This window comes from Hydractinia symbiolongicarpus, chromosome 12, assembly GCF_029227915.1.
Source record: "Hydractinia symbiolongicarpus strain clone_291-10 chromosome 12, HSymV2.1, whole genome shotgun sequence".
Classification (NCBI taxonomy): Eukaryota; Metazoa; Cnidaria; class Hydrozoa; order Anthoathecata; family Hydractiniidae; genus Hydractinia; species Hydractinia symbiolongicarpus.
In genome coordinates, this window is record NC_079886.1 from 13086766 (window position 1) to 13201493 (window position 114728).

The 114728-nt window shown below is 37.1% G+C and overlaps 5 protein-coding genes and 1 pseudogene across 6 annotated transcripts; 5 read left to right on the forward strand and 1 right to left on the reverse strand.

Moving 5' to 3' along the window:
* Positions 1 to 27402: 27402 nt before the first annotated feature.
* LOC130622007 (zinc finger protein 404-like) lies at positions 27403 to 30452 on the reverse strand (annotated as a pseudogene).
* Positions 30453 to 36321: 5869 nt separating this feature from the next.
* On the forward strand, positions 36322 to 37047 carry LOC130621263 (uncharacterized). The gene has a single exon (XM_057436570.1). The coding sequence runs from the start codon at positions 36322 to 36324 to the stop codon at positions 37045 to 37047; it is 726 nt and encodes a 241-aa protein (XP_057292553.1).
* A 1163-nt stretch (positions 37048 to 38210) lies between these two features.
* LOC130622496 (heterogeneous nuclear ribonucleoprotein A/B-like) lies at positions 38211 to 45215 on the forward strand. Its single transcript, XM_057437953.1, has 4 exons — positions 38211 to 38964; positions 42635 to 42730; positions 42806 to 43222; positions 44062 to 45215. Exons 1-3 carry the CDS (start codon positions 38289 to 38291, stop codon positions 43216 to 43218), a joined length of 1185 nt encoding a protein of 394 aa, XP_057293936.1. The 5' UTR covers positions 38211 to 38288; the 3' UTR covers positions 43219 to 43222; positions 44062 to 45215.
* A 16337-nt stretch (positions 45216 to 61552) lies between these two features.
* Positions 61553 to 65898, forward strand: LOC130622497 (uncharacterized). 2 transcript variants are annotated; one of them, XM_057437955.1, is made up of 2 exons: positions 61553 to 65699; positions 65778 to 65898. In XM_057437955.1, the coding sequence occupies exon 1, from the start codon at positions 61564 to 61566 to the stop codon at positions 62467 to 62469; it is 906 nt and encodes a 301-aa protein (XP_057293938.1). In that variant the 5' UTR covers positions 61553 to 61563; the 3' UTR covers positions 62470 to 65699; positions 65778 to 65898. The 2 variants fall into 2 exon arrangements, with proteins under 2 accessions (XP_057293938.1, XP_057293937.1); XM_057437954.1 differs by having other exon boundaries at positions 61553 to 63501; positions 64990 to 65898.
* A 3517-nt stretch (positions 65899 to 69415) lies between these two features.
* LOC130622499 (max-like protein X) lies at positions 69416 to 90545 on the forward strand. Its single transcript, XM_057437957.1, has 7 exons — positions 69416 to 69552; positions 78142 to 78215; positions 82617 to 82719; positions 82887 to 82986; positions 89979 to 90009; positions 90098 to 90142; positions 90235 to 90545. Exons 1-7 carry the CDS (start codon positions 69534 to 69536, stop codon positions 90397 to 90399), a joined length of 537 nt encoding a protein of 178 aa, XP_057293940.1. The 5' UTR covers positions 69416 to 69533; the 3' UTR covers positions 90400 to 90545.
* Positions 90546 to 90830: 285 nt separating this feature from the next.
* LOC130622498 (general transcription factor IIH subunit 3-like) lies at positions 90831 to 92299 on the forward strand. Its single transcript, XM_057437956.1, has one exon. It carries the CDS (start codon positions 90866 to 90868, stop codon positions 91757 to 91759), a length of 894 nt encoding a protein of 297 aa, XP_057293939.1. The 5' UTR covers positions 90831 to 90865; the 3' UTR covers positions 91760 to 92299.
* Positions 92300 to 114728: the final 22429 nt, after the last annotated feature.

Consider the following 114728-nt stretch of genomic DNA (forward strand, 5'->3'; position numbering starts at 1 on the left):
TTTTTAGGAATTTGTATACCTGTTGCCTTCATCGTATAGATCTTGAAACGCTGATCAAGAAAGTGTATAGGATCATGCGTCTTTGACAAATGGTTGCAGAGATATTAGGGTTTAAAGGTTTTTTGATGACGTCATCAACCCGCCCATTCCGAAACGGATTTGGAGACCTAGGTGGGGGAAAATTACTTAAATTGGTCCTAGCTGGTCCCTAGTTACCCACGCGGTGAAAAATCATTGACGTCACCACCTTGTTTCCAAGTTATTTGGCCTCAAATTTTAAGTGCCATGTAATGGCTTCATTAATTTAATATAGGATATTGACGTTAAACTAGTGTTATTGACGTCGCGCCGTAACGTCATAAAGTTTAACATTTAAGACATAATTTTTTCGGCGACTTCAAAGAAAATTTCGGCGATATTAAAGGAAAATGAGGATATCCACTATGACCGTCACATACACTTATTATTATTATAAGAGACTAGTCGATAAGGCCCGTGGAAAAATCCACTTAGGCAGGATAACAGAGAAAAATAACCATCATTTAAATTTTGATGACGTCAGCAGAGACATGTCAGAACACAAAACTTTTTTTTTCAGAAATGTGTATGCCTGTTGCCTTCATCGTATAGATCTTCAAACGCTGATCAAGAAAATGTATAGGATCGTGTATTTTTGACAAACGGTTGCAGAGATATTAGGGTTTGAAGGTTTTTTGATGACGTCATTAACCCGTCCATTCCTGAAACGGATTCAGGGACCCAGGTTTGGGAAACTTACCCAAATTGGTCAAAGGTGGTCCCTAGTTACCTACGCAGGAGATGACGTCAGTTATTTCCACCCGTTTCCAAGTTATTTAGCCTTAAATTTAAAAGTGCAATGCAATAGCTTCACTAATCTTAATATACTTTCCTTTGACGTCAATATTGCTTTAACGTCAAAGTTTGGTAATTTACAGAACAAATTTATAGACGATGTTTTATAGACTTTATCAAAGAAATTTTATCCACTTTGCAAAAGTCACAGACAGACAGAACTGGCGTATTATTATAGAGACTAGTCGATAAATCCCGTGGAGTAATCCACTTAGGCAGAAGGACAATGGAAAAATAGGTTGTTTTAGTTTTTTTGCTGATGTCAGCAGTGCAAATACAAAATAAATATATATTTTTAGAAATTTGTATACCTGTTGCCTTCATCGTATAGATCTTGAAATGCTGATCAAGAAAATGTTTATGATCATGTATCTTTGACAAACGGTTGCAGAGATATCAAGGTTTAAAGGTTTTTTGATGACGTCATCAAACCGTCCATTCCGAAAGGGATTCGGGGACCCAGGTTTGGAAAACTTACCCAAATTGGTCCCAGGTTGTCCCTAGTTACCCACGCGGTGAAAAAACATTGACGTCACCACCTCGTTTCCAAGTTATTTAGCCTCAAAGTTTTAAGTGCATTGTAATGGCTTCACTAATCTTAATTAACTTTCCTTTGACGTCAATACTATTTTATCGGTAAAGTTTGGTAAATTACAGAACAATTTTATAGGCGATGTTTTATAGAATTTGTTAAAAAAAATTTTGAAGAATGTAATCCACTTTGCAAAAGTGACAGACAGACACACGGAACTGGCGTATTATTATAGAGATTCATGTTAAAGTAGTATTATTGACGTCGCGCCGTAACGTGAGAAAATTTAGGTTTTCAGACAACTTTTTCGACGACATGAAAGGAAAATGAACACATCCACTTTGCCTGTTACAGACACACACACACACACAAACAAACTTAAACTAAACCAATTTGATCGTTCAATGTACGATGGGGAAAGCGAGAGGGAATAACACACTGATTTTCACATACACACATCACGTGACCAGACAGGTCCAGATATTCCATTCGGAGTGTGCAGCTATACGGAGTACGGCTCCGTATAGGCATGCGTATACGGAGTATAACTTCGTATAGCGACATGTTTACTCCGTATAGACGGAAATATTTAAATATCTCAAAGCCACGAGCGGCACAGACAGCTTTGAGAGTATAATGCCGAGACTGGTTTGGCTAGACATTAGCGAATGCAGCATGAGCGTTGAAGTCTAAACTAAGTATTCTTATTAAAAATTTGCTCTCAGCTATTCCAGTTTAGAAAATTGAGCCTAAAACAAGCAAATAATTTGTGTAAGAATATATGAGACAAGCATGCAAAGTACCAATTACCTAGATAACAGTTCCAGCTAATAAAAGTTCGAGTTAACCGGTGTTTGAGTTACCGGCAGTTCTACTGTATGATGTAGTTTACTATTTGAGTTTTGTATGAAGTTCATTTTTATGGCTTCCATTATATTCATTCTAAGCTTTATAACTTTGTTTTGTATGTGTCTATATGCAATAAAAAACTAACCATACAATCAATGACTTTTTCTTATGTAACTTTAAAATTGTGTACTTTTATACCAGCCATTGTAAACCTTAACTCATTAACAATACATCGAATTCTGTTCCTATCAAACATGTCACACTCCGTATACTAAGCCTGTCACACTCCGTATAGCATACTTCGTATATTACGCTGTCATACTCCGTATACTAAGCATGTCACACTCCGTATACTAAGCATGTCACATTCCATATACTAAGCCTGTCACACTCCGTATAGTAAGCATGTCACACTCCGTATAGCATACTTCGTATGTAAAGCATGTCACACTCCGTATGGCACAGTCCGTATAGCATACTCTGTATGGCTTACTCCTTATAGCAAAATCTGCATACTTCACATAGCGAAATCTCGGTATCTCACAATCTGTATGCCATAATCCTTTTTTTGCAACCAAACTAATGTTCCCACACTCCATATGACTACAATATACCTCGTATGTTTACGATGGATAAAAAGTAGGAAAATGACGTGCTTCTCTTTTTAACTTGTTCTTTGGTGGTGATTATTTTTTATTTTTTTCGGAAATAGTTTTAAACAGTCATATATTGCACTATTTCACTTTAAGAACATTCGTTGGCAGACCCCGTATAGCTAAACCAAACTCCGTATAGCAGCTATACGGAGTATTACGCCGTATAGAAACCACACTCCGTACGTCACACAGAGCTACTTTCAAGGTTTTAATCTCAAAGAGCTCTGGGGACGAGAATGGGAAGGGGACTCATTTTTGTAAATTTGGCCATATTTTTGATAACAGATTTAGAGATAAAGAAAAACAATAGATCTTTAAGATGAAACTATGATTTTCCCTTGAAGAGTAAAAGTAAATTAACGAAATGCAATTCCTAACTTATCACAATACAACACGCCTAACACAATATTTTGGCACTGCTTCTATTCCTTTCTTCTCTTACGAAAGCTAATATTAATAAAAATGTCAAATAGACGCAGTGCTGCCTTAAATACAACCACGTTAATTCATCACTAAGCAGTTACTAATTCAACACAATAGGATACTAACAACCCACGCCTGTCTACTCCTATATTATATTAGCTCCCAGTCAGATAAATGGAGTGGAAAATATTTGTCGCTGAATGAAATTATTTGTGTGATAACCCTCACATTTCAGTAACTTTTTCAGTTCGCACAAAAATCCTAAAACGAGTGGATCTCTAAGCAGTTTATTACTACATCATAAATTTGTGCTTAAAATAAAAAAGTGACTAATTCTATCAAAGAAATTAGCGCGCGGAAGCTAACCATTATAAGATACCACAATATTTGCAAGACTTTTTATTAGAAAATACTTCGTCGTATCAAATTTATTTCGATTAAAATTCTTCACTTTTTATCGACATATTTTTCTGCGTCTTCAACGCACAAAAACGCCACAGTGAAAGATCTTGAATCGGTCATTTTGAAAGTCCTTATTGCTATGTTAACAATCTTTAAGGATAACATCAAGACAGTCCGGAAGTTGGTCGATCGGTTCAAAAACTAAATGCAGAAACTTTTTTGTGTTCCACTTGTAAATCATACTGCAAGTAGGGCAAAACTATACCAAGTAAAACAAAATTTTAAATTAGTTAAAAGTATATTCTCGGCGTCTTAAAAAAACTACTTCAAGTGGTAGTACCGTATTTCCTCAAATAAACGCGTGGGCGGTTATTGAGAAAATTAAAATTTAGATGCGCTAATTAGAGGAGGCGCATATTGGAAGGGTGCTTTTTAAGGGATTACATTTTTTGTTATTGAGAAAAATAAAAAAACGTTTCTCTCATCAGTAGTAGAGGTTTTTCTTGCCAAAAAACACCAGATTTTGACATGTTAAACTGCATTAACCCATCTTCGTCAGTAATACAGAATGGGTTTGCGAGTCCGAGATAACTGAATGGACTTTGTTAGATTCTATTGTCTTTTGTGATTTGGATTGAATTAAAATCACCCAAACTAGGACAATTCATTATTGGCGATTTTTGACAAACTTTACATGGTGACCACAGAAAATTGAAATCTAAGTTTCAGGACATTGCAGGACAAAATTGTTTGAAATACGAGCACAATATGGCTAACCGTACTAAATTTTCGGAAAACACAGGAAGTAAGGCATTTTTTCTTCATTGTAAAATACTTATTCTCCCTCAAAACACCTAAAAATGCCCTTTTTGTCCAATTTTCTATACATACACCACATTTGGCAAAAAAAGTCAAATTTAGCAAGAGCGGAAAGACAAGTATTTTCTACCGACCTTGAGAAAGGTCCTTTTTGTTAGTGGTCATACCACACGTTTTCTTATCAGAACGGCTGAATTTTAGTTAAGGCTAAATATGCTTATTATTTAGGGAACAGAGGCTAAAGTTATACATAATACGTATTAAACACGTAAGAAAAAATTGGCAAAAACTAAGCGATCAAATTAAACAAAACAAACAGCTCATATGCGACAAGTGTAATACATAACATCTATTATAGCTGATTTTTTATCATAGCACATCCGTTTGTTCATTATCAGCAGAGAATGTTTCACCCTGATCGGACCTCCAATTATGACAGGTGAAGAGATAGTAAAATGTTCCTTCTGGCACAGTCGCGCGCACGCGCACGCCACGGTCAAACACAACTGATCCCAACCAATCCAATACCATGCGGTGCCTATCAAGGGTATATCCCTAATAATCAGTGCCATGATTATTCCCTAATAATCAGTGACGTCATCAATGCTGCAAATGAGTCAAAAATATCTGGCACAATCCCTAATAGTCTACGCGCACATCATACAGCAAAAGGGAAATTCCCTAATGATACTAATAATCATCAAAAATGAACGCATGCGCAGTAAGGAGGTGAATAACTGTGTTAGTCGAGCAGAATGAAATTCTCTGAAAAACAAAAAAAACTCTATACAATAAAGAAATGGATGCGTACACCGTGAAACAATTAACAGATGTTGCGAAAACCCGTGGTTTATGTAGGGGTGTTTGCGGGATGCGCAAGCAAGACATCATAAAACTTATCCAAAATGATATTGCCCTTCAGGACATGTGCAATAAGGCTGTTGAGAAGCATACCCAACATATTCTGGTTTATCCCGGACCAGTTCAAGACGCGGGACTTGTGTCCAATATGTAGGTGAAATCTTCGGGCCTTGTTGAAATGTATATAAAATGGTACTCTATTACCGGTGCTCTGTAGAACTATGCGACAAAGCCAGGTGCCCCATGAGATACAACCCTCCACAGGTGAGTACAAAACATACAGCGAAATCCGGCTTTTTTCATGTCAAAGAAAACATGGCCACCCATATGAGCGATGGTGGCGAGTACGTATACGAGGGCTACTTTTGTAGAGATGCGTGCTGCCTGGCTTACGTGGAGGAGCAAAAGGTGTATGACGGCGCGTACGAAATATCGGTGTGGTTGTTGAAAAGGCGCTATATAGGGTTAACCGCCCCGGACTGGAGACGCCTTGTCAGATTTGGGGACGACTTGACGCGAAAGGAATTCCTGCCATTGGTCTGAAACGTTATCTTACAACATGGTTGCAAGATAACACTACTATAATAAATGTGCGTCAACTGTGTCAATCAAAATTCGATATCTTTGGAACTGCAGCATTCATGACCTTTATGGCCGGCATTGGTATCTCCCTAACCCTCATGGCCCTGGCATTAGTACAAGAATCAGAGAAGGAGAAGGCTAATGAACAGAGGATTCAAGGCCTGGAGAATTGTCTTGATGCCTTAGATCAAAAATAAATGGATAATTGTAAGGACTGTCAAGGGGTACTTGACGAGTATGATAGATGTACCTGCGGACGTAGTTTCGTGGTAAATGGTAAATTGTTGTGGTGGTACTGCTACCATGAATATATCACATATAATGGGGGCGGCTGCGCATGTACAATGACATGCAATTCTCTGAAGTCGTTTAAACTTTCAATAAAGCAAGATGCTACGATTTGAGAATGAGCTTGTCAACCCTAAATTATTCTACTCATTTGCTGCTATCTTCACGGACATCAACGATATTAACGTGGACTACCTGACAGTGTCGGATCCCATTCCTGCTAACGGGGGTAAGGATCAACGGTACATCGTAGGGTACCATAAACGAGACCTTGTGGTAGCCGTCAGGGTAAAGACACCCAAAATCTGGTTCCCACATAGAGTGACCCGGTACCACGCCAATGTAGTACCAGCAATGAGTCTCGATTTGGAAGAGTACCCTGATTGGGTTGCGAAGTATCGTCAAATTTGGAACAAAATCGAAGAGTTGATATCTGAGCAATTGACGACAGAGCCTATGAAAAAGGACCTAGCTAAACTCAAATACTACGAGGATACAATCACAACCAAATTCTATGGTATGCCGGTACCCTATGATGAGCCCTGCCAAGCCAGTGCCATCCTAGCTATTTCATCGGTGTATGTGCAAGGAAAAAACTACTACCCTCAGGTACATATTACAGAATGTCGATATAAGGACTTTAGGAAGGAATGGCTGTTAGATGAGGATTAAAAACCATATACTTTATAGGTCATACAGGACCTATAAAAAATAGTTAATTAGGGCCTATACTCACGTGGGGATTCTAGGTACCGCTTACATACTGCGCAGGTCGATTTCTTTCCTCCCTTCATCCCGACCTTTCGCAACTAGCCGGGCACGCTCCTGTTCGTTGATGCTGTTTACGACACGGTTAAGCCGCTGTCGCATCTGTTCCTTTAGCGACATATATTTTTCCCTTTCACGGCTAATCAGACTGTACTCGTAGTCACTAATCACACCGTTTTCCATTGCCTTTGATAACAGATCAATAATGGAATTCAATTTCGATTCAGCCAATAGCCTTATACCTTCATGTTTTTTCGATTTCACGCCGAGCCTTTTTGAAGCGTTCCGGAGACCAGCTTGACCCATCCCAGCCGCAATCGTGAGTCCCCCCATCGCTATAGCAAGAGGGACTCCTAGACCCGAGGCTATAGCCCCGATGCTAAGCCCCAACTTAATCACGCTCACACCAAGCAGGCCGTGGTCACAGAAGCGTACCCACCTCCCAAGCATCTTAATCTTCTTTGCAAGCTTGTCCCGCTCCTTGATCTCATCTCGCAGGTATTTTTCAATATTATCGATTTTTTTGAATCTGTAGATCTGGCTTTCCTCCTGCATATCAGCGCCTTGTGCAGATGCACTTGGTAAACTCGGATACAGTTTGCAGATATCGCTCATCTTTATTCTATGACGATGCACATGGTTAGGCCGGTGAACGAGACGTTCTTTTCATGGTGATAGACGTCTGTTAACATGAACTCTAGGCGGTCCGTAGAGCCCTTCAGTGGAAGGTAAACAGGAGTGTCAAAACTCCAAGTCAACATATCTCCCCAGGCGTTCAATTCTTTGGTGGGAAGCAAGGCCAGAATTTTAGACTTTTTGCCATCAAGTAGGCAGTCGTCTTCGTTCAACTGCGGACAAACGAATCTCAACCTATGGTAAACATCGGTCCTGTAATATGCATTGTGGTCACCGCTCGTGTAGTACCTTTTTGCGGCGTCGTAGGGTAGGCCCAGGAGCTCTTGCAATGGTCTGTTAATCACCACTGTGTACCCGTCACTGACACGGAGCCTACAGAGTCCATTTTTTAGGACAAACAGTTTAATCTTGTCCTTTGCCTGGCTGTTGACAATACTCGCAATATGTTCTATCCTGTATAAACCGTTCATGATCTCGATACGAGTCACCCTCTGATCAGGCCCCACCTTACGGATGGTAAAGTCGTTGTTGCTGTACAGGTTCAGCCATGCAGGTCGAATACTAATCGATTTCAAGGCTATCCTACTACCCTGTCCCAGGTAGTCCTCAAATATAGTGGGCTTCTCGATATCACTGATACACAGTTGCTTCATCTTTGTTTTAAAACAAAGATGAATACATACTCATACAACCCCAAGGCAAAAGTACAAAAGTAACAGGGGAGAATGGCCACTTGGTATTACAAATTTGAAACATCAAATCTGTCTCCACAGAATCATACATTAGGGTGGCATTCCCTGAATTCACAAGGTATGCCATAAAAATCCCCACAAACCAGCTGAATGACCCCGTCACAGTAGGTTGGACAGGGCAGGCCTTGAACTACTGGAATATCCAGGTTAACTTTGCCACCCATTGTGAACCACGGCCTTGGGCATATCTACTAAACATCTGACGGGTTCGATACCTCTTGTCAACTCGATTTTCAAATTCCATGTCTATTACCACATGCGTCGTTTATTGGCAAGAATGAAGGTCCCCATGCCGTATGACAATAGGTTTGAACAGTACAAACACCCCTACTCCACATCAGGATATGCAAAGGTATGTAGGGAATACGGTGCAGATGCTAATGCCTTGTACAAGTTCCAGGCTGTCATGTCGTCGTTGACGTTGGTGACCGCAAGTTGATGGGGATTGGGCCAAATTTATCATCCCCACAAGTCAGGGCCTAACATCGGAGGGCCTGACCAAGCTAAGCGAAAGTATACGGGTTTACGTGGTCCTATTGCTGCGGTCGCAGGCCGGTGCTAAGGCATCCCTGATCGGCTCCGGCGCAGACAACTATACAGCAAGGCAAATCTTATTGCAGAAATTTGAGGCCATGGTCCAACGTCAGAAAAATGTGGGGCATGACATCACCGAATTTCAGAAGGTGTTGCAATATGCCCGAACTCCGGTGAATTTTGCTGTCATGCCTGGCGTGTCCATGTTGCCTTCAGACATGAACTTGCGCATAGGCAAAATTGTAGGGTATAACAACAACATTTTTATCGCACCTGCCAATGTAAACGTGGGGATACAGGACTATCAAACCACCCCCAAAGCATACCATCAGGCATGTGGCAGCTACCAAATCACCACCAAATCATACCATCAGACATGTGGCAGCCACCAAATCACCACCCAAGTATACTATCAAACCACCTCCTATACAGGCTATATCACCTCCAGATCATACTATACAGGCTATACTACCTGCACCTCCAAAACACACCATACCACCGAATAAACCTGGACAACCCCCACAAAACCAACACGAGGATACCAAGACCGTGCTGATCACGACAGGGTAGGCCTCATCATTGCCTATATATGGCTTAAGTAACCTATTTCTTCCTCCCAACATAGAGCACGACAAAATCAGAGGCTGCGGCGATGGCCATATACAGATGCTTGGCCGCATATTCGACGATAGTTGACGCTACCCTCAGAAAGAAGGAGACTACGGTACCGATGATCCCGGGAAATGCAGCACCTGCCTTACCTGCTAGATATTTCAAGAACCTTCCAAGCCTTTCAAGCTGACTCTCTACAAAGCCTTTTCCAGCCCCATCCGCGGCACTCCCTCCTGCAGCACCTGCCGCGGTAGAGCCTCCTATAACGGCGAGTAAAATGGTGGAAACCAGTAGACCGATAGCGGAGACGATACTTGCTATGGTCAGACCCTGCTCCTTGTAGAGCATTTTAAGCTTTTTAAGCAGGGATGTGTTACCTTCGGAGATTCTCAACAGCGTGACCTTGATGTGTCTAAGCTGGCTGTAAATATCACGCTTGTGTTCTTTCACCTTTTCCCGTAAGGCATTCCTTTCATCCTTCATACCTTTAATGTTTTTCTCAGTTTCAGAAATCTCACCATCGTATGCCCCATCTTCATGATCCTGGAGCTGTTTCAGCCTGTCTTCTGCATTATTAATCTCGCTGTTACTTGAAATTATCTTACTTGTTAGACTTTAAATGTTACCCTGATAGGTTTGAAGTTCGAGGTTAAGCCCATTTAATTCGCGTTCGGTGAATTTAGTGAATGAAGTTTCTTCTGTAATGTTTTCTGCATTGTGTACAACCCTCCTGATATTATCTATAGTTTTCATCTGAATGATCTCACCCGGGTCCTCATTCTTAACCATACCATTAACCTCTTGCGCGAGGATCTGGATCGCTTCCATTTGGTGGGTGTTTTATAGTCGGTAAAATCCAGTTCCTTGTTACGCGTACTACCTAGCTTCCTTTTGAGCTGTTCAATAGTTGGAAAGGTACCATCCTGCAATGTGAGTACTACTTCCGGTAGGAATCTTTTTCCGTCACAATCTTTTTGACAATAAGTTGATTTCCTCTCTCCATTCTAAATCTGTCGTAATGTATCGCGTTGGACCCTATATCCAGCTTAACCATAAGATACGAGTAAAGACTATCAACCTTCGATTCAAGAAGCTCGGAGGAGGCCGACTCCGTACCCAACCCCAATCGCCTACGCGCACCTCCCGACCGTTGTTGTTCCGGTGTTGAGGTCCCGATGTTCCAGGGAGTTCTTGCGTCGATGGCGTATCTTCTTTATCGCCCTTATCATCCCTCCCAAGATCATATTCATGCGTAAATATCGGATTATCAGCAATTTTATTGGAAAATGTCCTCCTATGTAATAAACATGAATGCATTTGGAACGACTCTAGACCCATATGCGGAGACAAAGCAACTTTCGGGATTACGGGCCGAAAACAAAGGGTCCAGATAAGCCACATACCAAGCACGATTAATCAGAACGAAGACCTCTACGTTGACGTGCCAAACATGCCCCAGAATGATGTCATTATTCCGGGTAGTCTAAAGCTCTTGGGTCGACCCAACGTTAACAGGGACCAATACTAAGCGTACCATTGTCAGCAATATAGGCAAAAGCCTGGTAAAAAATCTACGCATTACTTTGAATGGCAAAGAAGTACAGAATATCAGTGACTAAAACACCATGGCAGTGTACCGGGACTTGTGGCTCTCAAAATTTGACAGAGACAAAAACCTCATTCTGGACGGCATCAACCCCAATGACGGGACCATCAGGGCCCTGCAAGTCAAAGCTAGCGATCACGTTGGGACGGATGAGGAGAATGCGATTGTTGCCGCGTATGGTAACACCTTTTGCATACCACTAGGCAAGATGTTTGAACTGACCCGAGATTTTCCCTTGAATCCGGTGGGTTTATATGACAGGCTTCAATTTGCTCTGCATTTTGCAGCCCATGCTGACGTCATCAAAGATGCAGGGACAGCAGCCTCGGGGTCTACCGCGGCCAAGGCGGCTGACGCTGCCTATAAGATCACCAACATCAAGCTCGAGTTTGACAAGATTACTCATGAAGGCCTGGCAAAAGCCATGATCTCAAGGTATGCAAGATTGGCCCTACCCTACGAACGGATACTCCGTAGCAAAGTAGTAACAATGAAAAAGGCAGATACCAGTTACAACCTCCAGATTGACACTCCTGCCAAGTCCTTGAAGGGTGTCTTGCTGCTCCTTGTAGATCCCGGGAAGTGAAGCCCTATTCTGGCGTAAAGGAGGTTTTCTATAACCCCAAAATTGAGAAGATCAGCGTCACTGTCGAGGGGGGAGCCTAATGAGTTATACTCACATGCGATGCTTCCCAAAGACCACTTCAACATTTTCGGTTCCCACGACAGCAATGTCACCATTGGCCAATTCTTCAACGAGACATATGCGTTGTTCGTTGATTATCGGGCCTCTCCCGATGATATTTTACATGGCAGCGGAAGACCATTACAGCGACTGAGCGATGGGATAACACTGCACATGACCAAAAAGGTCGATGGAACTGGGGATTTTACATGCTATGTATACCTCCTGCAGGACGCCCGATTGAACATTCTGAGTGGCAGGCTCGATGGTGTGGAGTATTGAAAATAAAGAGAGATGGCAACGATAGCTGTCATTATCGCAGGGGCAGCTATAAATGCACTGGCATTTTCGGGGACAAATTTTCTATTCAGTAAGCTCTCAGGGCATGGCGAAGCGGAACGTAAGCGGCACGACCAGGCTGTTGAAAAGCTCAATGAAGCCCAAGCCCAGTGGATCAGGGATAGGCAGGATAATCTCGATTGTTTTGCCAGGCAAAAGGAGATGCAAGTAAAACCCGGCAAAATTCTAAAAGAATTGGACGACGATATGTATCAGTATTATATTGCTTCAGAAGAAGGCCCCGCAATTAAAAGATTTTTACGTTCCTTCCAAAAAACAACAAGATGGTGAACTCACGTTCACCCTTGGATCATTTTCTCTGCTAGGCTTTGTTGCTTACAAGTATTTGTAAGAACGCGTTTTTAACATGCATAAATAAAGACATGTCAAAAGCATCACATATCGTTACCAAAGAGGAGGCTGAAAAGCTAGGCCAGATTTACTATATGCCAGAACGTCTGTGGACCGGCCGAAAGGCTATTAAATTACTCGCGAAGGAGAGCTGTCTCTCCAAAAAGCTAGTAACTCATTGGCTATCCAGGCAACTGCTCTAGCTACGGCACATCAAGGGTCCAAAGCGTATAGACTACCCCCATTTTACCGTTACAACACCTAATGAAATGCACCAGTTTGATCTTTTGTACATGCCCCATGATCGTTTGTATGGCAATACGTACAAGTATATTATCACGGGCATTGACGTCGCCTAACGCTACAAAGTAGCAAGGCCGTTGCGCACCAAAAAAGCCAGCGAAGTCGCGGGTATGATCCAAGATATATACAAGGCAGGGCCTTTACACTACCCAAAAACCTTTCAGAGTGATAACGGTAGTGGGTTTAAATCGGATGTAACCAAGTTGCTAGAAGGCAAAGGCATGGAGATTAAACGGGCTATCACAAAATATCATCATACGTTCACAGCTTTTGTAGAGAGCTACAACAGGGTCCTCGCCGAAAGACTATTTAAGCCCCAGGATGCACAGGAATTAGCTTCCGATGGGACTAGCAGTATATGGGTAAAAAATCTATATACCATCGTCAAAAGCCTCAATAATACCAAGACTACCATGATCGATATGAAACCTAATAAGGCGATTAAGCTTGAGGAGGTACCGCTTGCAAAAAGTGAGGAATATCCTGAAGAGAAACCCCTACCTGAGGATGGTTTATACTTGTACCTCCTACAACCTGGAGGGGAGCACGGTGATGCGAGACGACGTGCTACAGATGCTTTCTGGAGTAGGAAAATGTATAGGTTGGACCATATTGTGGCAGGTAATCGTGTTTTGTACTACCTGAAAGATGGACCCGGAAGGAGCTTTTTTTTGGAAGAACTCATGCTGATCCGGGAGGATGTTCAGGTACCTCCAAAACATTTTAAACAGTGGTAGACCCCTCAATTAGCATACCTGATCAGGGCCATCTCAGGGATGTATTGGACCCGAAAAATTGAAGCTATCATGCCAATTTTAGTCTTCATTTAGGGTTGGTTTGAAACCAATATATGATGCGGGGATAATTATACTACCCAGAAGAGTAGTATAATTAGCGACCGTCCACACCTTGGATACCACCTATTCCGCAAGCTCTAAGAGACGTCCATGCGTATAGTGTTCACCAAGCCTAAAATGTCTGACCCTCTCCGGCTGACTTCAATACATCCACACTCTCGAAGCCAATTGTAATGGACGATGGCATTCAGCGTCTCTGTCAGTACCACAATCTCACCCTTGGGGTAGTCAACAAGCTTATCCTGAATCTTCTGCGGTACATAACCCTGTTGACCGCAAATGGAAAGGTATTGGAAGGGATCATCGTTGTTCTTCTGGATAATTACCATACTATTATCCTTGCCGGGATCCTCGAGGTGGTGCACGGCACGTTGCTGTAGCTCCTCAATTTCATCCCCCAACGCCATGAGCTGACTATCTCTATCCTCAATTTCATCATTGAGAAAAGCTAGAGCATTATCCTTATCCTCGAAAGTCTCCTGTTATTTTTTCACCCCCTTCCCGGCCACCCATTTTGTCAAAGCTACGGCCTTAGGCTTTCTTGACCTGACTGTAATTTCGAGGGCCCCGTCCAACGTGACAAGTACATCATGCCGTTTTTTCACTCCTCCTGACATACCTGAACAACTGTATTCGCCAGATACAGTTCCCGGTATACCCTCTAGTTCTCCCCTTGATACTGTCATATGGCGATCAAGACCATACGGCCTAGCATTTTGAATACATAGGAATCTCTCTAGATTGGCACGTTTAAACAGAGCTTGACCCTGTTTATCGAACAATGTTTCAATCGATCCTGCAGGTATTGCGTTGAACAAGGCGACCTGTGAAGACATTTTCTGTATACTAATGCTTGGCTGGAGGATTTTGCTGTGGTCATTCGAGAATCTTCCAAGTCCTAGGGTGTTCTAATCTCACATACAGGCAAGCATGCTTGGATTTTTTCAGATCAGCCTTGATATCATCCCAATCGGGGATCATGTTTGTCTCTTCATCGATTAGCCTCATATTACTCCTCTCATGAGGAAACTATAAAAACAGGGCCTTTTTCTGCCTCCTGAGGTTCTTGGGCAGGGCGGTGTAGCTCTGGGTTAAGAGTCAAAGGCTGTGTTTGCGGTGCCTGCCCGAAATAGCCAATTCAAGTAGGGAACGCTTGTCGAGGCCTTCGTCAGCTATGACGTCGTCCAAGACAAACAACGTGTTCTCTCCTGCCAACAATGAGGATAGATTTTGAATCCATTCAAACAGATCATTTCCTAGATCTATAAGGAACACGTATTTGTCGCGCAAGAGCGAGGCCCTCTCAAGGTATGTCTTATTCGACCACAAGGTAGTGCAAAGAATGATGATATTGTGATAGTGTTTTTTATACTCCTGCTCGAGTAGGTTCAGTACGCGTTGTGTCTTGCCGCAGCTTGTGGGTCCCGTAAAGATCGTTGTATGCGGATCTTTAATAATGTCCATTTACTAATAGTTGCTCCACTTCCTGTCGTGAATCTTGGGGTATATCGCGGCACGTGAGGAACAGATCAACACACCACCATGATTATTTACCAAGGGCCCCCGGCAGGCAGGGCAGAGCTTGGTATTTTGGGTCCTATATTCGATGGTAATGGAGGATGTGTTAATTTACCCTGCAGACACTGCAATACCTTGCAATATCTCTTGACGAGCAGTGCCTTCTCCGAGCCCTCTCCGATGAGTTCGGCGTACTGGGGTATAATGTTGTATGTGAGCAGCGTATACAAAAGCAGGTAATTCTCATCCTGCTTAAGCCCTCTAATTTCCTTGTCAATATTGACAGGGTCTATTTCATATTCAACGTCCTTGATGTCCTTATTACAACGCCTAGCCTTTGCCTTAGCCAGGCAATCTATACAGCTCTTGGTTCGACTATTACCCCTAGCCTTGAACCTGTCTGGGGAAGCAGTTTTTTGCATCCTCTACAACGTTTGCTCTCCATTTAATATTGCGGTGTACACCCTATGTAATGCCTTATCAATCCCAGCAAGCGTTGGATACCTGCCAGTCTCCTAGTATCTAAAGGGTGTCTTATGATGAATATACAGCTTGAAGTTCTCCCAGGTATAAACCTCCTGCAATATATGGGGTTGCTCATGTAGGGGTTGTATGGGAGGTGCGGCGCTTGCCCTTTGACAGTTTCTTTTTATCAAGGCAGGGGATGCATGTACTCGTTGGCTGACCGTCTCGTTTGATTTTGAACTGGTTCAAGGTGAGAGATTTTGAACACTTGGAACACTTTTTGGCATCCTCCATATTGATTTCTTATATCTCCAGGATATAAGAACTTTACCATGTGGTCTATTTTGGAGGTATCAGCGATTTTTTGTACCACCCTTGTTTGATCGCGTATTCGTCGAATAGAATCGCTGCCGTCATATAGCTGGCAAGCTTCAGGCCGTCCTCCAAGTCCATCTTAGCCCCGGGTCTAGAAACCCCTAGAGCCTTCTTTGCCCCCATGTCTATGAGGATAGTGTACGAGACCAACCTGACCGATTCCCGAGGGAATCAATAACCATCGTCTCTTTTGGACCCATTTTGCTATCATCCATATGCTTGCTTTCAGTCATTTATTAAGTGTCATTTTTTGGAAAAATTCATTGCATCTTAAAAATATCAATATTTGGCCGAGTTTTGCCCTGTTGCCGAGGCTCTGGTGCGGGGTTTTGAGTTTTATTATTGCCTCTACTAAACATATACCAAACCCCAACCCCTATAGCAAGCACTGCCAAGGTCTCTACACCATACAGGTATACATCCGTTGACTTGCTAGAACCTGTCGCAGGTTCTTGATCATCTGGCAAAGAACCTTTGCCCACGTTCTTCTGTAGATTAGCCTTGTTCTTCCGATTCCATTCCGCAAGCCTCTTGCCGGCAGCAACACGGCCTTCGTTCTTCTTGGTCATGATTCTCTCTTCTTGTTTTTGCTCTTCCATTTATCTTATAGCTCCGTCCGAGGGTCTTCCTCGTTAGCCTTCACCTCCTCTGTTTCTTTTTATCCATATGTCGAGCGGTATGTCATCTGTCATACTGTCTCGGATTATAGGGTCCTCTTCGATATCCCGACGTAATTCGTCAACGCTATCAATATCTAAAATATTTCCAATTAAATTTGCATACAGGCTAATCACGTGAGTAGTCAACGCTTTTGCCGTCTTTTCCCCCTTTTCGTGGAGTTCTCGCTGTACATACTCGGTATGGACTTTATCGATGGCCTCCTCTGGGGCTTTGTCAACAAACCCCTCTGTACATTTTTTAGGTAGAAGGTGCCCTTTACCTTTGCGTAGGGCTTCCTTCAAGGCTTGGCGTTTATCGATGTGTTTCTCTATCTGCTTATAGGTTTCTGTAGAGGCTGTGTCGAATACTCGTGCGATATCTGACATCTTTATTAGTAGTCGTTTATAACGAAAAAATACGTAAGCGATCATGGCATAGGGTAGAAGTATAGCGATTATTAAACACGCCTCCATTTTATTCCCCTGTAGACGCTAGGCGGTAATAACCACGGGCAAGCGTCGTAATTTAATGGGGTTGCACGATCCGTTTGTCATCTGCCCTGTTGAGTGCTAACTTGTTAACCTCTTGAGTGTATACCACGTGGTTCTTATTTTGAATCAGCACTTGGCTCTTGTAGACGTCAACGCCCTCTTCCAGACAAGGTGATGGATTTTTTGGTTATGCATCTCTTCACGCCATTCGCTTTGCGATCACCGCCTTCTTTAGTAAAACTCTTGTAGGCACATAGCTTGGCCCTCATGATGATGAATTCGGTCATGATTTTTCCCGCTAATTCATCCTTCATGAGGCCTATCACCTTCTTGTTTTTTCTTATAGGGAGTGGTCTATTTTCTTCCGGATTATAGGCACTTGTGTCAAAACGTGTTTCAACATCCTGCGCGATATCCTTTAAAAGTCCTCTGTTCGTATATGGTACACAAAGCTGTCCGTGTCCATGTAACAGAGCTGTATTTTAGAACCGTATTTGGGTTGCATGAAATCATAGTGAAACTCATACATAACTAGCTTCGACATGTCCAGGATGGCCTGGCCTATATACACCGGCTTATTCATCTTTACCTCGGTTTTACCCATCTCCACACCTACTAGGTGCTTGCTAAACCGGCTTCCACCCTTGAAACTTGGCTTCATGACAAGCTTCGTGTACTTGTCCTCGTTTGTGACCAGTTGTGATGTTGCGGTGGTTTCTAATATTCTCCACCATCTTGCCAAATACGCTTAAATTCATAAGCTTGTAGAAGTCCTTCTCGAACTCATTTTTGGCAGCCGTTCTCAGCCTCGTGTTGCGATCGATGTACCCCTTCAGCCATGCCTTCTGATTAAACCTAATCACCCTGCGTACTTTCTTCAATTCAAGCCCATGCTTTTAGCTTCATTTAATGCCCTGATATGTACCACGTACTTTTGCTTGTCCTCCAAATTTGGTACTAATTTCTCGACCTTGTGGACCACCGTGCGTTCGGGTAGGAACAGCAACTGATTATGCCTGTCGTGTAGTCCCTCCGGGTAATCCATATCAACCTATAAGATGTACCCATGCTTATTGTCCATAACGAGCTTCTCGATCCGCCTTTTGGTAAAGGCCTCAACGTTTGACACCCATTTGAAGCCGTCCGTTGGCAGGTCCTAACGCATCGCCCAGCCGTATAGGCTGTTGGCATCCAGATACAGCAGGTAGGATGACTCAACCTCTGGATCGTACTGGTCCCCCATGTACTTGTTATTAGCCCTTGCATACCGGTGTACAGCCTGGTTTATACCTTCTCGGATACCTTTTTCGAACATCAGCAGCATGTCGGGGTCTGTAAGGAGCTCTGGCCTTATCCCGGTAAACTTGAGTGCTGCCTTCCATGCCAAGCCAGGTGCACTGTAGAAGTGCGCAGGATCAAGCTTGTAGTTTGTCAAGCACACGTCCCGAAACGTCTCGAAGACGTTGGCTAATAGTAGTACGTCTGTGCTGAGGTACACGTCGTTGTAGTCGACCATGGTAACGTCATCGCCCTCTGGGGCGATGCAATTCCGTACTTTTTTAGCCTAGGCATACTCATTGTCGCTGATACCCTTCATGTTCAGCTTGCTGTAAAATACCTCCTTTGAAGCATCAGCCTGAAGGTATCATCTTTGTCAATGAACTTTGCCATAGATGGTACGTTTGCCTTTACCCGGTCTTGATTAAGCTGCTTCGCGGTATTTGAGTCGCAATTTTTACACCAAAACTTGTATTCAGCGTCTATGCCCTGGATTTCCAGACAGGTATCTGCACACTGGTGGCATTTCATGCCAGCGGCCTTTGTCCCATTGAGATTGCTTGCCAACTTGCCAACTTGTCTAGGCTTGATGCCATAAATCGACAGGGATCTATGAACCTGACCTCGATCCTCTTATACGTCTCGCCATCATCATATCCCATACCCCAAGGGGTACCTTGATTTTCACATTGAAACTGATGTACTTTTCGGTATTTTCAGCGATGCAGCCAATGTCCTGAGTGTCGTACTTCTCACCCAGTTCCCGTATGAAGAGATGGGCATCGTACCCGCTTAGGTTGTGGAATATCACAGGAATGTGACTTGGTATCTTGTATTTGAGGTTACAGCTGTTATGGGCGGCGCCCCTATATAACCGTGTATAGTGGCAATGGTTCCGAACTTTACGGTTATTCTCACAGTCATCGAAGGATTTTAGGCAGATGTGGCATTCCGTGGCCTTGTTGTACTCCCTTTCCAGTACCTCTGTTAGAGGCAGCATGTGCTGCTGTGGGTATGTATAATATAGTCTTTTGACCTCATCCTCTAGGTGGTTAACGAAGCGGGTGACGCAGTCCTCACCCCTGTATACTGTTAAGGGATCTGGTACATCCCCGTAGGCAAAGGTGCTATACGTGCACCATCCGGATGGTACGTGCTTGCTCAGCCTTTTCGTCTTGGTATCCCTGGCATCCCCTACCGGGATGAGTAGACTCTCGAAGTCTCCATATATTGCAAAGGGTACCTTGAATTGCTTTTGTCCATCCCTATAGTATAGCCATTTTTCAGCCTCTGTTGGCATCGTAATTTTAACAGCCTCATGGTCCTTCCAATACCTATAGTGCTTGTCCCTCGATTCCACCGTGGGAAAGCCCTGTAGACAGTTTAGTCAAAAATACATTACATTCCTATTCTTCGAGGTCTACTTGCCCAGGAGCCTCGATAGACTTTTGACGACTGCATAGTGTGACTTTTTATCATCGGCAATAAGCAATAGAGTCACCACCTTGGTACGCCTGTTGTGCACCGATCGACGTAGGATGTTGATCCTCTTTCCCGTTACATACAAAACATTTACCACAATGTCAGGGTTATTCGTCTCAAATTTGTATATGCTTTTGATACTTGTTGGGAACTCTATACCCTTCCAGTTCATTGACCGGGTTAATGACGGCCTTTTTAGAGGCTACCCATTTGGGTAGCTCTATATATGATGAACCCCTTGTCAGGCGTAGCTTGTGAAAGTCTACGTCAAGGTATAGTATTCGACTAATTGTAAAGCCACTTTGGGGTAATGCGGGATTTTCCACATGTGTTTTAACCTGAGCAAGCATCGTATCTAGCACATCGTCTACGTTGCTACCCTGGAAGACTGACGTCATGTTGCTAGTGAAGACATTATTCACCTCGATATACTCTTCATCGTTGGCCTCCTCCGAGTTCGTCTTTTTCTTCTTCCACATGATCCATAGGAATAGCAGTACCTTCGCTGAGCCTATATCTTCCACCTGGTCCTCAACCAAGGTTTTCACGTTGGGCCGCACCATCCCCATATACCCGTCGACGTCTGCTCCTCCTATGCCGGGAATTCGGAAACTTCGATACGTCCTGTTATGGGCATGCTTATGTTCTTGGGGTGTAAAATCTTGCCCCGGCTGTTCATATAGATTTTGGATGTCTTCCAGATAGTCTTCCTCAGCCTCTTTTTCCACCTCGTCATGAAGTGTAGGTTTTGCGCTGGCTGCCCTGTTATAAAACCCCATGACCGTATGTTTGAAGGCCGCATATGTTCTCTTGACACCCTCTTTTATAGGCTTTGGAACAGCATCAACCAGCCAGCTGTACCATCCTCGCATCTTGGTTTTCATGATCGAACGATTTTTCGACATTTTCTGTCTCTCAAAAATGTCCATGGCCTCTGGCGTTGGTACTGTAGTCACGGGCTTGATCGGCTTTCGTTGTCCAGCCCTTCTAGGTGGCCTGTGTGGTACATCATCCAATAAAGAAATCAATTCAGCCTTGCGTAGCTTGTTATACCCGGCTAAACCACGGGTTTTCGCAAAATCTCGTAATTGTTTCACGGTGTATGCATCCATTTCTTTATTGTATAGGGTTTTTTGTTTTTCAGAGAATTTCATTCTGCTCGACTAACACAGTTATTCACCTCCTTACTGCGCATGCGTTGATTTTTGATGATTATTAGTATCATTAGGGAATTCCCCTTTTGCTGTATGATGTGCGCGTAGACTATTAGGGATTGTGCCAGAAAGTTTTGACTCATTTGCAGCATTGATGACGTTACTGATTATTAGGAAATAACGATGGCACTGATTATTAGGGATATACCCTTGATAGGCACTGCATGGTATTGGATTGGTGGGGATCAGTTGTGTTTGACCGTGGCGTGCGCGTGCGCGTATACGCGACTGTGCCACAAGGAACATTTTACTATCTCTGGTAAATATGATCGGTGTATATCATATTGGTGAAGAAGTAATTCTTCTTCAATATGATTTACACCGATTATATTCGCCTGTCATGTTCACTTATATACACACTATCCGAACTATTTGCGTGCATCACTAACATATATTGCCGCACGTAGTGTAGCGGATTCGTCTTGGGCGCTCAGTTCAGGGACCACGGATCGAATCCCGATAAAATCTATTCTTGTCTGCGCATAATTGTACCAGTAATGTCTTTTGATAAACCTTTTTCCGATACGATACTGTCTATTCAATATCAAAACCCAGAATAACATGTTGCAAAGTACTATAGTAAAATCACATTTCAGTATAAACACCTCTTTTATGTATCTATCATTTGCGAAGGGCCGGGAACGGTCCAGAATAAAAATTAAAGAATACCAAACCAACCTTTGTTTGTCCATCTCTTTATAAATAAAATTACATTCATCTTAGCGATGGCTATACGTTATGCTGCCAGGGTAGATGACATACCGAACTTCGTGAGTTAGCTGTGAAAATAAATTATAGTTCTACAAACATTTTTACTAATATAACACTGAACATCAAAGAAAGCTACAAACATTCTTTTAAGGATTAAAAAGTATTTTACTGTGTTCTTAAAAATTAGAAAATAATCTAGAACAATTTTCCTGTCCATCACACATTCGAGATAAAATTCTGAAAGACAAAGGGAAAATAATGCTTTTCCCATGATTTATACGAGTCAGTACCAAGGCTCAACAACCATTTTTTAAGAATATTGAGCTCAAATGAAGCGGTAGCTAATATTTGCGTCATTAAAAATAATACCTGTTTCCAGGGTTGGTGGCATGGTGACAAAACCGCTAATGCTTACTTGACAGGCAACAAGACGCTGGTACAGGCTGCTTTTTGCGGAGCAAAGCGGAGCCCATTTCCTCATTAAATAGCCAAATATAAGGTAAAAGGAAGGACGGTGGAGAGTATATAGGATTTCTATACAATTTCGTCTCTATACATCCAAAATATTAATTTTATTTCCCAATCATCTGCGCAAGCAGAGTATGAGAGCGAAGCTCGATAACCCAAAATCCTCAGCAGTTCATATCCCAAATCTTACTGAAGGTGACGGACTTGTGCAATTTGTTGGTGTTTGCTATTGGTAAACTTCAGTTATGCTAATCCGTTTTTTATTCCTTTTCTATAGCTAGCTATATTTTATTATTTTTCCATAAGTAGTAGAGAATTATATTTATTCCTTCTCCTATATAATTTTATTTATTTATTTCTAGCTATAGATCTAAAATTTATGGTGAGCTGCAATCAAAATGGCAGACACCTCAGCTCCAAAAGAGGGTGTGTACCCATAGTGCTAGAAACTGCAATATATTTTTTAACTGAGCTCCTTCCAGCCATGCAACAACAGCAGCTGGAAGCAATCACAGCCCTAGGAGAAAAATTTTCCACTTCATTGAACAGCCTCCCAGCCGATGTTCTAAACAATGATAATAATTTCCATGTGGGCCGCAGTGGAGACAATTCTCCTGGTCCAAGTCAGGGTGCAGATAAACAAAATGAAACAAATGCTTCCATATCTGTAGATCACCCTAGAGGAAGGAAAAGATCCAGATCTTCATCAGCAGAAACTTGCCTCACTCATGTAGAATCTAGCTCTTCTACTAGGAGGCCTAGTAAAAAAGATGTTGATGCCATAAGTACATCAGCATCCAACCAATTGTATGATGGTTTAATGAATGAGATGCTGGGGCAAGAAGAAAACCAGTTAGAGGACTCAGACCAAGATGTCTGGTCTGACCTCATCAAAGAATGTAACGATGAAGACTCCTTTGGCACAGAAGCAGCTCCACCTTTAGCATCTATGACTAAACTCATGTGGTCGAAGAAGCTTACCAATGAAAAATTGAAAGGCAGACTAGAAAACGTCCAAATTCCCACGAATTGCCGTTTTTGTCTGTAAAGAGCTGCAATAAACCTATATGGGCTAAGGCAGACAGCAAAAGATCAAATGATCTGGTATTGCAGAAACTGCAAACCACTATTTCGAAAAGCCAAGTGCATATCTTACAATTGGTAGACCAAATTATTAAGGCACCCAAACAAGGAAACCTTATTGTAATAGAACCATCCATTTTATTAAATTTGGCTAAAGATGCCCTCTATCTAATCGGTAACGCTTACCAGCAGCTAAATCAGTATAGAAGAGTAGGATTAATCGGTGCAATGCCTCACCTAAAAGGATTGGCAAAGGATGTGTCTGAAAAAGACTTGTTGCTCTCTGAAGATGATTTGGACAAAAGAATCCAATCATTGCAAGATGAGGAAAAAACTGGTAAAGTGCTCTCACGACCATCTACACCATATTCAAAAAATAATTTCAAAAAGTACAAACAGCCATCCTCCAGTTCTTCCTCCTCTGCAAAGTATAACCAGTCAAAAAACGAGAAGACCTTCTCAAAAAATCGAAACTATTCCCTGAGAAGATCCACTCAAATCCTGAATTACAAAGGGTACAAAGGGAGAAAACAATGGTAGGTGAAGACCTTGTTTTTGCTGACCTTGAGTTAGCAGTTAGGCGTTATCAAGCTTGTAATACTCACAAATTTTTGAAAGATCGGAGGACTATCACTTCAAACCAGTATTATCTTAGACATAATTAGTGACCCAGTGTCATCTCACCACCCAGTGAAGTTTTCACAAAAAGATTGTAAAACAATAAGGAAATTCAACAACTTTTACATAAGAGGGCAATTAAGCAGATACAAGCAACAAATAACTGTTTTCTTTCAGGTATATTTATTGTTCCTAAAAAAGATGGTAGCTCAAGAATGATTATCAACCTTAAACATTTAAATAGATCTGTCAAATATGACCATTTTAAAATGGAAACACTGCAAGATGTTTTATGTCTTATCAAACCAGGTGTTTGGATGGGAAGTATTGACGCATACCACAGCATCCCTTTTCATATTGACTTTTAAAAGTTCCTAGCTTTTTCTTGGGATGGACAGTTTTACCAATTTCTAGCTTTACCCTTTGGGTTTGGTCCAGCTGTTAGGATCTTTACCAAAGTTCTTAAAGCGCCCTTTAAAGTGCTAAGAGGGGCGGGTAATGTATCTGTTGTATATATAGACGTATCTTATTTGCAAGGTGATACTTATGAATCATGCCAAAGAAGCATTACGGCAACTGTCTCACTTTTGAGCAGCTTAGGATTTACTGTACATCCAAACAAGTCAATTCTCGTGCCTACCCAATGTATGGTGTTTTTAGGGTTTGTGTTAAACTCTGCTCAGATGACAATAGCCTTAAGCCAGGAAAGGGTCATAAAATTAAAGTGTCTATGTAAGGACTTGATGTGCATGACTCACCCCACAGTTAGGTTTTTTTCCAGGTTTCCAGGGTCAGGAGATGTTGTTGGTAGTGTGACAAGTCTTCATGATCTTGGTGCTTCGCTCTTGGACGCAGTTATGGAAGCGACAAGTCATGAATCTTAGATTGCGTTTTATAACATTTACATATTGATTGTAACATTATAATCTGGATCAATCATCATACGTAAGTACTCGATTAATCTTTTAATTTTTCAAATCTTTGCGTAAGCAAGAGGGTGAGAGCGAAGCTCGATAACCCATAATCCTAATTTGAAGACAGAACTCGCTGACCGAGTGTACCTGCTAAGCCGAAAAGGCATAGAGAAGGGTAGGGAGGGAAGCGCACCCTACTCCAAGTGCCATACTTTAAAATGACATCTAGAGGTACCCCTGTAAATTTTGCTTTACTCCCAGAGGCTGAACGACAGCTGCCTGGGGAAAAAACACTGGTATCAATGCCAGCAGAGGTCATAGCTGATTTTATCCATCTTGATAGTGTATCCTTAGAGGCAGCATGATGAGGTTTCCCAAAAGTTACAAAAAGCGGAGCAATTTTCTAGATATCAATTGGTCTCTTTTTAACGGTAAATAATGTCTAAAAGAAGCCAGTGGCCATATGGTGCAGTTAAAAGAAGCCCTATGGGCCAACCTTTGCAATACACACTCACCATAGTAAGAAATATGTGTCCAGTGTCATGAGTCCGTTATCAAAATGTCTAAAAGAAGCCAGTGGCCATATGGTGCAGTAAAAAGAAGCCCGTGTGCCAACTGTTACGATGAACACTCACCATAAGTAGTGTCAAGAGTCCGTTGTCTAAGGCATGCAGTGCCAATTGTCTTGTCTGTTACAATCTCAGTAATTTGTCAATTGTCTTGTCTGTTACAATGTCAGTAATTCATTTCAGTACTTAATTTCTAACGAAGCCCAAGCACCTCAACCCATACCCCAAATATAACTACAAACTATTTAAAAATACATTTTCTACCACTACTTTGTGTCGTTTTCATTTGTGAACCGTACCAAATAATAGGTAGCTAGTGAGTTGTATATTTTCAATTAGGTACAAGTGATAAGATTTGAAAAAAAAAATGAATACTAACGATACTGTTGATCGGCATCATCGTGATCGGCATCATCGTGAAGCATTGTTGACAGACAGCCAATTTTTTTTTCTGTTTTAGATTTTCAATATCTTTTTGTAAAAAATTGGCAGGATAAAAGTGTTTATAAATTGAGTATGTAAAAATACTCCTCTTTTAACAAATATTGGTTAAAGCTTCAAATTTGATAGGTATCCAGAAATATCGCATTTTTGTGAGCAACCCAAAATCAAATGTAAAAAAATGCCATTTTTTAATTTTGGTCTTCCAAGATATTCTCAAACATTTTATCACAATAACTGTTTGATTATAAACTTTGATGGTTACTTTATATAATTCAAGTTGTAATAGTTAATAACTTTATGAAAAAGACCAGATAAAATACGATATAACTTGCTTGAAGACATTGAATGTTTGTTCCAGAATTCGCCATTTTGCAGTCTTCTTGACGAAATGTGAAAAATATTTGCGCATGCGCATATTAAATGTCCGTTGCTAAACGATCACGATAGGTGAAATTTTTGAGTTGGACCAACTTGTAAGCATTTGGGGCACAATACACTCAAGCGTAGCCGCGGTCACTTCTTCTTAGCACAGTTGAATAACAAAGCAAAAGGTCCGGGTACGAAGTTTATAGCGAACTGAAATAAATCAATATAGAAAGTGTTGCGGAGCGTGGGACAGAGTCCCCTAGGTTCGCAACCAAAAAATTTAGATGCCCTTTTCGGTTGAATTGTATAATAAGTCGTATAAAAAACAAAATTCCCACGTGCTCCATGGCAGTCGATCAAACGGTTTCATTTTCGCCTTGATGAAACATTTGCTGGGGTTTCTGCATTGGCAGTACCGCAGTGTGTTCCGGACGCAATGTTGCATGGGCCAGTGACATATTTTTTTAGAACCCGATGCATCAAAAAATGCTAAAAAACGGAACAAGAATGGTGTCCAGCATCAGTGTACAGTTCGGGTCAAGTTACAAAAACGAAAATAATTCTTTATCGGGAAATTATTTTTAGGTTTTTTAGAAATTAATCGATCACCTTTATTTTTTGGAAACGATTATATACATGTTTCTTTTTACCTTAAGCTCAGAAAGACCAAATTTTTAGAAATCTTCAACATTAAGAAACTTTTATACATATAGCTAATGTACAACAGAAAATATATACATCAAAACCATAGTCCAAACGCTTGACGCTCAACTTATCAAATTTTAAGAAACCAGGCTCAACCAAATGTTTAGGTTTCTTTTAAAAAATATGTAGATAACTAGCTATGGCAAGAAATATCTCACTGAAGGTCTGCTAGCTATCTAGTATGTGGAACTAGCACTAGCTAGCTAGCTAATACATATGCTTTCTTTATACTAGCTAGCTACGCTGGACAAAGTTTCCATATGTAATGAAAAAAAGCAAGCACTAAAAGTTGATACTTTATTCGGAGAAACTTTCGTGACAGAAACTTTCGCGAAATCTGAAATTGGAAAGTTTTGGCGAGATAAACTTTCGCGATTCGTGATTTTTTATGTTCTTAAAGAAAAAAGTGGCCTATACTTCTTATAAAAGTGTTTTTTAACGATGTAATTTTCTTCCTAATGGTGTGTAAAAAGTCTATTTACAAACTGGCTTTATCGTCAAAATCACAAAACAGCTCATATTACTGCTAACATGATTCACTGTATATTGACCTGGTACAAATTTGAGACCTTTTTTTGAGCTTTTAAATTTAAAATATTTGCACCTAAATATTTTCTAGAATCATGGACTAATACGATACATAATAATCTTTGAGTTGTAGAGGGTGGGATCTATTGAGGTGTCTGCCCCTGCCTTGCCGTTCCCTTGCCTTGCCAGCACTGACCGTGCCTCTGCCTACCCTTCCTATGCCTTTTCTGGTGCCTGCCTACTATGGACTTGCCTAAGCCTCCCATGCTTATGATTCCTCTTCCCGCCTTGAATAAAAAACTGATTAGTAGTAATCTCTGAAATTAAAAAGAGATCAAGGTTTCTATTAACTTGATCAATAAGAGGCTCAAACTTATTTCGTAGTGAATTGATATTAACATGCTCAAAAATTAGTCTATTTATGTTTTGTGATCTCAAATTGTCAAGAACCTTTTTCGTATTCTCGTAATTGTTTTCACCCAAGATATTTTCTACACTGCAGTTTACTGGTAGTTCAACATTGTCTTTTGCAGAATATTCCTGACATCAATCTCGAGATTTCATTTTTCTAATAAAATTTACAGCTAATTTCCCTGCCCCCAACCCACTCAAATGTAACCCTTTTTTTCCCAAGACATTCAGATGAAATATTGTCATTATCAATAATATTCAGAGACAGTTCTTTTGAATGCCTATTCAAATGGCTTACCGTTACTGCGGCTTTTGCATTATCAGTTCTTTTAATTACAGACGAAAAAATCACTTTACATCTAGGACTTTTGGTGTTAATGAAAGTCTTCAAACTCAATAGTTTGTCCAAAATCAGTCGCGAGGTTTCATTAATAGTATTATTGGTTCCAACATGTAGAATTATTTTATCCGGTTTCTTTTGTAACAGAGGTTTTACATAATGAAACATATCTTCTACGAGTACCTTGCGAGTACCTTGTTATAGCTCTCTACAAGGCCGTGAACGTATGGTGATATTTGGTGGTGGCCCGTTTCATTTCCACACCCTCGTCCTCTAGCAGTTTTGTTACACTTGACTGGAATTCAGAACCATTGTCACACTGAAAAATTGTAGGGTATCGTAAAGGTCCTGGTTTATAAATGTCCTTAATAATATCCGCGACCTCATTGGCCTTTTTGGTACGTACGGGTCTCGCTACCTTATACCTCGAAGCCACGTCAATGCCCGTGAGAATATACTTGTACGTATTTCCATATAGCTTGTCATGAGGCATGTACAATATATCAAATTGATGCATAGCATTCGGTTTCGTAATGGTGAAATGGGGGTAATCGGTACGTTTCGGGCCTTTGATATGTCGTAGCCAGAGGAGTTGTCTAGACAGCCAGTGAGTGAGTAGCTTTTTGGATAGACCACTCTGCTTCGCGAGCAATCTGATAGCTTTGCGTCCGGTCCATAGATGTTCCGGAGTGTACTAAATTTTACTTAACTTTTCCGCCTCTTCCTCGGTAACGATATGTGATGCTTTTGACATGTCTTTATTACATGTCAAAAACGTTCTTACAAATACTTGTAGGCTACAAACACCATCTTGTTGTTGCTTTGAGGGTGTGTAATAATCAGACAATTTTGGAACCTTATTATTCGATGCAATGTAGTACTTGTACATGTCATCTTCCAGTTCCCGAAGGCTCTTACCAGCCTGTATTTGTAATTCTCGTTGTTTATTGAACCAGTCGATTTTAGCCTGTCAGTCTTGTACCCATTGAGCTTGGGCGCTTTGTAGTTTTTCCATCGCCTCGTCATGCCTCTTGCGTTCCGCCTCGCCATGCCCTGCAAGTTTACTAGAAAGTTGGTACCACTGAAGGCCAATGCGTTAATTAGCGCCCTCTGCCATTATCGCAAGAGTTGCCATTTATTGTTTGGCAGCCTTGCATTCTTTGCAATAGGCTCTCTGTCTTTCATGCTCGCAAATCTGACCCCCCTTACACTCTTTGCAATAGGCTCTTCTTTTTTCATGTTCGCAGATACCACCACTCCTACACTTCTTGCACTGGTATTTCACCCTCTCATGCTCGCAAATCTGACTGCCTTGCATTCTTTACAATAGATTCTTCTTTTTTTATGTTCACAATACTGACTCCCCTTACACTCCTTACAGCGATACTTCACCCTTTTATGCTCGCAAATCTGACTCCCCTTGCATTCTTCACAGCAGGCCCTCTGTCTTTCATGTTTACAAATCCCACTTCCCTTGCAGTCATTGCACTTATACCTCACCATTTCATGTTGACAAATCTGGCTGCCTTTGCACTCTTTGCAGTAAGACCTCTGTCTTTCATGTTCACAAATCTCACTTCCCTTGCATTCCTTACAGCGATACTTCACCCTTTCATGCTCGCAAATTTGACTCCCTTTACCCTCTTTACACTGGGCTCTCCCCCTTTCATGTTCACAATACTGACTCCCCTTACATTCTTTGGACTTATATTTCACCCTTTCATGTTTGCAAATCTGGCTGCCTTTGCACTCTTTGCAGTAAGACCTCTGTCTTTCATGCTCGCAAATCTGGCTACCTTTGCACTCTTTGCAGTAAGACCTCTGTCTTTCATGCTCGCAATTCTGGCTACCTTTGCACTCTTTGCAATAGGGCCTATGTTTTTCATGCTCGCAAATCTGATTCTCCTTACAATTTGCACTGGGATCTTCGCCTACCATGGAGGCACTTGTTTTTTTTCACGCCTCTGCTTCTTTTTATCCAGGCAACCTATGCAACTTTTTGTTTGACCATTCCCCCTGATCCTAAAATTGTCTAGGGTTAACACTTTTTTACATATTGAGCAGCTCTTGTTTTCCATCTTGATTTGTGTTTGCCCCTAGGACAAAAACAAATTGCAGTCACTAATACTCAACAGAGTGAAACCTACCATCTAGAATATTCAATTGCGCATCCTGAAGGAGGTACACGTAGCAGCGTATATCCCCGGTTCCGTCGGCTTTCTTTGCCATGTGGAGGGTAATCCGTCTGATAAGCGTTGTAGGGGTCTTCCAGATCCATGGAGGGTATGGTCTGGGGAGGCTCTAAAGTCTATTAATATGGCGTACCGTTCATTGAAAAATTGGCCAATGGTCATGTGGATATGCCAAACATGCCGCAGAATGAGGTCATCTTTCCGGGGTCGATCAAACTCCTATTTGATTTGGAAATAACGGCTACCAATACAAAGCGTACGATCGTGTCGAATGTAGGCAAAAGTCTGGTACGAAACCTACGTATTACTTTGAACGGCAACGAGGTACAGAATATTAGCGACTACAATACCCTGGCGGTGTACCGGGTCTTGTGGCTGCCAAAATTTGACAGGGACAACAACCTAATCCTGGACAGCATCAACCCAAATGACGGAACGATCAGAGCCTTACAGGTCAAAGCTAGGGATCACGTTGGGACCGACGAGGAGAAGGCAATCGTGGCGGCGTATGGTAACACCTTCTGCATAACCTTGGGCGAAATGTTTGAGTTGACGAGAGATTTGCCCTTTTATACGGTGGGTTTATATGACCGCCTCCAATTTGTAATACATTTCGCGTCTTACGGTGACGTGATCAAGGATGCCGGGACAGCAGCCTCAGGAAGCATGGCAGCCAAGGCAGCAGATGCAGCCTATAAGATTAGCAACATCAAGCTTGAATTTAACAGGATCACCCATAAAAGCTTCGCGAGCGCTATGATGTCAAGGCATGCAAGATTGGCCCTGCCATACGAACGGATCCTCAGAAGTAAGGTTGTCACCATGAAAAAAGCAGATACCTCATACAACCTTCAAATCGACACCCCCGCGAAAAGTCTCAAAGGCATCTTACTACTCTTCATAGACCATAGGAAGGTTAAGGCTTACGCCGGCATTAACGAGGTCTTTTACAACCAAAAAATTGAAAAGATTAGCATCACTGTCGAGGAGGAGCCTAATGAACTGTATAGCCATACCATCTTTCCAAAGGACCACCTCGAACAAGTCATGAACCTTTTCGGTAGCCATGACTCGAATGTGACCATAGGCCAATTTTTCAATGAACGATATGCGTTATTCATCGATTTTAGGAGCTCCCCCGATGACAGTCTGCATGGTAGCGGAAGGCCTCTACAACGTCTGTCAGACGGGATCACCCTCCGCATGACCAAAAAAGCCGACGGAGTCGGGGATTTCAGGTGCTATGTGTATCTGTTACAGGACGCGCAGTTGAGTATACTTGATGGTAGGTTTCATTCTGTGGAGTATTGAAATAAAGAGATATGGCGACAATAGCCGTCATCATAGCAGGCGCAGCTATAAACGCCCTAGCATTTTCGGGAATAAATTTTCTATTTAGCAAACGTGCGGGACACGGCGAAGCGGAGAGGAAAAGACATGATGAAGCTATGGAAATGCTTAATGATGCCCAGGCCCAGTGGATCAGGGACCGGCAAGCCAAGCTTGACTGGTTCACCAAGCAAAGGGAGATGCAGCTCAAGGCCGGCAAAAGTCTAAAAGAGCTCGATGATGATATGTATAAATTCTATATCGCTTCGGAAAAGAAGGCCCCACAATTGAAAGATTTTTACACCCCTTTAAAAACCTAACAAGATGGGGAATTTGCATTCGTTGTTGGCTCTCTATCCCTGCTAGGCTTTGTAGTGTATTTGTAGTATAGTGTCGGTGCTGATCAAGATGGCGGCAGGACGTGATCTTTCTGAAGGGGAGATAGAAAATCTCATTTTAGAATCTATAAATGTTATACGAACGGTAAAGAAGAAAAAAGTAGCACTACATAATATATTTAATTTTATTAGTAAAGGTACGTGCTCTGTTTCTGAAAGTAGGATAAAGGATGCTTTGGAAAACCTAGAGAAGTGCAAAATGATTTATAAGAAGGGACTTGACGAAGATGCTTCGTATTTTTATACTGCTTCCTTTTATTCCAAGCATCCTTGTTTTCATTTTGCTTTTAAAAACCAAAAGGCAAATATTTTTATATCTGAAAAAAGTTTATTCAGATTTTCCCTTTCCCATATTGTTTGTGATATGACTCTTTCTCCTGAGGAGGCAGTTAAAGCAGAAGCAATCAACAACTGTACCCCCAAGACATGGTCCCTCCTTTTCTATCAATACTTGCCTTGTCAACAGTAATAAAGAGAAAAATTAATACGTTTTACCCACAGTTCGGCTTGTTACGGTTTCGAAATCTTTCCTTCTCCTTTTCTATCAATACTTGCCTTGTCAACAGTAATAAAGAGAAAAATTAATACGTTTTACCCACAGTTCGGCTTGTTACGGTTTCGAAATCTCTTCACATAGTGTATATTGCCATGCCTATCTATTTTACCTAATGGAGGTCAGTTAAAAATTTTATTTTGTTATGAAGGTATTGTTAAGTCTGGTGTAGACTTCAAGCTAAATCATTACGTTCCCCTTGTTCCAGGTTGCAACGTTCTTAAGCGAAAGTCGCATTTTCCTATTTCAGCCTGCAAAAAGCATAAAATTGCCCTTCTTAATTTTTCTTTTAAAGTTCAAACAAAACTTGAGTTTAGTCCTACAAATAAACAAATATCTATAAAGAAACCTGACTTTCATATCAATAATGACGAAAGTTTATTAAATAAAAGTATTGGAAATAACTTACCTTGTATAAAAAATTTACCTGATAAAAATAATAATTTTAGTAATGCTTCTACAACTCCTATAAGTTTTAAATCTTAAATATCTATAAAGAAACCTGACTTTCATATCAATAATGACGAAAGTTTATTAAAAAAAAGTATTGGAAATCACTTACCTTGTATAAATAATTTACCTGATGAAAATAATAATTTTAGTAATGCTTCTACAACTCCTTAAATCTTCAACTATTCCAACTACTATATCTCATCCCATGAGAATTGATATAATCTCGTCACAAAACATTATCTTTAGTGAAAATGAGACTAGATCGCTTTATGATGTGACTGGTTACAGAGAGAAGGCTAAATCTCTATCTAGTGAAAAACTTTATGACCTACTTAAGAATGTCTTCAAGCCTGATCACTCATTTCCTTTTCCAAAAAGAAATGGAAGATCATTTAGACTGGAATGGCTCAGAGAGCATTCCTGGCTATGTTATTCACCTATTTCAGATGGATGTTTTTGTCTTCCATGTGTTTTATTTAGGGACAGAATTCCTAAAAGAACCATATCCATCAGAAAACTATTTTCTGAAGCTGTCACATGTATGTACATTTCATCTTCATTATCCTGATCTTTCCATATTCTTATTGTTTTCGTTATGATTGTGTTTTATTTTGCTGTCCATGACTGGTGTAATCATTTGATTCACCTAGTCATGCTGATGAAGCCTGATATTCGCAGAAACAGCAAGAGTTTCTAAATATTGAAATATATTCACAATTGTCTCACTTTATTGTAGTTAATCCCTGTTAATTTTAGTGCTTTTATCTATCTAAAATATGACGTGCAAGACGGAGAGTTGATTCTTATAAAAATTGTTCTTAGGAGATTTTCTTATGGGCTTAGCGTCTCTTTTCGTCAATTTTATTAATAACTAGATAAATCGGAAGACAATTTTCGGCGATTTTTGTACCCACAAAGCTCAAATTAGCGAAAGACCCCACTTGCAGGTCTTAAAGCGCCCCCCAAGACCCCCAGCTGCTAAACTCAAGACTTGTCGACTAAGTCTTGAAAAATATATATATATATATATATATATATATATATATATATATATATATATATATATATATATATATATATATATATATATATATAAACACAAATTGTAGCTATAGGAATAACCAACAAGATTAAAGTCTTCATCAAGAATTAAGTAAAAAGTAAAAAGATTTTATTATTTAAAATTTTCGTCAGTTCATCGACTGACTTCTTCATTATCGCTTACAATACAGTATTAACAATTAAAATATCTTATATAGTAATAAAAATAAATTATATACAATTAAATACACAAGGGTTTAAAACTGGTTTCCATCACCATCATCCTACTATCAACTTAACAAGATGGTATCTTCTTTTTAATGTGGGATTTGTAATTCGAACGTCGAGGCTTCCAAGCAACGATGGATCCAACACCCTGCTTTCCACATAATTTACAAAAAGCAACGTATATAAAGTTTTTTGAACTTGAACTGAGAATTTAACAAACAGGCAAATTGATAGTTTGCTATTAGATAAAGAAAAATTCTGGATAGGGACACTCGTCACACAACATCAGGGACTTAATGGTTCTCATGACTGGAATAGAACTAAAAGAACAGAAAAATACAAGTTGTAGAAACCACGTGTTAAGTTGATAGTAGGATGATGGTGATGGAAACCAGTTTTAAACCCTTGTGGCGAATGTGAAGTATGGTTATCGTTCTTTTCCGTTGCATGGTCATCTTGATCTTGGATGCCTAATAAAATTTCGTCATCGGTCATAACTAGTTCCGTGTTTATGACAGAGTCATCAGCAGATACAATGTCAGCAGCAGTGATTCCTTCGAGTTAGTAGTTAATAACCGTTTCTTTTTAACTTTTCCCCATGCTACGTCAAGCATTCGCATTGCATCCAGTATAGAAAATTCAGGAAGTGGTTTGTTCTTTTCTATGGCATCAATTAATTGTCGGACAGACAATGACTTGTAGTAAGCTTTTAGAGATCGTATGACACCCTGATCCAGTGGCTGAAGCTTTGAGGTCGTGTTTGGTGGCAGGGAAATTAAATCGAATGATACAAGGTTATCAATTGATGGATTTCTATTTCACGGATCCATTCTTCAAACAATATGCTATCCATTCATCGTTTTTTTCCAAGGATATTCATCTTTAATGGATTTTGTGCTTAGTTTACGTTTGCTTGCAATTGTTGACATGATGAAAATTACTTGTATGAAAATTCTGCAGCTTAGATTATAACATAAAGACACAAGTTCTAAACAAATTAAAAACATTCGATAATGATATTTCGAACCCTTTTAGAAACGGTTTCATTTCTTTAGAACTTACACCGTTCTCATCCAAATACTTTTAATCGTATCAATGTGTTTTTACTAAATAAATTCATTCTTCAGTATAACTGAGGCTGTGACAACTGAAGCAATTTGCAAACAAGATGAGCTACCAATTACCTTGATCACAAGTACGAATCTCGAAATATTTATCAAGGGACATCATATTTACAAAAATATTTGGACGCCACAACTAGACGAACTGTTGGAAATATCCATGGAACCAGATAATCCTGTGGACAAGTTTGCTGTAGCTATTATAAAGGACCAAAATGTTGTGGAAGATCTAAAAAAAGGCAAAGCCGGAAGATTTGCAAAGATCGTGTTTTATTTCTTGCGTAGTGACCCATATTCAAAGTGTAATGCAAAGATCACTGGAAAAAGATGTAATCTTGGCGATGGGGAAGGTTTGCAAGTTCCCTGCACACTACATATATCCGGACAAGTGAAGTTTATATCTATTTTTAACTTTTGACTTTGTTTATGCTTGTCAGTTTCATTTTTGCTTTACCATTTTTTTGCCACATGTTTTTTTCACCCTAAGCACTTGTGCCTGAAGAAATGATTGTATAAACAGTCTTAAGGCCCGTTTCCACTCTGGGAAATTTTCCGTGGACAGGAAAAATTTCCACGGAATTTTTTCTGCCAGCATTTCCACAACGCGGGAAAATCAGAAAACGAAATCGAAAATAAAAATGGCTGCAATAAATAGACGCTTGCTTTTACTAATTTTGCTGCGAAGAAGATTATCTAGAGCAAGGCAAAGCAAGCGATGTTGGGTTCGTAAAATATTTTCCGAACGTACTTTCAAAGGTGAATATCATGTGCTCATTCAAGAAATGAAATTGTTTGACCATGAGTACTTTTTTAAACAATTTCGCATGTCACCAACCCGGTTTGAGCATTTGTTGTCACTGATTGCTCCAATTATTACGAAATGTTCATTGCGCAGGGAGGCAATTCCGTCAGAAAGACTTTGTTTAACATTACGCTATCTAGTGACTGGTGATTCTCAAGTATCCATTGCATGTAGTTATCGCGTAAGTCCGACATCAATTACTCGCATAGTTGCAGAAACGTACGAAGCTCTTTGGACGATGTTATTGAGAGAAGGCTACTTGAAATGTCCTACAACGAGTGAAGAGTGGAAAAAAATATCCCAAAAGTTCGAAGAATTATGGAACTTTCCAAACTGCGTAGGTGCAATTGATGGTAAACACGTTATGATGCAAGCACCTGCATCATCTGGCTCTACTTTTTTTAATTATAAAAAGCATCACAGCATAGTTCTGTTAGCTGTATGTAATGCCACTTACGAATTTACGCTAGTGGACGTAGGTCAGTCAGGACGGAATAGCGATGGAGGAGTGTTTTTAAATAGTGACCTTGGCAATAAACGATTAAACGTTGGGCATTTCTAATGCAAGAATACTTTGTGGAACTCAAGAGAATTTCCCATATGTTTTTGTGCGATTTATGATGAAACCATATGCTAAAAAGCAATCTTAATAGCAAAAAAAGAATATGTAACTACCGCTTTTCTCGAGCACGGAGGGTTATAGAGAATTGTTTTGGAATATGCGCTTCAAGATTTCGAATCTTCCGTCGACCAATAATAAGAAAAATAGAGACTGTTATGAAAATAACAAAAGCTGTGGTGGCTCTCCATAATTATTTAATGAAACACGAATCGGCTAGTTTTTGCCCCCCAGGTTACCCTGATGTAGAGGCGACAAATGGTATAACACCTGGAGAATGGCGAAGTGAAACAACAGATTGTAATGGCTTATTACCTATCGCTAACCAAGGTTCTAATAACTTTAAAAAAGCGTTGTTGAAAACAAGATACAGGTGATGGAAGGGGAGATGTAACTGTGGCACTAGCTGCTGGTGCTGAAGGGATCATCACAGCAGAACGAACCAGGATATCGCACACGTATCTGCGGTGTTCTTGGTTGTCCAATGCTACAAAGTCTCTGTTGTCGCTTCACATGCTCAAAAAATAATTTGTTTCTTATAATCATTTCGTCTTCCCTGAAGTTTCATCACTACCAGTGTTGTTTGCCATTTTGTTGTTTGTTTACTCTACATCCAGCAATTTCAGCTACCATTTTTGTTCAATTTAAGTCGATTTGATTGGTTGAAAATATTTTTTCCGCCGTAAAGAAAAAAAAAGTTGAAAATTTTCAACTTTTGTTCCAACTTTTCCAGCGGCAAAAAAGAACCACCTCTGTTTTGATATACTGCACATGTGCAATTCGGAAATTTTTCTTTTCCGAGGAAAATTTTCCTGAGTGGAAACGGGCCTTTAGGTCACAACCATTGTATCTTACGTGCGGTTTACGCGTGGCAAGAAAAGGATACGGCGCGGGAAAGTTATGCCGGGTGGTTATTTCCAAAGCAATTCGCTATTCCCAATCTGTAAAGGTGCGTCCGTCAAATATGAGTTTGCGCAAGTTTCCTAATGTCATTTATTTTTAGTGCTGCGGTTTTGAAGCTTGCGCTTTAATAAAGACCGAAAAACTGTGGAGATAATACAATTTTCTCCTTAATAATTTGCGTCGTTTAGATACTAGATCTACGCTTGATCTACGCCATACCAAATCATTCACCCTCGCGTGCTGCTGGTCTGGGCGAGATAAAAGTTGTCGAAAATTACAAAATGTCTTTCACATCCATGGAATCAGAAGAACAAGAAAGAAAATTATTTGTTGGTGGCTTAAATAAGAGCCTAAGTGACGAAGAAGGTTTAAGAAATTTTTTTACGCAATATGGAAGTATTATTGATTGCACAATTATGAGAGATGGAGATAAACAGTCTCGTGGATTTGGCTTTGTTTTATTCGAACATGCCACTTCGGTAGATGACATAATAGCGTTGAAGAAAGAAGGTAAGAATTTTACATTGGATGATCATCACATTGAAGTTAAACGAGCATTGCCAAAGGTACCCGGTGGTAATGCAGGCTCATCAAGAACCGGAGGCCTTTACAGAAAAATCTTTGTTGGTGGTTTACCCAGCACCATAACGGATGAAGATTTACGTACATATTTTGAACGATTTGGTCGTGTTAATGAAGTTGAATTACTTAGAGACCGTGAATCTAACAGACTCCGTGGTTTTGCTTTTGTTACATTTGATGACGAAGATTCTGCTGACAAATGCATTCAGAGACGGACTCATGAGATTTGCAAAAAAATATGTGAGGTTAAAAGAGCTCAAACTAGATCAACCCTTACAAAGTATGAGCATGATGATGGTGGAAGACAGAGGGATAATTACCATAACAGTAATTACCACCATAGAGATGGTGGGGATAGACACGGTGCTCACCAAGGTAGCTAGCTATACTATCAGTTTTCAAGATAAGGTACAGATATGGGTACAGTGTCCACCTTGAGAAACAGTTTCCATATTTCGAAACTTTATTGTAAAAATATCGGAAATAGTTTTTAAATATGGAAACTGATTTCAGGTTTCCCGTCTTCTGCAGCCTTGGGTTTCCGCAGTATAATTTCTTGACCAATAGAAAGCCTTAGTAATAAACATAAATATATATGGAACTTGTGTTCTTATTAAATTTACCCCTGTCTCAAAAGTATTTTTACCCCCAGCCAAACACAGAAACAGTTGCAGAAGTCAGAAACAATTTCTGTTTTACAGAAAAAAAAACATAAAATCTGGTTTCTGAATTAACTAAATGTTTCTGCTTTTAAAGAGTTCCCGTATCTGTACCTTACCCCTGACTATAGACTTGTTTATATTCCCCAGATCACTTCAGTAAGTTAACATTATACTTTTTTTAAGAAAGGTACGCAATTTTTTAGTCATGAGTAACATCCTCTGATTTGTTGACCCTCCTCCCTCCCTCATCACAAAACATCTTAAAGGCGCATAATCACCCTGTTGGCAAATTTTTTGAGGTGCCTATTTTATTGTTAAAATTGAAAGATATGACAAAACATTATCCTGAAAGTTTTTTTAAAAACTGACAACTAGAACATTTTCAAATGTTTCATAGAAATAACAAACTCACCCCAATTTCTCTTCGCCTACAGAACCGCCATTGCATTTCATTGCATGAATCTTGCAATAATAAACCCATGGCAAAATCGATCACATGGTTGCTGGATTCATGCCATTACAGAAAAAATAATGAATGAGGGAGAGCATCTGTAGCCGTGTTTCCATTGTAATGCTTTTATAAATGTATCAACAAAGTTCCGAACATGATAAATCAGATAAATCAATCGAAGTGTTATTCTTTATTATTTTATTGTTTTAACTTACTGAAATCAGACTTCTTTGCAACACCGACCTCTTCTTGTTATTGTTTCTGAAGACAGCTTCGTCTTGCTAGCTGTCTTACTTTTTGATTGTTTTTCTTTTTGTTCAAACAGTTAGTCGTTTCCTTATGGAAACAGTATCAGATTTAGACACCTAGAATACCTAAATTTTCAGAATTTCCCCTTTTATGCTCTAAATTTATTTATTTCCATAGTGCTTCAACTATCTTCAACTATCACAATGAACAATCTCCCTCGTTGGGTTTTATATGCTTATAATATGCAATGATCCCGATAATGCTAAAGAAAAAAAAAGAGTGTGATAAGCATTAATGATTAATGACCATGAGACTTTGCTGTTTTGTTTTGTCTGGTCTCCAAAAACAATGGCAAATAGATTAAAGTGAAAATTAAATCTAAGTGGGGAAAGGAAAGCGTGAACGGAGCCTACCATAATGGCAATTTTATCGAACTCCATCTCAGTGCTCATTTAAAGTTAAGGCTGTTTGTAAATTCAAGATATTAAAGTACCATTATTTCTATTTCTAGAAAGTTTTATATCCTTAAAATTTTCAGGAAAGTCATAACTCCGTCTGAACTTTGAAATAAAAAAAATGTATATGTTAATTTTTTTCGATAAGGGTGATTAAGCGCCTTTAAAACCTGTTACCCCCCTCCCCCACCCTTTGGCGACGTCTTTAGTGTATGTCCTGATTTACCTAGAATTACATATGTGAATTTCAGTGTAGTCTTTATTTTATGTCTCTTACTAAACTTTGTGGTGTAAATTAAAAAAACAAAGATAGTAGGCTAACACAAAAATTGGTTCTTGCGAAAATTGAAATTTTTTGAACCAATGTATTTTACATACTAAGCATAAAAATCTTACCGGCCTGCCACAACAAAATGCTATATAAAAGTTGAATAAAAATTATTATACCGTGATAAAATATTGAATTTGATAATGAGGAACGAAGTGTATAAAAATTTAAATTTATCAGCTACCACAACAAGCTTATATTTTATGTCTTTTTTTAATGAAAACAGATACCCTCTCAATCCTGTTAAATTCTTGTAAACGCGAAGTTATCCTGGCAATAAATTTGTTTAAAAAAGGTAGTTGAAGCTTATGTAAAACCTTAATTTGAAGTTTATCATTACTTAAGAAAAAGTTAAGTTCTGTGACAAAACACGTTTTTATTTTAATTTTTTTTGTTAAATTGAACATGGCCACTATAGAATTTCACCCAGCCTTGATAGCAAAAGCGTTCTACATGTTCAAAGAACTTCAGAATATTAGTTTTTTTGCATAAAAAAATGTTGGGGAACAAAATTTTGTCCCACACTTAGCTATTTCTTGGATACCTGTTTTTAGTATGTCGACTGACCTTCACTATACCTGAGACAAACCGGGTTGTTAGCTACTGATATGTACCTCTTGTGTACAAGGAAAGTTTTTAAACCACGTTTTATTTATAAGTAAAAAATTATCAATTTTACAAAATCCCAAGTGGGAATGTTTTAACCTTGGGTCGGCCAAGGTTAAAACATTCATTGTAAACATTGTAAGTTATTTTCAAACATTGTAAGTTATTTTGTCGCTAGCAGGGTAATGTCGATTTGAAATTAACTTTTTAAAAAAAATACTCAGCCAAGTAAACATATGTTTTAACATTTTCCAGCAAACCAAAAAAATTCTTCAAAATATACTAAGCTTAGGCATTTTAATCCTATTGTAACGACAAATTTTTATACAGGAAATAAAGCACTGTGAGTACAGAATTAACAGGATTCTGTACTCACAGTGCTTTAGTAAAATGGGCAGTTTTTTAGACAACAAACTTTCAGGAAGCCAAAAAGGACCAAGTTTTGTGGTTTTACTTTTGCTAAAGAAAAAAACGCATTGTGAGGCATAACTGTTGCGAATAGAGAAATGTCAAAAAACTTTGAGTTTAAAAAGATAGAAAACGGTAAATGCCTAATTAAACAATCAATTTATATTTATGCCTGTCTTCAATAAACACCCACTCCCCCAACGTTGAGACTCTAATAAACAGACCATTTCTTTATTCAAAAAGGTGCATTTAAATTTATTTTATGTGAATTTATGATAAAAATATAGGTTTGTGTTAAAGAGGAATATTTGTATTAATGTAACTCCTGTCTCCAGTAAACACTGCCTAGAAATTCTGAAAATTGAATAAACGCCCCTATATTTTTTAACAATTGTCAAGAAACTCAAATGACCCCTAGACTTAAACCTTTTTACATAGAAAAAAACCTGCATGTTGTTGAAATATTGTCTTAGCTGAATTATGATTGTAAAATATTTTTCAAGATATTTGGAGAATGAGAACTTCTAAAAGCTTAAACCTGTGACAATCTGAGAGCAATCAAAATATAAACAATATCAATCGTTTGTATATATTTTTTCTCAAAAAAATATCCTCGACTTTTACATCTAGTTATACAACATTTTAAACTAATCCGATCGTGTATCACTGCCTTATGACTGTTTTCCTAAAAATTTTTTGCAAATTCGAGTCAATATTTTTCCAATTTTGCATTTTAATATTGATGAAAATGCCCTAAACGTTCAAAATTTAATTTATAATTTTGAGTTTCAACCCTGAAAATAGCTACTAAGACTTATTTAGACCAATCTGCAATGGGAAATTAAGTTGGGAATAAACGCAATATTCTGTGTTGTATTGTTTATAGCATCACCATCTGGGGGAAGTCTTGGTATGGCTGAAGTTAACCAGTTAATACAACAAGCTTTTGTGATGGGTCAGCAAAGTGTATTACAACCATCAGGTTTGTCTTATACCTTGTGGATATATCTTGATGTTTTATAAATCTAGGCTATTTATGAGGAACATTTTTATTTAGCTATGCAACCTCCAACTGCAGCCTCATTGCTTGCACTGACAGGATCATCAGGTGCATCATTTGCAGCACCACCAGTTAACAATGCTCTTCTTCAAGCTTTGATTAGTCAACAACATGCAGCTAATCAACCACCTCCTGCTCCTATTGCCCCGCCACAAGCAGCACCAGCTAATACTGGAGCAATTAATCAGCTTGCACAACTTCTTCAGGGAAAAATAGATCCTAATGCATTGACTGCTTTATTGAAACATGAGCCAGACATGCGTTCAGGGCCAAAACCAGCGAACAGTGGTAGTTATTCTACAACCTACCCGCCTACATCAGCTTATGACCTTTATTATGGCCAGCAAAATTCGTCAAATTATGGTTCTTCCAAAGATGAATCAGATTCTAAGAGGTACAGGCCATATTAAAAAGGTAAGGTTCACCATCAATGTTCTTACGGTAAGTAGAAGCTAGTAATGAATTCTCATCAATATTTAATTAACAATACCAATTACCTGACTTGAACGGAGTAATTTTAGGTTATCTAACGTAAAGATTATGAACTACAAAAGCTTTGGACTAAGAAGTTCAAAAGCAACAAAACATTGATTAAGCTTTGTGAAATATAGCTTGTACATGCAATTGTATATTTAGAAGGTATTTTGTATAATACATTAAAACTGGGTTTTATTAAAGTATACACAGTTTTTACAGAGATGAAAAAAGTGAAAAAGCAAATGAAAATAATTGTGCATTAAGTGGCGTGTTCAAATCAAGTTAAGTTACAGTTTAAACTAGTCAGAAAATTGAAGTGCTTTTTACTAGCAGAAATCTTTGCAGCCAGAAACCTCAATATTTGCTTTTTGGTATCTTATAAAAAAACCCTCATTTCTTCTAATTCCAACTTTTTCCTAAAAAAACGAGCTTTTTTTGTTTATTTACATAAGTAAATACGGAATATTTACGACCACCATCTCATGCGAAAACTTGCGTTTTCATGTAATATTCTATGTACCTTATTTACCAGAGTTCATACATGGGTGAGAGAATTTTGTGTGAAGTTTCGTTCGTCGACGAGTGCAAATTGAATTATGTTATTTTTAACTGCATGTTGCCTTTTAGTATTTATTGTAGCCTTCACATATTGATAGGAAGTAGTTGATAAATTTGAAAAAGAAAATCACTTTTCTTTTTTACATTTTTAAATTAGTTGCTTGTGGAAGTTTAACTACATGAAGTTAAGTTTTAATATTTAATTTCTTTATTTTCAGTCAAAGACAACGTCAAAAGGACTCCAGTAAAAAAGCATATTTAGTGTACAGCTAATTACACACAGACTTAACATTAAAGGAATAAAAGAAAAAGAACAGTATACCTTAAAAGATCGAAAGAACATTCTTAGTTAAATGTCTAGATTGCTTTTACTGGATGACTAGACAAGTTAAAAATATCAATTTTTCTACACTTCAGGAAAGTGTTGTGACCAGTGTATATTAGACGTAAATATACCTTAAGTGGATAAATTTTGGCGAGGATTAAATTTGGCGAAGTTCGGTGAAGTTCGGCGAAATTCGCCAAATTAAACGCCTGCTAAAATTTTGATAACTGACTTTTCGCCAAGTTAACATAATTTACCGTTCGCCAAATTAAATCCCCGTTAATTTTAAAAAAAAATACGTTTTTTTTTTAATTAAAAGAAGAAAAATGTTTTATTCCCAAAAAAACTAACTGTTTTTATTGATGATAATGAAGAATAGAATTTTTAACTCTATAACATATTTTGTGTTTATATAATATAAACACAAAATTTGTTCTTATTTTTTATAAAACATTTCAAGAATAAAAATTCATTTCTTTGTGTCATTCTCCAAAATAAATCCCGCCAAAAAACATTTTTTGTATTCGCTAAATTAAGTCCCCGCCAAATATTCCATTTTGGTCATTCGTCAAAATAATCACTCGCCAAAATTTATCCACTTAAGGTATTTATTAAAAATCAGTAGAAGTTTCAGTGTTGTGTCTCCATACATACAGTTTTCTGTAAATTACTAAAACAAAGAAATTAAGTTATGCTTTAAATGTGCTAGAGTTTAGCATTATAAACAGTTAGAAGAAGGGCTTAAATATGTAGATATTTCCAAAATTTTATGTATTTGGAGAATATTAAATGTGTGTTTTTCATGGTTTTCTTTCCTTTTGTATAGAAAATGGAATATCATTTTTTAGTTTATTGCAATGTTACTTTATGGTTCCTTATATAGAAGCAGAAAAAATTTTTACATTTTTATTTCTAGTTTGTGTTTAACGCCTATTGTGTCTTGTTTGTGATATGTCATTTCTTTTGTGTTAGTTGTTCTGATGAATGGTCAATAATGTATACGCATCGATAATTTTTTTTACTCGAAGAAATATTAATTGCAAGTGGTACATATATTTATCGTTTGTCTTGCCCAAGTTGTATGTATCTAACATGTACAAAACGAACTGTTAGTGCAGACTTTTTAAAAGCATTTTTTTTGTTTTAATGTATTCTCTGATTCAAATAATTAAAACAAAATTAAGGTGCCAAAAAGCAATTTCCTGGTCAGCAAAAAAAATTTTTTGGAATTTTTTTGATATTCTTACCAAATATAACAATTCTTACGAGATTTTTCTGGGATCTTACTACACGATTTCCAACACAGCTTTAAGTGTTGTTGGAACTTTATTATTGCCGCCCATAAGGGGCGGCTTCCTTGCTGAGCCTGTGCGCGATGGGGTGGGAATAAAAATGAGTCGCGGTGCGGATCTCGGTAACAGTGTAAAGTGATAATCTCCAGAAAGTAAAAGTTCCAACTTGTTAGAAAGTTTAGATCTTTTCATATACAAAAAATTTAGAATTTACACGTTATGATTATGCTGTTTTATACAGCAAAGTAAAAACTCGAAGGATTATCAAGACGTACGTACTTAGAGTGCAACATTAATTTCATTCAGGTAGCTATATCTTTATGCTTATCATCTTATATGTGTGCACACACAGTGTTAACAAACTTAAAATCAGACACCTCCGTTGTGGAGAAACAGACATCTCTGATAGTAGAGAGAAAAAACAAACAAACTTTAACAAAAAAGGCAGTAACGCTTGTTCTTATGACGAAACATCATGTTATTACCTCATTTCTTGATGAATTCATCAAGGTTTATACCAGGAAAATTTTCGTGTGCAGTAGACTGCTTTTTAGAAATATGGCTTCGAAGTGTTTCCAATGTCATGCCAGCAAACACGAATAGTCAGATTTTGAGTTTGTTGAACGCAGTTTCCCGATATGTTAATTCTGTGGTGCAATGCACGCCAACTGAGTATCATAACTTAGAGAACCTAGGTGGGAATATTTGCAACCTCATTGTCCCCCTTTTCGTGCAATGGATTGTAATGCTCAATTCAGTGAAATATTTCAGGATCGAATCTTTCATGATCTTACTGCTGAAGAAAAACAGAAACTTTGTACTTCTTATATAATGTCAAGTGTCTTTCAGGATTGTTTTACTACTTATGAGAAAGTTTTCGAAGTTATGGTCCATTATGTATCACTTGAGGAAATAATTTCCAAAAATTTGACACCAGATCAATGGCCTAAGAAATAAGTTTAGGTTTGATCAGCGTAGCAAATTTTGTGCAATATATAACTATAGGAGGCATTGAATACACTTTAGTTTCCCTTGTACGCCACATGGGAAATCATTTCTCTTGTGCTGTTAACGTAAGCGATTGGGTTACTTTTGATGACTTGAGTGATCTTTCTACATCGTTTGAAAACTTGAATAAACTATATTTGCATCATCGAAATGGTTGGTTTTTTTGGTCCTTTAAAACCTTTAATTCAGAACAGTCTTCATGATCATCATTATGCTACTCGTTATGTATCTGACCAATCTTGTGGAAAAACAAAAAAATTCAAAAATTTACATTTAAAATCGCAATCAAAAACACCAGATAAAGTAAATAAGCGGCAATTAAAGTTACCGGTTAAAGTAAGAAAACGTAGGAAAGATGCATGGGTTTCCAACACCTCTCGTGCAAGAAAGTAAAGCTATTGAAGAAATTCACAATTCCTTGAAAATGACAATGAGACAATGTGATGCATGCTATGAGGCTTGGTAAGTCAGGGACACTTCATCGAAATTGCCTACGCTTCATTATTGGGGAGGGGCAGGGGTCAAGTGGTTTGATGACATAAGCAAATCAAAAAAAATTAGCAGCATATTTTATCATGAGTGTGAAAAACATCAACTATCTAAAGCGTTTGTATTCGCCATATTCTATATCTTGTATGTAAAATATAAAAGTAAAATATAAAACTGTAAATATTTAAAACTTTTGTAGGGTCTGGTATAATTATTTACGGATTTTTTTTTTTTTGGTGGGGGGTTAAGTAGATGATGACGTAATTTTGAAAGGGGGTCAACCAAATAGATATAGGAGTAGAAAATAGGCAAAAAATTGATTACGTAATATGTGAACGCTCCCTTACTTGGCTAAAAAACAATAATCCGTGTTACAAAGACATCATTATAGACAACGAACGCATCGCTTCTCTACCCTGCGATTATGAAATATCACTCAAAGAAAACCAAATACTGGGAAGTGATGTGGAAGTATTTCCTGATGAGGGTCCAGTTGAGGAACACGAATCTCAACAAATGCCTTCTTAATTTTTATACCACATGTGGATGAACTCTTGAATATGACGGGTTAAACAATTTGTTGAATCAAAATAACTATTTAGGCCTATCTTCGAACCCATCAATGAATTTAATAAAAATAATTTAGCTACATTGGCCTTTCCTACCTTATTCCCTGATGGCAAAGAAGATCCAACAAATAAGTCATTGATTAGGCAAATTAGTTCAAAAGACAATGAATGGCTCAATTTTTTCTTAAAACATTTTTTGCGGAATATATAGATGGAAGGTGGAAATATAGGTTTGTATCTCATCCAAGATTTGGATATTGGGCCTACAATATGCTGTATAGAAAGCGTACCTTAGCACAAGGAAATTTTTATATAAAACAAAACGAGGAGGTTCTACCAACGATATAGGAACTCAGGGAAATGTTGAATAATGATACTCATTCCAATGTCATGAATAAAATACAATATTATGCGAAAAATATAATCGATATGTGTGATCACATTTGGACAATTGCTGCAGCTATTGTTAATATGCAACCCCCATTAACAAAGTAGTTCTGGCCCCCAATTGATTGCAGTGACATAAGGCTTCTTGACATATTATCAACAAAAAGTTTTTTTAAAACCACAAATTTATAAAAAATGTTAATTTTGATCATATTTTTTACAAGCATATATATACATCTCTTTAATAATAGCCGTATTCCGTCTGTCTGTCTGTGTGTCCGCGTAAGCCGCGTCTTGTAACGGAAACACGAAATTTTTAAAATGCGCACGAATATCAAATGCGATATATTTTTATCCACTTTGTTACGACGGGTAAATTTAAAGGATGAGCGAACGCAACGGGCGACCCCGTGGATTTTTCCACGGGTTAACGACTAGTCTCTTTAATAGCCGTATTTTGTCTGTCTGTCCGCGAAAACCGCGTCCTGTTACAGAAACACGAAATGCGATATATAAAGGACGGGCGACCCCGTGGATTTTCCACGGGTTAACGGCTAGTCTCTTTAATTGCGCCCCGCCGAAGGGGCGCACATTTAGTGGACCGCGGGTATATAGTGTTTGTTGCGCCCCGCCGAAGGGGCGCACATTTAGTGGACCGCGGGTATATAGTGTTTGTTGCGCCCCGCCGAAGGGGCGCACATTTAGTGGACCGCGGGTATATAGTGTTTGTTTTATGTATGGGAGAAGTTTTTTTCTTACTCTCAACTTCGCGGGGGAACTTCGGCTCGAACATCCAACCTAGGTTTGATATAACACAACCTGTGTGTTTGGTACCATCAAGACAAAAATAACACTGATCGAGCAAAACTTATCTTGTCTCGGTTTCTTTGTTGTCTCTGAAGATTTGACTGCCATAAAAAATATTAATCGAGATTCTTTTGTTATGTTAATTTAAAGCTTTGTAATATTGTCTCGTTTAATATGCTTTAATGTCACTGCAGCCCACGTGAATTTATCTTCAAGAAAAGGTTTGTTTTTCTTTGTCCAAGTTGTTTCGAAACTTGTTAACAGTAAGTAGAAGGATTACTTATATTTTATATGAAATTAAACTCAGAACGGTTTATGGCGTTGATCCAAAGGCCGCAATTTATAAATGCATCACAATTTAAAGTCAATCAAGAACAGAACATTCCGTGTATGGCCATGACTAAAACTGCTTGCATTTTGTTGGTCTTCCCTTCCCGATGGTCTGGCTTGTCGTAATAGCTTTAATGATGTAGCTAGGGAGCTAAATACTTATTTTTAAATTCTTGCATTTTATAAGTTAATAGTCGTAAAACTACTCTCACTTGTACTACAGCTATCAAGCTAGAACTGCACAAAATAGTGCTTTCATTAGAGTCCCTTTTTTCAGAAGCAACAAAAAACTTTTATCCTGCCCTGTGTAATTTTATCAACGAGGGTGCTGATAAGCCACATACACCGTAAAAAGTATAGGCGCTTTGGGTGAGTAAAATAACTTCTAAAGGAACCTTTGTGAGGCTGCTATCATGTATTCTTGCGGTCAGAATGTTCTCCTTCGTTGCTATCCGATGGAGAACAAAGTGGACTTTTCACGGTCAAACCTTCAAAGTAGCAACCTTACTTAAACAGAATTTACAAGTAAAACGTCGTTAAAATGTCGCAAAATGGCAAAAATTAAGCAGTATCTAAAACATATTAAAGATTTGACTAAAAAAAAAAGAATTCCTTGAAAAATCCAGTATTGTATTTATGAAGATTTCACCACAAAAACATTAATTACGGCATTTGTACCCCATTTCATAATGGCTGCCCGTGATTGGTTGACACGAATCAGACCGCAAGAATATATATAAAAAGATATTTGTTGAATCATGAAAAAATATTGTTGTTCATTGCACGGAACAGTCAAGTTGAACTGATAAATTAACCAATAACATAACATAGTTAGCCCTTGCAGTACAACTAGACGCTACCCACAGTATGTTACAGGTTTCTTTGTTTTCTTCCCTTTTTTATGTTTTTTCTTGAAATTATAAATGATGTTGTTGATTTATCAAATCTGACAAATTTATTAATTGAGTGTCTACCCTTTTTTGTATCAACTTGTTCAATTCAATTCGAAAACAATGACCAATCAATTTCCTCGATAATAAACAATCAAATTTGTAAAATTCAATAAATCGATTTCAACAAAATAAGTCCTGTATTGTCCACAGGTTTGAAAATCTTGTATCGCCTGCTTAATATTATACTTGTTTAACAATGATATCAAAGCCAGCTTGACTAAATTTATATATATATTTTTATTTATATAGTATACCTTTTGTGTATCACATGGCATTGATTTGTATCTTTTTAATAAATTCTAACTTTAAATCAGATAAGTAGACAATAATTAAACAACCTAGTATTAATTCAGTTCTGGTAAAATTGTATTCTTCTTTCTCAATTTTAAATATACTTTCTTTTTCAGATCATTTGTTATGAAACCATGCACCATCAGCATTTTCGAGAAATCTTCAACGAGAGGAATTTTTAAGGATTTTATTGGTAACTTAACAGAGTAATAATTCATTGAAATTGAAATTGTTCAGAAGTTATTATATATATTCGAATCGTGAAGTTCATACATAGCAATCCTGCATCCTGGAATTTTCAAGATCAGTTATAAAAAAATCCAGTTAAAGTTTTAACTATTGTTTTAGAATATATACTATATATATGTAAAAAAAAATTATTTTTTATTTATCAAGTTGTATTTTACGCAATAATAATTGCGAATTAGGATACTTATGATGTGTTTATATACCCCATTGTTCTCCGTTTTAAAGTCTACTTCAAATTTCAGAATCTTTTAGGCTAATGACGGAAATCTTCAAGTCGCAGGGCTTCTTATTTAAAAATTTTCCCCTGGGCAATAAGCTTATTCACAAGCCTCTATGCAATTCCGTACTGCATTTCTATCATATTCGTCATATTTGGCGGAAAATGTTTCAGCAGAATAGCTTTCAGACACAATTTGTTAATACAGCACAAGAATTTTTGGAGTTTGGATAAGTCATAAATGTATGCGTAAGTCTTTTGAACGAATTTTAACCAAAAATCAAAAGCAATGATTACGTGAAATTACACAACAAGAAGGCTAGAGGCGTTTAAAGTGTACATATATTTAATCAAGATCTAACTTTATAGATAGAGCCTTAGCCAAATGTGAAAATAACGAAAATAATAAGTTCTAACACTGCAGTTTTTATAGATTTCAAACGTCCACCATTTTCCATTTTAATTTTAAATCCCGTTCTAAATTTGAATGTTTGAAATCGTTATTAGTAATTCGGGGCGCATTAGTGGTAACTATGGCTAGTTTTATGTATGGGAGAAGTTTTTTTCTTACTCTCAACTTCGCGGGGGAACTTCGGCTCGAACATCCAACCTAGGTTTGATATAACACAACCTGTGTGTTTGGTACCATCAAGACAAAAATAACACTGATCGAGCAAAACTTATCTTGTCTCGGTTTCTTTGTTGTCTCTGAAGATTTGACTGCCATAAAAAATATTAATCGAGATTCTTTTGTTATGTTAATTTAAAGCTTTGTAATATTGTCTCGTTTAATATGCTTAAATGTCACTGCAGCCCACGTGAACTTATCTTCAAGAAAAGGTTTGTTTTTCTTTGTCCAAGTTGTTTCGAAACTTGTTAACAGTAAGTAGAAGGATTACTTATATTTTATATGAAATTAAACTCAGAACGGTTTATGGCGTTGATCCAAAGGCCGCAATTTATAAATGCATCACAATTTAAAGTCAATCAAGAACAGAACATTCCGTGTATGGCCATGACTAAAACTGCTTGCATTTTGTTGGTCTTCCCTTCCCGATGGTCTGGCTTGTCGTAATAGCTTTAATGATGTAGCTAGGGAGCTAAATACTTATTTTTAAATTCTTGCATTTTATAAGTTAATAGTCGTAAAACTACTCTCACTTGTACTACAGCTATCAAGCTAGAACTGCACAAAATAGTGCTTTCATTAGAGTCCCTTTTTTCAGAAGCAACAAAAAACTTTCATCCTGCCCTGTGTAATTTTATCAACAAGGGTGCTGATAAGCCACATACACTGTAAAAAGTATAGGCGTTTTGGGTGAGTAAAATAACTTCTAAAGGAACCTTTGTGAGGCTGCTATCATGTATTCTTGCGGTCAGAATGTTCTCCTTCGTTGCTATCCGATGGAGAACAAAGTGGACTTTTCACGGTCAAACCTTCAAAGTAGCAACCTTACTTAAACAGAATTTACAAGTAAAACGTCGTTAAAATGTCGCAAAATGGCAAAAATTAAGCAGTATCTAAAACATATTAAAGATTTGACTAAAAAAAAAAGATTTCCTTGAAAAATCCAGTATTGTATTTATGAAGATTTCACCACAAAAACATTAATTACGGCATTTGTACCCCATTTCATAATGGCTGCCCGTGATTGGTTGACACGAATCAGACCGCAAGAATATATATAAAAAGATATTTGTTGAATCATGAAAAAATATTGTTGTTCATTGCACGGAACAGTCAAGTTGAACTGATAAATTAACCAATAACATAACATAGTTAGCCCTTGCAGTACAACTAGACGCTACCCACAGTATGTTACAGGTTTCTTTGTTTTCTTCCCTTTTTTATGTTTTTTTCTTGAAATTATAAATGATGTTGTTGATTTATCAAATCTGACAAATTTATTAATTGAGTGTCTACCCTTTTTTGTATCAACTTGTTCCATTTAATTCGAAAACAATGACCAATCAATTTCCTCGATAATAAACAATCAAATTTGTAAAATTCAATAAATCGATTTCAACAAAATAAGTCCTGTATTGTCCACAGGTTTGAAAATCTTGTATCGCCTGCTTAATATTATACTTGTTTAACAATGATATCAAAGCCAGCTTGACTAAATTTATATATATATTTTTATTTATATAGTATACCTTTTGTGTATCACATGGCATTGATTTGTATCTTTTTAATAAATTCTAACTTTAAATCAGATAAGTAGACAATAATTAAACAACCTAGTATTAATTCAGTTCTGGTAAAATTGTATTCTTCTTTCTCAATTTTAAATATACTTTCTTTTTCAGATCATTTGTTATGAAACCATGCACCATCAGCATTTTCGAAAAATCTTCAACGAGAGAAATTTTTAAGGATTTTATTGGTAACTTAACAGAGTAATAATTCATTGAAATTGAAATTGTTCAGAAGTTGTTATATATATTCGAATCGTGAAGTTTATACATAGCAATCCTGCATCCTGGAATTTTCGAGATCAGTTATAAAAAAATCCAGTTAAAGTTTTAACTATTGTTTTAGAATATATACTATATATATGTAAAAAAAAAATTATTTTTTATTTATCAAGTTGTATTTTACGCAATAATAATTGAGAATTAGGATACTTATGATGTGTTTATATACCCCATTGTTCTCCGTTTTAAAGTCTACTTCAAATTTCAGAATCTTTTAGGCTAATGACGGAAATCTTCAAGTCGCAGGGCTTCTTATTTAAAAATTTTCCCCTGGGCAATAAGCTTATTCACAAGCCTCTATGCAATTCCGTACTGCATTTCTGTCATATTTGGCGGAAAATGTTTCAGCAGAATAGCTTTCAGACACAATTTGTTATTACAGCACAAGAATTTTTGGAGATTTGATAAGTCAAAAATGTATGCGTAAGTCTTTTGAACGAATTTTAACCAAAAATCAAAAGCAATGATTACGTGAAATTACACAACAAGAAGGCTAGAGGCGTTTAAAGTGTACATATATTTAATCAAGATCTAACTTTATAGATAGAGCCTTAGCCAAATGTGAAAATAACGAAAATAATAAGTTCTAACACTGCAGTTTTTATAGATTTCAAACGTCCACCATTTTCCATTTTAATTTTAAATCCCGTTCTAAATTTGAATGTTTGAAATCGTTATTAGTAATTCGGGGCGTATTAGTGGTAACTATGGCTAGTAATAGCCGTATTCCGTCTGTCTGTCTGTGTGTCCGCGAAAGCCGCGTCCCGTAACGGAAACACGAAATTTTGTAAATTACGCGCCGATACCAAATGCGATATATTTTTACCGACTTTGTTTTGATTTTCGATTTTCGCGACCAGAAAGAATCCAAGATCTTCGCGGAACGAAGGCCATTTTGATAATGGTCGTGTTTGTGGTCAGTGTGTGAGGTTTGTAGGCCTGTTTGACTTTTTTATCTTCTAAAAGCCTTATATATTTGTAATATTTGTTTTCTGTTTGTTTTCAATGTTAGGATAAATATATTGTCACGTTTTTTAGCCACGTACAGATCTTAAACGCACCAGTTTTAGGATGTTTGGCTAGGAACGAAGATTAGCTAGCTATAGCTACTAGCTAGCTAGAGCCTCACTTATTGCTATTCTGTATGGTATAAGAGCTTTTTATCCTAGCCAACATTTATTTTTATGTTGAGGCTGTCAAATGAAATGGCTTAGCGATTGTTTTGGCTGGACGAGTAACGACAGGCTGTTCCCTGTGTTTTTATTTAAACCGAAGTTGCAATGAACATTTTTGGAAAAGGGTAATACGCCTTATGCGCCTGTTCAACTGTGTTTAACTGTACTAAGCGGTTAGCCCAGTGTTAAAAACAGACTGTTTTTTGTAAAAGGCTGTTACGCCTATGGGCATGTGCAACACCGTTTACCTGTATATACTAAGGTCAGCCCACCACTGTGACAATTAATTTTTAAACTTTCTTGGGAATCACGCCTGGACTAACCGCTCAGCCCTGTGTCTGCGAGAAAGTTTTTTTCAAAAGGGTATTATTACTATACGCTGTACAACACGGTTTAACTGTACTAAGCGCTCAGCCCAGTGTCACGATTAATTTTTTAACTTTTAAAAAGACTTTTCCACAAAATAAAATAATATTGACCGATTGTTTTTGCTATGATGGAGTAACAACACTTTATCGTTGCGGGAAAGTTATTTTTTGAAAAATATGTTACAGTCGCACACTATAATGTTGTATGCGCTTCAAATGATTAACGACATACTGTATACCTGTACTAAAGCGCTCCACCTGATCGTGTGGGACAGTTTACAGCTCTTATTAAGCGCTCCACAGAGTGTTCAATGCTGGATCACACCTTTACTTGTGGCTTAACCCGGCGTTTCGACGGGTTTCCCGGCTAGTATATTATAATGCCCGTATACTGTCTGTCTGTCTGTCACAACATGGTAGCTTAGCTGCGCAATAGCGAGAAACACGCAATGCGGAATAAAAAGGACGGGCGAACGCGTGGATTTTCCACGGGCTAACGACTAGTATATACAAATTATCAATTAGTGAATTATTATTGCTTATTGCATGAAACTTTTGCAGTCATTTTAATTTCGCGATTTTATGTTTTTCTTTTGAAAATTTAGTTTAGAACCATTTTATATATATAGGTGTGATTTTTATAGGTGTTATAGTTGTCGTTGGGGAAATCGTGGACAATACTTTGTTGTTTTCACAATATTCCAAATTAATTTCAAATTTGATCAATCTCCTCTTATATAACATTGGTGATAGTTTTCGTTATATATACATAAGCATATACATATACCAAAGCAATGTTTTTTACAAATGTGTGGCCTTAAAAAAAGCCGTTGAATTAGGAATATTGTTAGCTAAGGGGCTCATAGGGGAAACAATTGGTTCAATTCCTCTGATACTTCATTACTTGGCGAAATTCTTGCAACAGCATTTACCATTTCTTTTAAAATATCCTTGTATGTAACAATATCATGTATTCTTTTTTCAAACATTTCTGACAAGATATGCATATTGAAAAAACCCTCCAAAAGTGGAATAACATTAATGAATTCTGAATCTTTAAGAACTCTCACTGTGCATGTTTCGTTGGGTTGATAAACAATGAAATCTGTGTATGGAGAACCAGTAACAAACATTTTATACTGTACTTAAATGTAATATATGTCTCTCCTGATGGATCTTAAGTCCAGATTCTGTACATTTAAGTTTTTTGTGAGGTTTGCGGTTTGAGGGTATGTATCTTTTACGAGCATATTGCTCATGCTCAGTTCCCCCAAACAAAGCTGGCGCACGAATCGGTTTGTTATAATCCAAAATTTTGGCAGTCAAATTATCAACAAATGATTGTGAAGGGTTTTTATTTTTTGACAGGGAAATAACACTTTGTAAAACAGATGCTGTGATCATACCATGGCGGTAACTGAACCAGTGCTTATTACTTGCTTGACCATTAGTCAAATCTTCAATAATGTTAATACGATTCTCTGTCCTGTTTTCTGCAAGTGTAGCAAAAAATTCAGATAGCGATGATGATTGTTTGCAGATGTCTTCCATGGTCAGTGGTTCCACATTTAATAGATCTTCTGGTACAGAGTTGTAGCTATGGTCATTTTCAAGGTAAACATTTTTTCGAAAACATAAAACAGAAGCCTGTGCATCAGTAGCCGATGCTAATTAATGCCAATTAATATTATTAGCTGTACGTTGATGCACGGCACGAGGGTCAAACGAAGTTCGTGGTACTTTAACATGGTCTAGTAGATGCTTGGGATGTGGTCTTTTAAAAGATATTGACGACATTTTTGCAGGAAGATGAACTTTTTGTCGACCTTTGGCCACTGTTTTGTTCCAAACTTGAGTTTTGGACGTACATGTTTTATTTAAACCCGATGCAACCTGATGTACAACGAATTGAAGCAGTGCAAAAATATGTTTGCAGCTTTCACTGTATCCAACAATGCAACTACATTCACCAGTTAGGTTATCAATGTTCATACACACCCAGGTTTTTTAAGGAGTTTCATTAACCCGTGTTTGAGAAATGTTATTAGGCTCAAAATTGAGAAATGTTATTAGACTCAGATTTTTTAACATGCCCAGCATTCATTAAATTCTCTCCCTAATTTATAGTTTTGACAGCCAGACTTTCTGTGCATACTCCAGAAGGCATTTGGTTGTGATATCAGGGTAGTACACGTATTCAGTCATCCGAAAGAAAGCATAAATGTTTGCATTTAATCACAAGAGTTAACTTCCTAATAGGCATAAATAATAAAACTGTCGACGACTTTTAAATTTGTCCAAAAAATCTACTAGAAAGGGATAAGTCATATAAACCGAACAGAGTGTTTTCGTCTTGAAGAAAAATAGCATTACTTTCCATTGGTAATTGCAAATGATTAACGCAAGTGTTACTTGTCGGAAGAAATCGACTTTCTCTTAGCACTTGCCTTTGAATTCGTATCCCACGTTCCCTTAACATTTCTCGTAACATAACTTCGCCACAATTAGGAAACTCAGGAAACTCTTGAGTCACAGTGCTCAGAATTGAATCAAAACTCTTCATTAGACATTTCTGTAAAGTTATGCTTTTTAAGTCCATACTCTTCCATTCTTCTATAAATTGTTCTCTCTGAAACGCATTAGATATTGCTGATCCTCGAAATAAGGCAACCGTCATCGAGTAGGTTTTGTAGGACTTCAGGTATTAGGAATTTTAGAGCTCCTCCATTTTTCCACTTTAACTTTTGTGGTTTAATTCCACCAAAGCTGCAAAATTTTACCCTCAAGTTCATTATAACTCCATTATCTGTTACACCTAAGCTTTCGAAATGCTTTATGCTTTGGTATCAAATCAGCAGTTATATTCACTAAACTGCAAAATAAGGTGTTTCAATCCAAGTTTCTCTAATATAGCTCGTGTTCTTTCGTCAGCCATATTAATTTTGTAATCCTTGAATTTTGGTTGAGGCGCCGAAACTTTTGAAGAATTTAGCGCATGCAAACAGCGCATCAAAAAATTTAGCGCATGCAAACAGCGCATCAAATAATTTAGCGCATGAATTCAGCGCATCAAATAATTTAGCGCATGTTTCTTACCAATGTTTACAGTAAGTAACCGTCGCCGAAACTACATAAGATACCCTGATTTCCCCATATTGCATTGCGCAGTCATAAATTTAAAAATAGTAGCACTATCAGTAAAAAGGTCTATTTCGATGGCTTTTCAATCATTAAATTTCTTTGTTTTTCATCGGGACAGCGGCGCCATTTCTCACTGGCCACTTTCACAATTTTTTCATTTCGTTTCCAATGATCTTTTAAGATTCTATTCCTTTGCGCTATTATATAACGATATTCTAGCCTTGTTATCTGGTTGCATATTATTTTCTCTCGACCCCCGACGTGAGAGGTTTCACTGAGTTTCTGGAACCACCACTACATAGTCAATCCTTTGACATATTTAAAATATTTAAATAAATAGTATATACGGTATTCTTTATAGATTTTTTATATTTAGTTACTTATTGTTTTTAATGTTCTTAAAGTTGACTTTAATTTGCCTTGGAGCTACATTTTCTTGTAAACTTGTGAACTATAAATAAATTAATCATATCATATCATATATTAGTTTTCTACCCAACGTAGCAGCGGTTATTGCGGGTGTCCAGTTTATACGGCAACTTAGGGGTGGTTTCTGTCCCAAACCTCTTTGAGTTTATAGTTTTTTTTAAAAAAAAAACCGGTGCATAAAGGGGTATTGCACAAAGATAACTGATTTCTATTACCACTGCATTTCGGGTAGGAAAGTTAAAACTCTTTCATTTTCAATGCATGTTTACAACGTTGTGAAAGCAATGCGTACACAACGATTGATTGCTGGTTCCTGATGCATTCCAAATTTTAAAACCAATGATTTTTTCAATCATAGTCTGAATATTCCATTTATCACAAAATAAATTGTGCCTCCTTTTTCGCTTATCGAATGGACCATGGCAAAACCAACAGGACCTATCCATTTATTTTGCTGCTATTTTCCTTCCCTCTCTCGATCCATTTTAGCCACCGAGAATAGGAACAAAATTTATTTTTACAACTATCTAAGTCTGAATTTTGTAATGAAATAAGAACAAACCAGAATCTAAATTTTTTTACAATTTTTCTCAAACTTCCGATAAAGTTTCATAACCGAGAAAAAAATAACACTGAATTCCGAAGTTGTATAGCATTAAAAATAACGTAAGAACAGATCAAGTGAAAACGGGTGCTGAAAATAATAAAAATAAAATCTATTCGAATTTCTTCGCGTGGGTTTAGCGGGCTTCAGATTGTAATAACTTTTGAACATTTCTTAAAGCATTCTGACAACACAAAACATTTGAAATTGATTTCCATTCTTTGCAAATAAAAACACGCTTTTAAACTTTATCTCTTATAGTAATACAGAGACTGTGTCTGTCTGTTTGTAACAGGCAAAGTGGATCAGTCATTTTCCTTTGATATTTCAAAAAAAAAAGTTATGTCTAATATGTTAAATTTTATGACGTAACGGCGCGACGTCAATAATACTTCTTTAACGTCAATATCTTATTAAATTAATGAAGCCATTACAATGCACCTAAAACTTTGAGGCTAAATAACTTGGAAACGAGGTGGTGACGTCAATAATTTTTAACCGCGTGGGTAACTAGGCACCACTTGGGACCAAATTGGGTAAGTTAATTAATCAGCTGACCGTTAAAGATGGCGGACGTCTTAACATATAAAGAAATTTGAACAAAGTTTTTGCAACCGTTTGCAAGTTTGTTGAAGCGACAAGGACGCAATTTTTCAGCGACGACAGACAGTTAAATCTTCTTCACAAGGATATCTTCTTAAGAAATTTACAATACTATATTATCCATTCCACTAACCTGTTATGGTTCTTATGGTCTAATGGCAAAAAAAATTTTTGTTACAGGCTGATCCTGATCAGATTAAATTTTTCGGACAACACAACGAATCAATATAGAAAGTGTTGCAGAGAGGTTGCCAAGGCAAAGGCATTAAGCACGGCAAGGAAAGGGCACGGCAAAGGCAGGCAAGGAAACAGGAAGAGGAATCAGCAAGGCAGGGGTAGGCAAGGCATCGGAGGCACAGGCATGGGAGGCACAGGCATGGGAGGCACAGGCAAGGGCATAGTAGGCAGGCACCAGAAAAGGCATAGGAAGAGTAGGCAAAGGAACAGTCAGCACTGGCAAGGCCAGGGAACGGCTAAGCAGGGGCAGGTATCTTAATAGAAAATATCCCCCTACAACTCAAAGATTATGTATACTTAATATCTCTAGGATATGTATCATATTAGGCCAGGAGTATAGAACATATTAAGTTGCAAATATTTCAAATTCAATAGTTCATAAAAAAGGTCTCAAATTTATATCAGGTCAATATACAGTGAATCATGATAGTAGAATTACGTGCCAATACAAATATTTAATCAATCGGTCATAACGCCGAAAAAACTATCATTTTTTGATAAATCTGAGATTAAAAATTAACTTGGTTCCAATGACAACAACATTAAAAAGTCAAGAATTAAAAATAATCAGAGAAGTCCACGAGAAAGGCAAAAAAATTATTAAAAAACGCCTTTTTTGGTTTCTTGTGCTTATCAGGTTTATCAACACAAAAATTTTTACCATAAAGTGATAGATCTAGTACAAAAAACAAAGCATTTTTGGGCTCTATAAACGAAAGTGATAAATGTATGCAACTCCCCCCTCTACGACTCAAAGATTACCTATTATATTCAATATAGCTAATATCATATACTTATGAAAACCTGGTTGTTGTAGGTGCAAGATAATTATGTTTTCCCTATCGCTGTCCAGGATTTTAACCTGGATCTCTCATTTGCATGAGTGTCATTACCAGCAGGGCATAAATGTTTATATATATATATATATTAGTACAAATATACTGTGGCGCACATCGACATAATACCCCTTTCCAAAAAACTATCCTAACTTCGGTTCAAGTAAACAGACAGTAAACACCCTGTTGTTATCCTACACAGCTAAAACAATCATTCAGAAATTTTAACGGTAACGTTTTTGTAACATTTAAAAATAAAAACATAGTTAAAACCTGTTTTTACACTCCTAAAGCAAATAGAATCCTGAAATATTTTTTGGGAAAAGTTCTTGTGCATCTGATATATACTCTCCACCGTCCTTCCATTTACCTTATATTTGGCTTATTTAATAAGGAAATGGGCTCCGCTAAAATGACCGTTACAAATGAAGTTATTGCACGGCAACCTAATACGACGTCGTACATACCCATGGAAGATATTAGGAGAGTAAAGAACGAAATTGAGGACAAATATGATGCTATTTGCCATTGGAAAAAGAACTTATTCGAGCTTCCTAGCGGAGCCTTGGGTAAGAGGTATATTCGAATTATGACATCTTTAATCCAGGAATTGTCAACCGACGTCAGTAATGGGATTGCGTTGAAAAAGATGATGTCCATGCCCGCACTGCTTCTTCAAAAGAGTTCAAGCAGAACGAGTGCCCAGCAAAACAAAAGCAATTTGGAGAGAAGGTTAAGCCAATATGATAGAGGAGAATTAACAGAACTCTTACAAGAAGGGCACTTCATACAACAACAGATGAACCATCGCAGCAACATATACAATGATGACGAAAATGTTACTAAAACGTTTTCCAACTACATGAGAAATGGAAAAGTTAATGCAGCCCTGAAAACTACTCAGCAAATCAGGAAAAGGTGGTGTTCTACTGATGAACGCTGACACAATGAACCTGCTGGCGGAGAAGCACCCCAGGCTAAGACCAAAGAATGAGAATTTATTACTTAAAGGACCAGTAAATTATGTGCACGAAATCGTTTTCGATGAAATAACACCCGAATTGGTTAAGAAATGTGCAGCTGCAACTAAAGGGGCTTGCGGACCCTCCGGAGTTGATGCGGATGAATGGAGGCGAATTCTTGATTCAAATATCTATGGTGATACTGGCAGTGACCTGAGAAGAGCAGTTGCACAAATGGTAAAACAATTATGTATGATCGAAATGGAGAAGGTAAATCAATGTGCGACTTTAGAAGTTCTAATGTCCTGTAGGTTAATACCATTAGATAAATGTCCAGGACTGAGACCTATTGGAATTGGTGAAGTCTTAAGGAGAATAATGGGGAAATGTGTTATGGCTGTCCTAAAGAAGGATGTTTTAGAAGCAGCTGGTAATTTGCAGTTGTGTGCAGGTCAAAAATATGGCTGTGAAATTGCTGTTCATGCTATGAATGACATCTTCAACAGTGACGATTGTGAAGGAGTCTTACAGATTGATGCCAAGAATGCTTTTAACTCACTTAATAGAACTGTGATGATTCATAACATTAAAATCATTTGTCCAACGATTGCTACCTACGATTCAAACTGCTACAGCAGACCTGCTAGACTTTTTGTGCTTGGTGGAGCAGAAATCTTGTCTGAAGAAGGGACAACGCAGGGCGATCCAATTGCCATGGCTGTATACGCTCTTGGAATCACATCATTGATGTCAACGATAAACAGTTCATTTCTCTACACATCACATTCTTCAGATTCTTCAAACACGACAAAGCAGGTGACCTACGCTGATGATCTAATTGGGGCTGTGAAGCTGAAAGAATTACGTCAATGGTGAGATCTGCTGGATCTACATGGTCCATCGATTGGTTATTATGTTAATGAGAACAAGACGTGGCTTAATATAAAGGAGAAGCACTGCGGGAATTATCTGCAAAGTTATAGGAATAAAAATCACCAAAGAAAGTAGTAAACATCTCGGGGCAACCATTGGTACGCAGACATTCAAAAACAATTTTGTCAAGCAAAAAGTTGAAGAATGGGTTGCAGAAATTAAAGTTCTTTCAAGGATTGCAAGATTGGACCCACAATCAGCGTTATATGCATTCACACATGACAAGATAACCTACATCATGAGAACTGTTCCTGAAATTGAATCCATACTTCAGCCACTAGAAGATTGCATTAGGACAATTTTCCTTCCAGTACTGATGGAAGGACACATTTGCAACGGTCCCGAACGATTCTTGTTGTCTCTACCTCCGAAGTATGGTGGTATTGGTGTTATCAATCCTATTTCACTCTGCAAAATAGAATACAACAACTCCAAAAAAGTTACAAAAGCGGCTTCCAACGATGTGTTTGAACAACAAGAAGTCAAGCATAACAAAGAAGATGAAACGCGAAAAGTCAAGAGTCAGGTTCAAGTCGATAAAAAAAACGAAATGAAGTACAGTTAAGAGCCGTAAAAGCCATGTCCGTAAACGAATCGCAAATGCGTACACTTGATTGTTCAACAGAAAGCGGTGCATACAACTGGTTGACAGTCCTCCCGTTAGAAAAATATGGTTTTACATTAGATAAAAAATCGTTTTGGGATGCTATTCGCTTGCGATACAGCCTACCACTTACCAGATTACCAGAACGATGTGCATGCGGTTCACCATTTACTGTGCAGCATGCACTGAGTTGTCATACTGGAGGATTCGTTACAAGGCGACTCAACGAACTAAGGGATATTACAGCTCAGCTATTGTCTGAAGTGTGCAAAGACGTTGAAACAGAGCCATGTCTCGAACCATTAACGGGTGTACGAATATGAAATGTATATAACCATGTGCTTTAGATGAGCGGTTAATGAGATATAAGGGTATAAATATTTTGAATATTATATTTTGAAACAAGAGGGTGCCGATAAGCCGCAAACGCCTGCATGTAAAAGGGCGAGTTCGGACGACTCTTCGAATTAAGGTTACTGTAAAGGAAAAAAACTCACTACCCATGTAGTCTCAGAAAAACCCTTATAATTTATCAATAGTTTTATAATTTTTTTTTATGTTTTTTAGTTTCTGAATGCTTGATGAAAGACTTTTTTGACGGTGCTATTTTCGTGAGATGGTAATTTTCTAAAAAGAAAATATATTGAAATAAACACACACCAATTTTTTTTCACAGTTCGTTTTAAAATGACTTCTTTTTCCGAACGCGTGGTCGCAGAGTTCTCGTTTTCGCACCATTATTTTCAGCATAAATTAAATTCAAAAAGGTTCCCGGCTTTTTTTTTCTAATAACGTCATTATGAAATTATTTGTAATGACATTTAATCATTAAAAAAATGCATATTATTTTCTTTCTGTTGTCATCATTCGCTAATCAGTAATTTATACAAAAAAATCCGGGAACTTTTTGTGCATAATTTATTCAGCTTTTCATTACCGAAAATTTCAATGAGCCAATAGGAAGCTTTCGGAAAAAGAGACCACAAACGTAAAGGCATGTATGCTAAAATTTACTAACGAGATATTTGTTTTTAAAGATTTTCGTAGGTGTTATAAAAATGTGTGAACTGAGTATGCAGAAAGATGATAGAAGTGCGAACTTTTTCTTTATGCTGAATATGCGTGCACGCGTTCAGAATTATTAATAGACAGGCATATTCCTTAACTTTGATTTTTTTAATTCGATAGTGAAAGTAAACTATCTAAAAAATATTATTATGCATATTTTTATACGGGAGTTCCATATTATGCAAAATGTTTACAGAAAATATGCTCAACTCATTTTGCATATATTTTTTCAAAGGTGTGAAGGATATAACAGCTCTAAAAAGGCTTTTTCCAGAAAAAGGGACGTTCCAAATATCTTCATAGACTATAAAATATGTCATTGGAAAGAGAATTTTTTTTTCTATATGTCATGAATTTTTTGCAAAAAACCCAAAAAAAATAATTGTTTCCTTTACAGTAACCTTAAATTGGCAATTGTCGTCCGAAACCGCCCGCACTTTCTAGAACTCGCCCGAAACATTCCCGAAATGCAATTCTATGAGGGGGATCCGGGTCAAAATTCCGTGCATTCGATCGCCGTTTTAGGCGTTCGTTTTACTTGTTTGCGCATTCGGGCGTTCGTTTTAGGCGTTCGTTTTAGGCGTTGGTTTCAGGCGTTGCCAATGGAGAAAACTATCGTTTATAATACAGAACTGGTCTTGAAAATATATTTAAAATTTAACTCTGACTATCTAACAGGGTTAAACAACATGGCGGCTGCACTTACTTCGTTGGTATGTTACATTTATTTACTGAGAAGTTGTTTTGAAAAACAATAATGTGAATAATAATTGTCATCTCTATTGTTTCAGCAAAACAAAGAAGGATTGATCCTGATTCTTGATAAATTAAAAGAGACGATCATTAAAATCATTCATGAAACTTCTAATGTTAATTTGTCTGTCAATGACTACGATGCAGTTTCTACTAGATTCGAGAGACTTCACAGACTGGCAATTTACTTAGAAGCAGTATAGCGAAAATATGGTATTGATAGGTTGATAAGTAAACTCGAAGATATTTCTCGGTTGTTTTCGAGCGATGATGATCACAATGCTGAGCGTTGTTTACCTTTTGTAAGTAGAGAACACTGTGGTGGTAGAGGTGCACCAAAGTTCAAAATACCAGAAGACGTATTCGAATATTATTTAAGTCATGGATTCACAAATCCTCAGATAGCCTTAATGTTGAGAATTAGTGAGAGCACTGTCAAAAGACGTTTAAAAGAGTATAATTTGCGAAGAAACAGTCTTTTCTCTAACTTAAATGATGACGAACTCGATTCAAAAATAATCATGATACTGAACGATTTCCCTAATACAGGATACAAAAGAATGAAGGGTTTTTTGGTGGTTACTGGTGTAAAAGTGTAAGAAGATAGAGTTAGGGAATCAATGAGGCGAGTGGATCCAGAGGGTATTCTTCTGCGAAGTCTTCAATTCAATCCAGTCGTTCGCAGGACATATAAAGTAGCTGGCCCTTTGTCGTTATGGCACTTGGATGGAAACCATAAACTAATTGCGTACGTATTTCTTGATCTTGTTTCGTCGTTTTTTGTGCGTCTATTACGTATTCAACTTTTTATATTCACACTTAATAGGTACAAATTAGTCATCCATGGATGTATTGACGGTTATTCGAGAAAGATTATCTACCTGCACTGCCAGTACAGTATATCAATTTTTCATCAGTGCTGTTCCTATACACGAGAGGATTGGAAAGAGGAAGCTTCATAGCATCGAAGAGCGTGCACAATCAAAGAATAGAAAGACTGTGGGTCGATGTTTACTCCGCAGTTACGCAAATTTTTCAAGAAGTTTTGCTCAATCTTGAACAATCTGGTCACTTGGATATCAATAACCAAATCGATCTCTTTTTTTTACATTACGTATTTCTCCTTAGAATTAATCAGCATCTTCAAATGTTTATTGATGGGTGGAATAATCATCCTTTGAGCTCGGAGAGAAACATGACCCCCAATCAATTATGGATATTTGGGCTTCATAATACAGCACAGACGGGGTCGGACATAGATCGTGAAATATGGGAACCAGGCAATGAAGAGGAGGTGCAATTATACGGGGTCGACTGGTGTGGTCCGAGCTCACGCGACAACGTCGCTGTTATCGTAGAAGTTCCGAAAATTAACAACCCTTTCACAACAGAAGAGTACAGAGTTGTCACAGCATTATTTAACCCAAAAGCACAAAGTGAAAATTTCGGAGCAGATATATACTTGGCTCTCAGGGAACATACGAAACAAACAATTGTTTAAAGCAAATTATATATTATCTCACGCAGGATTAGCTCATATACTCCATATGTGTCTGTTACATTAGTTAGATAAAAATAAAAATTATCTTACAAAACTTCTCTCTCAATTGTTGAAATATTTCACAATAAAAAATATCAATAAGTTGAATCATAACTCCTTGCGTAATATAGAATATATCGTCAGCCTATGCATATAAAAAACGAACAGAATTTACCGCATTCACGGGCTTTACAAAAAACGACTTTGTATTGTGACAATCTAAGAAACAGAAGATGAAAAACCTCACTGAAATTCGAATTAATCGCTTTCCGTTGGGTAACAAAAGAATCTTAAAAACAAAACAAGTACATAAGTATGTCACTGTTTAAAACAAAATAGAGCGGACATTATATTGTGTTAAATGCTTTTCCACTTTTCGGAAGGACAGCTTGAAATGTTAAGTTAAAGTCATGATAATCGAAATTTTCGTACTTCAATGGAATTGTAATCGTTTGTTCGCATGTTGATGCGTAAAATTCCCCTGAAATTTTGTCAAAGTAGATTTTTATTTTCTTTAGTAATGGCGGCGTCTTTGCACCAGTCGCAAACACACACATTGAATCCAATATCTCTGTTGATGCGCCAGATACAAATCGCTTGAAATGTGATATTAATATTTCACTTTGGCTACATATTTCAAAAGACTCCAAGTTCAGAGTATCTTTTTCATTAAAAACAAAAAACTTGGTAAAAACATTTGGGTGGTGTTCCATCATCCCTAACAAGCCTAATGTTTTTAACCCTTCTCTCAGTTGATTATATAAACCAATCGTTTTCCAAACTATGCAAACAAGATATTAGAAACACAAACAATTATCACATAAAAAGTATATAATTCTGTATATACTGTATATATATATATTATTGAAACAATGTTAAATCATTATTATATATACCTCATTTTCTTTTAAGTGAGTCAGATCTAAATTCTCTTGCAGAGGCTTTATGCAAATCACACCATCGCCACTGTTTTTTTTTTTAGCATCTTAACATCATACCTATCAATATCAATTTTTTTAGTGGTCTCCTTGAACCACCATCTACAGCTTTACACAAGGTGAACCCACCTACAACTTTCAGTCAAGGATATGCTTCTTCAATTTTTGTGATAAAGGTGTGATGATTATCCTTTTGGTTAAACTTTATCCTTTTCCTCCCTAATCCTGCCTCGGTTAACAATCCAAGAAGATCAACAGAGGGTGTTTCAGCAGAAAACGTGTATGGAAGACAGCAGAAACCCCGTGTCCAAGTGTCAGTTACAAAATAATTTTTTCCAGCACAGGCACCAACATCATACTTTCTTTTTTTCAACGAGTCTGGTATTTTGCTTCTTATTTGAGGGAACAAGGTGCTAGCTATAATAAAGTAGTGAAAAATACACTCAAAAACGTTGTTTGTTGTATATAATATTGGAAATGAAGATGCATGGACAGAACTATATGTAGAAAAAAATCCAGAAACTTTATGTGGTATTATTGTGGAATAATCTTCCAGACCAAGTGACCTGTGATGGAAGTCTGCTTTCGTTTAAGACTTCCATCTCTAATGTATTTGGCAAATTCTAATGGAGATCACTTTTTAACTTTTTAATTTTTGTTTTTTATTCTTTTTCTTTTCAATTTTCACAGATTATAAATGTTACTATGTTTGATTGAGCTGAGGCAGTCTAAGGTTTATCATTTTTTGTTTCTTTTTTGTTCTAGTGGCCCCCAGTGGAAACAATCTACTAACTATAGGTTTTTGTGATTTTCTGGGCTAGCCACTTTAAATATTTATTATTATTATATTATTATTATTATTATTGTCTTTCCATCTAGCTAGCTATGATATTGTTGAATTGACATTTTGTGAACTTCTGTTAGCTAGCTAGCTCAAACTATACCTGGGCTTTGCTATCTTATCTGATCTTTCCCTGTTTCTTTTCTTGTCTTCCTCGTCGTTTATGGCGCCGTCGTTTATGGCGCCGTAGATTAGTGGTTATAGCTCTCGTACTCTGTGCGGGAGACCGGGGTTCGATTCCTCTTGACGGCGATTCAACATGGGCGAGTGAATGTTACCATAGCCCCGGGTTAACCCAAGCCATGTGAGGGAAATTGGGAGGATGGCACACTGTGTGGGCCGTTGGATGTTGCCGGAGTTGTCTAGTAGAGCGCGGGCTCTAATTGGGTCTGCGTAGCTCAAAATGAGCATTAAATACTCTAGGACTCTCCATCTACGCCATGGCCCCTCCTGGAAATAATAGACAGGGTATATCCCTCGATATTTGTGAGGCTAGCCATGTGAAATATGCACATCTATCTATCTATCTATTCGTTTTTTCTCTGGCTTTTTCTTTTATATTCTCTAGTGTTTTTACTACATCGCTCAGCATGGACGTCATATCCGCCATTTTTTATGTTTAACTAACATCAACGATGGAGTTCAAAATTCAAGTAATAAATCAAGGATTGGTTCTGCAAAATACTTAAAAACTGAGAGCTCCGCGATCACCAAAACAATCAAACGAGTCCGCGAACGCCTGAAACCAACGCCTAAAACCGACCGCTAAAACGGACGCCTAAAACGAACGACTAAAACGAATGCCTTAAACGGACGACAGTTCACACGAATGCCTAAAACGAACGCCTAAACGGACGACCGAATGCACGGAATTTTGACCCGGATCCCCCCTCATACAATTCCTTGTAACAAACCGTGCGGACGAAAGTTTGAAGGAAGGCGCTTGAAGATAAAGGAGTTAATAAAGTTTATATATAAGTTATTTATCAAGTAAATCTTATTATAAACTATCAAAAACAGTTCTTTTAAGAACTTCGCTATCACATAGTAAGTTTATTTTAATTTTCATAGTTTTTTGAATCATTTGTGTCTGTTCTTCTTTTCTTGCATTGTTCGGGTCTATGCGGGGTTTTTCGGGCAAATATTTGATTTTTTTTCAAAGCGCGAACTCGCCCGCACATTTTACGGCGTATGCACCCTCGTTATAAAACATGTTCAGTTTATGTAAAAAAAATATAGTAAAAATGTAGCTGGTTGTTGGCCATGGATGATACACATGGAGGTTTGTTTTGTATCTTATTTGTTTTTACTATCAAGTTCTTTTATTGTTGGTGTTGGTGAATGATATATAGCTATGTCCTGCTTCATAAAAATCTGCCAAAACAATGAAATGGGTGGGACAGGCGTATAGCTAGCTTTAAAAGCTTTATATATAGCTAATTTTTCGCCAAGTTAGTGTCAGCAGGGTTAAGATTAGGGGATTTCTACTTTTCTATATATACAAAATGGCATAAAATTTAGTTACATAAAAATACAATGATATATTAATGCCAAGAAAGTATATAACAGAAAAGGATATCATGAGACATGATGTTGTCCTTTCAGGGTTTAAATCATTATGTTTGGTTAACATGATAAAGTTAAAATGAAACACACATTTCATTATAAAGAAATAATTATATAAATAATGTGAGAAATTGTGGAACTCACAAAGATGATCCTGTAAGTGGGCCATTGGATGTTGCCGGGAGTTGTCTAGTAGAGCGCGGGCTCTAATTGGGTCTGCGTAGCTCAAAATCAGCATTAAATAGGACTCTCCATCTAAGCCATGGCCTCTCCTGGAAATAATAGACAGGGTATATCCCTCGATATTTGTGAGACTAGCCATGTAAAATATGCACTATCTATCTATCTATCTATCTATCTATCTATCTATCTATCTATCTATCTATCTATCTATCTAAGACATAATCTTTTGTGGAGATAATAATATTAGTGTGGACATCATTAACGTCATTAATTATGTATTGCATATAAGACTGTATTAAATCTTAACTTAAAATATATACATGCTTTTTTAGCCGACCTTTATATAGATTGGCTGTTTTTATTTTTACACGCTTTTTACAGCCTGATTTTATGATGGCGGATAAAAAGATCTATGAAACCTTGAAGAAGGCAGCTTTGATGTCTGATGTCTGATTCAGTCTGAGACTGAATTCTTGGTTGCTGCAATATTGCACACAAGCCAAAAGTTTCCCGTGTTTGCAATTGGCAAGTCTGTTCTTATACCTTCTGCATGACTATTTCAGGTTACTACCCAGTACTGTCTTGCCCTTTGTCTTCAACTTTATTATAAACATTGTGATCGTGTCATTTAGTAAATCTCTTATGTTGAGATTCACTAACATCTCAAGAGGTTTCTACATTTTATATACCTTTTGCCAATCCAAAATGGTTTCAAATGTAATTCATTGCTTTGGTTTTTAAATCATTGATATTCAACCAATTATAATGTGGGTCAACTGTAATGATAAGTTGGGCAGATTTATTAGTATCAGAGCGATTCCATGTAACAGACATTACTGATTAGAGAAATCAGTCTCACTTTAGAGAAAATACTTCTTTTGCAATAAACTTCAAGATATATAATGTGTTTTAAGCTGGTATATATATAATGTTTTTGATTAGGTTTTTCACTAGACCGTACTTTTAAGTATTTACAAAAAACATAACTATGGCTAGGACAAGCATTTTAAAGCATTTAGTAAATAACACGTTATATATATGTTGCTTTTTAATAGAATGATCAAACAAGGAGGAAATAAAAACATGATCTCCAAACAAATTATTAAAGTAATGCGTCGCTACAATAACGTTTTTAATAAATATAACAAAAACAGTGAAGAAATAATTGAATTATTAATAACTAAATAGGAAGAACATAGTTTTGCTACACGAATTTGTCTATATTGTTATCACTTTACTATATAAAGTCTTTGGATCCATTCACACACCATATCTATCCCAAATATTTCACGTCAGGCCATGTTTCATAATTCTTCATCTGCTGCTGGCTAGCTCATTCATATAGTTTTTTTCAAAATCAAACTGTTTTTACCTGCTGGACAGTTATTCCTCCATCATATTATTTATATTTGCAACATTAATTCATTTTATGTGATGTCTGTGACAGTTTCTTATTTATTTCAATACGCACTTAATGCTGGACATTCACGCTGCAGGTCAGGCTTGCTATCTCATTTATATTATTATTTATACTTTTATACTATTGTTTATACTAATCACACTATTATGCTGGACATTTTATATTACAAATCATTTCGTAGCTGGTCTTTGAAACTCGACTTATGGTACAAACCATCAAATCCCTTTTGACTTGTATACCCCGTCCAACCCATGCTAGCATGGAAAACAGACGTTAAACCGAGAATAATGATGAATGATGATGACTTGTGACAATTGTCATTAATTATACCAACAACAAACACACCTATGATGGTGGGAATTAGCTACTCCTGCTGGGCATCCAGTGCAATTGAAACTGTTTAGAAATAATTGCCCTAAACAGTTGCACTGGTACCTACTGATGAGTCATCAGGTGTTTTCTTATTTATTTTGTTGTTCTTTTCCTTTTTTTAAAAAACAGGTTGCATAAAGGTACACATGGCAAAACTTTCATTCGGAAATGGTTATTCAAATATAAAAAATACAAAAAAACAGAAAATGCTATAAAATTTAAATAAAAATCCTCTCTTTTTCATCTTCTTTTTTCTAAAATGACAGATAATAACTTATCTTTATGATATATATATAAAATTTTCAGAAGTGGAGGTGATCTCTATCGCCGAAAGTGAAAACTTGGACCGAGCAGGATTTAAACGAGCGAGTGTGTTCTTTCAACCTGAACATTGGAATTAGCAGGGATGGCATTTGCATTAATAGCATATCACTATGTCATGACATACAACTTCTAAAACTGTGTTCGTTTTAAAATCATTTATGCGCTTTCGAGTTACCGATTTGCTGCACTGTTTGAACTTGCATCAGCACAGTTTTCTCTATCAGTTGCAGGTTGCTACACCTGTAGGTATTCTATTTTTGCTTTCTGAACTTCAGCCCTTCACCACTGATTGTAAATGGAAGAACTTACTCAAACGTAAGTTTCTCCATGTATAATTAAGACTTCTTTTCCATCAATGCCAATGACTGCACCAGATCCTCACTACTCTTTCTCACCCCACATTGATTTTTAATCCACCAATTCACCATTTTTACTGGTAGATGTTCCTGTTTGGTGACTAAGTGCTGTTTTGTTAATTTCTTGCAGGATTTACTTTCAACGAATGCCTTGCAAGCAACATGTAGGTTGTTTAGATGATTCACAATTAATTCAATTGGTGTTACTGTTCGGAGAACACTGATGGGAGATTTGGATTGCGTTAAAATGGGGCTGAATCCGCAGTTTTTATATAACTCATTCTTGGCACAAGTGCATTTTCAATAGAACAAAATAATTATTCTCATCACATGATTGGTAAATGTAAACAAAAAAGACACTGTTACAGCTATTTTGTCAAGGAAAATGAACACATCAACCTTGCCTGTTATAGACAGACGGAAGTAGCCTAAAGTTTTGTATGTAATGGTTTTATTTGTTTTTTATGTTTCTACAGGTTAAGATATAAATCCAATTTTAGGATTTTGACTTTAAATTTTTTATTCATATTGTTTAAAGGGTTTTATTCAGTTTTATATGGGTCATTTTTATGCTAGCCAACATTCTTTATTTTTTGTGTTATCTTCACCAGCCTGATTTTTACTCTGCTGCACCAGGGGTTTTGACTGCAGTCTTTTGGCTAAAAAGTGGAAGTATCAAATATCGTTGGCTGCAACAGAATTTTTAAATAATATTTCTTATACTAAATGCAGTTAATATAGTCAAACTGCTTGCATCAGTTTGTTTATATAATGTTTATAAGTATTCGTTTTGTGTTTTGTCAAAAATGACAAATAACCCTTGTAGGATTTGTAAAAAATCTGTGAATTTAAACCACAAGGCTGTTTTGTGTGAGATTTGTGATCAATGGGTTCATGTAAATTGTAATGGCCCCAATAAAGAAAAGATTATAATTGACTTCAGAATTCAAAAGATAAGAAGTGGTTTTGTTCTGATTGTATTAACGGTACCCTTCCTAAGTAAAACTTTTTCTCTATCATATAGTTTATCTTCCCTGAAAAGAAAAAATTCCTCTCCCAACTAAATTCTCGTAGTATAACAAACTCTAATGAGTTGGATTCTAGTAGAATCAATTGTAAATACTATGATTCATATGAATTTCGTGATAAAAAAATTAACTCTAGTTGTTTTTCTCTATTTCATATGAATATTTCTTCTTTATCTAAACATTTTGATGAACTGCATGGCCTTGGTGACCTTGAACATAACTTCAGTGTTATAGGAATTTGTCAAACTGGTTTCAATCCTTCAACTGTACTTATAAATTGTGACCTTGAAGGCTTCTCATATAAACATTATCCAACTGTAGGAACCAAAGGAGGTGTACTTCTGTATATTTCCAACAAATTCGTTTCATGGAAAGACTTGATCTTGTTAAATTATGTTACAGTGATTGTGAATTGGAGTCAAAGTTTGTTAAAATAATTAACCCTAAAGGTGAAAATTCTATAGTTGGTTGTATTTATAAACACCCTAATATGTCTATAAGTGATTTTAATGATAACTTCTTAATTCCTTATGTTATCTAAAGTCTCATCTGAGAACAAAAAGTTTTCCTCATGGAGACTGTAATGTTAATATCATTACAAGCTCGTGAGCTTGTATTAAAATGCAAACGTGTCCTACAAGAATGGAAATTTTTGCCTCTCTGAGCACCGACACGGGAGTTGTTGTGTGTTCGAATCTCAACTTGGTAACTATTTTTCCTTTTTTTTTTCCTTTTTCTTTTTTAAAAAGATAAGAAAAGGGTTCAAAAGCCTTATTTAACTAACTGGTAAAGTAAAGGTGTTTGCACCAAACTTTTCAATGGTCTTTCTTCTTCCTGGGTTCACCAAAGACGGACCCATCGAAAATTAAAATATCGAGGAATTTTCCGTTCAAAAAGATCTTACAAATCAATTTTGAAATATAACTGCGTAGTATTATTGCGTATCTGAATAGTAAAATATGTCGTGCCTAACTTCGTAACAAAAATCACAATTTGATAGACAGCTTTTTGTAAACTTTATTCGCGAGGTTGTTTGCGTATATCATACGTGTTGTTTTATTTGATTCTGACAGAATCCGCCTGACGGAATCCGCCCCGTTCAATAACTTTTCATAGGGTTGTTCAAATTGAATCAAACTTGGCATACTTATAGTACGTCATAAAAGGAACAAAATGGCAGCAATAAGTTTTTGCTTGCATCAGCACATTTTCTGTGACGTCATGAGAAGCTTGAAATTTGTTAAAAATGCCACTATATGCTTAAAATTTAATTACTTCTGTTCCAATTTTTGCATTCTGTTTGAAGTTTCTAAAAGCTAAATAAAAGTTATTTAACATATTTTCCATTTTTTACGCAGGTCACATAAAAAATTGCCCAAAAATCCGGGTTTTTTTTCGATTTTCGGGTAAAATCCAACAAAATTGGGAAATCAGATTAATCACGTGTTCAAATTATGCAAAATGATTCTTCTTAATAAAACAAAGTTGTGTTGCAAGTTTCAAGTCCTAAGGATAATCCTAACAAGGAGTTATTAAATTTTCCCCATTATAAGGATTTCATAGATATTTTTAGGGGTAGTTTCAAGTAATGGCCAATATCAAAGCCTCTTAAAGGTATGGGACCTAAAAATTTGGCATGCAGGTGTCCACCCCCACCCCCCCCCCCACCCCCCGGACCGAATAGGGTTAACGCCTCATCTGATGTCCTCTGTGCTTGTTCTTTTTTTTGTACGTTGGTTGTATTTTTTGTTTGTAGTTTTTATTAAGGTGGTTAGTACCTTGTCTTAAGCTTTATGCTTTGTACTGATCTTGTTTCAATAATGTTTTTACTATTGTTTTTATAGGCTTAACGCCAGTCTGAGAAACAGTAATAAATAATAAATGTAACGCCAGTCTGAGAGACAGAAAGAGTTCAGATGAGCTAAGAAGCAGGCTAAGTCTCCGTAGAATTATAGATGTTATCCAGATAAGAAGATTAAATGGCCTGGGGCACTTGGAAAGAATGGAGGAGGATAATTGGGTAAGAAAGTGTAGAGACTTGATAGTTCCTGGGGCAAAGCCCAAAGGCAGACCGAGAAAGACTTCGCAGGAGTTTATAAGGACAGACTTGATACAGAGGAAGTTGAGTTTAGATCTAACACAGTCTAGATCAGATTGGAAGAGGGTCATTAATATACCCCGTCCAAGTGAATTGTTAATCTGACACGACTTCTAGCATTGATGTACATAGACTGTACCATTTTAACTAGCAGCAAGTCACTCATTCACACCTAATTTTCTCATAGCCCACCAAATAACTTAATGTGGCACGTGGCTTTTTCTAAATCTACAAAGACAAAATAGAGATTCTTTCTCTTTCCTAAACACTTTTCCTGAAGCTGTCTGAGTAAAAATATTGCATCTGTAGTGCCATGCCCTGGAACGAAACCAAATTGCATCTTATCAAGGAAGTTTGATCTTATCTATATCAATTCTTACCAATTCTTATCAATCACTCTTTCAATAACTTTCATTACTTGATTAACCAACTTTAACCCTATATAGTTTATCAAGACTTGTATTAAGCTCAACTTCAGTATTTTCAGACGCTTTTACCATCTCTGCAACAACACCCAGATACTCCTGCGGCCTTCCCAATCTTCATTTTTCTAATAACCTCCACTACCCATTCTTTCTTGATCTGCATAGCTGGCCCTCTTACAACATTATCATCAGGCAAATTATCCGCATCTTAATCAAACTCAGTGTTAAGCAACCTCTGATAATGACTCTTCCAAGCTAGCCTTTTTTTCTTCTGTGCTGGTCCAGCAAGACACCTTCATCGTTACGTATACATTTCTCACGTACAACATCTTGATTAATTTCCTTTATTTGCTTTGTTATCTTGACACCTCATTGCGCTGGTCTTCCCTCCTTAACACATCTGCAAATCTATTCTCTCTGCTTCTTACTTTGCCTTATACACAATGCTTTACGAGCACAAATTCTTACTGCCACCTGACTTACACTCTTTCTCAAGTTTCCTCTTTTCTTTTCTACACTGGTCATTATTCTACCACCAGGTCTGTGTATGTCTAGATGGTCCTTTCAGTTTCATGATTAATTTATGCAAACTTATCGCACAAACTTAAAAAAATTCTGGCAAATGTTTTTTCTATGATGGGAAACAACAGATTGTAAACTAAGTTTTTATTTCAGATAAGTCGCATGAAAGTTATTTGTTGAAAATATTTTTAGCTCTCTTATGCGATTCACGGGGTGTTCACCGCCATGTCCCACAGTTATTTGAGTCTTAACCTGGCTAGTACATATCAAGTTTCTCTTCACACGGCTTTTATTTCGAAGTTAAACTGAAACTTTAACTTTTAAAATAAATAATACACAAGTAATATGCTTTTGGTATGTTCAGACTTGTCGAATTCGATTTTTAAAAGGTCAGACTGGTTTAAAAGTTCTTCATCGCATGCATATCCTTGATGGACAGGGGTAATGACAACAATTCGGAGATATTTTAGGCAGACCTCTTTGGTTCTGGCCCACGGAAAAAGTTGAAAGACGGTGTGGTACCAAAATTGTTTTTATTTAAAGGTTTGCGCAAGCATACCATGGAAAAATCCTCAGACTTTGTAATACATATTTTTCCTAAAATGAGAAATTTAAAATTTACCCCCTGTTCACATACACTCATTGAGAGCACGTCTTACTATTCTATTTCTTTATTAGCACGCATCCTCAATATTCTATTTTTATGATCCCTTCATCCTGTTTCTTTTTCAATTTTCATTGAATTTTAAAGATGCAGTTGCATAAAATATTTTGGATGGAGAGCAAAGTGATTTTTTTTGCACGAAAGATTGCGTTGAAAAGTTTTATTGTAAAGAGCTTGGTGAGCAACTTTTCATCTTGTTGTGCGTATGGAAAATGTATTTACTTTTTTGTCATATTATGAATATGAAAGACTTTATCTTTGCCGAAATTGTTTCTACCTTCAAAGTAGTCGTCAGTAATTGCATTATCTTTGCAGCATAAACTTTCAGAGAATGAACTCATCGGTCTGCAGTGACCACCACATTTACACCAACTATTGTTCTACTACAACTCTTTTTCTACAACTTCGTCTTCGTCGTTGCAACTTAAAAATTTTCTTGTTCTTCCAATGACATTTCAGGCTCAAAACAAAATGGCTTTAGGGACGAAAAGTCCGGAACAGTGTTTTCTTCGTCATTTGACGAGGAACTATAATGCATTTCTGTTTCTGATTTGAAAGTTTGTTGAATTTTAAGCGTAAGAGTCTTGTTTCTAGCGCAATATTTTGAACTAAAAAAATTCATATTGAAATTATAACCCAGTCTTTTTTATTTTGACGCGCTTTTTTCAAAAAAGAAATTTTTACGATATGAACAGGGAATATAGGTATTTAAAAAAGTAAATTCTTGTGTTTGTGTGTTATTTTCTGATTTTTAGGTTGAAATACAATTACGTAGTCGAAAAAAATATTTGCACATGTTTAAGGTTACTTCCCCTTTAATTTCTTTTCACGCCTCACAAAAGACAAATTCATGAAGTCATGGCAAATATAAAAAAAATCTTATTGCTAAGTAAAACAGGGATTTCATTTTTAGATGAAGTAAAACATGATGAGCATAGGAAGAATGCTCATACAGCTGCAGAACAGAAGCGACGAGATGCCATAAAGGTATATGTAGACTGCAACAAAATTGGAAATTTTTTTTTACATAATTAGTTTACGAAAGGTTATTTTCAGACTATATATCCATATTCTTTTCTGTTATAACACACTTGTCACGATTTTATGACTAAAATACTATTATCCTTCACCAAAAATATCCAGCCTCAACAATTCCTCTTTAAAATAAAATTCATGAATAATTAATTAGTTCTGCCGAATATAGTTTAAGTCTACGCACTTGCGAAATTGTACAGAAAGAAATGACGTAATTATTAAAAAGAAACGTTAATAACAACAAAGATGGCGCATCTTCATTATGCTACACTGCACGAGCTTTAACTTTCAATAGCATTTTCGTTTTACTTTAAAATTTTCAGACATGCTTGGTGAATCATGCAGCCATGATACAGTGTGCGGAAATCTTTTTATTTGTAATATTTTTCTTTTAACAGTGTTCGATGCAGCAGGGGATGCTAACAAAGAATCTTTTGAAAAAAAACAAAAGGCTATTGTTAAAAAATAAGAATGAACAAAAAGAATCCGCACACCGTTTTAAAAGGGTTAACCCAAGGTTCATTTAAAAACAGAAGCTGATGAAAAAATAACGAGGTTGTAAAAAGTTGGAGCTCGTAGAAGCCGATTTTTTTCTTGTTTATGATACATTTTTAAATAGAAGTTTCTGCTGACTCAGCAATTTTAGTGTTAAGTTAAAATCATTTTATTATGTATTAAGGCCTATATTTTCAGGAAATAGTAAAAAAAAAATGGTATAAATAAAACATTGAGTAAATAATTAAGCTATTTGGACAGCTAAAAAAGGGTTACTGCCACCTTAACCAATTTTAGGAAAACAGTTGAATTGGATACTGCACAGAGTAGAATATGGGGATATGAGTAAATTGGGCAAATTTCTGTGTTACATTGTGTAGAAATAATAATGTAAAGGGCATTGCTTATATGTTAATAAAGAGGTGCGCTATGTTTGTAGTGCTTAGCCGAGTGGTTCTCAGTCATAGAAGCTGTGGTTCACATCGCAGGCATGTTAACCATGTTTGGTCATCTTTGTACCATGGAACAAAAATTTTGTGTGCAATTAGAATTTTTCTGGAGAGCACTGACACATCCTTTTATACGTGAAAATTGATTTTAGGTGTACGATGCACCAGGGGTGGACAAGCACTAAAATCTTGATTTGTGGACCCACTGATAACAGTGTTTCAAACACTTTGTGACTATACCGTAAAAATATTCGGAAATAATGATGCTGATAATGATTCGTTAGATCATGATGGTAAAAATTAAAGCAATTTAGAAAAAAAAATCATGAAACGTTTTTGATTACTTATTTACATATCAATTTTGTTGTAAGTCTTACAATTGTGGTGACTCTTTTCTTTTTAATTAATTTAGTCACTTTACGTGCAAAGTAAGTCATTCTCTCAAATCTCTTTTTCTAGTCATTTGTAGCACCTATTTCTATAATGTTTGTCGCAACAAAATAACCAGGCAGTGGAACAATGTAAAAGATTGTTCATTCAAATTTTGATGATGCCAGCAATTTTTTTAAAAAATTTACTTGTTGCCTGTATTGTATATGGAACCTGAATTGCTAATCAAAATAATGTATAAGATATTGCAGTTTAAAATTTTTGCTCACGTCAGCAAAAGGCTGACAAACTTCAATAAAAAATTTTTAAAAAATTCTATACCTGTTGACTTTATTGTGAAGATCTTGAAATGCTGATAAAGAAATTGTATAAAATTGTGTACTTATGACGGACAGTTACAAATATATTATGGTCTAAAGGTTTTTTGATGCCTCATCAACCCGTCCATTCTGGAACGAATTAGACCTAGGTGTGGGAAACTTAACCAGTTTGGTCACTGGTTGTCCGTAGTTAAAAAATAATGGTTTTCACGCGATGAAAAATTATTGACGTCATCAACTCGTTTCTAAATTATTTGGCCTTGAAGTTATAACTGCATTGCAGTAGCTTCACCAATCTTATCAAACGCATTGATGTCAGCCTAAATGATTTGATGTTGCGTCCTAACGTCAGAAAGATTAACAAATTAAACATGCATTTATTGGCGGCATGAAAGGAAAATAAAGATATTCACTTTGGCGGTCACAGACGGCCAGACACAGGCTTCCTATTATTATTTAGACTAATCAAAATCCACTTAGGCAGGAGAACAATGGAAAAGAAAAAATGATGACGATGACGTCAGCAAGGACCGGTCAAGACAAAATTTGTTTGTTGCCTCTATTGCGTTGAGCTTGAATCGCTGATAAAAATAGTGTATAGGATCATGTGTTTTTACGAACACCTAAGGAAATATAAGGGTTTAAAATTTAGCTGATGTCAGCGAAGACAAATCAATGTACAAAAAAATTATTTTCTAAAATTGTTTCAGCCGTTGTGTAGAGCTTGAAATGAAATGCTGATCAAGAAAATGTATAATAGGATCATGTACTTTTGTCAAACAGTGACAGGGATATTGGGAGTTTGATGGGATTTTCATGACGTTAACCCGTCTGTTTCGAATCGGGTAGGTTGACAGTGCTTTGAGAATTTGTCCTAATTTTGATGCTAGTGACGTCAGTCTAATACATAGACGTTGTGCCAAAGCGTCAGAAAGGTTAACAAAATAGACATAATTTTTTCAGATAACCAAGCTAATCTCTGTAACCCTTCGTCAAAAATTCCACCTAGGTAGAAGAAGAATAGAAAAGATTGTCATTCGAATTTTGATGGCGTCAGCAAATATTTTAGTATACTGCCCACTGAAACTATAAATAAAAGTATGTTATCAAAAATTTTCTTAAAATCTTACACAAAATGCTCAATATCAAATTGCATGAAGTCCTCCCCACAAAACTTACACAGAATATAGATACAACAGCTTGCAAGGTGTAAAATCTCCTTAATAGAAAGTTACGACATGACAGTCGCAACACCAACTTTAATATTGTCTTTTCTGTGAAAGCTTATACGGTCCTTCCTCACAAAAGTTAACACAAAATGTAAACCAGAGCGGTTTCTGAAGGGCAAATCCAAATCAACAAACATCAGTTCAATTGGCTATATTGCATACAGTTCTCAACCATTAGATTTTATACAAAATATATAAAAAATACAACTTGCAAGGTGTAAAATCTTGTTGTTTAAAAAGTATTTAGGATATATATTTGCATACGTTCTACATTTTTGTTCAACTTTTAGTCCTTCCTTACTAAAGTTGAACATAAAATGTTAAAAAAAACAATTTTTAACATAACCAAATATTAATTCCTGCAAAATCCATTTCAGATATAAATAATATACTCTATAAGCATTACAATCCTCGCACTATCCTAAAATGTTCAGCAAGTCTGTGGAAAATTTTGTGTCTTGTTACATCTTCTATAATAAATGCTAAAAACAGATCTATAAGTAAGTGACAAAGGTAGCTATAAATATATAAAACTTGAGGTTTTGAGTGGCTTTTTTTCTGGAAAATGCGAGTTTGCTTAACAATTTGAAGTGTGCTACATCAAAATATAACACGTAGCTCTAGCTTACATAAACACTGAAGGTCTAAAAAATGTTTAAGTTCTTACTTTTTCTGAATTCTAACCCACTTCAAACTCTCACCTTCAACTTCCACTTCCAATAGCTTCTAACTTCACTTTTCTACCTCTGCTTTTTAATAAGCTTTTTGAATCCACTCTATTTCTCCGCTTTGACTTTTTAAGTTTTTACTTTTTGCACTTTTTTCATGCCAAATTAAACCCGTGGTCTTATCTTTGGCAACATTTTGGCGACATCAAAGGGAAATTAACACATCCAGTTTGTTTGTCACAGACAGACGGACACACTGTTCGTACTATAATACGAGATAGTGGTGTGTAGATCAATATTTTGACTCGTCTTACAAAGACTAACAAGAGACGTCTTGAAGATGTTTTCCTGGTCAAAAGACATCTGGGCGTTTTAAAGTCAAGAAAAGGCGTCTTTAAGAAGTCTTGGTGCTAACTGAGTAGCAATGTCAATTTGGGGTCTTTTTCTACATTTTGATTGTGCCCAGGGATTTTCTTTCTATCTACGAGCCTAAAAGTCTTAAAAAATGTTAAAATTTTTAGCGAAATGTTTGAAGACAGCTCCTGCAAATAAGAATTAAAAATTTTTGTATAAAATCGAACATAAATGAATTAAACAATTCCAAAAAATGAAAATTGCAATTTTGCATTGCTGTGGCAAACATATCACTAATTTTGGCCAAGGTATTTGTAATATTATTTACAAAATTTGAATTGTTAACCTTTATTGGTTATATGGTTATTAGGGCAGAAATTAAGAATTGATATTTAAAACTTTTGCTTAAACTTTGGTTAAATTCTTGAACCTTTTCAAACTTGTACAGCATGGATTGCAGCAGTTGCAACAACTAGTTCCAGGTTGTAACCAGTCAGACGTTCACAATGGAGTGGTAACGAAAACGAGCAAAGCTCAAGTTTTACAAAAAGGTAATTGTATTATTTTCTTGTTTTATATATTTTTTTTCTAATAACTGCAACTTTATTTTAATAGTTTAAACATTTTGAGTAAGTGTATAGTTTTAAAAGCTTACCTTTCCAGTCTTTTAAATTGGGTGACAATTTGTGACGGGGCCTTTGTACGTTGATTTATTTAGCTATTGACTATGTAAATTATATGGTAAAAGACAGAGACCGGAAAAAACAAGAAATTGCTGAAATGGAAAAAAAGTTATCTGCTTTGAAAATTATGAAAGAGTAAGTTTTTTCATTAATTCTAGCTTACAATGCAATTTATTTACCTGGTATTCGCTACATAATTGCAGTCACATCTGTCTAGATTTTCAGGGGTCGTCAATCTGGATTTCGCATGTAACTTTAGGTGATGGAAATTGGGCATTCTTTTGGTTTTACCACAAGCTAATATTCTTTTATTGCAATTAGTGGGTATTGTCAGAGTGAGCAGGCAATAAACAATGAAAATCAAGCGGCCTGATTGATCGACTATCCATGGTTATTATTCGCCAGTAATGTCCGTTAAAACGTAAGGAAGGCATTCAAATCTCAACTTAGATAATATAACTTTGATTGTAAAAATAACAAAGCGGGAAACATACTGTGAAAACCTATACTACCCTTCTAAACGGTATTATACACATTTGCATGTTTAACAAATCAACAACTAAATATTTCAAAGTTTATTTCATTTCCCAACATACCAACAAGTTTCATCAAAGAAAACTTTACACAAAAAATGTGTTGAAAATATATTGTCAATTTGTGCTGTTATGCTGAAATTCATTCAGAATTCTGTTCATTTTGTTTTACATTTTAAACGTTTATATACGAACAAACTACTTTATTCAATGACATTAAAGAGACACGAAATCAACGATTACTAAATTAACACGAGAAAATTAACACAAATGCCTATAGCAACTTACATAGAGTATTAAATTAACGCGATTTAACTCAACTGAATTATGAATCAGGAAATGTATATCTAATGTATGCCCTGTTTCCCCTTAACCAGGCGACAACCTTATAAGGATGATATTAATTTTTTTCGTCAGTCAAACAGAAGGAGAACAAAGTACGTGCATGAGCATTGTATTGCAACTGGTTTAAAAATATATTCTTAAACTTAAATTTCAGGCTTTAAATTAACTAGTAACTTTTTGTCTTGGATATTTACGTTGCACTTTAATTAGTCCAGGCTATGCCACTTTGAAGAGTAAAAATTATCTTATGGTTTTTTGAGCTTCTAAACACCTATACAACATGAATCAGGATGGTATCAGGCCAACTAGGTGGCAATGAAGTATTTTGCAGATCGGAATATACAAAAACCAACCCTGTACTAGGGAAATTTTGCATTCAAAACAACTTCTCGTACCACTGGACAGAGCTTGGAAAGAGGATAAAAAATGGTATTATTTGTCAACTTTACTTCTTGCATTACTGTTATAATCCGTTGAATACCGAAAATTTGACAATTTTATGCTGATGTCAGCATATGTATTAAATGTAAATGTATTAAATTTTGTCCAAAATCGTTTTTTGTCACAAACCCTTAGTTAAAGTCATACTAATACGGTCGATTGGTCGAAAAATGTGGAAATCGCAATTTCAGCGGTCAGTATGGATGTCTTTCAAAAGTGGGGAAGAATTGGGTGTCTTTAAGTCTTTAAACACAATTTTTCCCTATATATACCAGGGGTGAAATTTGAGAGCTAAAATATGCTGAAAGACCATAAGGTAGAACCACATTTCAATTAACCCAGGCTTCCACAATGTTGTCCATCGTATTGACTAGCGCTGAAACTCGTGAAAACGATATCTCAATTCTTCTCGGCTGTAAGCTAAGGAATCATGACTTGAACTGAAGACAATGCAAAGAAATGTCATGAGTAGTGCAAGTGAAATAAGAGGAAGTTTAGACAATTTTTTTAATTGGATTCACAAGATTTTTGAGGTAACCCACAATAAGAATTAATGATGTCTAATGATAGTGGATGATCAGATCTGGATAATTTATTTTGAAATTTTGACCTATTTAAGTAGCTAACTAGCATAGTTTTCAAAGGATTCTGTCATTCAAAGCAAAGGTAGCTTGAAATTTGGAGCTCTGCGTATTTTCTTTTACTATCTCCCTATAACAGTAAACAGTCAAGACTGAGCTAGCTAGGTATGCAAGGCGTTGTATATTAGTCGAATATGTTGTCACAATGAACAGATACCTATTTTTCATAGTAAATTTCTGCATATTTTCAGATTTCATTTACTGAACAGAAACCTATATTTCATAAATAAATTTCTTCAGGTTTCTTTTATGGAATAAAAACTTTTGGGAAACAGTACTAAGAAGTAATATTCACTATGAGGTCCTTGCAATGATAAGGCATTGTTGTTGTATTGTTGTTGTAGCTGAAGACTTTGACACAGAAGGCTCTTGTATATGATGTTTTACTAATCTGGTAGGGTGCTTTTAGCAATACAGCATCAAAGGTGTAAAATCTTTTTCAAAAACTAACATTCACAGGACTTTACTGAAACCTATTGTTACTTCGGCAGAGCAAATACAGCTGTTTAGCATTTTTTATTTTGCAGAAAAAGTTTCTGTGGATATTTAAAAATTTATTGTGAATGGCACTAGGTTAAGCGATTAGTACAGATAACCGTCAGATTGTTGCAGATCCGGGTAGACACTAGAAATAACTTTCTCACAACTTTGTATTTATATGGCATGAAATTTACATTGTTAGGCACTGTGCTTTAGAAGCACATCTCCACTTTCTCTGGAATGGATAAAGAATTTTGTCTTAAACCTAGGACATATGATATATATATGATGTAATATAATGAAAAATGAAATTTCCTGCTGGTGTTCTCGAATGTGCGTAGCTTTAAGGCAAGAACTTGTGATGTAATTTCCCTCTTTCAGCCACCTAAAAACCTCAGCCTTGTCTTTTCATACTTACTCGCTAGCTATAGCTATGGCAAAAAAAAACTATTATTCAAACTTGGCGATTTTACTTAGTATTAACTAATATGTTATAAATTTTATGTAGCTATAGGGTAGCTAAACTACCTCTTTAAGAACAATATCAAACAACGTCGAAATTGTTGATTTCCGTCAGCGAAGGCGGAATCTGTAAAATCGCCGGGGAGATAGAGAGATAGATAGAGACAGCGCAGCTAGGCTGGACGCCCGAAACTTATCCAGGCTATAGCCTAAATCCTCGTTTTGACAGATTTTTTCTGAGAACCAGGCTAAAATGAGTTTTAAGCCAATAAGAATCCTAACAGTGCAACAAATTTTTTTATTATCCAATGAAAAATACTTTATTTTAAAGTTTATATGCTATCGAAAGTTAAAGCTCGTGCAGTGTAGCATAATTAAGATCATGCGCCATCTCTGATGTTATTAACGTTTCCCTTTAATAATTAGTCATTTCCTTCTGTACAATTTTGCAAGCACGTAGACTAAAGCTATATTCAGCAGAACTAATTAATTATTTATGACTTTTATTTTTATTTATTGAGTTGTATTTTAACATTGCAGGTTAGTTACAATAATAAGAGAATACTCAATGATTTATTTACCCCATAATTCTCCGTTTTCAAGGTCTACTTCAAATTTTAAAATCTTTCAGACTAATGGCGGAAATCTTCAAGCCCCTGGGCTTCTTGTTCTCCTTGTAAACATTCGCCATAGTTGTATTTCTGCATATATATTAGTAACAAATTTTATGTGTACATTTCTTGTGCATATGAGTGCAATCAAACGCCCTGTACATATATCCGAAAAATTTGTACCATTGGTTCACTCTTTACAAATGACATCACGTTAACAAAGAAACCGTATCTTGCTATTTCCCGTAACCGATACAGAGATTTGGTTGTAACATATATCGGAATTAATTCTCTTTAAACTACTTGAATGAATTGTGTTAACTTTTTTAGGGTAGTTCCGTTAACACTTTGCTGGTTTAAGGATACATGAAACACATATATTGCCCATGTTGAGAATAGTGGCTATATTTCCTAAACCGTGAAATAAACTATATTTTCTGAAAACCAGACATTTTCCTATCGAATAGTGCTATTTTAAAAAATTATCGAACACCTCTTTCGAGTTGCCGACTATCAAGTCTAAAAGGTACAGACTTTTAAAGATAATTAACTCCTATATAAATCTGAAAGTCATAAGGCAGAACCACATTTTTTCGAAATTACCCAGGGTTCCTCAACGTTGTCCGTCATATTGGCTAGCGCTGAAACTTGTGAACAAAACGCGGTTGGAAGCTAACTGAAGACATGCTAAGAAATGCCAAGAGTGGTGAAAGGGAAAGAAGAGGAAGTCTTAAGTAATTTTTTTTCATTGGATTTACAAGAATTTGAGGTACCCCACAATGAGAAGTAAAGAACAGAAACGCCTTTCTGATGTCTGTTGATGAAAAATGGTCGCATCTGGATAATATTTATTTTGTGACTTTAAGCTACCTAGCTAGTACCATGCCAGCACTCCCGGGGCACATTTGTTATTAAATAATTAAGTGATAAAGTACAAGAGCTAAATATATTATTTTTATGTAGCTAGCTACACAAAAGATTTTTCAAGGCATTTTGTCATGTTAAATAAAGATAGCTACCTGCTAGCAATTTGGACCTCCTATAACAGTGAACAGTCAAGACTTGAGTATATAGCTAGTTAGGTATGCAAGGCATTGCATGTTGGTTAAATATGTCACGACAAACAGAAACCTATATTTCATAAATAAATTTCTGCAAATGTTCAGGTTTCTTTTATCGAACAGAAACCTGTTTTTCATAAATAAATTTTTGTGGATTTTCAGGTTTCTTTTATGAAATAACAAAATTTTGGAAGGTATAGCCAGAAGTAATATTCGCTTGGAGCCGAAAGACCTAAAGTCTCTGTCCAGGTTAAGATTTCTAAAGGGTAAACTGCGTCACACAGAGGACACTTAGTGTAATGTGTTACAAATCCAGTGGAGCGCTTATAGGTATAATACATTTTTCATAAACCAACATTCACAGGACTTATGATGAACCCTATTGTTACCTCTGCAAAGCAAATACAGTTGTTTAGCATTTTTCATTTTGCATAATAAGTTCCTGTAGATATTCAAAAATTAATTGTGAGTGGTACCAGGCTGAGCGATTAGTGCAAGTAAACGTGTTGCAGATCCAGGTGGACAAAAGAATAACTTCTAACCGCATTTATTTATACGGCATAAAATTTGGATTATGTGTTTTACACTGTGCCTTAGAAGCTCATTCCCACTTTCTCTGAGCTGGATAAGGTATATGGTCATAAACCTGGGACACATTTTATCTGTTTGAATTATTTTAAATCCTGAGAATCACTTTGGATGTTTTCTATATATATGGCTTGTCAAAATTGATATGTTGTGAAAAACAGTTTATCTGCGTCTGAAAAAATGGCTAAATTCAGGAACTCAGAAACTATGATAGTAGCAAAAACAATTTTTGGGTTCATTTCATCAAACTGGTCTAAAAACATATAATACTAAGTTTCAAGTCATTATTTCAATTTTTACTGACGTAATAGGACTTTTACTTAGTACAGTTAGCATAGTTTTTCATATCGCTGACACCAAAATGGCTGCAGGGACTAATCGGTTTGAAATTAATTTATAATATTTTAATAACAACCTTTTTTTCTTTGTGTTTTTCCTGCAAAAGTTGTTGCATAGCTTATGTATATGACATTATGATAAGGACGAAAAAGTTACCGACATGGGTTTTAAACCTTAAAAATTTCCAGCGAGAAATTTGAAAACTAATAAATGACAAAATCGCAAAAGTTTATGTTAAAAACTTAATTTTTGTTAATGTGAAAGTAATCCACTTGAAGGTTTTTCTGAGGTTTTTTATGAAGAAATCTTTCATATTACCCATATGGGGTAACTTTATGAACAATGAATTTTCCCGCAGGTGTTCTGTAGTATGTGTAATATAATTTAAAAACTGTGATGTAATTTTCCTCTTAAGTTTTGACTTTTAACCCAGCTAAAAATCTCAGCCTTGTCCTTTCATACTTGGTCTAGCTAGCTATAGCAAAAAAGTTTAATATTTAAACTTGACTTATCTTACTGAGTATTAAGTAATAAATGCTGGTTTAATCCTTAATCTAGCTATTCAGCGATTCGGTTCAGCTTTGTTGCCGTAGTGATGATTGACATTTTGCTTAATTTACGAATCACATTTGTACTACATCCGCCATTTTTAAAATTTCGCAGGGTGAAAACAAACCTAGTTCGTAGTGGGAAGAATGCTTAAAAATGTGGAAATGGAAGAATAATTAGCTAACGAAAGGTAACCACAATAAAAATCTGTCTGGAAATGATGCTTAGCTATCTAGATTTTGCTCCAAAAAATTATCTTTGCTCAAACTTTCTAACATTGTTCTTAAAACTCCAAAATGTGTCTAGCTCTGCACTCTCTTCACCTAAAAGACAGAAACTTTTCACCTCCAAAAAATTTGTTATGACGTCAAACCGAATCACCGAATAGGGTAGCTAAGCTAACTGTAAGAACAACATCAAACAACGTCGAGGCTGTTCTCTTTTGTAAACAAAACCAGTGGTATTTTTGTAATAAGTACCAAATTTTATGTGTACATTTCCTGCGCTTATGAGTGTAACCAAAGTGCCCTGTACGTAAATCCTAAAAATTTATGTCATTGGCTCACTCTTTACGAATGACACCACATAACAAAAAAACCGTGCTTTGCTATTTCCTCTATCGAGATTTGGTTGTGATATATATCAGAATTAATTATCTTTAAGCTTATTGCATAAAAACCACACCATTCAGATCAACTTCACTAGCATATCACTTACTTGTTTCACTAGCATGTCACTCGCACAAGTTTAAAGTCTTTTGAAAAAATTTAAAAGATTTAAAAAAACAAAACAGTATTTGTGTCGTCAGCTTTTCTTTGAAAAGCGTCTTATTGCCATGCAAAACTGTACACTACTTTAACCCGCTGAATGTCTACTGGACATTTTTTATGGATAGCATGAACGAATTGGTTACCATTATAAACCCACATTTTGCTATAGAGTAACTCAACAAGTCGAACCTTTAACAAATACATAATATTTTTATCATGTTACCCTGGTAGCCACTTTCACTCCATACGATCAACCGCCACATTGCATTACGGTTTTTGAGCCCTAATATGATTGTTTTTTTTACAGGAACTATGAACAGCTGGTTCGAACAAGCGATGTAAGCTAATGATTAACCTGTCTAAATACGATGTTATTTTTTATTGCTTTTTTTAGAAATACCTTTTTTTTATGTTTTTGTATCATAGGCCCCTGCTAAAAGCGAGATCTCAGATGATATCAAATTTAATGTGGTAGGTTGACAATAGCTAACGTAGATAGATATTTTTCCAGTAGTTTTTGCTTACATTTGTTTTGCGATTTTTATTTCATTTTTTTCTTCTAGTTTAAATACGTTATGAATGCTTTATGGGAGTCATTCAGTGTGACAGTTGTAATCTCAAGCTTTCAGTCTTTATCAGGAACTGTTATATCATGGCTTGAAAGCTATTGCAAGCCAGACATGTTGAAGTCGATTGTTGTGAATGCTGTGCGAAGTACTTTGGGTTAAACTTGTAAAATGACTGTTGCGTCATACAGAACTAATTTGATTATAATTGGCAAAATCTTTTCGCATTTACAAGTAAACATGTTAAAGTTGTTGCCAGAAAGTGTCAACTTTTGTAACCTAAATGAAGAAAAACAAGTGTTAATGTATTTTTTGTTCTTTTTTTAAACTGTTCTTACCCAAGTATTGTAGCAATGTCTTAATTAACTTATTTCAATTATTACTTATTCCAATTATTTGAAATAACTTGTGTGAGTTAAAACTATGTGGAGATATTTATTTCGTTGTAATGAATTCATGTTAAGAATTCTCTGTTAATCCTCTCCTAAAAAAATTATGCAATTATTAAAATTGAATCTATTTACGTTTATATTTTTTTCTTTTATAGCGTACTGCTTAAGCTTTCACTAACATTCTTTTTACTAAAAGGAAGTTAACATTGTTATGTTATCTCTTTACAGAAAAAAAAATGATTGAAGACAGTACGAATTTACTAGTTGTAATTTGTGATACGAATCCTGGTTGGTGGGCCAACCACGATGCAGTGAATGACGAGAAGAGCTCCTTTAAGCATTGTATGGAAAGTCTGTTAGTGTTCTGCAATTCCCACATCATGATAAATCACACAAATAAGCTAGTTTTTATTGCATGCCATCCAAATGAATGTTGTGTAGTTTACCCCACTCAGAACACGGCAAAAACAGACAGTAACGAAAGCAACTCGTCCAAAGATGGGAAATTTGAAGCTTTTGTCGACATGAATAATATTGTTATGAGTAAACTTCAGGAGATGGTAAAACAAGAAAACCCTGATGATACTACTTCAGCAGTACAGCCGTTATTACTATCTGGTGCACTGACAAAGGCGTTGTGTTATATTCATAACCATAGTGTTACAAAGGACGGATGTGCGCGTATTTTTATTATGAAAGCTTCTCCAGATACTTCAGCGCAATACATGTCCATTATGAACTGCATATTTGCTGCCCAGAAAAAACGAGTTGTAATTGATTCGTGCTCACTTCTTAGGCATTCTGGATTTTTACAGCAAGCATCGGACATCACTGATGGAACATATTTTAATGTGGAGAATCTTAGTGGGATGCTGGAATATTTGTTATGGGTGTTTTTACCGGAACCAGCTTTCCGGAGCAAACTGCACGTGCCGTCAGCGTTGCAAATTGATTACAGGGCTGCGTGTTTTTGTCATAAGCAGTTGGTGGACGTTGGTTTTGTTTGCTCCGTGTGTCTGTCAATATACTGTCAATTTATGCCCAAATGTCTAACGTGTCAAACTAGGTTCAAATTACCACAATTGTCTATGTGCAAGCCAAAGAAAAGACGTAAAGATATAACTGCTTAAAATAATTTTTGTTGTTAAATTGTGGTGGTTTGGGTATGTTACACGTTACGTTCGTTTGTAAAAATATACAAAAGTTGTGTTTTTTCCCAACCACAAAAACAGGTGTCTAAAAAAAAAACCCACGTTCAAAAAATGTTTTTATAGTTCTTTATGTGCGTATTACTGACCTTGGAGGACCTAAAACTTACCTCTCAATTTAAAAACGGGAATGTTGTCTAAGATTCTTCCAAATTTCTTTGGTTCTTATGTTGCTAGAGATGGAAAATTATGTCAACGAGGCTAATGCGAATTCATCAATATGAATTTCTAAAACAGTAGTTTTTATTTGAAATTAACTTGTTCATCTGTGTGTTTACACGCATTTGTTTGAATTGGGCGTCCTATCCTATGAAAGTTCAGTTTTAAGCCACCATTTTGAAGTTAAGTCATATTCCTGGACCCTGTTTTTGAGAAGCGTGTGTTAGTTGTTGCTGGGATAAATTCTTTTTTTTTTTTTGCTGTATGATCTGTGTTTGATCTGAATAAAATTCTTCCACTCCCTCCTTGCTAGCACTATTTTGGCAGCTTTGTGTTTAGTGGTTTTACTTTGTGAGAGGAAAACATCTTTCGTCAGTGTCACCTTTTACTCTGACCACATAGTTCAGGAGTGCAACTGTCAAGGAAAAAACGTATTTATAAAAAATACTGAAAAATGTGAACGAGAAGTGCAATTGTAAAGGCACCTTTGATAAAAAATAACACCATAATTTTAACAAGCTATATATATATCAAATATAAACTTAAATCAGACGCAACTGCAATGATAATCATTCTTACGGCTTCGCTAATTTTAGTAAACATGTCATTTTGACGGTAAGTTTATTTTTGAAGCATGATAGTGATATAATCCTGGACCTCATACATATCAAATTTTAAAATCAGTTAACGGCACTTTTTATCCAGGAAACGAGCAATTTAATAATACTGCAGACAAACATGCATGTGTAATGCCGTATTTTCAATAATTTGGTTGGTTGCTAGGCATGTATGTTTATGGACTCAACGAGGTTTAATAAAATTTTAGTTAAAGGTGATAAAATATACAAGTCATTAAATACAAACAGCTATTTGTCTACTAAAGATCTTCCAACTACCGTAACATTAGAAAACACGAAAGTTGATATCTTTAAACTCTCATCAGACGAGGGAAGACTTCACTAGTTGGATATTTATAACCCTTTGTCAAGTGCTTACAAAAATGAAATGAACAAGGGAAAGGGTATAATTTCGATTTTAGGTGGCTCAGCTCTGAGTACCATGTGGAATAAATCCCATTTTTTCTTTTATTTGATTTACATAGTCGTGATTTAAATGTCACGGATAGTAGAGAATGGAACAACAGTTTTATTAAAATTCCGTTTTATGCAAGCGATTGAAAAATATATTTAGAGCATATATTTTGAAACTAGAGAATATCTACTTTTTGAATCTCAATACATTGAACTTAGGTTCTAGTACCGAATCATTTTAAGAATCTTTTACCGCCTGGTTAACTCCAGCTGTATTCGAACTTAAAATTTGCATATTTGATTTCCGCCGCGTAAGGCGAAATCTTTAAAATCACCTTGGAAAATAGAGAGATAGGGACCACCTTGAGAGAGATAAAGTATTTACCGTGGGCTTGGAAATTGTTTAATTTCCTTTTTTAGCCAGTAGGAACTCAAATTGTCAAAATCTGATATTCATGGCTTCCTCCTGCGAGGTATTCTCTCGAAGGTTTCTTGCCCAAAACAGTTGGTTACCGTTTGTTATGCCCCACTTTGTAATAATTGTGCCACTTTGTAATATCTGCCCCACTTGTAATTATCTTGCCCCACTTTGTAACACCTGCCTTACTTTGTAATAACTTTTGCCCCACTTTGTAATTTCGGAGCTGCTCCACTTTGTAATTCATCGTTGCCCCACTTTGTACTTTTCGGAGCTGCCCCACTTTGTAATAATGTCTTGCCCCACTTTGTAATTTTCGATTTTTCGCATGCTGACCAATATGCAATTTTTTATGACGTCATCTTTTGTTATGTTATCGGTGTTCTGGATGCTCTGTCTTGTTATTTGCAATGAAACGCGTGTCACACGTTAGTAGAATGATTACTTTTAATTTTTATTAGCAAGCGTTGTAACATTACATGCATGGCTTTCTTTTTGTGAAAAAATGTATAACAGAAATATAATACAAACAGTAGGTAATGTGTTTTTTTGCATAACATAACATAACATAAGAAATAAACTTGTAGCAATCTTAACATAACATGCAGACTAATCAGTTCGAGGATTTCAACGTGACCTGTTTTACAGCAAGCAACGTGTCACCTCGGGTATATCTACAAATGAAACTCAGGTAAAAAAGCACTACTTCTAAATAGAATGAAAGAAAGATAAAAAATGTGAACAAAGATACGACAATTTCTACCTGTGTGATTTATTGGAAGCAATTTACTTGTCAAAAAACATTAGAACATAAACGAAGACTATCGAAAATAAAAGCCGGAATGAATAAAAGACTAAAAATCACTTCTTCGATTTCCACACAATGTTTTCTATTATATACCAACCATAGGCCAGCAGTTGTAAATTTAGCCATGCCGTGTTCTATTTCGGATGGTTCAGGATAGTCTTCAGCTCTATCACCATTCCAGAGAATGAGCCGGCACTTTTTATCTTGCATGCCCACCCGGATTAAATTTGATGCTATTCTAGCTTTTTTTTGTGGAAGGATCTTTTTATACGGTACGTAAACTCTTGGCAAAAATTTCGTAATTTTTCGGAATCACAAACAATTCTCCAAAATTTACATACGTTTCGCAAGTGTGCATATGTGGCAACGATATGCGAGGGCCAATTGTAATCGCTGCATTGCAATACTAACATCAAGATCGTTTCTATAATTTCTGGTGGCAAATCATCGAAGTTGAAATTGCGAACTAAAGTTTGAATAAAATATATATGTTATTGTTTTTGTTACAGGATAACAATACAAAATGATACAATAACGAATGTGCTTACCTTTCCGTGTGCAGTAAGATAAGCTCGGACTTCCGATTGAATGTCTGAGCCTCATAGGCTTTCTTGTGTCGCGTTGTGGCAATCTGGGGAAATTATTATACCAAAAGTTAAGTTGAATAAACTCAAAATTGAATTTTAAAATATGAAAAATAAAACTATTTACCATTCTTTTCACTTTATAGGTAAAACGCAATGACTGATAAGACTTTATTGAACACACAAAAGAGTTTCGATACTTTCTCACCTAAAGTAACAGTTTCGTCCCCTCCTTCGCTCCCTTCATCTGTCTCATTTTCCTATTCCGTTTTATAACGCTTTAACCTCTTCTCTCCTTTCAAATGTTTCATTATCCTTTTCGCCACCTTCAACTGTCTCTTTTTCATTTTCACTCAAGACAACATAGTGTTCTCCACATTCTTCGGCAAAATGTCCTAATGTTATTTTTTAAAAGGGCAAAAGTCTGTTGGTGTTATGGTAACTTGAGCGTCAGGTCCCAGGGTTGAGATAAGCGTTATTTCGATGTTATATAGCTCAGAGGCAGTTCTTAACGTTAGCTCATCACCATATGTCCCATTTGAAAACATTCTGTTTAAATATTCACTAAACGGCATCTCAACGTACATTTCGAGTGGCCACCCTTCATTATCATAGGGATTTTCCTCTAAAAACCTCGCAATTTCGGCTCTAACTGTTTGGGCAGATCTGAAAATTCCATATTGAGTCAGCGGATGCGCTATTGCACTAAATTGGCAATTTCCATCACCAAGAGGGTCGTATGAAACGGAATACCCTTGATCTTGAAAAACGTCAAAGCGATCTTGCTTTATAAGTGGTACTAACAAATTCTTTTGATATAGTTTTTGTTGTTCCTTATGAAGTTGCTTCAGACTTTTTCCATTTTTCTTCCGTTTATAACATTTCTTGAAATCTGCAATGTCCTCCACCAGAAACCATTCGGCCTCTTTCCTGTCAGTCTTTGGTGATTTAAATTCCACAAAATACCTATTTTTGTATTTTCCTACCTTCAACACTTTTCCATGCAGAACTAATCGATGCTTGGGTGCTTTTTTGACTTTTCGTTTTTCTCCATGTCTGACCAACACTTCATCGCCGATTTCATACTCTGAACACTTATTTCTTTTACGAAAGTAAGCTACAGTTCTATCAGCAATTCTCTTGTTGTTTGCTTTCACCTTATCCCTGGTCTTTTCGATACGGCTGTTTTCGTTTTAGAATTTGATTTAAAGTGGGTGGTGACACAGGTTGAATAACTGGTTTGGCCTGACCCTCGACAGGAATTCCACAATTAACTAATTCATTTGACTTCCGTCCATAATATACCTCGAATGCTGACTTCCATCCAAGTTCCTCTCGCTTGTCGTTATTTAAGCATTTTGCATGTTTTGAAAGGTTTTCTACCCAGTTTACACCAACACGACCTTGAGTTATGAGATCGTATGATATCTTTTTTCGTAAAGTTCTATGTGATCTTTTTACTTTCCCTTGTGATTGGGGGTGGTATGGTCTGCTTTTAATCATTTTTATTTTTTTCCTCTGACAATACCTTTGAACTGATCCATAAAACTCTTTACCCTGGTCACTTTGTAAAATACTAGGGGTCCCATGTAAATTGTAACTTTTCTCAAGCTCTATTCTAAACTTGCTTGCATGTTTCGAAGTCAGTGGTACTAACCAGTGAAAGCGAGAAAAGACATCGAGTAAGGAAAGTACATAACGATACGTTTTTCTTTGATATTCAACTTGCATATTTTTCATGTCGATCAGATCGATTTGATGGATATGATGAACCTGGAAAGCAAACAATACTTTTTTTTAAATTGTCTCATTATCTAGCGTAATTAGCACAAGTCAACTGTCGATAACGATAAAGGTAATACAAAATACAAAGTAACGTCATTTCACAATTATGTAAATCAATTCAGCAACCTTAATCACAGTCTTCTTAAGTTTTGATGATAAGAAAGGGGGACCCAACGTCGCAAATAAACTAGAGGGCGAGGTTTTCTTCCCCATGCCTTTACATTTAATTTAAAATGATCACAGTATGAACAAAACCTACCTCATTTGCAGTGACTGGTTTAGGAACTGCTTTGTTGCTGAATTTCACAGTAAATTTTTTAAACTCAGCATCATTTGATGTTATACTGAGAATTTTTCTGCCACTGATTTCCGCATATCCGTCCGCAGCTCTGTTCCTTAGTTTTTTATATCCAGCGGATTTACTTTTTTTGAATGTTTTCGCTACCACTTTATTTAATTCACTTTTTTCAAAACTCGTTTACCTTGAAAAAAAATTAATCCATTCGAATCTATTTTCAGATCATTTTTTAATCTTCAGTATTTGATGTACGCGCTTCTGTGAGTGGCAGTCATGTCTTTCGCTGGGATTTTGGATTGTCCATCGTTCATTATCAACTCCGCTATTATCTCATACTCGTCTTCTCGCATTGGATGAATGTAACTTAACAATACGAACCTTAATTTCCATAACAAAATCAAAATAAGAAATTTGCGCAAAATGTCTGGTCCAAAAACTATTCCTAAAATCAAAATCCGTTAAATAAAGTATATGCCGATGTCCAAAATCTTATCCTATCCAGTCTCGTCCAAAAAACCAAGTTTATTTGATGTAAGTAATAAATTATCTTTTATGCTAATAATATGCTATAAACCTCTCTATAACCTACTACAACACAACTAACTTTATCAAAACTCGCAACAGCTTGATGATTATTATTCAGAAAACTCATGAGAGAATGCTAAAATTTTCGAAAATACAAATACAAAAAAACATAACACTTTTACTCATTTTTTACTTTTTTACTTTTACTTGTTTTCTGAGTTTTCTTTTCTCCAAAAAAAAATCCAACTGCAGCTATAATATTTTAATATACTTTATCACGTGCACAATGTACCTGCAAGCATATATTCACTTTATCATTTTTACTAACTTCCAATTTGAGTACCCTTTCAGTGTGTTTCGTTTTGAATTTATATCGCACAATCTCCTTCTAAAGCTTTTTTCTATGGGAGCGTCTGAAAGGCTATTGATGAGCAAAATAAACCAAAAATTACAAAGTGGGGCAAGACATTATTACAAAGTGGGGCAGCTCCGAAAATTAAAAAGTGGGGCAAAGATGAATTACAAAGTGAAGCAGCTCCGAAATTACAAAGTGGGGCAAAAGTTATTACAAAGTGAGGCAGGTATTACAAAGTGGGGCAATAATTACAAAGTGTGGCATAACACCGTTCCTCTTGATATGTTTGGAACTCCAAATCAATTTTTTGCAAAACAGTCGCTGAGACTTCTCAGGTAAAAAAAAGCTGTATCTTTTAAAAAATAGCTAGTTTGTTCGTTACTTAGCTATGATAAAGTGATTTACATTTGCGATTCTTCAGAGTGTTTAAAGCTCTAATTAAAGCTACGCAATTCCCTAGCATTTCTGCCCAACTATAAAACGACCTTCCTTATATAGTTAGGGATCAAACCCATTACCTTTTTTTTTAATATCAGGTGAACAAGCAAATGACTTATAGTGATAGCCTAAAAGGTGCAGTAGTTTTCAGGAAAGTTTGACCGGCTTAAGCTACATTTGCATGTGTACGGACTATTGCATATAAAGTTTAACGTAAAGAACATAAAATAAGTGTCGTCTTATAACTTTACCATGACCATCGTTAAAATGCAGCAGCAGCAGATCAGAATTACAATCTTTGACAGGCAAATATACGGTGCATTTTTTTGATAAAATTCTTTATGCACTTTGTGAAAAGTGGTGTGTACTTTTGTACCAAGATAACAAACAAGTCCTTCATTAATCGCCATTTTGTTTTGTACACGAATATTCAAAAAACATTTTTTTCAAATTTGAATCCTAAATCAAACATTTTTTCTTATTTTGGCCTATGGACCGTTATGTTGTGATACAAGCAAAGAATTTTGCTCCACACTCTGCATACATTATCTGTGGAAAAAATTTTTGTGGAATTTATTTTAGAAGTTTAGGCACAATCCACAAAAATATTTCACAGAAATTTTAGAAATCAGTCAAAAATTGGTCAAAGAAATTCTTAATTTTTCATTTCAGCTAGCCGCAACAATTTCTACTGCAACATTTTTCATTTCTTCATACTAATTTTGCCTCTTGTAAAGTAACTGAACTTTAGGCACACAAAAATTAATACTGCACATTCCGTGAAAATTATGTCATCTGCACAAATACATTCTGCAAAATAAAGCATTTTGGTACCATTCATCCACAAAAAAATAAGTTTCAGGAAAACTCATTGTGCAAATACTTTGTACCCTTTGCAAGTTAGGTTCTTACAATAATTTTGAATGCATATCAAAATTCCAATTAAAAGTTGTAAAGGTAGTTACGTTGCTTATAGCCTGGAAAAGATTTGAGGTAAACTTATGTGTGTTTATACTTTTTATGCTTCATATTTCCAAACTTTGTTAAAAACTTGCTGAGTCTTTTTCACTCAAAAATAGAAAGAAATAATAGGTGGTAGAAGTAATAACTTCGTGGACATCGACAGCGTTGAGGGGTTAAGGAGAGATATCGAGGAAAATCCCATTATCAGGGACTCTATGACCGATCTAGGTATCCTCGTAAACTGCACCATTGGAAGGTGCTTGGCCCCGCTACTTGTAGCGGGCCATACAGCCAGACATATGGGAAAAAAGAAAGAGAATTCGGAGAAGGAGGCGGAGACGGCGGAGACGGCACCATAAGATAAATGAGTGAAGAAGAACAAAAACAAGAGGAGAGAGTCATAACCAAGAAGAAGAATGAGGGTCGTGTTGCCGCAGGCAAGAGACTTGCCGAATGGAACCGAAAGAACAAAGCTAACTTACAGAAGAACGTGGGCAAAGAACCTTCACAGGATGATAAGGAACCTGCCGCAGGTTCTATCAAGTCGATGGGCAGTGTCCACATCTATGGAGGTGGAGCTTTAGCCGTGATTGCCGTAGGAGTAGCCGTCTGTTATATGCTTAGCAGGGGTAAAAATGAACCCAACAAGCCGGCGGCTAATCCGGAGCCCCAACAGGACAATACTCAGCCTATCCCAAGCATGCAATGAATTTTGCTAAAAAATGACACCTAATAAATGGGAACAAACAAGCATGATGAAAATATCGGACCAAAAGAGACCATGATTATTGATGCCCTGTGGGAGTCTGTCAGGCTCGTGTCTTACACAATTCTCATAGCTATGGGTAGAAAGAAGGCCCTAGGGGTTTCCAGGCCGGGTGCTAAGATGGATATGAAGGATGGTTTGAAACTAGCCGGGTACATGAGTGCAGCGATACTGTTCGACGAATACGCGATCAAGCAGGGGTGGTACAAAAAATCGTTAATATCTTCAAAATAGAGCGCCCGGTGAAATTTCAATTTGTCATAGAGACAAATAGAAAATATGGGAGAGGCCAAGCAGTGTCCTAAATGTCAAAAATCCCTCCCTTTGAACCAGTTTAAGGCAAAGGGTAAAGGGCAGCTGACAAAAACATGCACCAAATGCCTTGATCTCGGGAGGGTATCAAAAGGTAATGCAAAACGTCGTATCTATATGCAGCCCTTATACGAGTTAATAATTATGCTACAGGACCATATTCACGCCCAATGTAATGAGGGGTATACCTGGGAGAATTATGGTCACTAATGCGTTACGATGGGCACAGTATGCTATAACATCAGGGGATCAGATGCTGTAGGCTGAAATATGTTCCGGAATAGCCACCATAAACAATAAAATGGATATAAGGTGCTGCCGCGTATGTAAGCAAATATTACCGCCACACAGGTTTAAAATAAGGGGTAATAGTCGGACTAAGACCTGCTTGGCCTGCCTAGTCAGGGCCAAGGAGAGACGGGTGACTCCTAAAAATAGGGACATCAAAGACGTTGAAATAGACCCCCTGCTATCGATCAGGAAATTCGGGGTGTTCAACAGGATGAAAACTACCTCATCCAATATGACCTAATGACATATAACATTATACCTCAATATATCGAACTTATCGGGGATAAACCCGAGAAGGCAAGGCTCGTTGAGAGGTACCGCAATGCATTGCGGTGCCTGCAGTGATAATTACCGTATACCCAACCATCCCTTGAATACAAGGCTCGAGGGACCAAGCTCTGCCCTGTCTGTCGAGGGTCACTGGAAAACAGGCATGGGGGCGTATTAATATGTACGGGCTGTGCAGCCCTGTACCCCAGGATACATGATCGAAATTGGTCGAATTATTGAAATAAAATGGATATTGTGGGTGACCCCCACACGGCAATCTTTACATATCCTACGGGTTATGGGAAAACACAGCGCGTCCTGGACCTGTTGGAAAATGAGTATGGGAGGCACTTCAACAATATTATCATCCTATGCCCTATCCTGAAATGGAATAAGACATACCTGGAGAGGGCCTCATTATGTAGGGATGTATTTATGCTAGACCCCGGGAATGAGTTGTTTGAATGGATAGTGAAACTATCCTCATTGCTGGCAGGCGAGAACACGTTGTTTGTAATTGATGACGTCATCGCTGATACAAGCCTCGATAAATGTCGACAATCCCTACTTGAACTTGCTATCAGCGGCAGGCATCTGGGCATAGTTTGTGGCTCCTAACACAATTGTATACGGTATTACCAAAAAATTTGAAGAGGCAGAAAAAAACCCTGTTTTTATGGTACCCACATGAAAGGTCCGATATGAAAATGATACACGAAGAGACGAACCTAATAACGGACTGGGATAAGATTAAAATTGAACTGAAGAGGTCCAAACATGCCTGCCTTTTTGTAAGATTGGAACACCCCAGGACTTGAAAAATTTTGGATTGAGCATACAAACAACCTACCTGAATAAATGGCGAAAAATGATGTCATCTCAAAAGATTGTTATGGTGCTTTCCCCACATGTAGAAATTATATACGACAATTGTAAGGCCCCATGGTTTAAAAGAGCTGATCTTGCTACGTTTTTAGGTATTACAAACGTTAGGAATTATGGACTTGATCGTCATATGACAATATCAAGGGCGGAAATAGAGGGTATGCGAGGAAGAGTGGTATGGAAATCAAAAACATAAAACTTTTATCCAAGGAGGAGGGCACTATTTACAACATCAGCACCGCTTTTGATGGCGAAGATATGGTGACGCAGCATCGTATTGATGGATATAGGATCGACCTGTACTTCCCGAGGTACAGATTGGCTATCGAATGTGATGAATTTGGACATGCCGATAGGGATATAGGCTACGAGGTAAATGGAAAAAAACATATCGAGCAAGCCTTGGGATGCACCTTCATACGATATAACCCCGATGCCTACAACTTCTCCATTTTTCCCGTCATTAACAAGATTTATCGCTATATGCTTACCGAAATTAACCGGGAGTACTAGGTCTTAAGCGGGTGTTTTTAATACCTTGCGGGTATTAAGATGACAGTTATAAAAACCCCCGGCCAAACATCGGTATATAGAAAATGTCTTCACAACTCGCCTTATTCAATGCAATACCTGCAGGATCAATTGAGACTTTGTTCGATAAACAGGACCAACCCCTCTTTAAGCGCGCCGATCTCGAGAGATTCCTGTGTATTCCAAATGCTAGGCAGTTTGGTCTAGATCGCAATAAGACAATATCAAGGGGAGAAATAGAGGGTATGCTGGGGATCATTGGCGACTACACCAAGCCGGGTACGCTAGGGGGAGGGAAGAACAGGCATGATGTATTTGTCACGCTGAACGGAGCGTTGATGAGATTGAGGAGCTGAAGCAACGTGCCGTGCCCCACCTCGAAGATCCTGGCAAGGATAACTCTATCGTAATAATCCAGAAGAATTATGATGATCCCTGGCCATACGTTGCGATCTGTGGACAACAGGGGTATGTAGCACAAAAAATGCGCAATAAGCTTGTTGATTACACCAAGGGTGAGATTGTGGTACTGGCAGAGAGCCCGAATTCTATCGTCCATTACAACTGGCTGCGAGAACGTGGATGTATTAAAGTCAACCCGGAGAGGGTCAGACATTTTAGGCTTGGTGAGAATTACACACATGAACGACTCCTGGAACTCGCGGAATAGGCATGATTTTACTACTCTTGCGGGTAGTAAAAGTTATATGCAAAAATGGGTACCCCTTGGTAAAGCTCGATCCCTATCATCAATCCATTACATATTCTGGAGGCACTTCAACATCCTCCGGTATCAGCATTAGTTCTTCCGAAACAAAGCTGCGATCGGGATCATCCTTCAAATAGTATAACATGCGACTACCTGCTACTATACGATCCAACCTATACATCTTTTTACTCCAGAAAGCATCATTGGCACGTCGTTTCGCATCACCGTGCTCTTCCCCGGGTTGCAGGAGGTACAAGTATAAACCATCCTCGGGCAGGGGTTTCTCTTCGGGATATTCCTCTTCTTTTGTGAGTGTTACATCATCCAGTTTGATCGCTTTGTTAGGTTTCATACCAATCATAGCAGTCTTGGAATTGTGGAGACCCTTCAGAGTGATATACAGATGCTTGACCCAAGTGCTACTAGTCTCGTTAGAGACCAACTCCTGAGCATCCTGAGGCTTAAAAAGCCTCTCAGCAAGGACTTTATTGTACGATTCCACGAAGGCTGTGAATGTATGGTGTCAACACCTTTGCCTTCCAGTAGTTTCGTTACATCCGATTTAAACTCGGATCCATTGTCACATTGGAAGGTTTTAGGGTAATGAAGGGGTCCTGCTTTGTAAATATCTTTGATCATCTCAGCGACCTCACTAGCTTTCTTTGTTCGTAGGGGTCTTCGTTCGTCAAAGCATGTCAGAATTTATTGTACGTACTACCATACAACCGATCATGGGGCATATAGAGCAGGTCAAACTGATGCGTCTCATTCGGTGTAGTAATTGTGAAATGCGGATAATCGATCTTTTTAGGGCCTTTGATATGCCGGAAAAAATAAGAGTTGCCTAGATACCCAATGAGTTACCAGCTATTTGGGGACACCGCTCTCCTTTGCGAGTAATTTGACGGCCTCCCGTCCGGTCCAGAGATGTTCTGGGGTATAGTAGATATTGCCAAGCTTTTCTACTTCCTTCTCGGTAATGACATGTGGTGATTTTTCTAACATATTTCTTATATGTCAGAAAAAACGCAAGTTCTTACAGATACTTGTAGGCCACGAAGCCTAGCAGGGACAGGCAGCCAAGGACGAACGTGAGTTCCCCATCCTGTTGGGTTTTTAAAGGACTGTAAAAATCGTGGGGCTATTTTGTCTGAGGCAATGTAGAATTAATACATAGAATCATCAAGCTCCTTAAGACTTTTTCCCGCCTTAATTTGCTTCTCTCTTTCTGTCGCAAACCAGTCGAGTTTTTTCTGTCTATCCCTGATCCATTGGGCCTGGGCCGTATTGAGTCTTTCAACGGCCTGATCGTGCCGTTTACGTTCCGCCTTGCCGTGCCCTGATAGCCTAGAAAATAGATAATTAGTCCCACTGAATGCCAGAGCGTTAATAGCCGCACCTGCTACCAGTACTGCTATAGTAGCAATTTTATTAATACTCCACACGGTCCAGCCTGCCATCCAGGATGTTTAATTGCGCGTCCTGTAGGAGATACACGTAACATTTAAAATCACCGGTTCCATCGGATTCTTTGGTAATGTGCAGGGTGACCCCATCACTCAAGCGTTGCAGCGGTCTACCACTACCATGTACTATGTCATCTGGGGAGCTCCGGAAGTTCACAAACAGGGCATATCGTTCGTTGAAAAATTGCCCGATGGTTACATTGGAGTTCCCGCGTCTGCCAAAGATATTGACGATCTGTTCCAGATGATCCTTGGGAAACATGGCATGAGAGTACAATTCGTTTGGCTCTCCTTCGACGGTGACGCTAATCTTCTCTAATTTGGGGTTGTAAAACGTTTCGTTAAGACCGGCATAGGGTTTTACCTTTCCCGGGTCTAAAAACAGCAGCAGTACACCTTTGAAGGACTTGAGGGGGAGTCGATTTGGATGTTGTAACTGGTATCAGCTTTTGCATAGTAAGCACCTCCATTCTGAGTACCCCTTCATAGGGTAGGGCGAGCCTCAAATATCGGGACATCATTGAACGGATACGGATAGCGCCCTATTTTGCCATCTCGGGGGGAGAGTTGGGAGATGTCGTTTGCGAGATGCCCTGAAATGCTCGAGTGGTATGACGCTGATGTTCCAAAATGGATAGTCACCGATAAGCACTCGAGTCGAAAGGGATGTCTGTTTAAACCCGAATTCATCGAGTTTAGGATGATTGCATTGACGGCGAAGTGTTACTTTGTCAAAGGTAAGGAGGGTACAAAATTCTCGTGCAAAGGCATGTCAATGAGGCAGAATGAAGTGACGTGGGCTAGGTACCTGAGTACGCTAAATGGTATTTTAGACACTGCTATAAACGTAGGTTTCCGGGTTCACAACCAAGACATGGTCACGTACCAGCAAAACAAGCTAGGACTCTCGGCTTTCTACGATAAGCGAGTTGTGATCGAAGATGGTGTACACACGGTGCCTTTGAAGCTTTAAAAGCTATGTGGATCGTAGATAGTCAAAAGAAGGGCCGTCGATTCATATCAAATTAAAACTCGTTAGATGGTTGTTCACCAACCAACTAAACAAAATGGCTTTATGCCTACATATTGCCGTACTGCTCCCGTACATCTTAATCGCGCTCATCTTCCTACGTTATCGACGTCTAATAAACATGGTTGCAGATCTCGCTGATATATTTGATGAAATTCATACACCAGCGCCAGAGCAACGCGACAAACCTCTGGATAAACGTCAAGCTTTGACGGACGCTATACGTCGAGGGCAAAAGCACCTTCTACTGAAAAAGTGCACAGATGCCATCCTTGACAAGGCTTCACCTAAAACAATCGAGAAAATCCACAACGAGTTCGTTCAACGTGAACTCCAGGAAAAATGGGAAAAGAGTGCCAAATCTCTATCGTCACAAGCCATTAGCATGTATGCCAAGGTCGTGGGGCGTGTGGTGCAGCTTGATAGCGCAGAGGCCCTGTCGAAAGATATTGAAGAGGACCCCATCATTAAGGACTCCATGGCCGACTTATGTCTCCTTGTCTACTCCGCATTTGGAAAGTTTCTAACGCCCCTTCTAGTGGCTGCACACACCGTCAATCACTGCCAACTATCTACGTCCAAAGCGTTTGAAGAGATAGCCGATGAAGAACAAGAGAATAATGGGGAACAGTCTATCAAAGAGAAGCTTGAACAATCGTGACCTTTACGATAGACTTCGTGTCAGGACCAGCGGCGGCCTTATCCGATATTCGGATTTGTGCAGCATAGGGGGAGACCATGGCGCATAATGTATGAAGGAAGATATGGCTGGAAAGTATTATAGAGTGAAATGCTTTCTGTAAGTCTCATGGTTTACAAGAAATGAAGGAGGAATCTAACCAAGTTATTACCAAGAAAAACGAGGGCCGTGTTGCTGCTGGCAAGAGACTTGCTAAATGGAATCGCAAGGACAAGCTGGAGAAGAAGAAGAACTTGGGTAAAAGTACTTCCCAAGAGAGTCAGGAACATGCCTCAGTATCCTCCAAGTCTACGGGCAGTGTATATATCTATGGCGCTGGAGGTCTCGTTGCTATATTAGTTTGTGTAGGTGGAGCTTATTATATTCTACGTAAACCGACCATGCCCGAGCCGCCATCATCCGACGCAGAACGTAGTTCCGGGAGTACATACGACTCCCACGCCCAAGCTCACATGTTATAAACCTAATAATAAACATGAGTTCTAATGTTACGCCCCTGCAAAAAGAGATAATTGATGTCCTGTATAGGACAGTCGTGGACCTTGGGTTAACACTTGCATATGCCATGGTTGGCAAGAGGTTCCTCGGGATTAGTAGTCCCAGTACTAAGTTGGATACCAGCGATGTAATGAAAATGATCGCTTATTTTTTAGCGGGACGTGGAAGTCGTAAGATGGCCGTATGAAAGGGATGGATTCCTGCGAGTATAGTCCCGAAGAAGTAAGTACATGCAAGGTTTCTGTCTGCCCAAGGAAGAGAGAATAAATATGACTCCCAATGTGGTCCTACAACCCCATACAGCGATTTTTTCAGGGCCTACCTCGTGTGGCAAGACTCGGCGTGTACTCGACCTCCTGGAGAACGAGTACAGACACCATTTCCACAACGCTGTCATACTCTGTCCCACCATCCGCTAGAACAAGACTTATCTCGAGAGAGCATCGCTTTGGAAGGATGACTACGCGTTCCTTATCGAGCCGGGTGATCAACTCTTTTACTGGATAGAGCAACTATCGAAGCCGCTAGCGGGTGAAGAGACTCTTTTCATAGTCGACGATCTTATAGCAGACGAGACTCTCGACAAGAAGCGTCAACCTCTGCTCGAGCTGGCCATCAGTGGGAGACATAGAAAGCATAGCTTGTGGCTGTTAACGCAGTCATACACGGCTTCGCCTAAAAATCCCCGTCGGCAAAAGAAGCAATTGTTTATATGGTACCCTTACGAAAGGTCAGATATGAAGCTGGTGGATGAAGAGACAAACATGATCTCGGATTGGGAATCGATCAAGAATCAGCTCAGGAAGTCGAAACATGCCTGCTTGTATGTGAGATTGGAACACCCTCGGACCTGGAAAATTTTGGAGTGACGCGGGCATCAAGTGTACCCGGCGGGTACAACTTGGAGCATTTTTGCCTCGACTTTCAATTAAATAAATATGTTTTGTATCAAAAAATTACGAGAGGAAGAGATCCGGAAATTGGAGGAAACAATTGGGGACTTGGAAACGAGTCTTGAGGATAGGGATTTGGAGGTGTATAGGATGAGTCTAACAGAAAAACACAATGACCGGATCGCTTTAATGACCTGTGGTACGTCGCTGGCTTTTGCCTTGATCTGGTATATGATGAAATATTAAGACCATTTCACGTCATGAAATAGGGGTCGTTAGTAACAACCCCCTTGGAAAGGTGACGAAACCACGAGCCACGTGGTCAAAATATGTGTCTGTGCCACATACACATATTAAATTGAGTCCCCCGGTACGGAGTACTTGATGAAATCACTATCTGGTTCGAGAATTTTACCACTCTTTAACATGCTCCGGAGGTACTTCAACACCCTCTGGTATTAGCATTAACTCCTCTGACACAAAGCTTCGACTAGGCCCATCTGCCAGATAGTATAACGGCCTTGTACCTGTCACGATACGGTCGATTCTATACGTTATCTTGCTCCACCAAGCGTCGGTCGCACATCTTTTAGCATCACCATGTATTTCTCCCGGTTGCAGCAAATACAAGTATACACCATCATTGGGTAGAGGCTTTTCTTCAGGATGACCTTCGCTTTTCGTAAGCGGGACTTCATCCAGCTTGATCGCTTTCGAAGGTTTCATACCAATCATCGCGGTCTTGGTGTTGTTCAAACTTTTCACGATAGTGTACAAGTGTTTAACCCAAGTGGTACTCTGTTCATCACTGACCAACTCTTGCGCATCTTGAGGTTTGAAGAGCCTCTCGGTGAGCACCTTGTTATACGATTAGACGAACGCCGTGAAAGTGTGGTGGTATTTGGTCGTTGCACGCTTTATCTCGACCCCCTTGCTTTCCAGCAGCTTGCTCACGTCTGACTTGAACTCTGAACCATTATCAGACAGTAGCTGCTATTACTATTGCATAGTATGTATGAAATTGATATTTTCTATGTATGAAGGGCGATTCTGTTGCTAAATATGATCTCCAGGATCTTATGAGAAGTTAGAAGGGGAATTTCTTGATGATGATATAGAATTTAATGTGGAATTGGATATGTTGGTATACAAAGTAACAAGCAATGATGGAAAGAAAGTGTTATGCAAATGTAATAAGTGCTCCACAACGTTGACTTACAAGACATGTCAACACCAAGCATATGCTAGCTAGCTACACCAAAAAAGGAAACTGAAAAAGAATTGGTTGTATCTTAAGTGGATAAAGTATTGTTACTCATCCAATACAGCTAAAAATGATTGTACAGTGTTGTGGGGTGGAAGAATTCACTCGTTAGAATTTGTATGTTTTCTTAGCAAAGGACATTCGTGAGATCACTACGAACTAAGTTAAAAATCTAAGTCTGAATCAGATAAGGTATTCTCAAAAACAATAAACAACGTTTTTAGAGCTACATTACCACGTCTCAGTTCTATTAGAGAATGCCATTTATGGTAAACTAGGTGCAATTCCTAGCTGAGACTATTTTCTTCAAACTTGATTACATATAAAAATAAATCTTGTTTGAAGTATAAACTATGTTTGATTGTAAAAAAAAGTTTTAGCCCTGTCTAGGATTCGAACCTAGATCTCTTATTTGTGTCAAAACCATTAGACCAACAGGGCCGTACAGGCATAAATACAAAAATACACTATATACAACAGTAACTTTCATGACCAATCTCATACAAACATATACACACACTTGCAAGTTGATAGAATTCACAACTGGTGGAATGCTCATCCAAAAAGTTCTACAAAAGGTTTCAGACATCGCAAATTCTGACTGACTCAACAGACTTTTAAAATTTTAGAGCTAATGACATTGTACACTATTTATACTGTTAATAAAATTGAAAACTTTTGAAATCTCTTTACAAAGAATTATTTTTTAATAAAAAACTGACTATGGAACAGCAATTTTTTCCTTCAAAGTTTTCTTTTTTTTTTACACAAATCTGCTCATAAAAAGTACATGTTACAACTTTTTACGCTTCGGCAAAGGAGTGTCGTCAATTATATTAAACTTGCTGGCTGTACCTTGAACATTTCCAGCAATGGGGCGTACAGAATATTGCATTCTGATAGTGTTGTCGTTGTATCCTACATCTCTCACGGATGGATTATCACGACGACGGCCAATTGCTCTCTGCCTCCCAAAATAGTTTTCGAGGTCATCTTGACAAAAACGCTCTGACAATACATATGTGACACCATTTTGAAGCAAAGTTCTTTAAATGAGTGGACCGTTATCTGAAGTCCTTCATATGTTTGCCACGAAATGAACATGTTAGCCTTGGCATTTCGAGTGAAATTACCAGGACGTTCCTCTATTGACTTTTTCCACAGTTCAAAGTATGATAAGAACTCGTCCAACCAGGTAAATCTTTCATCATCAACTGATTGGTATGGCTTTAAAAAAGGTTTCCGTTTAACAACATGATCCACTGTGTTTTTTACATTGAGACAATCAAAAAACTTGTCCATCATAATGCAAAATTTTGAGGTACCTGAAGCTTCCTGCGGCCCAAACTCACCAATTACCTTTCCCACTGTTTCGCTAAGCACTTGCGCCGCTAACCGCACCCTCATCACAGAGTAGGGGGTTAAATTAATGTGATCATTGGTTAACTTTGGAAGCATCTTTAGACCACAGTCTAAATCTTGATAGTAAAATTGAGATATATGTGACCATAGGATGAAAAAACCACTATTCCACATGAACCGTGTTGCACGACCAGCACCAGAGTTTGAAAGAAAATTCCGTGTAGTTTTGATCAAACGTGGTACATCAGCAAAAAAGTAAATGAATCGACCATCACGAGCAAAAAGATTTTTTGTACGATACACAACGTTTTTTCAACCATTACCATCAAGATTTTTGTGCATTCTAAAGAATTTTCTGTTGGGTGAGGCACCATCAGCAGTAGCTGCTATTACTTTCAAATTGATATTTTCAAGAATGTTGCCAGCGTTGCAAAATATGGGGAAAATTGAAATGATGTTGCACCTGTTGTAGCAAAAGTTGCAAGACGGAAGGAAAGAGGATTCACAACACTTTTTACAACAAAAACCAAAACATGTGTAGCAAGTTCTTTAACATCACTCAGTGTAGCATGGTTAACACTTACATCTCCTAAATCTACATATCCAATTAGCTCCCCAGTGTGCTTATCCCATACGAGATCGTCCTGCACCTTCATTTCATCAAACAAAATTGTTACATAACGTTCTGGAGAAGAAAATAATTCCGTTTTTTTTCCTAGTTCCCTTACAATTTCATGATTAAATCCTCTTTTTGGTCGTATATAGTTTCGGTAATCTCTCAATGTTCTTAAACTTGGAATGATTAATATGCCAGAACCAGTTTTGCTGTCATAGCGAAGATCAGAATAAGTAGATGATGATTTAGCAGCTAGAGATAGGCAGTATTTTGTTATTATAGGATGGTAGCGAACACTATTTGCACATGAAGAATTGATATATTTCTATTGTTCCTTCTAAAAAAGCTTCATGAAATGAGGGACTTTTTGTTTATCGCAGCCATTGAACAAAGAAACAAAATCTCTACCCAGTTCTGGAGTAACTTCTTTGCTTTGCATTTCTAAGGCAACTTTCATGTCATTCAATTCTGACTCTAATTGTTTACAATATAAACGCTTTTGTTGTAATGCAAGGCTAACTTTTTGTTAAATGTGTTTTTAAGAGGTGCATGCAGTTTTGCAGGTTCAAGTAAGTTTACTTTCTTCCTATTTTTCACGTATATAAATTTAAATTCATGACTATGACAAGGTGAACAAGGACTTGGATTGGTAATGAGAAGTTTACACGAGTTAGAGCGATAATATTGATCTTGATGCAATTTCGACTTATAAGGCATTTGGTGATATTCAGTTAAATCAAATTTTTTGGGGATGACATGTTTTTGAAAGTTAATTTCTTTAGATGGATCGGGTGTCACTATTCCATTACAAAGACCATAAGATTGAATTTTAATGATTTTAATGAGTAATATTTTTGACCGTACGATCAACTTCTATATACAACTCGTGATCATCAGGTAACATCCACCCATAAAAGCGAATTGTAAAATATAAAGATTCGTTAATAAATACTTCATACTTAAGAAGTTTGGGCGCTAGTCGTCTAGTAATAAGTGAGAACAATGCGCTATTGTTTGTCACCAGACTATCTGTTTTTCTTGTGACTATGATATATAGTAAGAATTCTGTTCTACTTTCTTGCTAAGAAGAACATCAAGGTAAGTCATTTATGCATCCCATCTGACATATGATGATGACGCTTTGTACAATTAAACTGGTGTAACACAATAGAATTTGTGGGAAATGAAACTGTTTTTACTTGTACTATCAGGCTTGGATCACTTTGTTTTGGTAGACTAGTTGCGATAGCATGGTTAGTACTCTGAACACAGAAAATTTTTGCAAACTTTCGCCAAATACTTTAATTTCCCAGTGGTAAGAAAAATTATGCTGTGCCTCCAGACTGTACAGATACATCAAAAACCAAAAACCAAATTTCCTATTTTTTTAACTGTGGTGCAAAGTGCAAAATTGAACCTGTATTTACATCATTACATGCTAAAAATACTTATGCTCAAGCTCATATTCTGTTTTGTCTGCAAGGTGTTGATGAAGGATGTGATGATAATTTTAAAGCCAACCATTTTTGTAATTCTGGTTAAAACAATTCAGCTTCCCCTAGTTAAGCCTAATTTAGCATATAGCAGACTGTCCATGTCTGGAATATAGCTAACATTACGTTATTAGCCATTTCCTAGACATGCTGACGAGCCCTGATATTAAGCGAAACAGTCTTAAAATATTTGAATTTAAACTGTTGTTTTTAATTTTGATACACTTTTTTGAAACCCTTTAAAAGATGGTTTGTTGTTTTCTTGTCCATTCAAAACTTTAGAGCAAAAAATGTCTCTAACAAAGCTAATAATTTGGACATTATTTAGGCTGTTCTTAATGCGTAGAGGCTTAAAATAGCGAAAGGCGGCTTACAGTGCCCTCCATGACCCCCAGCTGTTTTGGGCGCAGCAAATTGCTGCGCTTTTTTTTGCTTCGCAAAAAAATGTGACTGACATGTTAAAAATGTTGGATCCGCCCCTGAAAAGAAACTATATCACATAGCATACGTGTATTCCTTTATCATTTAACAAATAGGGAACAATTTGTAGATAATAACAACTCTCTGTCCTCTCATAAAACTCTCCACCATGGTGTACCCCAGGGTTCTATCCTAGGCCCACATTTACTTCTGCTTTACATAAATGATCTTCATGTCGCCATCAAGTATTCCATGCTACACCTCTTTGCTGATGAAACCAACTTGCTAAATATCAGCAAGTCACCAAAATAACTTAATAAACATTTAAACCTTGATCTCAAATTCTTATGTCAATGGCTCAATGTTAATAAAATATCCCTAAATCAATCTAAAACCGAACTTGTCGTTTTTAAAGCTCCCTTAAAGCAAATAATACTTTAAATTTCTAATTATTGGAACAAAGATCATTCCTAGTGACTCCGTTAATTACCTTGGGATAACTCTAGACTCTAATCTGACCTGGAAAAGCCAAATAAATAACACCATCTCTAGCCTCAAAAAAGCTAATGGAGCTCTTTCAAAAATTCGCCATTTCGTTCACAAATTTGTCCTCCTTCAAACTTATTATGCTCTTTTCAATTCTCAAATTTAATATTGCTCCTAAGTGTGGGGTCAAAAAAGTGTTCTCACCCGTCGGATAGAAGTTCTTAAAAATCATGCAGTCAGTAGTATTTCTTTTTCAATGCTACTCTAAATCCTCTTTACTGGAACCTTAGCCTACTTAAATTCTCTGATATGATCTCATCATAAAATATATCATTTTTTTTCTAAATATTTTTTTAGAACTCTTCCCGACATACCTTTAACATTATTTTTTGTTCATTCTAACCACACTCGTGCTGGTGAAAAGGGCTTAATCTACCTCATGCCCAGTCAACTGCCTTTGATAAAAAATCCATTAAATTTCTTGCGATTAGTTCTTGGAACAATTTTCAAAATTCTTTACCCTTTAAAATTTCTAATAAAAATACCATTAAATGAAAACAATCCTTCATAAACATTTCATAAACTCATATAAAAGCTGATTACATTTTCAAATTGCACCTGCTTTCTTTTCTCTCCATTGTTGCTTTGTGGTTTGATGCTAACAGTTTTTGACAGTCCCTCTAAATTAAAATTTATCCCTGTGATTACTTCGCCTAAATGTTTGTTTTGACTCTGTGTTGTTTTGTGGTTTTGTCCCATGTGATGTCTTTCCAGGTAGCCATCATCAACTAAGCTAACTAAGCTAACGAACTAAGCTAACTAACTAAGCTAAGTAACTAAGCTAAGTAAGCTAACTAACTAAGCTAACTAAGCAAGCTAACTAACTAAGCTAACTAACTAAGCTAACTAACTAAGCTAAGTAACTAAGCTAACTAACTAAGCTAACTAACTAAGCTAACTAACTAAGCTAAGTAACTAAGCTAACTAACTAAGCTAACTAACTAAGCTAACTAACTAAGCTAACTAAGCTAACTAACTAAGCTAACTAGCTAAGCTAACTAGCTAAGCTAACTAAGCAAGCTAACTAAGCAAGCTAACTAAGCAAGCTAACTAACTAAGTTAACTAACTAAGCTAACTAACTAAGCTAACTAACTAAGCTAACTAAGCAAGCTAACTAAGCAAGCTAACTAAGCAAGCTAACTAAGCAAGCTAACTAAGCAAGCTAACTAACTAAGCTAACTAAGCAAGCTAACTAAGCAAGCTAACTAAGCAAGCTAACTAAGCAAGCTAACTAAGCAAGCTAACTAAGCAAGCTAACTAAGCAAGCTAACTAAGCAAGCTAACTAAGCAAGCTAACTAAGCAAGCTAACTAAGCAAGCTAACTAAGCAAGCTAACTAAGCTAACTAAGCTAACTAAGCTAACTAAGCTAACTAAGCTAACTAAGCTAACTAACTAACTAACTAACTAACTAACTAACTAACTAACTAACTAACTAACTAACTAACTAACTAACTAACTAACTAACTAAGCTAA

Excerpts from the sequence above, each read along its gene's own strand:
- LOC130621263 (XM_057436570.1), top strand. The coding sequence starts at position 36,322 with ATGGCTGCAATAAATAGACGCTTGCTTTTACTAATTTTGCTGCGAAGA.
- LOC130622496 (XM_057437953.1), top strand. The coding sequence starts at position 38,289 with ATGTCTTTCACATCCATGGAATCAGAAGAACAAGAAAGAAAATTATTT. Across the intron at positions 38,965-42,634 it reads TAGACACGGTGCTCACCAAG|CATCACCATCTGGGGGAAGT; the intron begins GTAGCTAGCTAT and ends TATTGTTTATAG. Across the intron at positions 42,731-42,805 it reads AAGTGTATTACAACCATCAG|CTATGCAACCTCCAACTGCA; the intron begins GTTTGTCTTATA and ends ATTTTTATTTAG.
- LOC130622497 (XM_057437955.1), top strand. The coding sequence starts at position 61,564 with ATGAACGCTGACACAATGAACCTGCTGGCGGAGAAGCACCCCAGGCTA.
- LOC130622499 (XM_057437957.1), top strand. Across the intron at positions 78,216-82,616 it reads AGCGACGAGATGCCATAAAG|CATGGATTGCAGCAGTTGCA; the intron begins GTATATGTAGAC and ends AAACTTGTACAG. Across the intron at positions 82,720-82,886 it reads AGCTCAAGTTTTACAAAAAG|CTATTGACTATGTAAATTAT; the intron begins GTAATTGTATTA and ends TGATTTATTTAG.
- LOC130622498 (XM_057437956.1), top strand. The coding sequence starts at position 90,866 with ATGATTGAAGACAGTACGAATTTACTAGTTGTAATTTGTGATACGAAT.